Below are 144,179 nucleotides of genomic sequence, written 5' to 3'. Positions count from 1 at the left end.
GGAGAGAGGGAGATGGAGAGAAAGACACACATTCTCTGAGGTCACTCCCTTAAGAGAGAGAACAAGAGGAGAAGGGGTGATAGAGAGGAAGGAGGGAGGGAGAGATGAAGGTGAGAAAAGAGAAAGGACAGGAGAATGGAGGAGAGAGATAAAAGGGGGTAGGAAATGTAGGCAGAGTGAGTGAATGTAGACAGGGAGAGAAAGAAAGACAGGGTGAAGACATGAGGGGAGGATTAGAAAGACACAGGAGGGTTGAGAAAGAAATCAGACAGACACACACACACACACACATTCAAAAAAGAGAGAGCGAGGAAAGATGAGTTGGAAAATAAAAGAAAAAACAAAAATAGATGAGAGAGCAAAAAAGAGAAAGAGAGAATGTGCATGCACGCACACACACACACACTCACTGTCATTTATTGATTTGTCCACATACACACATACACACACACACACACACACACACTCTGTCATTTATTGATTTGTCCACATACACACACACATACAGCAATGCATGGAACGTCTCCAGGTTCCTCATGTAATCACACTCTTCTTCTCCAGGTTCCGGGACTTATTCAATACTCAATTTCCACTATCTTTTATCCCATCGTATCCAACAGCATGAGATCGTGAGTTACACCAGTGATGCATTGTGGCTTTGGTTATGAATAGGATTACAATCCGGAGAGGAAACAATTACCAGCAAAAAGTGTGCACTATTTGTACTGTCCCACGAGCCAGTCACTCAGTCACACACACATCCCTATGGATAATTTCATATACTGATCCAGTCACCAGAGGACTAAACCCAGGACCTGAGATCCTGGAGCTGTGTGGCTGTGATAAAATGTGATTAAATACAGATATACATATTAATCGCAAAGAACCCATGGACCCATTAGCTTAGCATTAAGGGGTCTGTGGGATCTGTGGGGTCTGTGTGAGCATGTGTAAATGGCTGGCAACCTGTCAGATCTAAGAGTTGGGGACAGCGGGTACACAAAGCAATAGGCTTGGAATGCACAGGAGTGTTAGCATCTAAATGATGTGACCGGGGCCAGTGTGCACTTAGCCAAGCAGCTAACTTAGCAGATAAGAAAGGTTGAAAAATACACTGGCCTAATAGACTGTAAACAGTGCTCCTGAATAGTATCCTTTCACAATGCATCACAGACTGCACACCTGCTGCTGTAATGGATTGCTTTCCTTTCCCGGAAATGGACACCCATGATGCATTGAGTGTTCGTGTGTGTGTGTGTGTGTGTGTGTATGTGTGAGAGAGTGAGTGTACGTGCACACGCTTTTGTTTCAGTCTATTCTTGGGGACTAAATGCCTTCACGATAAGAAAACTAAAATACTCTGACATTTTGGAGACATTTGCCAGGGTCCCCATGAGGCATCTCTTTTTTTTTCACAAAATAAAGTTTTTAGTTGAAATGCTAGAAAAAAAAAACCTAAAGTTTGTGTGTGTGTGTGTGTGCGTGTGCGTGTGTGTGTGAGAGAGAGACAAGGAGTAACTTTAACTGAGAGCATCAGCATTTTCTTTCCCTCAATAACATTTCCATATTGCTTGGGCTCTGCAATCACTCACAGCAGCTTTCGATGTCTGTAATCAAATATATCCGCAATGGAGCTTCCATAATACTGCAAGGAAGCACAGATACATAAATATGAGATGTTTCAGCTATGCTAATAAAGGAATGGACTGATGAGCAGGGGCAAGCTAGGGCACACTGAGATGGAACAGACGAGAGACCAATCTCCATTTTACCTGATTTCCAGGTGACCCCATGGAGCTAAGGCCATACTCTCTTATGGGTTGGTGTAAAAAAATCTGCAGCATTACCTTCAGTCCCACGCTGTTCAGTTTTGGCCGGAGGTGGATTTCGAGGGGCTAATTCAACAGCCGTGATTAGGCCTGGGCTTAGAGGCCAGTTGGCCGGCAGGCATTAGGAGGGCTTCTAAGGCCTCATCTGTGCCTCTGAGGCATGAGGTTTGTTAATTATGAGGTGATTATGACTGTAAAGTGAGCCTGTGGACTAGGCTGGCTCCAGGCATGTAGAGACCACAGTTCGGGACACAAAGGACAGTGTTATTTGTACTGTACTCTAATGTACTGCATTATGTCTGTATTCTCATGGGCCATGTTCAGATTTGTGCCCTGTCCTCTATGTACCGCACCAGTGGGATATAATCTGGATCTTCCAGGCTTTCAAAGACAGCCTAATGATTTCTGCGAACATAAAAACAGGTCAGTAATATGCTCTCAGGACACATGTAAAGCCAGCCACCACATGCCACTAACACTATTGCACCGGACATTTCAACACTCTTGGAGGTAAACACTAAATACACAGTTTGCTATCAATACTCTCAAATCCAACTTGGAATCATGGTGAAAACTTACATATTTTACCAAAAGACCATTCTCAGTACTTGTAAATTGAGAACAAATGAGATGTGAATATCTGGCAACCCGAATAAAAAAGAACTTTGCCTAACCTTCATCTAACCCTAACTCTAAACCATAGCCTGAAGTTTAAACTGCAGAGTCTAGAAAGTCTCTATTTTCATAGTTCTATTCTGGATACATAACAGTGAGTTTGAGTGTATGTAGAGAAACAGCGCCACCAGTGGATGGGTGCTCACTTAGTGAACATACAATAACTACAAATGTATGTCCACAATGTAAAAATGACAGCATTTTATTAGGTAATGTTTTTAGTGGTTTGTTACATTTTCTGTGTGAAATCATGTTGTTCAAACTTTAGGGAAAAAATGTCTGTGTTGGTTAATAGCACTGTTCATCAGGTTCAGTTCCACCCATGTCTGATTTACTCTCAGCTATTCCACCACAAACTAAAAGCCAACTTTTTGTAAAATTCAGGAACATTTAAATATACCTTTCTTAATTGTTTTTCGATTAAATGATTACATTTCTGTGTAACTGTCAGTATAAATTAGGTGTCGCTAAGTATAATTATGTTTAGTATGTTACCGATGGGTGCAGCAGGTAGTGTCGCAGTCACACAGCTCCACAGGCCTGAAGGTTGTGGGTTCGATTCCCGCTCCGGGTGACTGTCTGTGAGGAGTTGGTGTGTTCTCTCTGTGTCTGTGTGGGTTTCCTCCGGGTGCTCCGGTTTCCTCCCACAATCCAAAAACACAGGTTGGTAGGTGGATTGGTGACTCAAAAGTGTCCGTAGGTGTGAATGTGTGAGTGTGTGTTGCCCTGTGAAGGACTGGCGCCCCCTCCAGGGTGTATTCCTGCCTTGTGCCCAATGATTCCAGGTAGGCTCTGGACCCACCACGACCCTGAACTGGATAAGGGTTACAGATAATGGATGAATGAATGTTACCGATGAGTACAGAAAATAAACTGAAAGTATACTCACTATATTTAATAAAAACAAAAGTACACTACACTTTAAATGTACAGAACGAGTGGGCTAGATGGATATAAATCATCCCAGTGCTGGGTGGTACAGCAGTGTAACTGTGGTTTCTGGAGTGTTTGGAGCGCCCATCATTATATATAATAATCATGCATTAATAGTATCTGACCTCACTATTTTGCAAGGCTAACTTCCATCAGATCCTCAAGTTACTGCAGCAAAGTAGAGACAAACTCTCTACTGATAATGTTTTAATTATGACTTCGACAAACTTCTGGCTCTGTAGTTTAACACTGCGTCATCTTCTCATCTTGTTTTTGTTCCTTTCAAAATGTATTATCTCTCCTTTGGGTTCCTTCCCAGTAACCTCTTACCTCAATTCTCCCTCTCCAGTTCACTAAATCTCTTTTCCTGCTTATTGTTACCGCATGCGTTTGTTTAGCATTCCGCTAATGTGCCATTTGAAGTGTTTGCCATCAAGCGCCCTAGCGTTAATTTATGTTTTGTAGCTGCCTGATTAGCCGTATAGATTAAAAACTCAGACGGCCGCCTGGATCCAAACCTCCGCAAGAAAGAGAAAGAGCTAGTTAAACGCTTAATTAAATATTCAGAGATAATAATTGCCCCTTTCCTCTTTTTTAATTGACACATCCTTTCTGTTATTACCATGGCAGGGAATTTAGGCGCGCTTTGTTTTTCGGGGGAAGGGCACGATATTCAAAGATGTCACTGGAGCAATCACGATGACGCCAAGGTGTGTGTTCTCGCTCTAATTAGCACTTTCAGTTGTGGATTGGGGGAAAGAAAAGCTTTTATTTTGTGTGTTATTAGATAGAAATAAAGGTGTTTTTCTATCTCTGATCAAATGGAGCAATCAGGGGCTGAGGCTAAATCTTTCATTGTTGGTCTTGTTCTATTTGTTGCATTCAAAGGAATGATGTTTTTTCAGATGAAGGAATAAAGGCCGAGACACAGCACATAGAAACCATGAGTTTTTAAAATATTACAAAAATGCACTCTCTGGCCAGAAGTTTGTGTACAGTGGCTTGTCCAACATTTCTGCTAAAACTCGTATTTATTGACTGTATTATAAGGGGTGTCCATAAATCTTTGGACATGCATCATATCCATTGTGATGAACGCTATTCATCAAGTCAATTGTAGCAACTCCAGTGTCATACCATATGTTATTGGTGTTATAATGTCTTTAATGTGAGAGGAGGGGAGATTAAAGAAGGCATTAAATCAGATAGAGTGTCTCTCAGGCTTAATTCATTTCTGCATGTTTTCAATACTAATGAGCGTGTGTCACCATCGTAATCACACTCATGCCTTCCACACTCTCAATTATTTCACTGTGGAATGCGCTCACAATAGAATTCCATTATGCTTCAATATCTCAGATGTACACTCTTGACAATGAAATGTACTCAAATGGTTCATGGCCAGAACAAATTGTTATATTGTGTATTATAGGAACCTTGTCCTATAATATGTGGAGTTAACTTCTAAATACCAGTGCAAAATGTATGCCCATTTTCAAAACCTAAGACTTAACTTGTTATTATTCATTCATTCATTATCTGTAAGCGCTTATCCAGTTCAGGGTCACGTTGGGTCCAGAGCCTACCTGGAATCACCGGGCGCAAGGTGGAAATACACCCTGGAGGGGGCGCCAGTCCTTCACAGGGCGACACACACACACACTTACACATTCACACCTACGGACACTTTTGAGTCGCCAATCCACCTACCAAAGTGTGTTTTTGGACTGTGGGAGGAAACCAGAGCACCCGGAGGAAACCCACGCAGACACAAAGAGAACACACCACACTCCTCACAGTAAGTCACCCAGAGGAAACCCACGCAGACACAGGGAGAACACACCACACTCCTCACAGACAGTCACCTGGAGGAAACCCACGCAGACACAGGGAGAACACACCACACTCCGCACAGACAGTCACCCAGAGGAAACCCACGTGGACACAGGGAGAACACACCACACTCCGCATAGACAGTCACCCGGAGCGGGACTCGAACCCACAACCTGGATGTCCCTGGAGCTGTGTGACTGCGACACTATCTGCTGCGCCACCGTGCCGCCATAATAATAATAATAATAATAATAATAATAATAATAATAATAATAATAATAATAATATTATTATTATTATTATTATTATTATTATTATTATTATTATTTAAAAATAATCCAACAATAATAATAACAAAACAAATATTTTTATAAAATGAAAAATAAACCAAAATGACAACACCCCCCGACCACCACCACCCCAAACCACCCCCCCACCCCTTGCAGTCCTCACAGAATCTCTACTCTAAATCCTTCCTGTGTGTATAGGAGCTATCACCACATTCTCCAATGATGTTCAATGGTTCCCTAAGGAATCAAAAATGGTTCTTTCACTGTAACATCACAAAGAACCCTACTCCATTTGAACAAATAGATTTAAAAAGACAATTAGTCATTTTCAGATTCTTTTTCGTCACATTTTTTTTCTTTTTTCTTTTAGCCGTGCCATTATTTTGACATTTACTGGCCTGGGTGCTTCAGGGATTCCGTGTTTAACTTACTTAAAATCATGGTCACCCCCATTTTCACAAAAATTGCTTGTCTTTTTACCATGGTAAATGACTTCTTGCTCTTAAAAAGTGTAGAAAACCTTAGCTTAAAATGACCAAAACAACTGAAAAACGTCCATCAAACCAGACCGCATTCAGGGGTTGCGGAACAATAGGTGGTGTTTACTGCAGCGGTCCAATGAGACCTGGGTGTGTTCAGGTAAGCACGAGGCTGCTAGGTTGTTTTTTTCTGTGCAGGAGCTCATTCCCCTGTGAGGGCTCAGTGCGGGGTAATGGAGGGACTGAATTATGGCCATTGCTCTGAAAGCCAAGCACCAGATGTCAGAAAGCCCCTCAAGCATGGCCTATCCAGCCCCCCTAGACAAAGTGGCTTAAAAAGTTTCACAGACAGCCCTTAGCAGCCTTGGATATATTTGTATGTTTTATTAATATGTAAGGATGCCAGCATTATGGGGTCCATATTGAATTCCAAGTGCACCCTTCTGCACACACACACAGACACACACCCCAACACAGCAGGGTGTGGAGGTATACGTTCCAGCCCGTCTCCTGGCTGCTGATCTAGAACTTTCTCAGCCCTCGGAGGGTCAAGCTTGTGATTTTTCGTCAGGTTGGGGCGGGCGGGGGGGAGGATACCTGGCCCCAAGCCCCATATTTGTCCCAGGTCCATTTCTCAGTCGCCCCACTGTGGTGAGAGGGGGTAATGGGGTGTGGAAGAGGAAGGAAATGCATCATGTCTCAGTGCTTTTCTGAAGGGGAAAATGAGACTTCTTCATCAGTTTCCAGCCTCGTGTCAGAGTTCTGCGGTGCAATGAAGCCCGTGAGCGGCGGCTAGCTGGCCACAACACAGCGGCCAGCAAAGACGCCAATTTGGAAAGGGGATCTGTGTGAGACTGAGGCTCGCCCAGAAATTCAGCCAAATTACCTGAGAATGACTGTCCACATGGACAGACTTCGGAAAGTCAAATTGTTGACTGTATAAATCAACTCAACAGAACGCGGTATTAATAACAAACAAATTTTCAATTTTTTTGTTCTGAAACTTCAGTATCAGCACAGCACTGAGAATGATCCACCACCCAAATTTGGGAGTCCTGACTAGTGAACAGTAAGGTGTATGCAGAGCAAAACGTGTACTAGTCTGTAATTGAAAAACCAGAAAGAGCTCCTATGTTGTCAGTGAAGCTGAGAGAATGGACTATGAGGTGGACAAGGTGGTTATTGTAATGTTATGGCTGATGGGTGTATGTCCACACTAGGTGCATTACTCACTGATTATAAAGTTTAATAAAAGAAGGATGAGGAACTACATGTTCCCTCCATCATCACATCACATCAGGCTCGACTATAATCACACAACTTTCACTTCACTTTACTGAAAAAAAAACTCCTACATGGCTGCAGCTTTAGAGATATGAAATTTTGTTCCATCAGCAGCAATTTACTGTACTTCACAAAGTCTGAGACCACCGTTCAGATATATTTTTCTTTTCAGTTAAAACATCCTTTAACCACAAGTTATTTCTTTGTCAGGAGATATTTCAAAAGAGATTAGATTAATACCACAACCCACTTGCATAGGAACAAGACGAGTAAATATTACAACTGAACAAAAAACGAAAATTTCCCTAAGTTTCTCTGTCAAAAGATACAGAGAGATTGGGGCATAAAACAAGCACCCCGATGACAAGTGTTATCACTTAACTAGCACAGCTAAAACATTCCTCTTTTCAGAGCAACTTCTAAGACTGAAATTTGATGTGGAATATGTTTGTGCAGAGATCTTTAAACTATAAATGCAAGCAAAATATATAATAAAGCCAAAAGATGGACTCTCCATCACTCGATCTTGTTCAACTGAAGATCATGGGTTCATTTTCCCTTTATTGAGAGCAGCTGTGGCCTTAAGGTTGGAGAGATGAGACCAGAGGGGGGCCTGTTCTATTCTCAGGACCAGCAGGAAAACATGAATCCATGGCTGAAGTGCCCTTGGGAGGCATGGTGGTGCAGCAGGTAGTGTCGCAGTCACACAGCTCCAGGGACCTGGAGGTTGTGGGTTCTAAAACCCACTCTGGGTAAATGTCTGTGAGGAGTTTGGTGTGTTCTCCGTGTGTCTGCATGGGTTTCCTCCAGGTGCTCCAGTTTCCTCCCACGATCCAAAAAGAAAACCACACGTTGGTAGGTTCATTGGTGACTCAAAAAGTGTCCGTAGTTGTGAGTGAATGTGTGTGTGTGTGTCGGCCTGTGAAGGACTGGCGCTTCAGGGTGTATTCCTGCCTTGCGCCCAATGATTCCAGGTAGGCTCCGGACCCACCGAGACCCTGAACTGGATAAGTGCTTACAGATAATAAATGAATGAAGTGCCTCTGAGCAAGGCACCTAAGCTCTAAGTCGTTCCCTGGGTGCTCCAATTTGTGCCCCTAGATTGTGTAAAGAATTGCTCACTAGTGTGTGTTTGTGGGTTAAATGCAGAAAAGCAATCTTCCTAAGGGGATCTGTAAAGGTGTTTTTTTTCCTTCTCCAATACTACAGTTAAAGCTGGAGTACGTAATTTTTTTAGAAACCATTATATGTAAGCATTTTTCTTCCAACTGGAAAAAAATCTGACTACCTTCAGGCCTTCTTTAAGGCCACTCCCCCAACAGGAGCAGCACTGCCTGACTACAGCTGGAGGAGTCCATGAGAGAGTGTTAGAAAAACAATACTTGCAAACAACACTTGCTTAAACCTAAAATTAAGACATCAGTGAATACACAAAGATTATGTGCAAGTCACAATTTGTCTAGTTGCTAGCTTAGTTAACAATAGCGTTGAATTAAAAATAGGCTATAAATAAATACAACACTGTGTCGAAAAGCCACAATCAGAAAACCACACCATTGTTCACTCTGGTTTGACTTCTTGCGTTTTCCAGCCTCTATTTGGTCAGCATTTTTTCTATTTCTGTCTTTTTTTCTTCTTTGTTTTTCAGCACAAGCTGTTGTAGGTTTCTGTGTAAGTTTCTCTGCCATTCCTGTGCAAGGTTTCAGCAATGTGTCCATGAAGACATGTGAAGTACTCGTACATGGGCAAATAAGTACACTTACAGACTGCAGAGCAGGCGGGACAGGCAAGTTCGGCCATCAATCTGTCTGAATGAAATGACTGGCTGGGTTTTAACAGTCCAGCAGCTGCCATAGATTATGATTTTCATTCTGTTTATTATCAGAGCATTTGATTTATTGCTTACTATTTCGATGCTTCCAAAAATCTTCTAAAATAAATTGCTTCTAAAATATATTTTTGTCGTTTTGATGATTAGAAATCAGGTTTATATATAAATATATATTGAAATACTTGTTCATATAATCCGTATTTGTCTCACTTTGTACAGGTAACAGTAATGATTACACACCACATCTTCTCTGTCTCTGTTCTCCTACACAGTTTAGTGCAGATAGCACATGTTGTGGTTAATGCGAGCCCTTAGCTGCATTGCGCTCAGGAGTTTTACTGCACCTTCTGCAGATAAAAATGACAGGGCCAGAAAGCGGGATTGTGTGTTGTAAAATATGAAACATGCTGTATCTCTGCGTCTCTCCTCTCGCCTCGCCTCGCCTGCCACTGAGTGATTAATTTGATTTCTGCCGGCTAAACCTTCCGCAGTGCCTCTTTGTACCCATGCAAAATTCATCACTCCAGAATTGATAGGGAACGCTCCTTCATACCTTATCATGTCCACAAGGTTGTTGTTGGGGTTGTTTTTTTTTTTTTTTCCATCCCTTTCCTTCATATATACAAGTCCAGATGTATATGGACAGTGACAGAATTTTAATAGTTTAGACTCTATACAACACCAGAGACTCACAAAGAAAACAAGATATTACTGAAGTGTAGACGTTCAGCTCTAATTCAATGGATTTAATAAAAATCATTTTGTTACAATTAGAGCCATTTTTGCACAGTCTCTGCATTTTCACAGGCTTAGTGTTTATTGGACAACTGAGGGAAAGCTGTGTCTTAGCCAAGTTTGGTCTGTTCCCTCATTATTTCATGACAGAAAAAGAGATAAAATATCTGGATTTGATTCCAAGTGTTGAATTTGCATTTGGTAGCTATTCATTGGAACATCCATCATGCAGTTTGCAGTCAAGAACATTTGAGGAGGTGGGCATATAAATTGTCAAAGTCTATACAAATAAGAGTTGTATTCAGGAATGTAAATACAGAGGGTTCACCTCAAGGTACAAACCACAGCTCACGCTCAAGAACAGAAAGGCCAGAGTAAATTTTGATTTAAAAAGAATGAATACATAAATAAACTAATTTATATATATATAAACAAACAATTAAAACCCTGCCTTGCTCTGGGATAAGATTTATATAAAAATACAAGTTACCTTCTACTAGAGTGATGGAAAACTTATCTAATATAAGTTATGTAGAAGGAAAAGAAAGCACTAACGAGCCAAAGCATAAAACATAACATCTGTCAAACATGGCAGAATCAGTGTTATGGCATGGGCATGTACGGCTCCCAGTGGAACTGGCTGACTGGTGTTTATAGATGATGTTTATGCTGACAGCAGTAGCAGGATATATTCTGAAATAAGAGTTCATTCTGATTCGATTCAGTCAAATGCTGTGAAACAGACTAGGTGGCACTTCACAGTACAGATGGATAATGAGTCACAATCTACCATGAAGGGATACAAAGTACAAACTATAGATCGGTTAAAAACAATGTCACAATTTGCTGTGGTTAATCACCATTGCTTTTCTTAAAACTCAAGCTTTTTGTTTCAATGTAAAATAAGGAATCAGTGTAAGATCAATCTAGGGTGACCAGACGTCCTCTTTTTCCCGGACATGTCCTCTTTTTTAGACCGGATGGAATTTCACAAACGTCCGGGATATTGTTTCTCTAAAGCTTACATCGAACTTCGAGAAGCGTTTCGTTAACAAACTAGTCCCGCTCTCCTCTACTCTGATTGGTTCGCTTGAGTGAGAAGGGGGCGTGGTGAAATAGCCTAAAATCTTCTGATTGGACGTTCTGATTGTAGAGCTACCGTTATTGGTCGATAACCTTCTCTGTAAACGTTTAATTGGTCAGTCTGCACGTCAGTAGACGTGTCCTCTTTTTCCATCTCACATCTGGTCACCCTCTTTTTGTTTAAAAATGTAATCACAACAATAAAGTTAAAATGTTAGTAGATCCTTGCATTTTGGCAAGAGGGATAAATGTGTAGTGTGATATGTATGACAAACTGGCTTGTAGTTTTGATTATTTTATTTTTTTTGAATCACTGTTTTCTGAGTAGAAATTTAAAGAAGCATTGGACACAGAAGCTTAAATAGGGAAAATGAATGTAGTTGAATGTAGTAATCTTGTGTGTGTGGAAAGGCAAGAGTGGGAGTTTGTATACGATGCTTAATTCTTATTGAAGCATTTAATCTATCTTGTGAACTCAACAGTAGCGGGTGTGTTTACATTGCTAAATAAAACCTAGGCTCTGTAAAAAGAGTGAAACAATTAATTAGCATTAAAACCAATAAACAAACAAATAACATGTTCAATTTGACAGCACTAGTAATAATGTTTGTAAAGAAAGCCGTGATTAACAAACTACATGATAAAGCAGGGGAATGCATTAATTCCATTCTAGCTCATAAAAGACAAGCTCTTTTCTGGATGCGTCTCCAGTAAACAGTAAGTTAAAATGTTAACGTTCTTACGGTCTAACAGTCAAATCTGCTAATCATTTATACTTCGGGTCCATCTGACCCCACAGTTTAAACCTCTATGAAAGGATTATAATTAAAATGGCTATATAAGATTATTTGATAGATATATTATGTTTAATTTCCATCCATCCATCCATTTTCTACCGCTTATCTGGGTCTGGGTCACGGAGGAAGCAGTCCGAGTAAAGAAACCCAGACCTCCCTCTCCCCAGCCACTGCTTCCAGCTCCTCCGGGGGAATACTGAGGCTTTCCCAGGACAGTCGAGACATGTAATCTCTCCAGCGTGTTCTTGGCCTGCCCCGGGGCCTCCTCCCCGTTGGACATGCCCGGAACACCTCACCAGGAAGGCGTCCAGGAGGCATCCGGACCAGATGCCCGAACCACCTCAACTGGCTCCTCTCGATGTGGAGGAGCAGTGACTCCACTCCGAGTCTCTCCCGGATGTCAGAGCTCCTAACCCTGTCTCTAAGGGAGAGTCCAGACACCCTGCGGAGAAAACTCATTTCAGCCGCTTGTACCCGCGATCTCGTTCTTTCGGTCACTACCCAAAGCTCGTGACCATAGGTGAGGGTTGGGACGTAGATTGAACGGTAAATTGAGAGCTTTCTCTCTTCACCACAATGGACCAGTACAGAGCCCACATTACTGCTGACGCTGCACCGATCCGCCTGTCAATCTCACACTCCATCTTTCCCTCACTCATGAACAAGACCCCGAGGTATTTCAACTCCTCCACTTGAGGCAGGATCTCACTTCCAACCCGGAGAGAGCACTACACCCTTTTCTGACTGAGTACCATGGACTCGGATTTGGAGGGACTGATCCTCATCCCTACCGCTTCACACTCGGCTGCAAACTGGTCCAGCTGGAGGTCCCGGCTCGATGAAGCCAACAAGACCACATCATCCGCAAAAAGCAGACATGGAATCCTGAGACCACCAAACCAGACACCTTCCGCCACTTGGCTACGCCGAGAAATTCTGTCCACAAAAATTATGAACAGAACCGGTGACAACAGGCAGCCCTGACGGAGTCCAACTTACTGCCAGCCATATGAACCAGACTCCTGCTCTGTTTATATAGGGACTGGATAGCTCATAGCAAAGAGCCCAGTACCCCATACTCCCAGAGCACCCCCCACAGAATACACCGAGGGACACGGTCGAATGCCTTCTCCAGATCCACAAAACACATGTAGACTGGTTAAGCAAACTCCCACACACCCTCAAGGATCCTAGCGAGGGTAAAGAGCTGGTTCTGTGTTCCATGACCGGGGTGGAATCGGCATTGTTCCTCCTGGATCCGAGGTTCAACTATCAGTCGGTCTCTCTTCTCCAGTACCCCCGCATAGACCTTACCGGGGAGGCTAAGGAGTGTGATCCCCCTATAGTTGGAACACACCCTCCGATCCCCTTTCTTAACTTGGGGGTTATTTCAAAGAGCACCCGAATGTACACTTGCAAGCAGTTCTTTCCAGGTCTTCTCAGTCGTCCACATTCATGTGCCTCACCTCCAAGTTTGTCATCTCAAGTATTTCGCTTTATACTGATGGTGTTATGAAGAGCTCATGCAGTAATTTTATTTCTTAAGTGACTGACAGTGTATTTGTTCAGGTCTGGAACCATTCTGATGACATTAGCAGCTCTAAGTCTACACTGTCTTTCAAGTGAGGAGAGGAGCTTCAATAAACTTTCCATTTTTGGAAGTTAACATGTCAGTTGGTGGTTGATAGACAGGAGGGCCAACACCAATGGCCTCATTTTCATCAGAGGAGCATGACTCATAAGCAGGGTCCTGTTCAACAGTATCTTCTGTCTCAGACAAATTCTCCTCAGTGTCACTTTCACTGTCTAAAGAGCTGTGACAAAACCTCATTGAGAGAAAAGCTCTGCTTGGAGGTCATTTTAAATTGAGAGACAGCACTATCAATGTGTAAACTATAAATGTCCCCCCCAGGAACCATATTTCAACTAACCCCTTGGGGAGAAAAAAATCAAAGTTCTCCCCCATGTTGTGCGAGACATCAGTGGGTGTCACACTACTATTTATTTTAGGTTATGGTCCTAAAGCAGAGGAAAATACTTTATAGATTATAAAACTGCAGGTTATAGTGAACACAGGATTATCCAATAGAAATAAAAACATGTCAGATATTGTTATCTCTGGTATGTTTTCACAGCCAAAATGTGGGTTCAAACTCATCCCAATGAACACTGATGCATTTAAAATGAGTATAGGACACTCAGAACATATAATCACATTAATTTTATGATTAGTCTATTATTCCAATAAAATCAGGATGAGAAGACATTAAAATATGAGGGTTAAAAATGGTTTGTGGAGCATTTCACAATGTTCATTCATTCCTTCATTTTCTGTAACAGCTTCATCCTGTTCAAGGTCATGATGAGCCTGGAGTACTTGGAATTAGAGCTGGACGATATGGGAAAAATTTCTATCACAATATATTCCTTAATTTTGGTTAATACAATTCCAATGTTGAAATGAACAATACAAAAAACACAGAAAAATGGCCAAGAACTGAAGACAACATGACATCACCATCAAACAAAAACCTCTTGTCAATAAATATTAACTTTTAGGGTTAGGGTTAGGGTTAGGGTAACCCTAAATTTTAAATTGACTAAAATGAACTGATGGCAGCACCCTGTAATGAATGTCTGTCAGTGATAGATTCTGTAAATTAAACGTACTGAAATATTGAAAATGTGTTTAAAAATCATACCATTGTTATTGAAACATTTTATATTGCGATATACATTTTAAACAGCACTATTCTCCAGCCCTACTTGGAATCATGTGGCACATGGGCAGAACCCACTCAGGGCATGGCAACAATCCACCTTAGGGAATCCTACACAATTTTACAAAGCCAATCAACCTACCAACATGTCTTTATGGAGTGTAAGAGGAAAATGGCGTACCTGGAAGAAACACATGTAGACACAGGGAGAACACAGCAAACTACTCACAGACAGTGAGAGTGACTAGTCAGAGTCTGAACCCAGGCCCCTGGAGCTGATGATCTATTTTGCCCATGCTCCCCATTTCACAATGTATCAATTTTCAAATTGCTCCAATATGGAATGTAATGCAGGAATCAATTTCAGAATCAATGAATGTATATTTTACAATAATTCATTCATTCATTCATTCATTCATTCATTCATTCATTGCCTATAACTGCTTATCTAGTTCAGGGTGGTGGTGGGTCCAGAGCCTACCTGGAAAAATTGGGCGCAAGGCGGGAATGCACCCTGGAGGGGCGCCAGTCCTTCACAGGGCAACACACACAGACACACACACACACATTCACTCACACACTCACACCTACGGACACTTTTGAGTCGCCAATCCACCTACCAACATGTGTTTTTGGACTGTGGGAGGAAACCGGAGCACCCGGAGGAAACCCACGCAGACACAGGGAGAACACACCACACTCCTCACAGACAGTCACCTGGAGGAAACCCACGCAGACACAGGGAGAACACACCAACTCCTCACAGACAGTCACCCGGAGGAAACCCACGCAGACACAGGGAGAACACACCAACTCCTCACAGACAGTCACCCGGAGGAAACCCACGCGGACACAGGGAGAACACACCAACTCCTCACAGACAGTCACCCGGAGCAGGAATCAAACCCACAACCTCCAGGCCCCTGGAGCTGTGTGACTGCGACACTACCTGCTGCACCACCGTGCCGCCCTATTTTACAATAATTTAGTTTAATAAAATAAAATAAAATAAAACACAGCTACCCTGAACTGGATAAGCGGTTACAGATAACGAATGAATGAATAATTAAAATAAAATAAATTGATGCTGAACTTTAAACATGTTACATACTCATTGGGTACTTTAATTGGCCAATCACTGCCTACTGTTTTTATTTGCAATCTATGTTCGGTCCCATACAATCTATCATATACCAGGCTCATATATTCATATACAGCCCATATTCTGTTATTATTATTTACCTTTTGTTGTTGTGGTGTCACAGACTATTATGCAGCCATGTAGCTAGGCTCTTTTTCATCCGTTGCTGCTGTCCTCCTCCCTGCAGACGCCAGGCAGAATGCCATGGCACTTTCATTTTAATAGGCTACATATCAAAAAGGACCTGTGCAAGCTTGGGAAAGTGAGAGCAACTGGAGATAGCCAGACAAACGGCTGTCGGGGCAGTGGAGCTCGAGACCGGGCGCAGATGAAGGCCTCCCTCCCCCACAGGCCACTTCAGGTTGTGCTGTTGTTTCTCTCCTGTTTACGCAGCGCTGCGAGTGTGCGAAGCTTTAAGTGTTTCATGAGAGCATGATAAGTGCTCCGGGGGAGAGAGATTTCAGTGAGGTTTATGCCTGGAGAGGGAGTCTACCTGGCAGCTGAGCTTCAGGAACCCAGAAGGCACAGAGAAACAAAGATTAAATTCTGAAAAGTGTTAGTTCCGACCACACAATCTGATTAGCTAAAGAGCATAGTACTTGGGTGGATATTTGTGAAAACAGCATGATTTTAGCACTGTCGCTAGGCAACAACTCTCATTTATGCTGCAGCTAACACTACTATTACTTCTATCAAGTACTTTCACCACACAGAAACACAACATGGAAATATACTTATACAGTCAACGATCACTGGATTAGGAACACCTACACTGTGTCTACACTTATTGTCTATTTTATCAGCACCACTAACCATAGAGGAGCACTTTGTAGTTTTACAATTACAGATTGTAGTCCGCATGTTTCTCTGCAACCCCCTCCAGGGTGTATTCCCGCCTTGCGCCCGATGATTCCAGGTAGGCTCTGGACCCCCCGCAACCCTAAATTGGATAAGCGGTTACAGATAATGGATGGATGGATGTTTCTCTGCATACTTTCTTATCCCCATTTCACCCTGCTCTCCAATGGTAAGGACCCCCACAGGACCTCATTCTCAACTCAGCAGTGACACTGCAGTGATTTAAGAGCAGGGCTTTAAGAGCCTCCCCCCGACAACAAGCACCTGAGCTTCTTATTTTAGTCCATGTGTAGAAGTTTGTACACACATAGAGCAATGTGCAAAAGTCAGAGGCCACACAGCTTTTACATTCCTCTCAAAATATTAACAAGCTTTATACCAAAGCAACGTTCATTCATTCGTTATCTGTAACCGCTTATCCAATTCAGGGTCGCGGTGGAATCATTGGGCGCAAGGCGGGAATACACCCTGGAGGGGGCGCCAGTCCTTCACAGGGCAACACACACTCACACATTCACTCACACGGACACTTTTGAGTCGCCAATCCACCTACCAACGTGTGTTTTTGGGCTGTGGGAGGAAACCCATGCAGACACGGGGAGAACACACCAACTCCTCACAGACAATCACCCGGAGCGGGAATCGAACCCACAACCTCCAGGTCCCTGGAGCTGTGTGACTGCGACACCTACCTGCTGCGCCACCATGCCGCCCTGACACCCAAACAAATTTATATTAAATCAAGCTTTTTGAAATAGTGTGTTTTTCATCTAAACATCTGTAAAAGCGATTCCGAATAAAGCAAAAGTGCACTCAGATCTCTCCATCTCCATCCATCGTTTAGATGCCATCCCTGATCACAAGAGCCTACTTTTTACTGAAGTTTCTATGCAAAAGTATAGTGCATGGAAACATGACTCATTTCACATTTTTTTCTGCAGAAATATTTTCTTACACATAACATTTGCCAAGGTGTTGTAAAGAAACTCAGCAAATGTAATGACAATGGACAGGTCCACACGCTTGTTGGAGAACACTAACACTAACCGTCCAGATGCGTGATTCTAACTACTGAGGGCATTATCTAGAAGCTCGGCTAGCATTACATTACACAGTGTTTTGAATAGAGGGTGGGTCATCCTATCCACCCAGAGAGAACGAGGCCAATTATTCTCCCTTGGACTCTGGGCCTCAGATGGCGGAGGCATTACCAAGGATCAAACCGAGGATCTCCTACTAAAATGTCCAATACTATGATAATTGGGCCACTCAGGAGCCTCTTGTTGTTCACAAATTGCTGTAGAAAACCTTCTGATAGATTCTGTTAGAGATTTTCCAATTTCAGTGTATAATTTATTATGGAATGAAATGACAACTAGTACCACAGTCAGTGGGTGCAAAGTTGAAGAGTAGTTTATGTGCACACTCCTGCATGTATATGCAAGTGTCCCCATGTCTATGGCCACTTCAGTGCCAATCACTCTCAACATCACTTTCTTCACACTGTGCTTTGAACAGCGGGCAGGCTTTATCAGATGGGTTTCTCCTCTGGGCTCTCTCTGTGGTTTCATACGAAAATGAAATGACAGGTGCCAAAATCATCTGGGTCATTTTGTGATGATTGATTTATTATCGGCCCTGAGCCGCTTTTCTCCCCCCCTCCTCTCTGGGCAGATTTTGAGGAGAGAAGCAGTGAGATAGCATGGCGTAGAGAGGTCAGATATGAAGCACGGCTCATGCGGCGTAATGGAGATGAATTATTTTGGGTTATATGGAGAATTGCTTTTCATCCCCACTGATTGAATTCAAGGCAGGGGGATATTGATCAAAGCAACCATCTAGAAATGTCCCTCCCCTTCTTTTTCTCTCTCTTTCTCTTCGCTCCCCTCTTTTCTCACTATGAAACACAATTGACCTGTTTAATTGAAATCAGATCACTGACCTACAACAAAATCTAGGGAATACATACAGTTCTGGGTTGACTTACAGCGCTGTTAAAGGTCAGGAGCAATCACTTTCGTTGTAATAGGTGGTTATTTATAGATAGTTTACCATGAAGGTGTCCAGTGGCCGTTCATAAGGAGGTATGTTGTGATCTTCCAGCCTTTAAATGAGTTGTACCAATAGAAAAACCAGCTTTGGAACTCTCTGTGGAGTAATGGAGCGCCATAAGCCAGAAACAGCTGATGTTGCTTTTGTGAAACAAAACTAATCATTCAGCACCATAAACTGCCAGTGGCTAGATGGCATCAGATCTTCATAGATACTTTGCAACATCTTGCATAAAGCCTCTTAAAAACAGTAGGAGTAGGACAAAAAAAGGACTAACTGCCTATTAATACCCTTAATTTCAGAAGAAATCATGCAATTAAATGCCACAGAAATTCATTTAACAACATGCTATGTTCTTAATAATATATTTATACATGCAATTACTTTTCAACAGTACATCAGAATAAAATGAACTGGTGACTTCTAACGGTTAAAAACAGTGCATTGAGTTTTCACTGTCAGAGTCAAGCGTCATCACTTTGGTTTATGGAGAATTTGTATGAAAGCCTTTTAATGCAGATTGACTTTGCGATGGGGCCTGATGGTCTGATATGAGGAGTGTGTGTGTGTGTGTGTGTGTGTGTGTTTATGTGTCAGTCATACTGCATTGCACAAGAGTGTAATGGATCTGTCTTCTGTCTGCCCGACTCATCGTATTAATATATTCATACCCTGGCTTCTCAGGTAGAGGTTGATAGACAATGAGGCGAGGCAAAGCAAGAGAGAGACAGAGAGAGAGAGAGAGAGAGAGAGAGAGAGAGAGTGAGTGAGAGAGAGAGAGAGAGAGAGAGAGAGAGAGAGAGAGGAAAAGAAGAAAGAAGCTGCTATTTTGTCCAATCCTACCTGTCTCCATGGTGAAAAGCAGGGTCTCATATATAAGTGTCTTATTTATTTTTTAAATAAGTTAATGTACTTTTCAAATAAAGGATCTTAATCTGTGTTTAAAAATGTTTTTGTAAACAGAATATACCATAATCAGCAAGTCAAGTGTAAACAAAAAAGTCAAGTGCAAAACCTAAAAATGAAATGATGTACAGAAAGATAGAAAGGCATTAGGAATGTATAAAAATAAGTTGAAACACAGTTGCAGCAGTGATTACCAAATGTAAGAGGATTCACACTACCAGTATCTAAAGGCCAGTTAGCCATATTCATTCATTCATTATCTGTAAGCGCTTATCCAGTTCAGGGTCGCGGTGGGTCCAGAGCCTACCTGGAATCATTGGGCGCAAGGCAGGAATACACCCTGGAGGGGGTGCCAGTCCTTCACAGGGCAACACACACACTCACTGACACTTTGGAGTCACCAATCCACCTACCAACATGTGTTTTTGGACTGTGGGAGGAAACCGGAGCACCCGGAGGAAACCCACGCGGACACGGGGAGAACACACCAACTCCTCACAGACAGTCACCCGGAGCGGGAATCGAACCCACAACCTCCAGGTCCCTGGAGCTGTGTGACTGCGACACTACCTGCTGCGCCACCGTGCCGCCCTATCCATATTCAGTAGAGCTAAAAGCATAGTTAAAAGGGGGAGTTTGAATCAAGTAACAGTGCTAGTTTAAATGTTTAAGAGTGGATGTGTAAATCCATGAGAGTAAACTTCCTTTGTAATTTCGTAACTTCCTTTGTAATTTTGCTCTGGCTGAAACACTCTGTCTGACTAAAAGGTACACTGCAAAAAATTTCTTGTAAATTTTACAGTAAAATACTGGCAGCAGAGTTCCCAGGCATTTACCGTATTTTTACAGGAACACTACTGTATTTCAAATTTACAGCATATTACTGTAATTGAATAATACAATAATTCACAGTAAATACTGCGATTTACAATAGAATACTGTAGCAGACTTGCTGTAAATTTACAGCAATTTTTTACAGTGTATGTTTTCCTCAGATCTCTTTTGAGTCTTGTGTAAGCTGGTCTTCGTTGAAAAAAATATTAACAGAATTCAAAATCACCTCTCCTTCATCACTAGTGACTCACCTAGAGCTCTTTCCAGTTTGTAGACACAGATGTGTCAAAGAGTAAAATACACCAGCATGACCTAAAGACGTGAACCACTGTTAAGCTTCAAGAGCAGAAAGGCCGGGTCAAGTTTACCAGAAAGTACAGAAAATAGTCTTTTGGGTTCAGAGAATGTCTCAGATGAGAGGACGATGAACTTGTAAAAGTGAGAGACTCAAGAAGGTATGAAGAAAAACAGGAAACAAATCCAGACTCATACCACCTCAAGTGTGAAACATTGCACCATGGGCATGTACAGCTGCCAGTAAAACCTATGTCTTTATTGGGGATCTGACTGACAGCGGTAGGATGAACTCTGAAGTGAAAGAAGCATCTTAACTGCTCAGATACGACCCAGCGCCTCAAATCTTGGTAAGTGTTTCTTTAACCTTGACATAAGACAATGACCTGAAACCCATTGTTCAAGCAGTTATGGATTTATTCAAGGCCAAACAGTGGAATGTTCTTGAGAGCTCATGTCTGCAACCCCTCGTGAACTCAGTAAGTGCTTTTCACTTACTGAAGCAGGAAGGCAAAATATCCCAAAACAGGCAGGAACTGAAAAGCTATTTTGATGGGTCATACACTTCAGGCAGATTATCAGTTGCACTGAATCTGCAAAAGCATGACAGTTTCGCATAGGATTATATTAATTTGTTCTGCTAGTTTTTGTCCTGTTTCAGGTCATATAATGTATGCAAGGACTTTTACTGTTTGGGATTTTTCAGCAACTGAATACAATCTGAGGCAGGCATGTGATGATTTAGACATGCAGTTTGTACAATGCTAAATCACAGTCATTAGATCCCATTACTTTATTAGCATTGCAGCTCCAGTGCAAACTAAAGAACACCAAACCATGACAATATCCTTACCATATCCACGTCAGACTGTCCTCGCTAATTTTGGAGCCCAGTTCCGGTTTGTGTTTCCATCTGTGATCAGGACATGGCTATAGAATTACAGCCAAGTTGGGACACTAAACAAATTGTGAATAAAAACTGAATGCAATGATGTGGAGATGCCAACATCTAATATTTTATTCAGAATAGAACACAAATCACAGATTAAAAGTTTAAACTGAGAAAATGTATCATTTTAAGGGAAAAATATGTTGTTTCAAAATTTCATGGCGTCAACAAATCCCAAAAAAGTTGGGACAAGGCCATTTTTTACCACTGTGTGGCATCCCCCCTTCTTCTTACAACACTCAACAGACATCTAGGGACAGAGGAAACCAGTTTCTCAAGTTTAGAATTAGGAATGCTTTCCCATTCATGTCTAATACAGGCCTCTAACTGTTCAATCGTCTTGGGCCTTCTTTGTCGCACCTTCCTCTTTATGATGCACCACATGTTCTCTATAGGTGAAAGATCTGGACTGCAGGCTGGCCATTTCAGTACCCGGATCCTTCTCCTACGTAGCCATGATGTTGTGATTGCTGCAGAATGTAGTCTGACATTATCTTGTTGAAAAATGCAGGGTCTTCCCTGAAAGAGATGACGTCTAGATGGGAGCATATGTTGTTCTAGAACCTGAACATAGTTCTCTGCGTTAATGGTGCCTTTCCAGACATGCAAGCTGCCCATGCCACAAGCACTCATGCAACCCCATACCATCAGTGATGCAGGCTTCTGAACGGAGCGTTGATAACAACTTGGGTTATCCTTGTCCTCTCTGGTCCGGATGACATGGCGTCCCAGTGTTCCATAAAGAACTTCAAATCGTGACTCATCTGACCACAGAACAGTCATCCATTTTGCCACACTCCATTTTAAAAGACCCCTGGCCCAGTGCAAACATCTGAGCTTGTGGAGCTTGCTTAGAAATCGCTTCCTCTTTGCACTGTAGAGTTTCAGCTGGCAACGGCGGATGGCACGGTGGATTGTGTTCACTGATAATGCTTTCTGGAAGTATTCCTGAGACCATTCTGTTATTTCCTTGACAGTGGCATTCCTGTTTGAGGTGCAGTGACGTTTAAGGGCCCGGAGATCACGAGCATCCAGTAGAGCCTTGACCCTTACGCACAGCAATTGTTCCAGATTTTCTGAATCTTTTGATGATGTTATGCACGGTTTATGATGATAACTTAAAAAGTCTTTGCTATTTTACGCTGGGTAACACCATTCTGGTATTGCTGCACTATCTTTCTGCGCAACAATGGTGGAATTGGTGATCCGCTTACCATCTTGGCTTCAGAGAGACACTGACATTCTGTGAAGCTCTTTTTATACCCAATCATGTTGTCAATTGACCTAATTAGTGTTAACTGGTCTTCCAGCTATTCGTTATATGCTCAATTTCCTTTTTCCAGCCACTTATTGCTACTTGTCCCAACTTTTTTGGGATTTGTTGACACTGTGAAATTTTGAATCAACATATTTTTCCTTTAAAATGTTACATTTACTCAGATTAAACTTTTGATCTGTTATCTATGTTCTATTACGAATAAAATATTGACATTTGCCATCTCCACATCATTGCATTCAGTTTTTATTGACAATTTGTTTAGTGTCCCAACTTTTTTGGAATCCAGTTTGTACTATAGGCAGATTTAGGCAGGGGTGACATGGACAGTTTTGTATTAAAACCAGAAGAAAGGAAACAGGAAACAACTACTTATCTGATTTTTATTTTGAAATGGAAAGCTACCATTTTCTATGAGGTTAATTTTGTGCCAAAATGACAAAAGAATTAAATCTGCAAGTCCTACTGAAAAAAATATATGTTGTGAATGCAAAATAGAAAAAGATACACCTTAAACCTCCATTGATCAACTGAGATCAACAGGTGCTCTGAAAGCTTGTCTACAACTTAAAGCAAACCTTGCACACATGATCTACCTAAATTAATGCAGTGGCCTTAAATAGGGGCGATAAAAAAATATATTCAATATCTACAAATCATTCAACTTTTAATTATATTATATATATATATAACTTTTTAATGTAAAAAACGTTAATGTAATGTTTCAACTTTTTAATGTAAAAATTCTGAATACCTGCTGCTGTATATGTGAAGCAGTTTGTTCTGAAAGATGTGGGTAATTGTGGATTGGGCTCTGACACAGCCTTCTTCAAAACTTTCAGCCATTGTGATGCTGTTAGTCGCCTGCATTGCCCTATCTTTTATGGGTGTACTGCACCTTTTGTACGTGTAGCATTTATTGCCTGAGGACATGCACAACTGACATATCACACTGGATACACAAGGCGGCTATCATGCGTATGCAAACGCATAGCAAACAGCAAGTACAGGGTGGGCCATTTATATTGATACACCTTAATAAAATGGGAATGGTTGGTGATGTTAACTTCCTGTTTGTGGCACATTAGTATATGGGAGGGGGGAAACTTTTCAAGATGGGTGGTGACCATGGTGGCCATTTGGATCCAACTTTTGTTTTTTCAATGGGAAGAGGGTCATGTAACACATCAAACTTATTGGGAATTTCACAAGAAAAACAATGGTGTGCTTGGTTTTAACGTAACTTTATTCTTTCATGTATCTGACCACTTATAAAATAGAAACCCGGGAACACTCGAAGCCTGTGCTAGCATTTCTCCTGTGGTGTTGCTATCAGTGTGTGAAGAGTGGGAGAAGAGAGTTGCATTGACAACCCAGCACAATGGGCAGTACTTTGAACACATTTTATAAGTGGTCAGAAACTTGTAAATAACTCATGAGCCACACACACCAAGCACACCATGTTTGATGTGCCACATGACCCTCTTCCCATTGAAAAAACAAAAGTTGGATCCAAAATAGCCTACTTCCAAATGGCCACCATGGTCACCACCCATCTTGAAAAGTTTTCCCCCTCCCATATACTAATGTGCCACAAACAGGAAGTTGATATCACCAACCATTTCCATTTTATTAAGGTGTATCCATATAAATGGCCCACCCTGTATTTCTCCAGCCAAAGGGGATTCAAGGTGAACACCTACTTCTAACACCTGCCCATAGATGAAAGTATGTCCAAACTCAGAAGCAAACAAATGAAACATTTGAGAGAATCTAGAAGCAAGAAAAATTAAACAAGAAAACTTCAAGAAAAATCAAGAATGGCTCTGAAACTATAATCTGAAATCAATTTACACAACTCAGAAAGAGTACAATGTTATACAGCATTATCGTCCACTATGTTTTTGTTTGTTTGTTTGTTTGTTTTTCCAAATAAACCTAATCAAAATTACAGTGGGCAAAATGGGTCCCACAATGTTTTTACAAGCTAAAACCACCACTGGAGACATGCACAGTGCAATGTAATTGAGAAACCCATTAGTGAATCCCTATATTTGAAGGAGTTCCGAAACATGATTGAGTGTACATATGTGAGTGAGTGAGAAAGTGAGGTAAAAGCCTGTTCCTTGGGGTTCCTTTTTAAAGGGATGCTATTATAAGGAACTGGTCCCATTTGCTGGATTAATATCCATTGTTCTGGATGAGGGTTTAGGATATATACTCAAACATTGCTATGTAGATTGGATGGCATTCAGCCACAAGAACAGAACAACTACAGTTTCTTCTAGTGATGATGGATATTTTAGATTTGTATTCATGTTTTTGAGTGTCTTCAGACCAGGGTTCACTTGTATAATGAATGTTCTTGTGTGCACTCTTCTGACTGTGCGCTGGGCATTGAAGGCTTTATTTATATCTAATGTGCAACCTCACTCTCCACTGGTCAAAGCTATTATATTCTCCTTTTCTCCCTATTCACAAGACAACGAAGGAGCCCTTTAGATTTTATTAATCCCTCTCCTCTTGTCCGTATGAAAAGTATTTTGAATGTGGCTGTTGGTCTGTGTGTGTTTGTCCCTTTGCAGCAGAGGATTAGAGCTTATTAGGTGCAGCCTTGGTTTAATGAGGTTCATTTTTTAGAACATGAAGGACAGTATAATGGACAGTGAAGAGCCCAATCCATCTCCCTCTCTCCCTATTTACTTTCTTTGACTCTCCCTCTCTCTCTCTCCACATCATGTCATTTGTTTCTTCTTCCTACATTTAGCACACTAATTAATATAAAATATTGGTCCCCGAGCAGAGGAACATATTATACCAGTCATTGACTGGCCATTCATTCTGGTCCAGTGAACTGACCTGAGATCAGAGTTAATGCAGGCTCATGACCGTGGAGCTGACCATCCACATGCAGTCGGCATTCAGAGTGTGTCTCTGGTGCAGCCACCTTCATAATCATCATCGCTTTCCCCTATCCACCGTCTGCATGCAAATTTCTCCACCAGTCTCATTGCTGCCTCATCAGGCAGCCATACATACGCACAGGCACTTCTAATTGTGTTAGCCGTGTAGATTAGCAATTATTTAAATGTGCTATTTTTTGCACTTTTCTAGGTCCAGATCATGAATTCAGGCAATTATTTGTTGTTTATTTCCTCTTTACGCTATATCAGCTCAGTGAGGCACAGAGAGAGAGAGAGAGAGAGAGAGAGAGAGAGAGAGAGAGAGAGAGAGAGAGAGAGAGAGAGAGAGAGAGAGAGAGAGACTGAATGAGCAATAGAGCTAGAGTAAAATAGATACAAAAAGAAAGAAAGAGAAAATAGGAGTGATCCAGCATGAGCAATGGGAGTGGGAATGAAGAGACAGAGCAGGGGAGAGAAAGAGAGAGAGAGAGAGAGAGAGAGAGAGAGAGAGTCAAAGGAAGAGAGAGAAATAGAAAGAGCAACAAAGAGAAAGATTAAGAGACAGAGAGGATGATACTCACTGATAAAGTAAAAGCAAGGGAGACAGAGAAAATTGAGAGAAGAAAAAAGAGAACAAGGGACAGAAGGGTAATAGAGAGAAGGGGGTAATAGAGAGAGAGAGAGACAAGGATCAGAGAGACAGCAGCATCGAGAAAGATTAATAGAAACAGAGGGATCTGAGGAAGACAGAAAGTGATGGGAAAAAGAGAAACAGAAATTGAAAGAGAGAGAGAGAGAGAGAGTGCTACTGGAGGTGGAGGAGTGTATGAATGTGCCAGTGTAGTTGGAAGTGAGTCAGGGGCAAGTGCCAGCTCAGACTGAGACTGAGGCACATGGCACAACGAGGCGCTACGGGGGGAAGAGGAGCAGAGAAAAAGAGCGAGAGGGGGACAGACAGAAGAGGGAGCAGGTGCTTATCTTCCTTGGGGATGAATAAATGAGCAAATGAACAAGGGGGAGGAATAGAAGAGTAGAGATGCAAGGCAGAGTCAAACTGAGGAACACCACTGAAGTAGCGTTAACTTCCACTTCACTGTCTGCTTTCTCTGCACCATGTTCAAGATTTTAATAAAAAATACATTCATTCATTCATTCGTTCACTCATTGTCTGTAAGCACTTCAGGGTCCAGTTCAGGGTCACGATGGGAGCGGAAGGTGGCCGCTCAAACATTCACTCACATCTATGGACTGTTTTGAGTCACCAATTCACTTACCAACGTGTGTTTTTGGACCGTGGGAGGTAAGTGTTTTTTTATCAAAATTGTGAAAGCACTGGGAGCTTAAAAGTCAGACTGTCCTCCATAAAGTCCCATTTCTGGCCAACTTACACAGAACAATAATGGTTAAGTGTGTATTAAAGTTCCTGTGTATGTATTAAAGTGTGTTCTACTGGTTGTGTGCTTATTTTCACTTTGGCTTGGGTTGCCAGAACTTTTGCACAACTCATTGAAGATTAACTGAGCTGTGATCATACACCGGCACTACTCCTGATGTCACTCTTATTGACTCTCTCTGTCTCACTCCCTTTCTCTCTCTCTCTCCAGGAGTCGCAGATCCTCTCAGAGTCGTATGCGTGTGCCATCCCCCTCCGGGCGATCCCAGGAGAGTGAGAGCACACTGTTTCTGAGCACCGCAGATAAGGTGCCGTCAATAGCACGCGGGTTTCACCAGAGCCAGCCGCCAACCATGGTCAGGAGGAGGGGGGGCATGCACAAGACTGACAATGAGATGCCTTCTCACTTCTCATTTTCTCATGTCTCTCTCTTTTTCTCACTCTCTTCAACACTTTTTGAAGTCAAAATTGAGGTGCATTGCAGGTTCAAGGTGAGTTTTTATTACTTTATTTACTTATTTACTTATGTAATTGTACTTACGTACTTACTTATTTACATACATAATCGTACTTACATACTTATGTACTTACTTATTTACTTACGTAATCATGCTTACATACTGATTTACTTACGTAATCGTACTTACATACTTATTTACTTACGTAATCGTACTTACATACTTACGTAATCGTACTTACATACTTATTTACTTACGTAATCGTACATATGTACTTACTTATTTACTTACGTAATCGTACTTACATACTTATTTACTTACGTAATTGTACTTACGTACTTACTTATTTACTTACGTAATCGGACTTATGTACTTACTTATTTACTTACGTAATCGTACTTAGGTACTTACTTATTTACTTATGTAATCATACTTACGTACTTAATTATTTACTTATGTAATCGTACTTACGTACTTACTTATTTACTTACGTATGATCACATTTTTTCTTTATGTGGAGCGGTCAGAGATGATCCCTGGTGACGGAGAGTGGAGAGAAGCTTGCAGTTTCTGGCGTGCTTCTGGTTGCAGAAAGTCCTCTCCACGGCGAGAGGCTAACTCGATTTCACACAGAAGTGAAGCACGCATGAGCGAATGAGTAGCCTAAAGAGTTGCCCACACGCCACACGCAATCCTTTTATAGAGCTCTGTCACCCACGTGACACAATTACAGCTGTGGAACAACAGCAGTGATTTGCTTTGGAGGAGGTGCAAAGGTACAACTTCAGTTTAAGAGTTTGAAATGCCATAACTCATTCAGAATGAGGCTATATCAGACCACATTTGGTTTTCAGTTGGGGAGAGCAATGACCTGTATAACACAATGCCACTGGAAAGCTCAACACGTTAGCAGTAGAACACTGACTACCCAGTTCTATATTGAGGTTAAATGCTCACCACACTGACTTGTGGTGTTGGGGAAGGAGGAGGGGTACGAACTAGTACGTGTACACTTTTCCTAGCATTGATTGGCCAGAGAGACTTGTCAATCGTGACGAAATGCAGACATCTAGCACAAATCCGCTGCCTGTAAAATGTCCAAGCTACAGCAAAGATCACATTTGTTTTTAATCCACCCAGATTGGCAGCTCATGAAATTACACTGTGGTCTTTTGAAGAGGTTCAAATGCTCCTTGAATTGGTGTCTGATGAAAGAATCCAGCAAGAGCCAGATGGTGCAACAAGGAATGACAAACCTATACTGATCTGTCTGAACTGATGCATATCTAAGCTGTGCTCAGTCCCAAGGAACAACAACAACACATGAATATGCCATGAGTAAACAATTCGTAACATTACTGCTGCAATTGTTGTGGTTTCCAAAGCCCACTTTTGCTGTTAGAGTGAGTGTTTTGCAATGAAACTACATTTCAGGGGGAGCTGTGGTAGTAGAAAACAAACAAGGTGCCAGGCATCAAAATGCAAGCAGAGTTAAGTAGAGTCGAGTAGACTAGGTACCATGCACTGAAAAAGCACAATTGGACTATCTGGAAGACCTACCCAGATAGCAAGTTAGAAATAATTTTGATCCAGTTCTGGCCAATGATCCCCATTTACATGCCCTACCTTGCCACATGGATTAATGGCACTTGAGTGGATTGCTCCTGTTTACCACACAAATACCAAATTATTGCCACAAGTTGACAATTGTGGCTCACGTGTAGTTTGCCACAGCCAGGATAGACAAGTTTTGCCCGAATTGAGCCAGATTTGTTTTGTTATTTGTGGGCCGAATTGCTATCTTTAATATGTGAAACACTTTATGTTCAAGTGCAGTTTTCCAGTACCAGCATTGGGCCAGCAGCACAGCGCTTTTGCTGGATGTGGCCAACATCTGCACACTATCTGGGTGAAGTCTGAAGCATCACAGAGAATTGAGCCTGTGATCCCCTGATGATTTGGCCAAAGTCAAATGCTCAGTGGCTCCTTCCATAAAACCTCTTATATATACATCCTTAACAATTTATCTGTAATGTAAAATAATATGTATTATATAAAATATTTTGAGACATGGAACCTCCTATTTTTATGTTGCTACTGTGCAATGCTTACATGTTGGCTCAGCTGGATAGGGTGACATTTTGTGTGCCTATCTGAAGAGGGTGATTGACAAGAGAACAGCCTATCAAAAACAATTGCTGAGAGAAAATATGCATGTACCGACATAAACTGAGCTAATCAGCATCTTCGAAACTGACTCCTCTGGGCACTTCACCTATAGCCCCAGGTAGAGTCACTCAGTGGTGAAGTAAAGACCTGATGTGTATTGATGATCCCTCAGGGCTCAGAATTCCAGCAGCTGCCTGGCCTTTAATGTAATGTAGTTTATGTCTGAAATCTATGATTATTTTCCTAAGTATATGTTTTTAATATAAATTACAAGTGACTGATTTTCACAGAAATTTGGGGCCCTGCAGTATGTGTTAAATTGTATTGTATTGTATTGAAACTGATAATGTGGCACAAGCAGCCACACCTAGAATCATTTTCACTAGCCGCTACTCTCTGCTCTGTGATGTGTTTTTTTACACTCTGTTATGTACCTGAAAATGTGCTATAGAAACAATGCTGTTATCTCTTTATGAGGGCATTACACAAGAACAATCTTTTTGGAGTTACACTTTGGGTTTATGGTTAGTTTTAGGGCTAGTGTTGTGATTGGAGAAAGCTTTAGGGCTTAGGGTTAGGGATAAGGTTTAAAGCTATGTTTTACTGTTAGGATTAAACACACACAAAACATTTTAAGCCATTTTAAACCTTTTAGAATGTATTCTTGGTTTTACAGTGACATAAAGGATTATGATTAGGGTTAGTGTTAGATTTAGTGGTAGTTTTAAGGCTTTTCATAGTGTTTTGTTTGTTTGTTTGTTTTTTCACGGTGGGTTGCCAGAAATCTACGTGATCAACCACAACAACAATGCATACAAACTTTTATGAGTGTAAATTACATCCTGTACAGGTTGTATTAGCACATGTACAAAATCACCCGGAGACAAGGCTGGCATATGAGAGCCATGTCATGATGCTTAGAGGTTTATGTAGTGAAAAACGCAATATAGTCCCTATCCTGCACACATAGGGCACATACAATTTTCTTATTGAACTCTCTGCAGTATGTGTGTAGCTGTGAGACCTTGTTGATATCATTAAAGCTAATGAATGAAGTTTCAGAGAGTGAAAGTTGCTACTGCAGTGTTGGCACAGCAGTCCTGTCCTAATATCATCATCAGCCTTGGCCTGGTGGTCACAGAATATAAATTATGGCAATATGGAAAAATGTGCAAGCCCACCTCCTGCACCACACTTGGCTGAGAAATCTAATGATTCAGGATTTCACTCCTCTGGTGTCTTCTATGCTCTTATAATTGGTGATTTGATAGATACAAATGACATCCACTGGTGTTGGCTTATTTTTCTCCAGCATATTGTCAGCATTTTCCAGAGGCTTTTCTGCAGTGTTCTCTAATGGAACCGTGTTAGTGTCTATCAAAGGAGCCTGATGGCACAACACCAGGGAGAGGTTAAATAATTTTGGTTCTGAGAAAGCACTCCATTTACCAATACTGTATAATGGTAATTCAAGCTTTCAATGACAGTGTGGACTAGAAAGGACAAATTTCCTTTGGTTTCTAAGTAAGGAGGACCTCAGAGTAGATTTGCTCGATAAGGGGTGCTAATAGGAGGTGATAGTGGCCCTATGGGAAAGATGTGAAAATTGAATGAGTGAAATTTTGCGCTCAGATTTATTAAGGCACAGTTTTTATAAAATTCTGATGTTTCCTCACCATTTGCTAGCTCGAGTCTGTTTGCATGCTGGAAACCAGTCTGATGTGTTTACAAAAAAAAAATAAATCTGTTATGCTTTATCTCAGCTCATGGCAGAGGCATCTGGAGTATGTTTAAACAAAAAGAGAACACCAAACATTGAAAAGCATGGACTGAAATGAGGATATTGCTCATGACTGCTCCATAGGTGGGTAATATAGGCTTATGCTGTCACTTAAGGTTGAAACTGTGTTACAAAACTAAACAACTCGAGTTACAAAAGAGTTTCTGTGGTGATTTAAACAATGAATAAAAACCTACAATTTAAACTTTATCCATGTACAAATGGTAGGTTTTTTTTCCTCTAAAACATACCATTCCATCTTAAATAGACTAGCTTCTCAAGTTAAACAACCAGACAGAACTGTGATTGCCCACATTCGTAGATGTTCCCCTTAGAATGTGAGTTGTCCCTAGCTTAAGGGCAAGGCTGCCTAGATTCTCCAGATTATGCTGGAATCAGACTACGTGAATTTAGCCTGAATTTGATATATCCAACAAATTTCCATTGTTAGAACCGAATATGAGTGTTGGGTGGGGAGTAACGGTTGTGTAGTGTGACATAATCAAAGATCAGCAATGTGCCATCTCGGACACCCCACAACACCATGATGAAAAGTCTAGAATGTTCAAATTTTTGGGATCTTTTCGCCTTGTCTGACATGTCCTACAGCAAGTTTCTTGACGATGACCACTAGGAGGACAGAGTAAACATATATGCTGCAGCTAGGGTTAGGGTTAGGGTGTGCAGGACAGACCGTCTATTCTCTCCTCCTTAAAAAACACAGGAATGGGTCCACAATCATGTTTTCTTCTTCCCCTTTTTGGAGCACAAAACCGCCAGCAGCACACACAGTGCTTCTATAGCCATGATCAACCGTTTCTTGACCCTCCTACCAAAGAAACTCTGAAACTCATGCAATGACATGAACGAAGAACGGTGTAGTGATGCCAGTCTCCCAACCAAGACACGGCATAAATTTATAGCACTAATCTGACATATGAATGTTGTGAAAGACAAAAATATTGTGTAGTCTGTTCCAGGCTTTAGAAACCCACATTCTGAATGTCAGAGGTCCTCAGGATCAAGGGCACTGTAACTGTGGTAGCAAATGTACCACAGCGCTTACGAAGCTCTTTAAAACATGTTTAATCACAATGTCTGTGAAACGATAATTATTTTTTGGATTATAAATGCAAATGTAGCTTTAAAACACTTTTCTCTAACACTCTGTGAATGTGTCAGATGGTGTAACTGAGCTTTCAATTAACTGAGTAAACGGTTAAACACTATGGATCAGATGATTAGGGAACAGCAGGTTCTGTGCAGTGGAGGACACATCACCGTACACACCCATCAGCTACAACATTAAATCCACCTAATTTTTTCTATACTCTTCATTTTAGTCAGCTCCACTGACCATGTAGGTGCACTTTGTAGTTGCTCGGCGTACATTGTTAGCCCCCTTTTACCCTGTTCTTCAGTGGTCAGGACAACCACACTGCAGGTACACACTGCTTTGGGTGGTGGCTCACTCTCAACTCTGGATTGACACTGATGTGGTGGTGGTGTGTTCGTGTTCGTTGTGTTGGTATGAGTGGATCAGACATCGCAAGGTTGTTAGAGTTTTTAAAGCCTTAAGTATCACTGCTAGAACCCAAAAAATCCAGTCAACAGGGTCTTCTGTTCACTGAAGAAGGACTAATAGATGACCAACACAAACTGCACAGCAACAGATGAGCTCCTGGTCTCTGAAATTACATCTACAAGGTGGACCAATGAGGTAGGTGTGTCTAACAGAGTAGATACTGAGTGGACAAAAACTCAGGAGTCACTGCTGTGTCTGATCCACTCATATCAGTTCAACACAGTAACACACCACCACTACAAGCTTCAAAATGACTTTGCACCAGTCCCCTTGGCAATTTGATTCGCCAAATAGTTGGAACATTTCTGTGAGGATTTGATGGCATTCGGTAGCTGAAGGGGCTTTATTGTCAGCATCTCCTTTAGTGTCAGAATGGTGAATTTGGACTCATCTTCATAGGGATTCCTTTTAATTTCATGCTTTCTATGAAGATTATATAAACGGTGTGTACTCTTTGTGGTCTGTGTCCACAATGGGTGCATCTCATTACAGTAGACCTAGCATGTCTTATATAGAGGAGAAATCTTTTTCAAAAATAGCAGAAGGGTCTTTTAATAACGTTTGGCAGGAAATATTTGAAAGTAATGGTGAACAGCTGACAATTTTTTTGCCCTTAAGACACTGGGTTAATGCCCTGGGATGTAGCGGAAATGGGCCCAGTGATAGCAATTTCACTGAAGGTGCTCTCTTGCCCCAGGGTCTTGGGTGTTAGACAGTTAGAATTGTGTATCATCCTGCAGAGTGCAGTGTCTGTGGTAAACTTTGAACACACAGGTGGCAGAATTTTATCAAACGGTTTCTATAAGACACTTATTGAGCTTCTGCTTCAGACGCACCACGTGGTTCAGTGTACAGACTTTCTTACAGATGCCATTATGTGCATGTTCCAGACCTTGTGTCTCAAAAACCATTTCATCAGGTAATCTCTTTATAGCCAGGCCTTCCGTCTGCATGTCATTCTATACATCCGTACATGCGGTACTCCATTCCCTTGGATGTTTTGTTGGAACTGGTGTTGAATGGAAGAGAAATCCTTTTGAGTAGCTTATTCCCTCAGACAAAACAGCATGGTGATGTTGAATCACATTTAAAAAAATAATCTATATCTGTTTTAACAGCATGATGGCAGTATGTGTATTGTCAGTGCCACAGAGCTCCAGGATCTCAGAGGCTGGGGTTCAAACATCACCTCGGGTCACTGTCTGGGAATTGTTTGTGTGTTCTCCCAGTGTCTGTGTGTTTCCTCTAGGTGCTTCAGTTTCCTTTCACAATCCAAAATCACATGATGAATTGGCTATGTTGGCTATGAATTGTCCACAGGTGTGAGTGACTGGATGAGTGTGTGAATTTTTCCACAGGTACGAATGAGTGTGTATGTGATGACCTATGAAAAACACCATGATCAATAGCAAGCATTGACTAGAGAGGAACCTTAGCAATACCTTAACAAAGGCTCCCAGGGTTTGAATGAATGCAAATGGCAATAAATTCTCACAGAAATGTTCCAACATCCAGTCTAAAACAAGCAGATGCTCTCACTGCAGCCAAGAGGCACAAACTACCTATAAATATTCTTTATTACCAAAGAAATGTTGGATGAGCAGATGTCCATTCTCACACACTGTTATAATACAATTTTCATTAGCTAAAAGTCAGTTGTCACAAGGCGTTATGGGATTTAAAGCAAGTTAAAAAGCAACCTAGAAGATTTTGGAGGACTATTGTTCTCACAGCAAACAAACTCCCCTCTACCTTTTGTGTTAATTCAGAAGTTTTTATGGTGAAACGTTGTGATAGAGTAAGAAGCCAAGTGCATCTTATTTGTGGCTGAAGTTGAACTTGTCTGTAGGTTTTTATTTAGGTAACACTTTAAATTACAGTCCACTAATTACTGTGTAAGTACAGAGTAAGTACCTGTTAAGTAAGCTGTAAGATACAATGAGTACTGAGTAAGTAAAGGGCATGATACTAGAAATATGTGATTATTACTGGGTATCTTACAAACATTTTACAAATAAGGTATGCCGTAATACAGAGTATGTACCTGTTAAGTAAGGTGTAAGAAAATGTACACAGTAAGTAAAGGGTATGATACTAGAAATATGTGGTTATAACTTGATATATCTAACAAAACTTTACAAATAAGGCACGTAACTATGTTCAGAATCCATTGAACCCAGTAATTAGGTCTGACTTATTTGTAACTCAAGCTGTTTCGTTTTGTAGCACTTTTGGTTTGTGTATATTTTCATGCAGTTAGCAATCGTCAGTTAGTCACGTAATGTAACTGTAACAAAAATATTTCACAAATAAGTCCAAACACCTCCAGATGCCATGTCTGGTCAATGTCTGAGCAAGCAACGGAGGGAGGGAGCTCTTAAATGGGTTCGGACTGAGACACTTAAGGCTCATTTATACACATTTTACATATGTAAACCTCTAAAAATAGTAACTTTCAATGGATGTCAAAGTAAAAAAAAATGTATTCCAACAAATTCTGGAGCATTTCTATTGGTCCATTTATTATATTATTTTCACACAATGTGAAGACAGCTGCCGAGTTCTAATGATGTATATGGAGATAGATGTTTCACAAAAATGGAGATAGATCTTGTTCAATGGGCAGCAATGTTATGTCGTCAGAAAACAGTTGTCATAAAGGTTTTATGTAAATGTCATGTCATCTTATAAACACTAACCCGAAGTAATGTATTTTCTATGTAACCCCCTTGAGTGCACATGTTTGGCCAGAATTAGGCACAGACACATGATCTTCTGATGGAAAGCTCCTACTGGTTTTGGCAAGTCTTTCACACACACACAGACTCCAGATGCACAGGGGCTCAGCAGGGTGCCCCCTTCTGTGTCTGAGCAAGAGCTACCTAAATGTCTGGCTGCTGTTTTTTGCCATGCCACACTGACCATGAGCTAGCAACAGATAAAAGGAAAAATGGGCCTACCACTGAGAGCAACATGTCTAGATGAGCCCAGGGAATCAAGGCTTTGACTGATAGAGCAGTCAAACAGTGGTAGGTAAGAAAATATATATACTTGCGGCACCCATGGCAGTCAAACATTAATTTTAAACAATACAACAACAACAAAGAGATCTAAAACACTAACGGAATGGGGTTGGGTACTGAAATAGACAGCAATAAAGGCATCATATGTGTTTTAACTTTATTTTATGCAGCAGCTCAGACCACATTATCTGACCTGAGAACCATTCTACCCAACGTGTTTTTTATTATAACAGCCCATTTTCACAATAACCATATCAATCCTCTGGTTGCTAAGGAACAACTTTAGCCTATAGAAAAACAGGTGAACACTCCATTTGATGTTACATTACTTTTGTGTATAACAGGGATCTTCAGTGCAAATGACTAGACTGGTAAAGCAGTGAAAGGAATATTCTTTGTTTGTTAGTTGTCACATGTTACATAGACATTACAGAACCCTGATTAAATGATTATCCTTTCATTTATTCATCCTGATCAGTGTCATGCTGTGTCCAGGGCTTACCTGTATTCTTTGGGTGCCAGGTACACACTCACCCAGACACATACACACTCACACATGTGGATAATTTCAACCTCTCATTCAGTCACTCCCACTATTTTAAAGTCTACCTACCAACAAGTGTTATTTTACTACAGGAGGTTAAGTTTGGAATCTAGAGGAAACCCACACAGACACACGGAGAACACACCACAGTCTTCACATGGAATAACCCAAAGTGAGAATATACCAGGACCACCGAGACCATGGAGCTGCAACAACACTACCTTTTGTGACACCATCCCTCCCATGATGGTTAAAATAATCAATATATAATATAATTACAAATCCTGTTGTCCCTAAACCCTTTTATTTTTGCCAGCTTCAGTGATGGCGGAAAATGTAGACACAGTAGTAATATCCAGGTACAAACAGAATATAATTTGACTCTATATGGGTTCAGAATTGGCCTCAAACAAAACAACATTCAGGTTAATCAGAAAAACACCAAAAACCTTGCTACTGCAGGAGTTTCATGACTGTATTCTGTAACGCTAAAGCATATTGCTTTTGTGGTGGAAGGAAATGCCCATATAAATATAGATTTAATACAGTGTTCTTGGTTTCACTTTACTTTCTCTGTTAATATTTCTGCAGAACTTTAGCATAAAAACACTATTGCCGAAATGTGTTTGGAATTAATTACTTTTCATTTCTGGATACACTATACAAATTTTCCCAAGCCAAGGGCTCATAACACAATGTATAACTTGCATTATGATCAGTGCCTTATCCTCTACATTAAAATAGCCTTATAATTTTGGCATCATTTTATGTCGTTAACAACTAAATGTCAAATCAAATTACAAATTTTCAATTACATTTCAATATTATTCATATTCAATATTTCAACAACATTTATTAATCATTATAAATAACAAATACTCTATGTGTGAGTGAATGTGTGTGTGTGTGTTTTGCCCTGTAAAGGACTGGCGTCCCCTCCAGGGTGTATTTCTGCCTTGTGCCCAATGATTCCAGGTAGGCTCTGGACCCACCGTGACCCTGAATTGGATAAGCGCTTACAGATAATGAATGAATGAATGAACAAATACTTTAAATAAAATGTAATTTTCTCTTTTCATTCATTCATTGGCTGTAACCCTTATCCAGTTCAGGGTCAAGGTGGGTCCGGACCCTACCCGGAATCATTGGGTGCAAGGCAGGATTATAACCCTGGAGGGGGCGCCAGTCCTTCACAGGGCAACACTCACATACTCACACCTATGGACACTTTTGAGTCGCCAATCCACCTACCAACATGTGTTTTTGGACTTGGAGGAAACCCATGTGGACACAGGGAGAACACTCTAAACTCCTCACAGTCACCCAGAGTTTAACCCACATCCTCCAGGTCCCTGGAGCTGTGTAACTGCGACACTACCTGCTGCGCCACCATTCTGCCCCCAAATAAAACAATATATATATATATATATATATATATATATATATATATATATATATATATATATATATATATATATTTTTTTTTTTTTTTTATGTATATTGTAAATAATGTCCTTAATAACTTTTAGTTGCAGTTGACATTATTGCATTTCCATAAACAGCTATCAGATTGGTTCTTACTGCTAAAGGGCAGGACTTTATCCGTTAACAGCAAGCTAATTGGCTCTTTATGCTGAACAGAATCCATGTTCAGCGTTATGAGAATTTAAATCAGTAACCGTTCCTTTATTTTTAAAGTTTCTGGTTCTACCTCACACAACATTGTCTCAATGAAAGTGTCTGAAAAGCTTATATTACATCCCAGGGGCTATTTCTGCTGGCCCCAGGATAGTGTCTGGAGCCCTGCCCTGTGTGTGTCACTCATTGGAGTCACAGCGCAAATCATAATGCACAGATTTGATTGGCTGAGTAGCTTCAAGTGTGATATGCAGAAATGCATGTGATTGGTCTGGTAATTTCCTGGAGCACTAATCCTGAAACATAACGACTAGAAGAGTCACACCATTTAAAACAAACACTCAAAATGAAACGATTCTTAATAGTTTATCAGTTACAGGTCCAGGTCAGGCTAGGACAGCGTCTGGGTCCAGACCTGGACCGCGGGCCACCAATTTGTGACCGCTGCACACATCAAACATAAAACTTAAATGCTCTTCTTGTTTCTACACTCATTGTCTGTTAAGGGGCTAACAAAGTATGCAGAGTGACAGACAGACTACAGTTCAGGGAGCGATGTGGAAATATGCCAAATATAAACACAGCAGGATCTGTAAAATTAAGCTGACACGTGCAGCACACTTGTGCTTTTTATGGCCGTACGTATGCTGCCTTGCACTCTGTGATGTCTCATGAGTCCGTTTTTCAGAAAACTATTATGAAATGAAGGGGACACACTTCAAGGCAATGTGTCATGACGTTGCCAGGATACTAACCTGCTAACGTCAGCTAGCAAAAATAAGTATAGAAAAACACTGCCAGCATTTTATACAAACAGTCAATTCGGATATAATATATAGCTTGTCTTCCTTCTTCAGTATACTACCTCAGCATTTAGGATGTTTCAGACACTGTCCAATGAACAACATTAATTCATTCATAGTCTGTAACCACTTATCCCAAACAGTTATTCGGAGCAGAACCCTCTGAAATCCCTGGAGCTTTGTGACTGCAACACTACTTGCTGTGCCACCGTGTCACCCAATGAAAACCATGTATCTCCAAAACTAGCAAAATACTTTATTCCAAGTAATTTTGGAGCATTTCTATTGATCCATTCATCCTGAATTTTTCACATCATGTGATTGACAGCTGCTGTGTTTAAATGCTGGAGTAAACAAAAAAAATCACAAAAATGAAGATATATGTTGTTTTATTGGACAGAGTGCGACAACATGGTGGTGTTTGTTGGGTTGCCGCACTCTGGACTTACGTGTCTTAGTGTGTTGCTGTCTGTTATTTTACAAAGAGGGAAGGTAAGAAAATGCTGTATTTTAAGTCTAAGTTGGACCCTCTTATCGTCAGCCCGGGAAGAGGTTTTTCTTTTTCAGCTTTTCTTCCTCTGTAATTAAATAACAAGGTGGTGGCTGCTGTGGCGGGAGATAAGTGCTGGAGGGAAAGTTTTAGCATATTAATTAGCTGTGATTTAGTATCGGCTTCAGCACCAATAATGACCTGAAATCAATCGCTATTCACAAAGGACACGCTGCCTGTGCCTCTCTCTCTTTCTCGTACTTTGTATCTACTTCATTCCTACACCAACACACACCTCCTGAAATATTATGGATTAACGTCTGAGATATGAAGAGGAAGGATTTGTTCCGGGGTTTTCTCCAACATAAACATTTGTTTCTGCTCCAGCCTGATGCTGAACTCACTCACGGAAACAGTTTGTGGGCTGCGTCTTCATCTACGCCAGGCTTCTCCAGAAATAACAAACCAAAGCAGATTATGATGAAAGCCCCTTCTGCCACATGAGCTACGACACCCCAAGGCCCCTAACGTCTTGATGAACGATTGGCCCAGAGAGTTTTGCTTCTCATTAGGCTTGTGCCCCAGGGTGTTCCCATTATCTGAAGGCTGAGGGGTGCTGTGGTGGATTGGTGTGTGTACTTGACTGCGTCCTGATTATCAGCAAAGCACTGTACATGAAATAACAAGTGGAATAACCCCACTGCCGACTTTGACGCCAATTTGGCTCTTTGATGCACTCTTCGCAACAAGTACAATTACGCGCCGCCAGACTCGCTTGTTTTTTGTTTCCCCCCCATGAGAGTGTCATGTGTGTGGGGAGGACGTTTTTTTCTTTCAAGGTGAGCACTGTTAGAATCCCCTCATGCTCAGTTGGGAGGGTGTTTTTCTTTGTTAACCCTGAGTGCTCACGCAATTATCCCCAATCAGATGAATCGCAGCATGAAAACGGACCCACGCAGGCAAAGCAATCAAGACTCAACAGCACACATCGCACTCAACAACACTCGACTTATACACTCTCCTTCTTCCCCTGCCACTCTTTACTGAGCATCTCTGGTCATTCTTCTAATTTGCCCACCACCATGTTTTCCTTCTGCTCGCCCACCTGCTTCAGAAATCATCCGCTTATCATTTCCAGCGTTTTCTTTTTTTTTTTTTTTAAGTCTCCTCTACATCCCCCCTACTCCCCCATGTCCCTCTGTTACCGAGGATTACCATGTTTCCCTCACTCTATCCGACCTGTCATCTCGCTTTGTCTCCAAACACATTCTGATAGTGTTTCCCACTGTGGGCCGTCAGAAGGCTCTTTATTACCATGCCACGAGGGGTGCCATATGTGTCTTCATGTGTGTTTGTGTCTTTTTGTGTGTGTGTGTGTGTGTGGAGATGCTCACCAAAATATTGCATTCAGTTCCAGCAATGGAGGTCTTACTGCTGTGAAGCTACATGGCAGCCCTAAGATAACAAACAGTATTAGATCAGTCCAGTCCTTGTTGAGTATCTAGGAAAAAGCCTATGTTTAGTATATGGTGCCATATATTGGTTTAATTTTTTTTCTCTCTCGGTATTTTCACTATTCAGTAGTGATCATCAGTATCAGTAGCTATCAGTACCTCAGTCACACAATGCCACCCACCTGAAAAGGTTAGTGTCTCCTCTATAAGCATTTTGTAGTGGCAAATTGCTGCCGCTGCTTCAGAATTTTATCAAATGTCATGAAATTGCAATTACTAAACTGTGCAGAGGGCTTTTAATTTGAAATTATGAATACAAGGAGAGGACAGAAGAGAGAAGTGTAAATTAAAGCAGCAAACTTTAAGCTTGATAGGTTTTACAGTTGAAAAGAACCTTTGCAAAGTGAAGTAAAGCCATACAAAGGGCTCCAAAATTCAAAAGCCAACGGCAGCACCACGCCTCAAAACATGCAGTGGCTGAATGACTCCAAGCTCTGTTTGATTTTTTAGTGCGCCACAGTGTGCCACATAGCATCTTGACAGAACATTATATTAAAGCCATATTGGGACCACAGAAAGCCACAGTAGATCACATGTGACAGGGAATTTACCCAGAGAAAAGCAGCCAGTATTTTGGTAAACAAACAAATACTAAGGCCAAGTTACCTCAGCGCACGTTACTATCTTAGCCCTCTACAGCTTGTACACCACAGGTCATACTCTCGTGTGTGGGTGTGTGTGTGTGGCGGGGGGCGCGGGTGTGAAGGGGAATGAGGGGGCGAGTGTGGGGCTGCTGCCATTTCTACTGAAAAAAAAAAGAAAGAATCCAAGAGGAAACACCAGAACTGAAGTCAAAGCACATACGAGATATCTGAAGCCAGCCACTGCCCTTTTTCAAAGTGTCTGTAATACAGTGCTACTGGACAGCTCAATGCACTTAAAGGAGAACATTAGATGTTTAGATCTGTCCCATCAGCTAACAGAAGCCTGTGCTAGCTAGCACTGTTCTTCCATGATGGGGTAGGGTCTATTGGACTGTTTGGATTCCTGGCCTCAGTTGGCTGAGACATCAGCAGGGATCAAACCAGCCTTCTCCCAAAGACAGGGCCATGGCTTAGTCTGCAGCAGCTCTCAAAGAGACCCATGTTTCACATGTGCTGCTTCACATGATCCAAAGAATCCCATAACACTGAGGCGTGGACTTGTTCATACTTTTGAGGATCCCAGTATGTTCTGATTTTGATGGGTTCTTCTTGATAGTCTCAGCAGTGTATGTAGGTTTGTTATTCTGCTATAAAAGGAATTTCTTCACAAGCAAATGTTTTCTAGAGCAGTTGTTCCCAAACTGCGGTACACAGTAATACTCCAGGAGTCTCACAGTACCAGACTCTCTAGGGAGATGCTTGTGCATCTTTTTCTACCACACATTTTCCTTCCACTCAACTTTCCATTAATATGCTTAGATACAGGAGGTGGGTGTCAATGACTGCCTTATGGACATCTGTCAAGTCAGCAGTCTTCCCCATGATTGTGGAGCCTACTGAACCAGACTAAGGGACCATTTTAAAGACTTAGGAAACCTTTGCCCTTTTTCATGTTAATTACTCTAATTTTCTGAGATAATGACTTCGGGGTTTTCATTGGCTGTAGGCCGTAATCATCAACATTATAAGAAATAAACACTTGAAATAGATCACTCTGTTTGTAATGAAGTGTTGCAGTCACACAGCTTCAGGGACCTGGAAGTTGTGGGTTCGATTCCCGTTCCAGGTGACTGTCTGTGAGGAGTGTGGTGTGTTCTCTCTGTGTCTGTGTGGGTTTCTTCCGGGTGACTGTCTGTGAGGAGTTTGGTGTGTTCTCCCTGTGTCTGCGTGGGTTTCCTCTGGGTGACTGTCTGTGAGGAGTGTGGTGTGTTCTCCCTGTGTCTGTGTGGGTTTCCTCTGGGTGACTGTCTGTGAGGAGTGTGGTGTGTTCTCCCTGTGTCTGCGTGGGTTTCCTCTGGGTGACTGTCTGTGAGGAGTGTGGTGTGTTCTCCCTGTGTCTGCGTGGGTTTCCTCTGGGTGACTGTCTGTGAGGAGTGTGGTGTGTTCTCCCTGTGTCTGCGTGGGTTTCCTCTGGGTGACTGTCTGTGAGGAGTGTGGTGTGTTCCCCCTGTGTCTGCGTGGGTTTCAAACTCAAAGGCAGAACCAACCAGAATCTTCTTTTCAGGAAGGGGTGAGACTTCTCCAAACAGTGGTTCGTCTCCAAGTATGAATTCTGATTCAGTGAGAACCGATGCAGTTCATTAATCTGTGTAAATCTCTTACTGAGAGGTACAAACTAATATGAATTCACTTGTTCACAGATGTTCCACACAGTGTGGACTTTACCAAATGTCAGTCAGTGTTCTATTTTTTTTACTGCTACTACACTAAGATCTGATTTTTTTTTTAAACACACCACAATCAGGGCATTCCAGATACTTTACACTCCATGTGCACTTGCTGGATCACCCCAGTCTCTGTGTTTCTTTACCTCATGGTTTACAAATTAAGCACTAAAACATAGGCTAAAACATAATGCAGTATTTGCATATTTGCAAAGAAACAGACAGGAACTGCAATTTGATTTGAGGCTATAGTTCTTCCGGTTAATTCATTAATATTTGCTCAGTGTACTCAACATATTGCATAACTATTGCAATGTTTTCTGTTTTTCCAGTTAGGCATTAGAGAACCCGGCCAAGACTGGATAAATGAAGATATAAAAGACAGGATAAATTGTATTGTTTGAGGGTTGACCCTAGTATCATTAACATGCAATGTGGGCTAGAGAACTGGCATGAACCCAAGCCCCTGTTATGATCATCTCTAAATTACTACTGCCCCTTTTAAAGAGGGCTAAATGCTTAAAAATACTGCTGTGAAAAACCTGTAAAACCTACAATTACCACTGGAGGGCAAGGAACTTTGGCTGCATCCATAAATTTACAATAAGCCTATTAAACATCCTCCTCTATTGCCCTTCACTGCAGGCGCTTCTCTATGATGCCTGAACTTTTACTTTGGTCTGATGCCTCCAATGTGCCACATAACAGCAGCTGGGCTCTGCAAGGCAATAAAGAGTTTATAAAGTATCATAAGAAGTTATTAAGATTCTAAAATGCCGTTAGTACACCACAAAACAACAGTTTATGACTAGAGTTGCCTTATAATTAAAAGGATGTTCAGTCTGACCCCATATCTGCAGGTACTGTGTGTGAGAAGCTAGCACCCCAGGGATTAGAGCGGACAGTGAGTATGTAGTGTTATTAAAAAATACTCCAGCAGCTCTGCTGTGTCTGATCCACTCGTCCCAGTGAAAATCACACACTAGTGAAGACAATTACGGTTGAAAAGCAGGGTGAAAGGGGGCTAACAAAGTATGCAGAGCATCTATAATGTCAGAGGACGTGTCAGATGAGCGACACATGAGCATGTGTAGACAGGAAACTCTTTCAGAAGAACTAGAAGGGAAGGAAGTACTTACTACAGACTCCATTAACACAAGCGCTTTTTTTCCTTTTCTTTTTTCCTTGCATGGATCAATAAGTAGATTCATTGCTCCCCTGAGTCTCAGCTAAAACATATCAGTGTTAGACAGGGGGAAGAATAAACATGCAGTATGCAAAGTTGTCCCAAATGCGTAATGAAAATGCACAGCTTTGTAGCTTATCTTGTGGACAATAATAGTAAGGGACCTGGGATGAGAGCGTCTAGGACACATCACAGGCCACTGCGAGCTGGAGGAGTGTATATATTTTTTTTGTACAGTCCAGATTGCCAGGGTCTTTTAAGCTGCCAAAGCACTTTTTCTGTCCAGGAGCACAAATCTGCAGAAAGGCTGAATATCAATTTCAGCTCGACGCTGTCCAGTGAGCTAAAAGAGATTTAAACATGCCCTCTGCTCCAACAGCCTTACGCATTTAACACACTCACACTCACCCTAACACACACACACACACAGTCACCCTAACACACACACACACACACACACACACACACACACACAAATAGAGTTTAAGGGTACCGTAAGGCTTCCACTTTTCCACTTACTGGACTTTTTCTCATCAAACGCTTATTTGGCTGTGTGGGATTACCTCGGCAGAGTCCTTCAGGTACAGAGAGAGATCAAGAGAGAGACAGAGGGGAAGAGGGAGGGAGAGAGAGAGAGAGAGAGAGAGAGAGAGAGAGAGAGAGAGAGGTAGAGGAGAGAGAGAGAGAGAGGGGTAGGGGGGAGAGAGCGAGAGAGATCAAGAGAGACACAGAGGGGTAGAGGGAGAGAGAGAGAGGGGTAGGGGGGGAGAGAGAGAGAGAGAGAGCGAGAGAGATCAAGAGAGAGACAGAGGGGTAGAGGGAGAGAGAGAGAGGGGTAGGGGGGGGAGAGAGAGAGAGAGAGAGAGAGCGAGAGAGATCAAGAGAGAGACAGAGGGGTAGAGGGAGAGAGAGAGAGACTGCAGAATATTTGAATGTGCAGGTTTGTAGAAAAGGGGACAAGTAATAAATAAGAGAGAGAAGAACGAAGGAGAGAGTGAGACAGAGCAACCAACAGACTAAAGCCTCTAACTGTAGAACAACAAAGACCTATAGGGTCCAAAGGAGCTGATAATATGAACAATAAATGTAGAGATGTGGAAATCATTTTAATGTTATGGCTGATGTGTGTATATTAAACCCAACAAATTTTTAATGCAAATTCAGCCCAAACCTTTAGCCAAAACACTGAAAGCCATATGGATTACTCTGAATAAACTGAGGCCCATTCTTACTTCTATTTAGTGAAATCATCTCATCTCACTGCGTTGGCAAATAGCTGAGCTTGTTTAAAATAAAAATGTTTTAGGGAAGGGAAATTATTTGATGGTGCTGTAAGGACTGATATGGAATCATTTCGCTTGCTAAGATCAGGTCTGATGAATTAAACCAGAAATAACATTCCTCCAGCAGCCTGTAAGTGAGAGATGTTTAACATATTGGCCCTCACTCGTAAAACATGCGTGGGATGAATTTCTGCATTTTCACTGGGTATGAAATTCCATGAAAATATGAGTGTGAATACATTTTCCTCCTGTTCCTGACCATGCATAAAGTGAGTGTATTCTGAAGGACATCCAAATGTCTTCTATCTTCTATTCTTCAAGGAAAACTGACATTATTGAATTTTTCATGTTGAAGAGGTTATTAAACATTTGTTTTCTGTTCTGTGGCTTTCTGCTCAGCTTTTTTTTTTTTTGAGTCAGATCCTTTCCTTTTATGTCAGGCCATTATAGCATTGTCGACGGATTATGGTAATGGTATTCTACCTGTAAATACACGTACAGAGAATAAACCTAGTGTTTACACAGCTTATGTGTTAAGAAAGTTACATGGTTTGTTTTTGTTTTCATAAACATCTCATGAATAAGGTGATTTGCCTATATTTAAAGACTTTGTTCACTGAATAAAGTCTTTAAATATAGGCAAAATGCCTTATTCATGAGATGTTTATGAATATAAAAAACATAAACAAAACCTACACATACACATATACATATGTAACTTTCCATTAGATACACATATTATATATATAATGATATAACGTGTCATCACAATAGCTGAGAAGTGTAAGAGAGAGAGAGAGAGAGAGAGAGAGAGATAGAGAGAAAGAGAGAGAGATAGAGAGAGAGAGAGATAGAGAGAGAGAGATAGAGAGAAAGAGAGAGAGAGAGAGAGAGAGAGAGAGAGAGAGAAAGAGAGAGAGAGAGAGAGGAGAAAGAAAGAGAGAGAGAGAAAGAGAGAGAGAGAGACAGAGAGAGAAAGAGAGAGAGAGAGAAAGAGATAGAGAAAGAGAGATAGAGAAAGAGATAGAGAGAGAGAGAGAGAGAGAGAGAGAGAGAAAGAGAGAGAGAGAGAGAGAGGAGAAAGAAAGAGAGAGAGAAAGAGAGAGAGAGACAGAGAGAAAGAGAGAGAGAGAGAAAGAGATAGAGAAAGAGAGATAGAGAAAGAGAGAGAGAGAGAGAGAGAGAGAGAGAGAGAGACTTTTGGCAGGGTCATGTAGAAAGGGGAATGGTGCTCATGAGAGTCATTTGAGCAGACAGCTATAAATCACACCACTAGCAGTGGAGTGGACAGGCCATGACGAGGACCGTGATCATTAAAGTCAGCAAAACACACACACAGACACACACAAACTACAGCACACAGACATATATATACTAGAGCACACACACACACACAGATTTCAGTATGATTATATACAGCAGCACCACCGTTAAGCTCTCTAGTAGACTAGTGTCTTTATTCCTAAAAGAAATCTATTCCTCTTTTAGAACCATTGGACTCTTCCACACCTCCTTATTCCCATTTTTTAAATATATTATGCATAAAATTTAATATATTTAATTAACATAAATTTTTCTAGGTATGTTAATCTCAGCACATATTGATTTTGCCTTGAACTGTGCAAATATGTGCTTCATATATGGGTTGTGTACATATTTTTACTCAACTAAACTTCATTAGATAAAGACACCCAAACATTTGCATACAACTGTGTAAAGTGTTTCTAAGCTTTTCTGAGAGCTGATTCTTGCTGTGGAGTATGTGGGACAATCATCATTAGCTGTCACTCATATCTAAGGGCTAAGCGTTATGAAGTGGTCTAGAGTTCAGTAAGTGTTCCCTAGACTTCAGATTTTCATATTTTACTTGTGTCAGTCATAAGCTGGTGAAGACTGGAGAGTTGGTCAGGTGTGTAAAGAGCAGATAAAAAGAATGAGGACTACATTAAATCTCTATTGAATGGGCACCTATTATGAAAAAAAATCCCTTGTTCGGTGTATGTGCAGATTCACCTCTGGTTCTGGAGCTCCTACTAGTCCACAAACAAGAGTGCAGACTCTTTAGAATTGTCCTGCTCCCTCCTACATGTCTCTGCAATCACAGCGCTGGGCCTACATTTATGTGAGAACGCAAAAACTATACACAGAACGCAAAAACTATGAACAGAGCAAAGCTAACAAAATTAGCACTGAGTACTGATTAAATAAGATTTAAGCCCTGTGGTATTTTGACACCGTGACCCTGAAATGGAGAAGCGGAAAAGAAAATGATGATGATGATGGTATTTTGACAAAAACATGGTACAGATATGTTCTTAGTCAATATTTATTTGGAGGCAGTTGATGTTAGCAACCACTAGCAGCAGTGTTAGCAGGCTGAGTCCCTCTGTCCATATTTGCAGCCATTGGTAGCAATGTTAGCAGGCAGCTAGCCTCCAGTCAGTGGCAAAGAGAGCTCACTCCCTCAGTTGACATTAGCAGTGTTTAGCAGCAGTATTAGCAGGCCACTAGACAACAGTCTCCACTAGTAAACAGTCCCAGCCAGCAGAAGTGGTGGAGTCATACTTTCTTCAACGAATTCACAACTATAAATTGTTGTTATAAGAATAATAATAATTATAATTATAAGGAAATGGACACAGTAGGAATGACCTATCATGAGGACAGAGCATTTTGTTATAATACCTTTGGTGGAATTCAATTCGGAAGTTGTTCCGACAAAAAAATTACAAGCTGCTTGTCAGGGATGCAACTGAAGGTGCTATTAGAAATCCCTTGACAAATTTATTTTTAACACAATACATTTCTTTGTCACAACTACTGTAGAGACATTTCTTTTAGTCGCTGAATCCAATCTCCCAGCCCAGGGACTAGGTGGTGGGATTAAAGTAAGTCTTACCTCATCCAGCACTACTTTGTGCTACTCCCCTGAGCAGCAACGGTGCGAATGGAGACTGAAAAAATTGTACCTGTCATTCCCACATATGTAAAACACTTCTTTTTTGGCATTTCAATTAAGCTGGAGATAGGGACTCTCACCTCTGCTGTCTGTGTGATCAGTGCCTTCTCTCCACGAGGATTTCTGTGCTATCACCCAGGAGCCTAAGATTCTTCCACCAGCTTCTGTTATTGCACAGTTCCTCTGCAGCTCCTAGACAGACACATACACGTTTGACACTTTCTAGGAACGATGTGGTAACACAGTGATGTTTGTGCCCCTGTATTCAAATCTCACTTAATTTGATGTTTGGGTATGTGTTTCAAAATATATGACCAGTGGCCTTAATTATTTTTCTCCCTCACACTTCTCTTTGACTGATGATTGACGTCTCGGCTGATGTGCCCCATTAGTTGTAAAAAAATATAGATGGACAGCAGTGGAACTGATGAATGAATGAATGAATGAATAAAGGATCAGATCATACACACACACATTCACACCTATGGACACTTTTGAGTCGCCAATCCACCTACCAACGTGTGTTTTTGGACTGTGGGAGGAAACCGGAGCACCCGGAGGAAACACAGGGAGAACACACCAACTCCTCACAGACAGTCACCAGGAGCGGGAATCGAACCCACAACCTCCAGGAGCTGTGTGACTGCGACACCTACCTGCTGCGCCACCATGCAGTATTTTTTTTTCTTAAAAATAATCTGTAGTAATAACCGATAAACTTATGAAGGGCATCCTCACAAATTCTGTAATCCAATCCCACTTCTGACACCAGTGTAGCAAATTTTGTGTAGTCATGACAACATGAACTCAGCTCACCTCCAGCTCTCACTCATCTGAACCCAAAACTTTCCTTACCTGTCAGTTCTCCTATTGGCTGTTCTCACCGCCCCAACCTCAACTCTTGTCTAATGAATCGGAACCACATACACAGTACATGACAAAGAAATCAAGTAACATTCCTGCAGATACATAGTCAAAGACTAGGAAAGACAGTAACTGATAGTACTGTCACAAGTGAAGGGTATCTGAGGACTCCCAATTAACTCTTGCACAGTTAACCTCTGAAACATCATTTAATCACTTGTAGATTGCTTGATGTTTTATATGCAGACAACCTTAGTCAAAACACACTCAGTGTCTGAACCCTACCTACCATTGTGTGTGATATATTTCACAGAATGGAGCTTTTAGAAAATACTATGTGAAGCTACTCAAATTAGTGCAGCTCAGAAAATGAATGAGATCTTACATATCAAAAACCTTCAGTGCCATTTTCAACCATCGATCTAGCTCATTCTCACTGCTTAATGGAGCCATGTGCTCTTATCGTATAATTCATGGAAATTGGAAATGTCTCAGGATATTTTGAAAAAGACTGTGCCTTTGGATGGTACAAAAACAATAGCTGATGCTTCTGAGAAGAAACTGTGTTTCAACTTGATGATGAGCCATCTCTGGGATTTCTTCACAAAGTTTCAGCAGAGAGCAGCTAAGGACAAAACTTCACAGATCAGTTTCAGGGGAGTTATTGCCAAAGCACTTTTGGCTATCAAACACCAGCTAACTTTATCAAAGAGTTCTGTGGAGGTAGAGTTTTCATGTGATCTACCTAAACCCATGTTGAATTACACTGTCATAGTATAATCCACCACATCAGCCTCAAAAGCCATGTATCAGGACTAAGAGAATGTCTCACTTTCTGGGACCCCTTTGCCTTTGGAATCAGTGGTCAACCATCTGTGAGAACTGTAGGTAAAGTGTGATCCAAGAGCAGAAACATGGAATAGGAGTGACCACTTTAGTGGACAAAAGCGCTGGAACTCCAGGACAACTCTTGAGCAATAACAGAAATGTTGGCTGAGCTTTTTCAGAGGCAGCTACTAAAATTTTTATCCAGAAGTTTGCAGAAATGTTGCAACTCATAACTAAAAGAATGATCATCTTGAAGATCTCAGAGTCTGTACCTATAGCAAGAAGAGGACAGATGCAGGATCTACAGTGGTCCGTTGCTTAAGAATTTCTGATAAAGAACGATTTGCTCAAGTCCAGCATGGTCCTGGAACATTTTTTCTTGTCTATAGACATCTCAAGCCTGGTAATGCTGAGAGCCACAGTCACTGCTGAGAGTTGTGAAGGATCAAGACCACTATTTGTGATGAATAATGATGCAATGATTCTGTTCTGAAGAGTGGCGCTATGGACAGTGTGTCAGCACTATCAGATCATGTGCTGGAAGACTTCAAAACAACTTAATCTTTTTCTACTGCAGCTCTGCATCGTTATGCCTGTGCAATAGGGAAAAAATAGCATCTGATGCCCACTGGAGACCATAGATTTCCTTATTTACAGATTACTAATGATGAAATTTAGTATGCTACCAAAAGTGTTAAAGAAATGATAGCACTTTTCACTGCTGTGACAGTGAAAGACAGCCAGCATGCTCTCAGAGTTTCACAGCTCCATTACTGATGATGTGCATGAGAGCTTCTGCTGAGAGCTGGTTCCCAAGGTGAGCTGATTGAGGATGTAAACGACTTTGAACACGATCATGGCTGTCGCAATTGTCAAGGAGATTCAGAGGGCACAGCCTAAATATTTATACCCTCAGATACCCCTTAAACCTGAGACCTCCCCTTTTATAATTAACACCAATCAGAACATCATACAATGTGAGCAAGCCAGGCTTTAAAATCACTTTTTAAGGGCATTAGAACATTATTTAGAGGGATCTGGAGCTCCTGCTAACCACAAACTGTGAAATAAAACAAAGTAGTCCATTTTTAATTCACTCATTCTTTCATTATTTTTTTTTTTAACTGCATCATCCTGTTTGGGGTCACAGAGGATCCAGAGCCTACCTGGAATCTCTGGGCGCAAGGCAGGAAAGGTCAGGCTGGACAGGTTGCTGGTCCATCAAAGGGCACCACACACTCACACATTAACACCTATGGACATTCTGGCATAGACAATAAACCTACCAATGTATGTTCTTGGACTGTGGAAGGAAACCAGAGCACCTGGAGGAAATCCACGCAATCATGAGAAAGACACAACCTATTCACAGACCGTGTCCTAAGGCAAGGACTGAACCCACAAACCCAGGAGTCATGTGACAACCATGCTGTCCTGTGATTTTTATGATCTATTTAGGTCTGAGCAATTGGAATAAGGTTCGTCATTCAGATTTCTTGCTGGATCTTTTCTAAAAATCAAGCACTTCAGAGTTGTCCTGCCTCCTCTACTGAGTTTCACCAATCACAATCCAAGGCCAGGTGTACTACAAAGTGTTATTAGCCTTTCTGTCTTGGTGAGTAGACAGCCACCTCTCCCTCATCATTGCCCACAGTGCTAGCTGGCATGTACAGCTGTCAGCTGATGTGACAGGTCTAGGCAGTTTGCATTCTCCTCTGACATGCAAAAAAGCTCAGTGGCAGTTCAAAAAAAGTTGTGGGCTGACCTCACGTGTCTTGGAGTTAATGCATGTTCACCTTCAACTTACAGGTGACGATTTACTGAAGGGGTGGAATTAGAGAGGTGTAAATATCAACAGGACCAGGATAATTTACTCTATGGACCAGGAGCACTTACAAATCAGCTGCAATGCTGAGAGAATTCCATTTACAGCTTAACCTGATTATCATGTGGTTTACAGGAATGCTAATGTAACACTGACTGTGAGATTTTCACTTTGCATGTGATTCCAAAAGTGCCACTTTACAAAAGGTAGTTGAGGAAATGTTCTATTTTTGCCAGAATGTTCTTCGCCTTCATGAAATAACTACTTTTACCTTATTCCTCACCCCCTTTACTTCATCACTTTGTTTATCATTCAAAACAAACAAAACAAAGCTGCTGATTCTAGATTTACTGAGCTCTCACTTTGTCACTCTGGTCCCATAAAAACTTTGCTGCAGCATTTTAAAACCCTTTATGCCTGCCTTATGTTTTGTCTGTTTTTGTCACTCCAGACAACAGTCCCAATGCTGCAGTCTATGTTTACCATTGGGTCACATCACCTTTAAATTGATTTGTATTTTTTTTAATCATTTGGGAACTGAAGATACAAATTGTTTCAGTTTTGCAAATGGAAGTTTTGCCCATCATTATATACACAAATTGAGCTGTTCAACACCCTGTGGTCACCATTGTCTGACTCTCCTCTTCAGCATATGTGTCACGTGGTGGTATGTAAGGGAGGTCAAGGAGCAATGAACAGGGAGGAGGTAATCGCAGGAGACTTTTAATTAATACAAAAAGGGAACTAAACAGAGAAACAAGGTAACTAGACAAAAACTACTAAACTAAACACTGACATGGACTATAAAAAGACTACACAAGCAAGAAACAACTGAGACAGATAACGAGGGGGCAGGAACACAAAGGAGGCACAAGAGGGAGGAGCAAAGGCGGAGACAAATGAGACAGACAGCAGGAACACACTAGACCGGGCTATACATGACAATATGTAGCATATGTCCCTCCAGTATAAACATAAGCCTTCACATCAATGATACATTCACATATATGCAGAACAGCAATGCCGTGGGCAGTGACGCACCCCATGGCTTTTTGCTGGTATTTGGTCCAGCAAAATGACAGATGACAGGCCTCATATAACTCACCAGTGTTTCTGCAAAAAATTAATACATTGCTTCCTCTTTGTAAACTACAGTTTCAGGCTGCATGTCTTGAAACAGCAGCCGACTGTGTTAACTGACAGTGAGTTTCAGATGCACTTCTGAGTCCATGTGGCTATGTCCATCACAGTATCAAGAAGCCTCGATGGTCACACACATTCAGCCGCACACACATTCAGTTCCGCCAAATAGTTTTTACATACCAAGATTTCCCCTGACTCCCTGAAGCTTTTCATGCTATGACAAACTGTATATGGTAAAATGTAAACTGTTAATGGTTAAAAAAACATCTTGCACTAAGAAATAAAATTAAATAAATTTGAAGAGATATAACAAATTACTGATTTTAGTTTTTATTCATTCATTCATTCAGTCATTATCTGTAACCACTTATCCAGTTCAGGGTCGTGGTGGGTCCAGAGTCTACCTGGAATCATTGGGCGCAAGGCAGGAATACACCCTGTGTGAATACACACACACATACACTCACACACTCACACCTATGGACACTTTTGAGTAGTCAATCCACCTACCAACGTGTGTTTTTGGACCGTGGGAGGAAACCGGAGCACCCGGAGGAAACCCACGCAGACACAGGGAGAACACACCACACAGACAGTCACCCGGAGCGAGAATCGAACCCACAACCTCCAGGTCCCTGGAGCTGTGTGACTGCAACACTACCTGCTGCGACACCATGCCGCCATTTTAGTTTTTATAGCAATTTTATGTGTCATGACATTTCTGGAAATGTGGTTTGTAAAGTAACTGTAGAATATATTTTAAATCCCATGGTGTTGTTTCCCAGCCTAGTCCTGGACTACAAAGCATTCTGAATTGTGATTTTACTTTGAAATGAGGATATAGTCCAGGAGTGGGCTTATTCCCTGTCTGGGAAAACTACCTCAATGTCTTTTGACATTATTGATGTCACAAGACTGTTGAAAGTACCCTAAGCCTTAAGTAATTAAATGAACATTCTCAACACCAATCACTTCTACTGGGAAAAAAGACCCAGTGTCCTACAATTCTCAACTTAGTTCTACAAATGTTGCTATGTTTATTTTACAAAAATAATTCTTTTAAACAAGCCACTGAAATTACCCTTAGAAATAGTTTTGTTCTAGTCCTTTGTCCTTTGATTCTGTTCGGCACCTTTATTTTCAAGCATGCCAATTAATCCCCTTGTTTTCAGAAGAATTAGACAAGCAGGTGCTCACAAACTCAGTGTACACCACGTAAGGCATTTTCTATGGCGGTAAGAAGACAAAGCATTGCCTATTACCCACAACAGAGAAACTAAAAGCAACTATCATTCACGGAACAGATGTTGTGTCAATATGAAACACCAGAAACTGTGAAACTGTCTGTCAGAATCGCTGCGTTTTTATCACTATTACATATACACTATCCAGCTTGGGAAATCTGTGCCAATGCAGGAGGCACAACAATAAAACCTACTCCATAGCCCATCCTTTCTCTCTCTCTCTCTTTTATTACACTTCACTTTATATCCTTCCAGGAAATCGACAAGGAAAGTACAGGCAAAAAGAATTCACCTGGAGGGTTCCCAAGCTCCAAAATTGTCTACAAACGATGCTACAAAGCTAGCAATGCACTCTGATATGTGATGTATCAGTACTGGTGTTCTCCTCCAAGTGTGTTGAGCTGTTTTATTAGCAGCAGTGTGAAAAGACTTGGAGGCACTTCAATTATCTCAGAGGATGGCTGGCCTGGTAGCATTGTGTGTTAGATGGCGGAGACCTAACATTTTTGTTTTCCTACAGACAATCTCAAATATACCTGACTAGCAAGTAGGGAGCTAGCATTTTCTGGCTAAATGCTAATCTCACATTTCATCTCTAATCAAGGGTGTAAACAGGAGGTTTTGACCTTCATCCTTGAGGAACAGCTTCTATTGTATGGAGAGAGATTAGTCTCAAAATACTTTACAAATGCGTAAATGTTAATCCAGAAATAAAACACAAGTCACAAATATGTTTCACTGTTCACAAATGAACACATCACACTCTTTGTCTCACAGTCTGCAATTTGTACAAATACCGTTAAATTCATAAATACATGTTTTTGTTTTTCATAGAACAATTTTGTTCGAGAATAAAAACATTTGTTTAAGGTTGCATTGCATATATTTGTAAAGTCGAAGTCTCAAATTAAAAATTTATTTGTAAATTGTTGAATCTGCGTTTGTGGATCAAGTCACTTACGTGTTTTCCGTGACGTGCATTTGAGAATCAATAATATACAAGTAAATTTTAAATTTGGGGCGGCACAGTGGTGCAGCAGGTGGTGTCGCAGTCACACAGCTCCAGGGGTCTGGAGGTTGTGGGTTCCATTCCTGCTCCAGGTGACTGTCTGTGAGGAGTTGATGTGTTCTCCCTGTGTCTGCGTGGGTTTCCTCCGGGTGCTCTGGTTTCCTCCCACAGTCCAAAAACACACATTGGTAGTTGGATTGGTGACTCTAAAGTGTGAATGTGTGTGTGTGTGTGTGTGTGTCTGTGTTGCCCTGTGAAGGACTGGCGCCCCCTCCAGGGTGTATTCCCGCCTTGCGCCCAATGATTCCAGGTAGGCTCTGGACCCACCACGACCCTGAACTGGATAAGCGCTTACAGATAATGAATGAATTTTAAATTCGAGACTTCGACTTTACAAATATTTGCAATGTAAATTTAAAATTTTAAATTTCACATAAAATTATGATATATCTATGAAAAACAAAAACGTATTTATGAATGTAACTGTATTTATACAAATTTACAAGTGTACATTTGTAGTTCTGCCACCGTGTTTCTGTCATCACATTAGTATTTGCGTTGCATTCTTTTGTGTTATGGTGATATAACTCAGCTGGCCACCGTAGACATGTACATATCATGTGCCCAAGTAACTCTAATTGTAAGAGGTACACAAGCTGAGAATGAATTCTAACTTAGTTCTTGAGAACAGGGAGGCCGTTGTAAACAGCCTGTTTACAAGATTACCAAGCGTTCAACACTGTTCATTCAGTTTCACTGCATTTCACTCATCATCGTCACATCTCTCTTGGGTCCCGTTGGCAGTCTGAGCTGCCCCTAGTGGCCCTGCATCCTTCCTCCTCCTCAGTGTCTCTTTAATGTCTCCTCTGTAATTGTATCTGGAATGGCTCATCTCAGAGTCCTTTGCTCCTGTGTGCGTAATCACCCAAACAAAACATACGAGTGTGTACATACACCCTGTCAGGCCTCAGCCCAATTAGGCAAATCACATCAATCAAACACTCGGCTGGTGAAAGGACACGCACCACAATCTCGTTTTCGCCTCTAATCCCTCTGCTCTCCATTTCATCCACCTTCTAGGCTTCCCCTCATTTCTCTCTCTCGCTCTCTCTCATTCCTATCCTCCAAATTTGGAAGAGGCTAATTCTTTTTGACAGGACAGAGACAGCAGTATAAAAGGGGTGAAGGCTTTCACACACTGCTTCTGATTTGTTTGTAGCATAGCAATATACTGGAGCAAAATTAAAAATTCCTATTTAAACACTGGTGCTGCAGTGAAATTCAGCATCAATACGAGTACAAGTCGAGTCAATTACACTACGTGGTCAAATGTTTGTGGACTCCTGAACATGGGCCGTTTGTTCATTAGAGTGTTGGCACGACGCGCCAACAAAAGGGAAAGGGAGGGCATTTTTTTCTCGCTCATTCTACCACAGTATTAGCCAAGCTCTGCCCGATGTTTTCACCCACTTCTGTGTAGAACAGTCCACTCAGCATTAGCTTTTGTTCTGTCCAGTCCCGCCTCAGACTGAATCTAAATGACTCTCATGTGCAGGCTCTTTTATTTTGGGCTGCAGAGCTTTCAGTCCCTTCTCAATGGATTCTGGGAGGGCTTGTCCCAATGTGCTTTCGTGATATGTAACCTGAGGCATGTTCCAAACAGCCCTCTACCCTATTCCCTTAATTCCTATGTAGTCCAATAGAAAAGAGTTATGGTGCAGTGGGTCCATTATCCGCTTTTTGATTTAAAAACACATAGAAATTGCATGGAAATAAAAACAGGGAAATACTACGTCTGTGTGGTTTCTTTGGCTGTGTTCACAGCGAGTCGAGGTGCATGTTTTTTTTTCTCTACTTCTCTCATTCACAGTCTCAGCAGGATGGCTTTGGAGCCGTACTTCACATACATCAATATAATTTAAACCCGCTGTAAACAATTGACAAACCATTACATTTATCGACTCTATCCATTTATTTCTGGCTCTCTGTCCTGATTTAGACGAGAGCAGCTCTGAGTAACCGAGCCTTAACCGTTCCCTTCAAAACAGGTGCATACGTGGACAGGCTCAATGGACAGAACCAGGATCAGAACAAGTTAAATATCCAGAGGTCGCCAGAAAGGGTAAAAAGGAACGTGTGATGGAATGGAACAACTTTACCTCATGGAAGGTTCATTTACATCTTAAAACCCAATAATAAGTGGCGATAACAAACTGCAGTATAATCTCCGTAATACACTCGAGGTTCATGCTATAACATGGGATATTGGCAGTACTAAGACCGCAGCACAACAGTGCCAATATCTCATGTTACAGCAGTCCCTCTCATGAATTATTGCTTAAATGATTCCAAGCTGCTCCACTTCTGAAACTCACATGCCCAATGTATGTGCTCTGACCAGTCTGTAACTAAGCAGCCCAAATCATGCTGCCGTGCATTGTGTGATCTGACAGCAACAGAGCCACCATTCATTTAACTGTAAAAAATTTGACAGTGAAAAACTGTAAATCCATGACAGTAAATACTCTAAACTCTAAAATGGTTGAAAACTTTATCTGTAACAGCGAAGTACCGTAAATACTGTTATCAGCCAAAACATGTTTACTGTAGAAAATATAATATTTCAATGTTAAATGCACAAAACGTTATGGGCAACACAAGTGTCCAAGTACTAGGTTGAACTGAGACTCATGGGAGAGCTCCCAGCATGCCTTGCTGCTCAATTTTCAGAGTTTCTTTGTTTTTCTCTGTCTTTGAGACTTTTTCATTTTGTGTTGCATTGGGGAGATTTTGTGTATTTGTGTGTGTGTGTGTGTGTGTGTTTGTTTGTGCTTCTGTGCATGTTGTGACGAGATGTGTGTTGGTCAGGAAAGTTCAGAGCGCTGAAGTGTGGCACTCACTGCACATTTCTTTGCTCCTTTCGACAAAACTGCTTTTTAGGGGCTGAATATAGAATGTGGTAAGGCAATATCTAAGTCTGGCTATATCTCAGTCTCCATTCTCTCATTTGTCACACTATTTACATGTTAATTTTATAGCAAAAAATGTTTGTTTGATTTTAAGTAAATACTATGTGGTGTATATCTGTTTTTTTTAACAGAAACGTTTTTGAATGTAAAATTTACGATTGCCAAAAGTATTACTGTACTCTCATATACATTTTGACTGTATATTCTACGGTGAGGGGCGGCACAGTGGTGCAGTCACACAGCTCCAGGGTCCTGGAGGTTGTGGGTTCGATTCCCGCTCCGGGTGACTGTCTGTGAGGAGTTTGGTGTGTTCTCCCTGTGTCTGTGTGGGTTTCCTCTGGGTGACTGTCTCTGTGGTGTGTTCCCCCTGTGTCTGCGTGGGTTTCCTCCAGGTGCTCCGGTTTCCTCCCACAGTCTAAAAACACAAGTTGGTAGGTGGATTGGCGACTCAAAAGTGTCCGTGTGTGTGTGTTGCCCTGTGAAGGACTGGCGCCCCCTCCAGGGTGTATTCCCACCTTGCACCCAATGATTCCAGGTAGGCTCTGAACCCACCGTGACCCTGAACTGGATAAGTGCTTACAGATAATGAATAAATGAATTCTACAGTGAAATTTTGGCAACCACAGCTGCCATATTTTTTACCATAAATTTTACGGATTGTTTTTTGAGTGTTCAGCAATTTGTGCTATATTAACCCTACTGTGGGATCTCACCAAACAGGAAAGCCAACAGTGAGCATTAGGAGCCCATGACCCTGTCACATGTTGTCACTTTTGTTAGGTACAAACCACTTCATACCAGGAATACACTAAAATATCTGCTTTGGAGATGCTGTGTCCCAGTCATTTAGCCGTCACAATTTAGCCCTTGTCAAAGTCACTCAGATCCATATGCGTGCTCATTTTTCCTGCTTCCAGCATCAAATTCAGGAACTGACTGTTCAGTTGTGGTGCAGAATATATGCCACCCACTAAAGAGGCCATGGTAATGAGATCATGAGTATTATTCACCTTACCTGTCAGTGGTTAAAATGCTGTGGCTAATCAGTGTTTTGTTTATTCACTTTATTTAATATTAGGATATGAGTCAGTCACATTGGTTGGTTTATTTATTTATTAAGGATATGTTAAAGGCTAAGCACCACTTAATGGACCTTCATGAATATTTCACATTATTTTAGTTACTGACATATATAAGTATGAATTAAAATGAAAATAGCAGCTTAATTTGCTTTAAAACTGACAATTTTATTAAATTGACGGAAAAACCCGAGCTCGCTACGGAAATTCTTGAACGCAACCGTGACGTCACTGGTGGACAACAGCTGAACAACGCCGCGGTAAAACACTGTTATGACAGTATCTAGCTAAATAACCAACATTATTCATGACAATAGCCTAGCAATAAGCTAAACTTAAATTTAGAGGTACCGTTATTCTTGTAAATGTGATCGAAGTCGAACTCGAATTCATCCGACACTATAAACCTCCGTAATGCAGCTACGTAGCCGAGTATAATCTGAGCCACAGAGTTTAGCGAGTCAAGCTAACGTTAACTAACACCAACTAAAACAGGCGAAGTGAGTGTCCTTACCCTGTTTACCTCCATGTTACAGAGGCTCTTGAACACCTTTCGTTGGTGTCCTTACATGCCCATATTGTTGGAAAAGCGCCAGTGAAATGAGCTACAGATAACGGAGTGAGCGGATGGTCCTTTCCAAAGTGCCCGTTTAAAGTGGACAAATTTAGTCCATTTTCTGGATATTTTGGGATCTTTGGGCCATTTGTGCACAGATGTCCCACTGTACATTGAATGATTGCAGCCAAAAACAACACACCATTTCCTCATTTTGCATTAAATTAAGTGCAGCTTCTAGAGTTGTTGTCCACCATCTACGTCACAGACAAGACGCCTATTAGAGTTTCCCAACACCGTTGGGGGGGGGACAACGGTCTTTTAAACCTTATTCCTTGAATTAGTAAGAAATAACATTTTTTCTGACTATCAATAAACACAAGTTAGGAACTCAAATTCCACTGTATTTATTTGTTTGACACTTTCATATCGCTGGTGTTTAGCCTTTAAGGCAATTTGTCACTGTGTGTTAATTTATATTTTGGTTGGTTGTTTTCTTTCCCTAGTTTTGCTGGTTGTTGTTTGTTTTTGCCTATCAATAGGAGAAGCACGATGGCGCAGCAGGTAGTGTCGCAGTCACACAGCTCCAGGGACCTGAAGGTTGTGGGTTCAAGTCCTGCTCTGGGTGACTGTCTGTGAGGAGTTTGGAGTATTCTCCTCCCAAGGTCCCAAAAAACACACATTAATATGTGAATTGGTGACTCAAAAGTGTCCATAGGTGTGTGTTGCTCTGTGAAGGACTAGCGCCCCCTCTAGGGTGTGTTCCTGCCTTGCGCCCAATGTTTCCAGGTAGGCTCTGGACCCACCGCGACCCTGAACTGGATAAGGGTTACAGATAATGAATGAATGAATGTCTATCAATATTTGGATATTCCTTTTTAAAATGAATAATCCGTGCAGCAAAACAATACGAATATCAGTTATCAAAATGCATATTGCCCAATAATCACTGTGTGCAACAAGATCAATTTTATTTTATTAGTTTTTTCTATTGAGGTTCTACGCCCACTAGAGGTCATCGAGAGAGAGAGAGAGAGAGAGAGAGAGAGAGAGAGAGAGAAGACAGAGACGTTCCAGATATCAAGACCAAACACCACACACACAAGAAAAAGCTCCCAAAATAAATAAATAAATAAATACGTCAAAAAATCATCACAGTTGCCTGAAGGAAGGAGAAATGTCCTTACAAAGTGTTGGGATAAAATAATTATTGGGCAGACGGGAGCAGGAGGGACCCTGCTGGGAGGGGAGATGACATGTTCCCCTGTTTCACTCTCCGTCTGTCAAATCCGATAAGCCACATCCCTCGCTCTCATCTCTGTCTGCTTTCCCTGCGTTTAAAACACCTCCAGAAGCATTCTGACACAAGCTAGGAACAAATGTTGCAGAAGAGATAGTGATGCGGAGCCCATCCAGATGAGAGAGAGAGAGAGATCACCCAGGAGCTGAAAAGAAGCAGACAGGGATGGTTTTAATGTCCTTAAGTGACATGCTTATGCCACATTCACATTGCCCTAAGCCTTTTTTGTCAGAGCAAGATAAGCTGCTAAAAGTATGGCCTGTGTCTGCTCTGGATAAGAAACAGCACTTCTGTCAGTCTCCTGTCAGCTCCCCATCGTCCAGATTAATTCATCAAACCGAGAGACAAACTTGTACCACTTCCTAAATTTAGATGCCTACATTCCTTTTTTTTAGGGGTGGGGAGGGATGTAATTGCTTTTAGCTGATGGGCTGACTATTAGTTATAAAACAGCACCCACATATCTGCAAACTAGCTTTTAAAAATAGCTATATTTATCTGCCAGAAATGAGTTGTGTAGGTGTCGTGCCAGTTATAATTAAAGTATAGCTTTTGTATTTGAGAGCTGGCAGAAATAGTGTGTGGGTGTGTGTCCACTGTGAGCAAAAGAGCAATACACTGACCGGCCTGAAGCCCAGACTTCAACATCAAACAGCACTGAATGTGTTTGAGAACACCTCTATTGTGAAAATTAGAAAACGCCACCAATGTCTCAATTAAACCGAGTTTAATTAGTGCCTTTGTAGAAATGCAAACATCAACAAATTAATGTAATAATAATAATAATAAATCCCTCTAGATTTAGATCCCTCTAGAAATGAGGGGGCTATAATAAATACAAATGGTGGACTCTGTGACTAAAAGAGTACATTTATTTGTTGAACCTGTGTTATTTCCTAAAAATAATTTGCAAGTTAAGGGTGGTCCCTGACTTTTGCACGGTCCTGTATAAGGCAGGTGAAGCTCATAAAGTTGTCCGGAAGAGGAAATGCAAAGTAAGCCCTTTTAACAAAGTGGTGGGTGGCTGTATATTGTACCTGCTGTGAACTATAGTCTTGCAGAGCGGTGTGTGTTTATTCGATGCAGTCACATGGCTCAGAGGCAAGGGCCATTCTTCACACTGCTCAATCTGCTGTGGAGGAAATGAGGTCACCTTCTGACCACTGCCATGTCTTGACCAGATCTTACCACTGGCCTCAGCGCTGGGAACAGGCTAAATAAGAGCGCTGGGTGCGTGCACGTGCTGTATCCTGTTTATAGTCTATAGCCCTGTCCCATTTTGCTCACGCATAGAGCCCTGCACACTTAGTTTGTGTGGGTAGAGTAGCCAAAAATTGTACTTTAATATGACACAAAGTAAAAAGTAATCACCAGATTAATTACTTGAGTAAGAGTAAAAAGTACTAAGTGAAAAAACTACTCAAGTACTGAGTAACTGCTGAGTAACCTCTTTGTTTAATAATCAGGACGTAAAATAATACACTTCAATGCACAAAAATATAAAACACCAATGAACACATTCAGAGCCATAGAATGTCTCTTAAACAACTAAAACAATAATAAATGAAAACTTTACAAATTAACACAAATAACGCATTACATAACGTTGTTGCGAAATGCAACAGGAATACACCCTGGAGGGGGCGCCAGTCCTTTACAGGGCAACACACACACTCACACATTCACTCACACACTCACACCTCACAAACACTTTTGAGTCACCAATCCACCTACCAATGTGTGTTTATGGACTGTGGGAGGAAACCGGAGCACCCAGAGGAAACCCACGCAGACACAGGGAGAACACACCACACTCCTCACAGACAGTCACCCGGAGGAAACCCACGCAGACACAGGGAGAACACACCACACTCCTCACAGACAGTCACCCGGAGGAAACCCACGCAGACACAGGGAGAACACACCACACTCCTCACAGACAGTCACAAACCCGCAACCTCCAGGTCCCTGGAGCTGTGTGACTGCAACACTACCTGCTGCGCCACAGTGCCGCCACAAAACAAATCAAACAAATCAAAACAAAGAGACTATGCACTGGACAGTTCGATAAAAAATAAGTAGCAAGCAGAATGTAGCTCAATGTAACGGAGTAAAATTACAACTTATTCTTCACAAATATACTCAAGTAAAAGTAAAAATATGCTGCTTTAAAACTAGTCTTATAAGTACAATTTATCCAAAAAGTTACTCAAGTATATGTAACAGTAAATGTAGTGCATTACTACCCACCTCTGCATTTAGGTATGTGATATTGTGTGGTGTCCTGTTTCTTAAATACAGACATACTCGTGTATGAGTGAACTATGATACATAGCGTACATAGGGTGACCAGACGTCCTCTTTTACCCGGACATGTCCTCTTTTTAAGACTTAAAAATATGTCCGGGCGGAATTTCACAAACGTCCGGGATGTTTTTTTTATTCTAGAACTTTCATAGAACTTCGAAAAGCGTTTCATTCACAAACTAGTCCCGCCCTCCCCTACTCCGATTGGTTCACTTGAGTGAGAAGGGGGTGTGGTGAAGTAGCCTAAAATCTTCTGATTGGACGGTCTGACTGTAGAGCTACCGTTATTGGTTGATAACCTTCTCTGTAAACATTTAATTGGTCAGTCTGCACGTCAGTAGTCCTTGTTTACGTCAGGCAAAGCTCATGTACCCACCCTCATCTCGAGCAGCTATGCCGAAACGTAAATGTAAGAATTAAAAAAAGAAATTCCCATGTTTTGTGTAGCAAATAAAGGTGTAAAGGACCTAAAAGCACACATAGGTTCAGGAGGTGTATGAAATTAATGCAACTTAAAAATGTAAAGTACTGTATATGTACCCTTGAGGGTGTTTACAGTGACAGCAAAATGACCACCACAACAGTTTTTCTGAGAGCGTGGGTACAATAAAAGATCCTGGCATTTATTTTTTTTACTACAGTATGGTAGCAAACCATATTTATGAAAGGGATTATCAATTTCACATTTTTACTGTAAAGGACAACTCACCTGAGGATAAAGAATCAAATAATCAAATTGCTTTGTAGTTTGCGCTCCACAGAGTAGAGTAGATCTGGTCCATCTAGGCCAATAGGTGTCAGTACAATGGCTGTTTCCTGGAATGAAGAAAAATCATTGGAGAAAATGACTGATTGCAACTTTAATAATGTTAACTCAATCAGTTCAAAGGGTTGTGCGCTGAGTGTGTCCCGACTCTGTTATCCTCCTTCAGATGCCTTGAACGCGTGCTCCCCTGTGGTTACCCTTCCACAGCATCATGAAAGTGTGCACTACAAAGACAGCCTCAGGGCTCAGGACTGGGAACTGGGACGCAGCCATTAGAGCAGGGGCCTTTTATTCCTGGTACCTGGAAACGCATCCTGAGTCAGCAGAGAACAGCTTTGGCTTTATCATGCAAAATAAAAGTCTAGATTATATAGAGTGAATCTATTCCCATAGCGCACGAGGAGAAGGCGAGCATTGTTAGAGTTAATCCCCCAGAAGGGAAGGAAGCTGGAAGTGCTTTTGTTGCATGTGTATGTGTTTGTCTGTTTGTTCTATTGACTCTTTTTTTTTCCCCCGCAACATCATCCTAAGTTTATGGATTCTGTCCACACCTGGAGGACATGTTTTTCTCTTTTCTCCCTATCCATTAAAGAACTGTCTGTTCCATCCTCCCCCAGAATCCCTCACTTCTGTGTTTGGGCCCTCCCCCCCAACTCTCCACGCTCCCTTTTGAGTTTTAGCTGAAGGCAGTCCTTCATGTGTGTGTTGTTATTTTTTTTCTTTGTTATGTTTTTTTCTTGTTATTGCTGTTACTGGATAGTGGGGGTGGGGGTGTGGTGGGGGCGGATGTTGGTGACATTTTGTGTTGTTTATTGCTCCTCTGTGTCGTGTTCTCTTTGCTAAGCTGTTCCAGAGAGCCTTCCGAGCATTCGTCCTCAATCTCTCCAGTGATGAGTTTAAGTCTTGCCTTGAGCCGCCGGTCTGGCCTTGAGCAGCTTTTAAAGCACCCTCCTTGTGCACAGCAAATTCAGGCACAGGTGTTTTTTAATGTGGTTCTGAAAGAGGTCCATCACAACATCAATTTTCATCACTGTGCACAGTCTCGGACAAGGCTGAAACCCCAGCAGGACGTCTAATGTTTTCAGAGGCCTTTACTTATTAAAGAACACAACACCTTTACTCAGGGTTAGTTTCCACAAAGATACTCGGAGCGGGAGAGTCAGATGGAGGCGAAGCACTAGCAAAAACCTTTAACATCCAGAAAACTACTGTACACAGTATGGTGCCAATATCAGAGACCATTACACTTCTTTAATTTACAGAAAACAGAGCAGAACCAGAAAGCAACAGTATATGCAAATGACAGGATGGGAGGTCTCCTTAGGAATGCTTGGATGGCATCTAAAAGGTAGTGTGGTCCTTGTGGTCTGTGTGGATTCCAATGCAGGGGACACTGTACTGAATAAATGGTGCTATGCTTCAGACGAGATGTAAAATCGAGGCCATAAATATCTTTGGGCATTTCCTCAAACACTGTAGGGGAGTTACCCTACTGTGCTGCTAAATACTCCACTGTGGTCACTTCTAGCCTAATCATCATCCGCATCCACAAAATATTGTCTCAATCATTCCCTGCCGTTTCCTCTCTCTTCCTGATAACAGATATGTGGTGAGGGTACAGTCTTGAGTGGTTGCTTTGTTTTTCATGGAGAGATCTATAGATCTTCAGACCCATGGCGTGGAGATGTTTTCTCACAGTGGAAGGAGCACTTGTTGATGTAATTTTCAGATCTGACCTGGAGGTTGTGGGTTCGAGTCCCGCTCCGGGACTGTGAGGAGTGTGGTGTGTTCTCCCTGTGTCTGCGTGGGTTTCCTCCGGGTGACTGTCTGTGAGGAGTGTGGTGTGTTCTCCCTGTGTCTGTGTGGGTTTCCTTCGGGTGACTGTCTGTGAGGAGTGTGGTGTGTTCTCCCTGTGTCCGCGTAGGTTTCCTCCGGGTGACTGTCTGTGAGGAGTGTGGTGTGTTCTCTCTGTCTGCGTGGGTTTCCTCCGGGTGACTGTCTGTGAGGAGTGTGGTGTGTTCTCCCTGTGTCTGCGTGGGTTTCCTCCGGGTGACTGTCTGTGAGGGGTGTGGTGTGTTCTCCCTGTGTCTGCGTGGGTTTCCTTCGGGAGACTGTCTGTGAGGAGTGTGGTGTGTTCTCCCTGTGTCTGCGTGGGTTTCCTCCGGGTGACTATCTGTGAGGAGTGTGGTGTGTTCTCCCTGTGTCTGTGTGGGTTTCCTTCGGGTGACTGTCTGTGAGGAGTTTGGTGTGTTCTCCCTGTGTCTGCGTGGGTTTCCTCCGGGTGACTGTCTGTGAGGGGTGTGGTGTGTTCTCCACTGTGTCTGCGTGGGTTTCCTTCGGGAGACTGTCTGTGAGGAGTGTGGTGTGTTCTCCCTGTGTCTGCGTGGGTTTCCTCCGGGTGACTATCTGTGAGGAGTGTGGTGTGTTCTCCCTGTGTCTGCGTGGGTTTCCTCCGGGTGACTATCTGTGAGGAGTGTGGTGTGTTCTCCCTGTGTCTGTGTGGGTTTCCTTCGGGTGACTGTCTGTGAGGAGTGTGGTGTGTTCTCCCTGTGTCTGTGTGGGTTTCCTTCGGGTGACTGTCTGTGAGGAGTGTGGTGTGTTCTCCCTGTGTCTGTGTGGGTTTCCTTCGGGTGACTGTCTGTGAGGAGTTTGGTGTGTTCTCCCTGTGTCTGCGTGGGTTTCCTCCGGGTGACTGTCTGTGAGGGGTGTGGTGTGTTCTCCACTGTGTCTGCGTGGGTTTCCTTCGGGAGACTGTCTGTGAGGAGTGTGGTGTGTTCTCCCTGTGTCTGCGTGGGTTTCCTCCGGGTGACTATCTGTGAGGAGTGTGGTGTGTTCTCCCTGTGTCTGCGTGGGTTTCCTCCGGGTGACTATCTGTGAGGAGTGTGGTGTGTTCTCCCTGTGTCTGTGTGGGTTTCCTTCGGGTGACTGTCTGTGAGGAGTTTGGTGTGTTCTCCCTGTGTCCGCGTAGGTTTCCTCCGGGTGACTGTCTGTGAGGAGTGTGGTGTGTTCTCCCTGTGTCTGCGTGGGTTTCCTCCGGGTGACTGTCTGTGAGGAGTGTGGTGTGTTCTCCCTGTGTCTGTGTGGGTTTCCTCCGGGTGACTGTCTGTGAGGAGTGTGGTGTGTTCTCCCTGTGTCTGCGTGGGTTTCCTCCGGGTGACTGTCTGTGAGGAGTGTGGTGTGTTCTCCCTGTGTCTGCGTGGGTTTCCTCCGGGTGACTGTCTGTGAGGAGTGTGGTGTGTTCTCCCTGTGTCTGTGTGGGTTTCCTCCGGGTGACTGTCTGTGAGGAGTGTGGTGTGTTCTCCCTGTGTCTGCGTGGGTTTCCTCCGGGTGACTGTCTGTGAGGAGTGTGGTGTGTTCTCCTTGTGTCTGTGTGGGTTTCCTCCGGGTGACTGTCTGTGAGGAGTGTGGTGTGTTCTCCCTGTGTCTGCGTGGGTTTCCTCCGGGTGACTGTCTGTGAGGAGTGTGGTGTGTTCTCCCTGTGTCTGTGTGGGTTTCCTCCGGGTGACTGTCTATGAGGAGTGTGGTGTGTTCTCCCCGTGTCCGCGTGGGTTTCCTCCGGGTGCTCCGGTTTCCTCCCACAGTCCAAAAACACACATTGGTAGGTGGATTGGCGACTCAAAAGTGTCCGTAGGTGCGAGTGTGTGAGTGAATGTGTGTGTTGCCCTGTGAAGGACGGCACCACCTCCAGGGTGTATATGCCCAATGATTCCAGGTAGGCTCTGGACCTACCGCGACCCTGAACTGGATAAACATTACAGATAATGAATGAATGAAGGTGGTCTCTGACTATTGCTCACTAATGTATGTATTTATCATACTGAGTATAACAAATTAATCTATATTCTGTACAATTAATAACAATTGTTTAACAGACAGAACAGAGTGTATGAGATGAAACAGATGTCACAGGCTTTAACAGGAGGAGTAGCTCAAGGGGTAGTTTTAGGCCCCCTGTCATAATGATAAATGGCCTTAGAGGTGTTTATCTTCAAACTGATACTACAGTATTATATTAAGTATATACCGTATTTATACAGCGCTGTATACTGACTCTGCTGCGCAGTACTACTCAAATTAATGCACGGTGCATTGAAATGGGTAAAAAAAAAATACTTTGAAATAGCTCAAATGCCTTTGAGATTTGCTAAGCGCAATGAGCCTGATATCTGTTTTACTGTATTACATTAAGTGGACTAGCCCCAAGAGTGCACCCATTTACAGCAGTGCTCTATATTGCAGAGGTGTGCCCTCCAGATGGATCTAGGTTTGTGTAAGAGCTCTACAGCTACCATATATAGGGGGGGATCCCCAGGGATCATCCCCATTGTTAGACAACGCACTCACTGTGGCAGACTGCAGTTGAGAGCACGGAGGAGCTAAAAATGCCAGCAGTTCAAAACAGAGGCAGAGGTACGTTTCTTATAGGAGGCGTTCCAGATGAATGCAGACCTTATAGAAACAAGTTCCAGCTGACCTTGCAATGACTTCTATTCTTGTGAAGATTAACATTGTCTGGAACAACACAAATCTATTATTTATTACGTGATTCTTTACCAGGGAACAGCTGGTGTAACTGGGCAAGTACAGCTAAGCCTTCTCTAAAACATCAAAATATGGTTCAAATTCTGCCATCTACACCCTTAAATGTGTTGTTAATATATGACTAGAAAGTGATTATTTTAGTGTTCTGTGGAACCAAGAACAACAGCGCCCCCAAAAGGAAACAAAAATGAGTGAGTTTAAATGTGGAGCTGTAGATTTACACCATCTGTGACGTTTTACACAGAGTAAAGCGCCCCCTAGGTTCACTTTTAATACAATAATATTTATAATACAATATACATTTATAATCCGACAGCGTAGAGCTCTGCCGTTCTGCAGCCCGCACTGAGATGGATTGGTCTGATGCTGAAACCTGATTGGCTGAGGCATGTCTGATGTCATTATAGTCTGTGGGTACGTTGTCACGCGAACATTTTGTAGTTGGAAAAATATTTTAAATGAAAAATAAGCTATTTTGTTCACATTATGAAGCCATTCTTCTGTTCAGTTTTGAAGTTTACGTTTGTGATTGTACTTCATGCAAAATTAATATTAATAATAATAACAATAATAAAATAAAAAATGAATGTTTGCTACAGCTTTCGACTGTTTTAGTGGTTGAAAATGACTGGTCCTTATATATTTTTTCTGAAGCAGCATGTAGTATTTGTGTGATTTACACAACTGCAATGGTGTTGTTAAAGTACTTAATATATATTAAAATATTTTCCTCAAACTTAACAAATTAATATTGAAAACTAACTTTCTTCCAAATATATAATGTCTACTTCCATGGCATAAGTTAATATTTCATTAAAAACCTGGCAAGTTGTAACTTTCAGTTTGTACCTGAGAGTTTGCTGCGTGTTCTTTGTCCAAGAATGTGTATGAGATTAGAGCACCACCTACAGGTAAACAGCAATAACTACACCATCTAATATAAATTAGAATGAATGCATATGGTACAATCCTTCAAAACAACAACAATAATAATGATACAAGTCGGGATTTTGTGTAAAATGCTTTTAAAAACAATGAGCTGTGACTTCTTCACTTTCTCCAACCTTTATTAAACTGGTAAAAACACAAAGAGAGTATGTCCAGTGTATTGGTTGAAAAACCTTACTGTGTTTTGTAAACGTAAACAAATATATAATTCATGACAAATTCAGGTGATAATTTTATAGAATATTCGAATTACACTATTTCACACATTCTACAAGATGCAATTGAATATAAACAGAGAGCCCTGTGAAGGACTGGCGCCCCCTCCAGGGTGTATTCCCGCCTTGCGCCCAATGATTCCAGGTAGACTCTGGACCCACCGTGACCCTGAACTGGATAAGCGCTTACAGATAATGATGATGATGATGATATAAACAGAGAATCCACCAAAGACTCGTGGGTCATGGCTCACAACCTTTTGCCCAAAGCAGTCAAACAGTTCAAACTGAAATGCAAAAATGCAAGGTATTTAATAATGTACCATTCATTCATTCATTCATTATCTGTAACCCTTATCCAGTTCAGGGTCGCGGTGGGTCCAGAACCTACCTGCAATCACTGGGCGCAAGGAATACACCCTGGAGGCGGCGCCAGTCCTTCACAGGGCAACACACACACACACACACACACACACACACACATACACACACACAGACACTTTTGAGTCACCAATTCACCTACCAATGTGTGTTTTTGGACTGTGGGGGAACAGACACAGGGAGAACACACCAACTCCTCACAGACAGTCACAGACAGGCCCAAGCTCATCTCGGATGATCTGAAAGACAGTGGAAACGTGTGCTGTGGCCAAAAGCCAACATCCGTCGTGGTTAGATGGGTGGCTTGCATATGTGAGAAGGTATAATTTATGTGGAGGTGTATGAAATATGCAGTGATTCAAAGATAATTGAAAGAACAAACATGCACCTGTCCCAGCTTTTTCAAGAATGTTCCAGGCATCAAATTCTTAATTTGTTTATATTTACAAAATCCAATTCAACCGCAATGAACTTGGTCGGGGTACACACTGAAAATCTTTTCTTTGTACATTTGTCAGTTAAACAAGAAACAAAAATTCACACACCAATTTTTTTATTGTATTTTATTTTGGTCGCCATTGAATTAAAAATCCTCTACTCTGAGCATTTAAGGCTAGTGATTGTATTAACATTTTCTGACACCTGTACAATGATAAAACCTTCGACCAACAAATCAAACATCAAAAAGCCAGTGACATACAGTCCTCTATTCCAGTAGATGGCGCCAAAATATAAGATGTTTTTAGCTTACCGCCCAATTCAGTATTCATTCGCAGAACTTCCATCAATACCAGAGCTTCTCAGACCTCTTAACAACCTCGTAAACAACATGAGACTTGGTCTTGTGTTGCCGGGCTTCTATTTTGGAAAAGTACTGTTTCTGACCTCATGACCTCTCCCGAAAGGTGAGTAGGTCATTCTCAGGACACAGGCAAGGCAAGTGAATGGGTGGAGTCCAAGTCAATTTTTCTTAATTAAACATAAAACAAAAGCTTTTTACCTGTAATTAAAAGAGTGGAGTTAAATGTGGGCACACACACATATCTACTGTGTGTGTGTGTGTATATATATATAATTTTATTTTCTTCTTTTTGCCCGATCATTTATTTCCTGTAACTGCTTCATTCTGTTCAGGGTCGTGGTAGATCCAGAGCCTAACCAGAATCTCTGGGTGCATGGCATTATCACACATTTGACGGGGTGCCAATCTATCACAGGGCATCACATCACTCATCCAGTCACACTTTTGGACCCTTTTTCACAGGCAATCCACTTACACCAGCATGTGTTTTAGGACTGTGGGTGAAAACCCACATAGACACAGGGAAAACACTAAACTTATGACCTGATGTAGGGTTTAAATCCAGGACTCCAGGATCCTGAAGCTGTGTGGCAGCGACGCTGCGTAGTTCACCACTGTGCCACCAATTTTTAAACAATGTTTTAAATATAAAAATAAAAAAAGGAATACAATCGTTGTGTCATATAGCAAGGTCACATAGTATCGCTGGACCACTGATATTTACTTTATAGCTGGACTGTTTACATTGTGTCATAACCCAGTTATGAAGAAGATGCGATGTGATTTTAGGCCACTGGGTTTGTAAAAAGAAAAAACCTTTATGAATGTATTATCTGAATAATGCGGAGTAGGACACAGTACAATTTCACAGAAAGCATTTGTCAGCTTTGAGTGCTCATTAATGCTTTATTCAGATGCTTTTGTAATGTTGTGTACACTGTATATCTCACAAACAGACAGACCGACCATCTGTCTGTGTTCACAATATTTCACAACACTGAAGCCACACCATTGAAATCAACGAACTGAAAAAAAGAAATCCCCTGTAAAATAAAATCACTAAAATTAGTAATTATTAAATACAGTCATATTTTAGCACCAACATGAATGGTCCATGTTGCAGTCCCCCAAGTCCTGTACTCACACACAAGCCCCTTCATAAAATTACTAATGTATTAATAATATACGAATGGTTGTCTTTCGAGAAGAACAGCATTTTGGTGAGACTGGCATCAAGAGCAGCATTCATAAACATACACTTGCATTATGCATTATATCAAAAATGACACCAGTGACATGGCACCAAGGCCAAAGTACAAAAACTGACACAAACAGGAGAGAAACATTCTCCAGAGCTGCAGTGACCAAGCAGGACTTTCTTAAAGAAACAGTTTAGTGGGGAACAAAAAACCTAATTTGTGCAGTGTTCTCCTTGGCCCAAATGCAGTCGATCAGCCGACACGTTTGGAGTCGGAACTTGGCTTCTTTGGTTTTATATTGTAATGATTTGTCCCTCTATGCCGTCTATAAAAATGATTGAACGTCACACAGAGCAATTCAACAGCCTTAACCTTGTTCTTTTTATAAAACACATACAGTCGCTCTGTGACAATTATTTTATTATTATTTTAACATTGTTTAAATGTTACGTTTTTTATTTTTCAGCAGAGGGGGCCACAATTACTTAATAAAATAAAAGCACATACATATTCAAAATAAATAAACAGTATTTTCCTCATAAATGAAAGCTTTGGTCTCTGAAATTTCATCCCCACACACACACACATTTAACTTCTATAGCCTACATTATGAGTTTTACTCCACAGCATTACCATTACCACTTCAATGCTTTTTATTCGTCCTGTGTATTCTCTTTCTCATTTAAAAATAAATGACTTGATGTGAAGGTTTTATTGCATGTCAGTGTAAAAAGACCTCAGAATGACTACACATTAAACTAGAAATATCCACCACATTTACTCCTTCTGGGGCTAATATTTTATGCCGTTTTCCACATCAAGGCACGCTCATGAAATAAAATCACGAAATACTAAAATGAAGAAGAGAATGTTATTAAATACAAAATGGAAGTTAAAAAAGAAATAAATACATAAGTTTTTAAAAAATATCAATAAATATTAACAAAATAGGATAAATACTGTCAATAAATCAGTAATGGTAGTGTGTCATTTCTCAGCTGATGGACTGCATTTGGGGAAAACTGCATAGATTCCATTTTTTGTTGTTGTTGTTGTTCCTTTAAAGCACTCTGTTAATACACATCTGATGCAGTAGATACATCTGTGCTGACCAGATTTAAATAACCTTATTTGTTTAGAACAATACATCACGCAGTCTGCAATGTCAAACATTTAACAGCAGAATTGCAGAACTGTTTATGAAGCTGTTACAACAGCCTTATAATGCTGAAGCCTGACAAGAAACATACACTGTCAGACTCAGATAAGGCAGAAAGAGTTGCAGTGCTACTAAACTTAGACCAAGGGCGTGGAAAGTAAAAAATGAATAAGTCGAAAACAGCACCTCTATGCTTTTCAAGCTAATTTGAGATGTACATTTAGGCATTCAATACATACTTTTTTTTTATTTTATTTTATTTTTTTTTGCCTCTTGTCAATATTTCAAGTACCAGGCACATCATTCTCATCTACTGACCTCTACAGAAGGTATTATATGAAAAAATGCTGAGGGTCGCACTTTTAAAATGAACACAAGTTCAAATTTGGAGCATCCTGGGCAGTTTTGACAGCTGGCAGAGAAGAGGCTTAAATCACCAGCATTTTTAGTTAAGAGTATGACCAGTTACAGTATTAGTAATTTCTTTTGCCTGTGTTGGGAGAACCCAGCAGAGAGAAACAGAAAAGAAAGAGCCTCTACAGAGCAGGTTGCAGATGAATCTGTACAAGTAAGAATAGCGCAGCTTTAGTTTCTGACACAGAGAGAGACGTACTACGATGAAGCTTAGCCGAGAGCTGATTATGTGTTTAAAGAAAGAACTGCTTACTCTACAGGATTTCTCATTTTTCTTTTTGCACCTTTTGTTCAGTGACAAACTGTCTATGTGATTCTGTAAATATACAACTGTGGCTAGTCTTTTAAGTTATTATATTTACACAAAATAAAAAATAATAATAAATCAGAGATGCTTTACATTAGTTTCGAGTCACCATTACTAATTTGCTCCACATAGAAATGCAGGACAAAAAATTGAAACTCAAGCAGCCTGAAGTTGCATTCATTTCATACACAAATGCACTGTCGGACGGTACAGGAGGTGTCCAAAATAATGGATGTTACGAAAGCTACTGCCCATTCCGTCAGAGACCATATCCATTATATGACACCTACGAATTTGATGACATTCAGCCACATGAACGTTTTTGAGGTCAGGTACTGATGGATGATTGGTTCTAAAACTAAGGCAAACACTGCAATGTTGCACTGCTACACAGCCCAATGCTTGGGGTTTGTATACCACTGTAGCCAGTGTTTAACACTGGGCACACTGACCTTAAGATTATGTGCTACTGCACATTTCATGCTTTGCCCGCAGTCCACAGTGCATAAACCTTAAAGTAGATAAATTCACTAATAATAAGTGGTGTGAACACGCGTTTGGACATATGGGATATATGGTACGTGTTTCTGATAAAATGGTCAACGAGTATTTGTATTTCGGGTGACATTTTATATTGTTTTGCACACCTCCTGTACACCAGTATTATTTAACCATAATGACATAGCAGTCAACCTTCAATGAGGTTAGAAACCCTCATGTTTGTATGTATACCGTACTGCAAATTTTAAGAATCATACACCTCACCTTACTCCATAGCCTCTAATATAATGCACTACTAACAAACTTCGGTATAGTATTGAATAGAAGCATTCTTATATTAGTAAAACATCTTATAGTTTTGCAAATAATGCTTTCTGAAACATCATTTCTGAAACATTTCATAAAATCATGTTCTATGTAGTTCAAATACCCCATGGATTAATATTAAAAGTGCACATGTGGACAGGTAGAGATGGTGTCTGCGTTAGGTGCAACCGACCTAAGAGATGCCTGTGAAAGAGGCAGGAGGAAAGAATGGGGGGGAAAAAAGAAAAGAAGAAGATAAAATTGTGCCAGTGTTTTGCATTGCCGTCTGCATTAGTTTCCATGTTTTGTTCCATTTTCCATGTACAGCGTGCTGGTTTGGATTAAAGATGAGTATTGTAGAAACTGATGTTGTAGTGTGTGTTTTGGCGGTGCTAACCAAACGACTGATGTTTACAACTGGTCCAAGGTTGTGTCCTATTGTTCCGCGGAATCTACTTTGCTGGCTGAGAAGATAACAGTGTAGCCCTGTGTGAGTCATTTCTGAATTCTGAACACGTCTTGAAGTCTTGCGTAGCTGCACTCAGGAAAAAAAAAATGCTGCAGAAAAAAATGGGGTCCAGTGCCTCAGGTCTGAAGAGAATCCCTCTGCTTCACCACTAGGTGGCCAAAGACCACCTTTAGACAATCCACAACTTTGTGTGCACCTTGGAAATGTACACAACACATGCTTGGGCGCAATCCATGTCAACTCATCAAAGAGTCCCAATCCGTCTGAGGTGACTCTTTTTTCCTTATTTGTGCGCTCTTCTTTTAAACATATGATTCCAGTAGCTTTCTGAGTAGATCATAGTTGTTAACCCATTTAAAACAAGTTTGGTGTCATGACTGGGTCAGTGACAGCCAAAAGGAAGAAAAATGGCCACATAAGTCTGTTGAAAGCCCATGGCAGTAACACATCAAGAGGGTGTGGGCTTTAAAAAACATTGTTATACAATATGAAAAACAAAAGCACTGTAAATGAAAAAGACGACATGAACTAGTCCGTCTCAGTGCATGTGAGAGTGTGTTTATGTGTGTATATGTAGGGAGGACAGGGAGGGGATATACGCATGCGTACTCAAGTGTTTGTGTGTGCGGTTTCACTGCAAGCTGGAGGGCGGATCAGAACTTGCTCTGTTTTAACTTGTCGATGTGATAGCAGAGCTTGAGAGCCGGGCCCAGTTTGAGTCCCAGGTACTTCATGATCATGTCACTCTTCAGTAGGAGGAGAGCATCTCCATCAATCTCCTGAAGAACCAATCACAAGCCAGTAAAAACACAGCTTAGGGAAATGCATCACAGAAAGAAAATTGACCTTCAATACAAAGGGGAAGCTAGTGCTACTAAAAATTATAGGTGACAATACACTGCTTGATCATAAAGGCCTGTGATGAAATGTATGTAGCATATTCATCCATCCATACATTATCTGTAATTGCTTATCAAGTTCAGGGTCACGGTGGGTCCGGAGCCTACCCGGAATCACTAGGCGCAAGGCACAACCTAGAAGGGGTGCCAGTCCTTCACAGGGCGACACACAGTCACACATTTGCTCACTCACACCTACGGACACTTTTGAGTCGCCAATCCACCTACCAACGTCTGTTTTTGGACTGTGGGAGGAACCCGGAGCACCTGGAGGAAACCCACGTGGACACAGGGATAATACACCAAACTCCTCACAGACAGTCACCCGGAGCGGGACTAGAATCCACGACCCCCAGGATCTTGGAGCTGTGTGACTGCTACACTAAATGCTGCGCCATGTAGCATATTGCAAATTTAAACGATACTGTTAATACACTGAATTAGGAACACCCTAATGTCCATACACTCACTGTCCATTTTACCAGGTCCACTGACCAGCCAACAGTGTCCACTGATGAATGAATAGAGGACGACCATCACAAACTGTCCAGCAACTCTGTCTGACTTTAAATCTACAAGGTGGACCAACAAGGTAGGAGTGTCTAACAGAGTGGACACAGTGTTTAAAAACTCCAGCAGCACTGCTGTGTCTGTTCCACTTGTACCAGCACAACACACTAACACGTCACCACCAAGTCAGTATCACTGCAGCACTGAGAATGGTTTACCACCCAAACTATATCTGCTCTATAGGGGTCCTGACCATTGAAGAGTAGGGTGAAATAAACTACAAAGTGCTCCTGTACGGTCAGTGGAGCCGATAAAATGGACAATATGCGTAGACAGCATACAGAGACATTTTGTTCAACTTTACTTCTAATAGAAACTTCCTACATCCACATAAATACGGGCAGTATTTTTACTTTCCCAAAAGAAAACGGGTGCGCCAAGTACTCCACATATTTCAGACAATCAATCGGAGCATCTCTACTGAGAATATTGTGTTGTGATGCCTTAACTATGGCAGATTTATAACCTGTGTTCTTGCATCCAGAAGGTTTTCATAGCTTTCATAAAATACATTCGGATTTTGTTCTTTTGGATCTTGACTGATTTAACTGATTGATGCTATCCTGCTCTGAAACTGTAATGCATAAAATTACAATCCAACACAATGTGTGTCCTGTCTGGATATACCAACACTGTATGCAGGTGAACTCACATGTTTTCGGAACAGCTCTACATGGGGTCCCAGGGCCTGAGGGTCTGCATCTTTAATGAACCATACCACTTCCTCCACACTCCACCGGGATGGGTCTTTACTGGAGGGAGGCTTTGACTCACCTGCCTCTGGCAACGGACTGTAGGCTGATAAAGAAAGAGAGAAAGAGAGTGAGAGAGAGAATATAATCTTCATAAAAGTTCAAAAAAATATACATGTTCTATGGAATATGAAAACAACCTAATTAGTGGAGCCAGCAATATGAGCCACACCCATTGCTAATTTATGTTAGGTGCAGAAAACACAGCCTTGAATGATATATGTAGAGAGTCAGTCTTCACTCAGCATCATTGTATGATCTCATTAATGCTTTTTTGGTGAATGAAAATCCCCTCTGCCATATTCCAAATTAGAAATTCTTGTCCTCAAGGCTGAGCTGGTTACAGTAGCAAGGGGGGCAAATTTAATATAAATGACCAGTTTTTGAGTCGATAAGCAAATACTTATTCATGTATTGTTTTGGTGTCCACATACTTTTGGACATGCATTACTAAAAAAATGATTGTATATAATAAAATGAAATAGACAAAGGATAATAGGTGTTGTAAATATTTCCCTGTATTATCTCTAGATATGTACAGTTGACCAACAATCTGTTTTTATTACCACTTCTGTTTCCTTCCTGGAATGTGCTGGGGCTAGCTGCCTGTCTGCACACTCCCCCAGAATACGTGGGGCCGGAGCGAAAGCCATAGCTGGATTTAGACACTGTGTACGGTGATGACATAGCACCAAAAGTGGTGTCACTAGGGTCACTAGAGTAGCGCTTGGACTCCATTTGTTCAGTGTGGTAGTCATCCATCATAGAATCTGCTGCACAAAAAGAGGACATTAGTGAAAATTGTTTTCATCACCAGATTAACATCTCTAGAGCTACACTGAAAAATTAACAAGAATTTATAATCGATAATGCTCCTAAATTTCCAGAGCCTTAATATGGTCCACATCTCAGTTTCAGCACCATAACTACATTACTTAATTAGTTCACAATCAGCTCAAAGGACATTTATTCCTCAGACTTAAGTCATTTTCTCATACAATGACTATCAAATTACTTTAAATGAATGCTATTAATTTTAAAGGAAAATATTTGCTGGCATTTAAAAGGTTAAATATGTGTCACACCTACACGGGCATGTGTGCAAGCTTGCTCAGAAAACACCTGTACCACTCGAGACACCAATCCCACTTTTAGTTCCATTAACTGCCAGCATGGGGCTTTATCATCATGGGAAATCTCCATGGAAACCTCTAAAGCAGTTGCATCATCCTAAACTTCGTGACCTGATCTTCTGAATTCCTCCTGCTGCTTCCACAGCCAAGGAGACAGAAAAACACCACAGACGCCCAGCACTTAAACCACAGAACACTGGAAGAGCGATTAGCCCTCTGACTGCCACTTAAGAGAGCTCAGCTAGGACTAAAGGCCTCCTCCAGGCTCTCAGCGGGGGGGATCAGATAAGAGACTCAAAAAATAAAAGCAAAGCTAAGCAGTCCAAAAAAATAAATATATAAATAAACGCCTCACGAGAGAAAATAGCTCTGAGAGACAGTCTGGTTCAAAAAGCAGTAAACAACATAGAAATGAAATAAGTATGTCTCAGCTAAAAAAAAAAAAAAAAAAATGAGAAGAGGGAAGACAGCGTACTTGACTTGGCCTGTCCATCCAAGTGCTTGTCAGTGTGGAAAGAGGAAGAGGAGGAGGGAGAGGAAGAAGGTGCGATGGGCTGGTCACTAAAGAGATTTTCACACAGCAGGCTCCGGCACAGCTTCTTGAGGAAGCGCAGGACATAGCCCACGCTGTTCACCACCGGCAGACTCAGCAGGTGCTGCTTACCATCAAATGTGGCTGTGTGGAAAAGACAGAGTATGGCAGGGTATGACGGAGGACTCTCCACTACTTTTTTTGCCTAGTTTGGAGTCAGAAATTTGCTTCCCTAGTCCTGACGCTATGAGCCTAATGCTGCTAACAAGTGGACTTGCAAAGATCATGATTCCTTATATCCCATGTTACAAATGCACAATTCTCAAAATGTGTTGACTAAATGGACCTATGACAATCAATAGCATATTTTCTATACAATTATTTTATCCAAATTCACATTTAAATGACTTTAATATGAACTTTAGTATGTATATAACTCTTCATTGTGTATAACTACAATTGCCACCACTGCCAAACTGAAGAAGCAAATTTCACACGTCACATTTCTTTCTCAGTGGAATTCTACCTTTAGTAACCATTTGGTTGATAGTGGATTAACAGTTTAATGAAGTATTACTACAATACTGTTTTTTGTGTGTGTTACCTGATATTTTCTCGCCTCCATAGCCTTGTGTGAGCAGAGTGAAAACTGCTTTTTGTTGGTAAGCACTGTCAATACAGCCTTGCACAGCCTGCTGTAGCACCACAGAGGGCCTGGCTGGACCTAAGTGATCGGGCAGCTGCAGAACCTTCTGCCTGTCCAAGTTAGGACCTGTGTTTACCTGCTTATTCACATAGATACACACTAGAGAGAGAGAGAGAGAGAGAAATATTAGCACATTCAGAAACTGAAAATTAAGTAAAAATTAGAGAATACAAATATAATATTTATTCATTCATTCATTCATTATCTGTAAGCGCTTATCCAGTTCAGGGTCGTGGTGGGTCCAGAGTCTACCTGGAATCATTGGGCGCAAGGCGGGAATACACCCTGGAGGGGGCGCCAGTCCTTCACAGGGCAACACACATTCACACATACGGACACTTTTAAGTCGCCAACCCACCTACCAACATGTGTTTTTGGACTGTGGGAGGAAACCAGAGCACCCAGAGGAAACCCACACAGACACAGGGAGAACACACCACACTCCTCACAGACAGTCACCCGGAAGAAACCCACACAGACACAGGGAGAACACACCACACTCCTCACAGACAGTCACCCGGAGGAAACCCACACAGACACAGGGAGAACACACCACACTCCTCACAGACAGTCACCCGGAGGAAACCCACACAGACACAAGGAGAACAAACCACACTCCTCACAGACAGTCACCCGGAGGAAACCCACACAGACACAGGGAGAACACACCACACTCCTCACAGGCAGTCACCCAGAGGAAACCCACACAGACACAGAGAGAACACACCACAGTCCTCACAGAGAGTCACTCGGAGCCCCTGGAGCTATGTGACTGCGACACTACCTGCTGCGCTACCGTGCCACCTCTTTAATATTTAATACAATTAAATTTCTAAAATAGAAAAACATTCCAGCATTATGTTTTTAGCAAAAATACGTAAGAGTAAATGATACACATTACAAAGACCAGAAGTTTTCTCTCTTTTCTTATTATTTGTATAAAACCTTTAATCAATTTAACAATTAGCACCTGTTGACAGATTTAAATTTTTTTTACTTGCACTTAAGTATATTTTAACTCCATATTTAAGTTCAACTGAGCAGGACTTTAAAAAATACAGTAATTTTAATACATTTTCTTTGCCTCCCCCAAACTCAATGGCATATCAGATGTAAAGTATACTATATTTACAGTCTTCATCTTTCTGATAAAATACAGAAAACCTTCCCACTCAAATCAGGCTCTTTTTCAAGCATGCTGGAAATCACACCCAGGACAATACACATGAAATGCACTGCAGATACAGTGAGGGGAAGAGTTTTTAGACTTTTGTTTTTGTTATTTCAACTCATTATCCTGAACAACTTGCCAACCTTTTAATGCACAAATGTTCTGAAAAGTAGACATCAGATAAAACAATGCAATGTGTAAAAATAATAACAGTAACAATTTTCTAGCGGACTTTAGTATTCCACAATACAAAGACAAACGGCAGATTTACTCTGACAGACGACGCCCATCAGCCCAGTTCACAACACACACACAACCCATCCTCCATTCGGCTAAACACAACACGCACCAGTGGTTCACATTCAAATCCTCGCTTCAAATATTTGTTGGAGAATCTTCAGATATTTGAGCTTGCACCTTTGAACAGCGCTGCAGAGTCGAAGACAGGCGCAAATACATTTTTCATATGTGAGAGACAGAGAGAGAGAGACAGAGATTAACCCTGTGCTGAAAGTGAAAAAAGCTGGAACTGAGAGGGGGGAAAATGAAAAATTTAAGTGCTTTTGGTTCCCTTTAAGAGGTCCCCATTTTGAACTGCAGCAACAACGCGACTGTTACCTGTAATGGAGCAATCCGCAAAATGATTTTTGTAGCCTACTATCTGATGAACATGTAGATGATCATAATGGCAAGCTCCATTTCACAAATTACAGATCTCAGCTTAATGGGCTTGGGACCTGAATAACTCCCAAATATACATAAAGATTTTAAAGATATGTTCTTCTTTTGCAGACACAGAAGCACTTAACAAAACTTTAGGAAGCTTTAGTAAACACCAGAGCTATTTTCAAAAGAGGGAACATAGCAACCTACGTCCTAATTAAGGACCTAAACCAGAGAAAACCTTATTTTCCTTTCTTTGTGGAAAGAAAAGTTTCAGAACACACACACACACACAAAATGTGTGTGTATGTATATATATATATATATATATATATAACAGTTGTAGTATTCCTGAAGGTTCCTATACAATTTAACATGTTATATGTAGGTGTATATATGAAAAAAGCCTTTGTTAAAATCTTATGTGTTTAATTGTGGCCTTTTTTTTAAACAATGAAATTTTACTTCCATTAAATTTCTAACCACACAACATTTGGAAAAATTAGAATAGAATCAAAACAGAAAGAGTTAAAATACTGCAGCTAATAAAGCCAAACCATGCTTTTATCTTTTAAAAGTGTTTCATGTTTCACCAGGGTCTTATGCACTGATACATATTGTTATATAATGTTAAAGTCCCAACTATGTATGAGAATAGGAGCTAGAATTAAATAAGTAACAACCCATGCTTTACATTATTATTTTTTGTTATATTTTTCCATGTATATTTTCCCTGATTTTCAATTAAAGTCAAAAAACACGTTTCTTTCCATTACTACTTACTGTATTATAACTTTTGATTAAAAATATATTTAAAAAAATATGACAAAAAATAAAAATGTAAAGCATGGGCCTTCTATTATTTTTTTTGCAAAACAGCATCAGCATTATACTGCAAACCTAATTTACTGGAAAAGAGGATTACTTTGATACAGTCTTATTGCTATCCTGCATCAATCAGCTACAGTCTCATGTTTAAAATAAAACTAAAAGAGCGGAATGTCAGATGAAACAATAACAGTTCCAAACTGCTGTCCTCCAGCAAACACAGGAATAAATAAGTGAGAGAAGAGCAGAAATATTTGGCTACAGTGTAGGCAGATACTAGAGGGGTGAGGGGGGTGGGGAAGTATAAGGGGGGATAAGTGGGGGATAAAGGGAATGAGCCTGAGGGAACAGTGTTTGTGTGTGTGTGTGCGTCTGTGTGTAGGAATTCTCCAATCACTCAGCGGCCCGCACCAGCCAAAAAACACACACACACACACACACACACACACACACACACACACACACACACACACACCGCCCCTCTCATCTGTGCCGCGCTGCTGCTTTTATGTGACAGATCGACATGCTCAGGGATTTCCTTCGGCGTCTGTCACATAGATGGCCTGATGGCCATCCGTCTCTCTCTCTTTGTCCAACACACACACAAACACACACACATCAATGCATGCTGAATTCATATTTCTCTAACCAAAAGAGGAAGACACATTTCTGTGTGTGTTTGTCAGTGTGTGTTGGTTTTTACATATTTTCAGGACAAGATTAGTACTGATTTTGTCAGAAAAAACAAGGCTAACAGGACTACAGTACAAAGCAATAAAGGCAAGATTTGTTTTGTTGTTAAGAGGAGATTACATATAAAATTATCTATCTACATATACGTAATTACAATACAAAGGAAAACAACAAAAAATATTTTATTAAAATATATAAAAAAAAAAAAAAAAAGATCACTGCATGACCTTGGTTCTACAGTATTTTATACAGCATTAGAACTTCTTTTGGATATTCATCTCAAGTGAAATGCTTCTGTAAAAGAGCCCTAGCATTTCTATATTAGCACAATTGAAACAATTGTACACATGTCCTGGCCTTGTATAAAAAATGAATGTTGTATGTGTGTGCGTGATTGCAAAATGCTCAAGTCGGCAATGAAAACTGAGCTGGATGGGACATGACTCATTCCTTCCCTAATATTAACCATTATTAATGCTGTGCTTGTACATGATTACAAACAGGGTTCAATATCAGTTCAACCACAGAAGAGCACATACAACTGGAAACATCAGAGCCAGTGGTAATGACCTGAGGTCGGCAAGGTCATGACCCCCAGCAGCAGCAGCCGCTGCAGCAACTCCCTCTGCAACCCCCACCACAAACACAGCCCTCCATGGATTACACACACAATGAAACACCAGGGGAGGGTTGTGTGGGTGGGAGGGGGAGCCTGTGTATAAGGCAGAAGTAATTCTAGAAGTCATTCTAGGTGGAAAACTAGAAGCTGGTTCACTGCTGCTAAGATGGAAATAAGAGGGCAAGTGTTCAACAGCCTGCAGGCTCCAATATATACCTCATACACACACAAAAGAAGCCCATTTTTCTGGGACTGGTCTTTAACGCTGCAGAGCTCCACATAATCCTTTTTATCTTCTTAAATAGGTATTGGCTTCATGACTATAATATTTTAATCATGATCATATAAAATTACATAGCAATGCACATTCATTAATATAATATTAATCTATTTTGGGTGAAAAAAAAACAATGCATACGTGTCTAAAATTCTACCACCAGTTAATATTAGTCAAAATGTTTAAAATATTATAATAACTCGTAATTTTGTTCTTGTTTTCCAGTTTCTTACTCAAATTTTGAATTATAACTTTCCTCTTCCAACACATCTGTGTAAAAGCCAGAATTTCACTGTTATTCCATTGGTGGCAGATTTTAACCAATGCTATGAGGAGCATTGGACAAGCATTATATAGTCACTATTCTTAATATCAGCAAGTTTATTTAATATAAACTACACAGGTTTTCAGTTCTTGCTTTCAGCATTTGAGATTTGAGCCAGTGGGGATGGACAGAGTTCTACACTAAAGAAGATTCAATGACGTAGTAAATACAATTACATTCTAGCTTTTTTCTGGAATGTCACTTGTAAATCCCAGAAAATATACAATCTAGTGACACGTTAAGTATTGTGAAAATGCTTATAGAATTGTGATATTGTTTTTTGCCATATCAACCAACATGAGCCTTATTTTCATGTGCATAAATAACCCTGTATATTCTGCTGGTTTTTATTATGTATAACATCCATCCATTATCTGTTACCGCTTATCCAATTTAGGGTCGCGGGGGGTCCAGAGCCTACCTGGAATCATCGGGCGCAAGGCGGGAATACACCCTGGAGGGGACGCCAGTCCTTCACAGGGCAACACAGACACACACACACATTCACACCTACGAGTCGCCAAATTATGTATAACAGTTACAATTTAAATAAAATATTCATGTCATTTTCACTAAACAGGCTATATTAATTAGCAAGGATATGACTTTGTATATAATTTACTGAATGTGTAATTGGAAGATTATGTCTGAAAGGCCATATTGGTCGGTGCTCTTCAGTAATGCGCCCAGAGACCTCAAAACTATTAACCTTTAGAAAACATCAGAGATAATTACTCTCCTTTTCTCATTCGTTGTATTTCCACTTGGGCAATCTGACCCTCTTGGATCACAAGGCCATGAATACTACAATAATGAGTATGTATGTGTATGTGTAAACATGGTTTACAAACATTACACTAATTTAACATGCAATATAACAGAAAATGTGTAATCAAATTCATCTACTATTATACAGTTAGTAAGAATTAAACTATTAAGTGACTGTAAGGATACACCATGCTCCTATCTAATTAATTACATAAGTATAAACCTAACAAACTTATATCTCAAGTATGACTTTTTAACAGGAGAAGAAAAAGATAACATAAAATTTGAAATTGGAAATCAATACACTGAATGATCACTGAAAAAGAAACCTACCTTGTATCTACAGTCATTGTCCATTTTATCAGCTACACTGACCATACAGGAGCATTTTGTAGTTCTACAATTACAGACTGTAGTCCACCTGTTTCTCTGCATACTTTCTTATCCCCATTTCACCCTCCTCTTCAATGGTCAGGACAGTGGATCAGACACAGCAGCGCTGCTAGAGTTTTTAAAGCCCTCAGTGTTACTGTTTAACTGAGACCAAAAATAACCGGCCAAAAATGTCCTGTGTCCACTGATGAGAGACTAGAGGACCACTGCACAACACAAACTGCACAACAGACAAGGTGGACCAATGAGATAGGGTTTCTACCAGTGTGGACAGTGAGTGGACACAGTCTTTAAAAACTCCAGCAGCACTGCTGTGTCTGATCCACTCAGACCAATTCCTAATCCAGGGATCATTCAAATTATATAAAAGCAATGTATGTATGATGAGATTCAGACCCAATGTATAGCAGGAAAGCTGGACATTTCAAAGTATGTCAAAAAAGTACAAAATGGAAATTTAGGTTGTTGTTTATCATTGTCATACAACAAACCAAAAAAACAATAAACTTGTTAAAACATATAAAAGCTAATAAACTCCATGGTATTAAATGCTCTGACATGAAATATACTTAACAAAGGAGAGATTGTTGGTGTTCCATAGTATACCACATAGTTATAATTTCATTATTTCACATCTTCATATTGCTTAAGAAGAGCTGTTTAAATAATTTAAATGATAAAATCAATACAACATTACACCAACCTGACTGCTGTTCTAAATGACCCGAAACTACACACCAGTCAAAAGCTTACACCAACGCGCACCATCAGCACTTTAGGTTATAAATATGAACAAAATCATGGCTATAATCACTGTTCTGCTTCATGAATTGGGTTAGGGTCCCTGCTGGACAGTAAACAGTGAGGTTATTGTTGAGGAATAGACAGAACCAAGTCCTTTAATGCACTTAGAGTCCCTTTGAGAATAGTGAAGATTCATATCCTGTTCTATTGCAGCTTTATTTTTTTTTCAACAGGCTGAGATCATGGCAGCACAGAGTATTTATACACTGGAGGGCAGACTGTGTGTAGGTGAGTGTGTGTTCTTTACCTGTGAGGACCTCTGGTGTGGCAGAGTGGGGAACAGTAGCAGCATCCTGGGGGATGGAGCTCATGTCAGGTTCTGGAGTGCTGCTTGGAGGGGAGATAGCAAGAGGGGTCATCGCCATTCGAGACTTCAGCTGCACACACACAGACACACAAAAAACACACAATGAGTACAAATACACCATTATTATACTAATAAGTGTATTCTGCTACTTTAAGATGCACCTTTTATAGTCAAAAATGTTTAATGGAGGAAAAGAAGTTGGAATAAACCATAAATAAACCATCTACCAAACTCATAGAAATCCAGGCATTTAATGGGAAACCCTAGAGCTGCCTCACGCAAGCATAAGATCACCACAATCAATGTCAAGAGTCAGTAAAACTCCCCTGCATCAAGCAGTGGACGAGGGTTTGTGACTGAATGCCATCAAATCCTCACAGCAATTTTCCGATGTTTCAGGAGCAGTCAAGGAGACAAGAACCTTCAAGGCAGAAGGAACAACGCAGGAGGGTTTGAAAAAGATGGGAAAATGCCAAGAGTAAAGTGACTTGGGCTGAGCTTTGGAAAGCCGAGAAACACCATTTCCAACTTTTTATCCAGGCAGCGTACAATGTGTTTCCAAACCCACATGGGATAAAGCAGCCATCATTTCAAGCACAGTTCTCTGGAGCACATCCTTAGCTGCTGGCCAAAGTCACCTAGAGAGGGACAACACAGCTGGAGATATGATCAAGCCCTGAAGCTTTCACTGCAGGAATAATTTGGGTGAAGTGGTCCCTAGCATCCAGGAAGGTGTTTGTCAGCCAATAGAACATCTGCAAGTAAGTCCTCTGTTGGTTGACCTCGAATGGCAGCTGCAGTTCTCCTGCCATACTCTAGCCACCACTCTGCGACCGGACACCATCCTTTTGTCTGAGTTCACACTGATCCATTTATATTGAAGATCTGAGATTTTCCTCTCTCTCTTTTTGAAAATATCCTGTCCAGACTAAAATGAAAATGCTGCATTCACGCATTCAGTCCAGCAGGAGGTCATAGTATCACTTAAAGCGAGGCATCAATACATGAGAGAAACCCAGAAATTTAAATACCCAAATTTAAGTACCCAGAAACAGGCACACTGTGTTTCTTTCATTTACATAAGAACAGTTTTCGTGTGGACAGGAGGCCAAAAAGCAGACAAAAATAAAAAAAACAGTTTTTAAAAATAAATGGATCCGTGTGGATGGGGCCTGAGTCTACCAAGCAAGTGGTGCTGCTGGAGCTGACAGGCCCATGGGTAGATCTCCTGGAAGACCCCTGTAATAGGAAGTCCTCCAAGTAGACAGCACTGCTCGGCTACAGCCAGGAGGCTGAACAAAGAGAAAGGTTTCTCCCACTGGATGTTGGATGTAGGAGATTTGCAGCTTATTTTTTAGCAAGAGCACTCAGCAATTTGGGAATAGAAAAGAGGAGGAAGAGAAGAGACATCCACAGTACCAACAGAGAGGGCCTGAAGATGGCAAAAAGTTTCACTACGGGGTCATATGGCGCTTTTCCATTGTATGGTACCTACTCTACTCGACTTTACTTGGATCTACTCGCTTAGTACCTGTTTGGTTTTCTGCTATAAATTACACCACCACTCCAAAATATAACCACCCCAAAATTCACAATGTGGCATTGTAAAACACTGTCTCTATTGGGAACTGCAGGCTTTAAAAACTACGGCAGCGGCCATATTAACGGTCCTTTACTTAACATGCATTTGTATGTTGTTATTGTATACTGGGACTGTACACAGTGCTGTGATCAGTAGATTTGTCAAAGACTTGATTCTTTTGTTGGTCAACAATCCAATGAGCATCTGAAACTCTTCAATAGACCACAAAGTAATTTTATGAGCTGCTGTTGTGAGTCGGATAAAAACAAATAATTGCTAATTTAGCTTGGCAATTTTACAAACGGCTACTTTGTGCTGGATGTATGCATTTCATCATGTAGACAAGTCTCTCTGTCCAATTAGTTCTCTACAATAATTAAACGTTACTTGGGACCAGGAGCCTGCCGGGACTGAAAAAGTACCCCGTTCCAGGTTCCAGGGACCAGATTTGGAAAAGGACCAATTTGCACACCAGGGAGGAAATGCATGATGTTTAAAGACACAATGATTAAAACGCCCAATGATTCCAGGAACATCACTAAAGATGTGTTTAAAGGCATCAGTTGATGCATGACATACTTTTCATTCCACAAAATACATGCATGTATCATACCTCACTTAAAAAATAGTCCCATTTGAAGCTATCCTTCAACTTTAAGCTGAATGGGCAGATTCTACTTCATATTTTAGTGAACTGGTATTTGTCACACAAATCACAAAATACAATGAATTCAAAATGGACTATTGTTCCAAACAGGGATTTAATAGTGGACTTATTTTAATGCTTGACATAGTTTAAATTTTTGTTTTACAAACAGAGAGAAAATTTAGTTTGTTTCTTCTATATCAGCCCTTTTTTAATTAAAACCAGCTGGAGTGTTTTAATAGGCAGCAGACCCCCACTGACCATGTAAGGAATACAGGTAACAAAATCAGAACTTTCCTTTATTTTACTAATGCACCCTCATGATTACACACACACTCCCCCACCCCCACCAATTTCTCTAAATCAGCAGCAGTAGTAGGAGGCTTGCAGTCAGACACATGCAGCTAAAAATAACCCTCACTACAGCAGCAGACTGCAGATACATCAGTCATTGTGAAACCACACACACACACACACACACACACTCTTTCACCAGCTCTCTCTCTCTCACACAGACACCCCTTCAGTAGGAAACATGAATGTGTTCCATTGAAAGTGTCTGGATTCTACGAGAAAACAGCAGGAGAAGAATGGAAGCAGGAAGAAGTGTGATCTCCATGCACAGTCATAAAGCACATGTGAAAGCTGATTCCTGAGATTATGCCAAAAAAAAACCATTCTTGGACACACTTACAGCACATGCTTGTTTTCATACAGTAATAGGAAGTGGAGTTATATGGTGTTTCATATGCACAATAAATATCTAATTACTAAGGCTGTAAACTCCATTTGTAGTATGTACACACAATAAATTATGATCACACATCCTGTTAATGTTGTTAATGAATTTTCCTAGTTTTACCCTTCAAAACATCTGTGCAGTGCAGGGCTATATCTCAGACACTTGTGTCATGTGTTGTTAATATAGAATATAACATTATGCTCTTAACCATACTGACTTACCATTCTTACACCTTATAGACAGTGAATGTAGTTTTAGGAGTCTTGCACTCACATGTAGAATAAAGACTCGCATGTAGAACAAAGCATTTTTACCAGCTCAGAAAAACCAACTCTAGTCTTCTGTGTAGGATTCATTTAGTAATTTCCACTACACTACACTACTACAACCCACCAATAATACTCATCTGATCTGCATATAGCTTAAAGGCTTTTAAAGCAGACTTTGCTGGACAGTGGTCACAAAAGTACTACAAAACTCAATGAGCAGCTGGCTAACAAAAGCAGTAGCATTTTAATGCATTCCAATATCAGTTCTAGACAGACCAATCCCTGGATTAGGTACACCTACCTTGTATAATAGTACCTTGTATAAACACCTACTATTGTATAATATTTTATGTTTGCTGTTTATATTCATGCAAGATTTTGGGTATGGTTTTTTTTTTTTTTTTTTTTTTACATTATTTTAAACCAATTCATAATCTTGTTTATTTACTGTTGTTTACAAAATAACTAAATGTTTACTTTTTTTGTAAGAATGTTTGATAATGTTACATTTATACTAAAAAAAGGTTTTAAAATTTGTATTTTAAAAACTTTTTAAAATTTGTATGTTCTTGAAATTAATAAAATATATACTTTCAGAGATTGTCATATTGGCAAGAATACCGTTATCACAAAAAACCTGAAATATCATATTATTTTAGGGCCATATTGCTCACCCCTATTACACACTAGACGTTAATAATGAAAATTACAAACAGCATTCAGCTTATAAATCCTATTGGTTTGCACTGACAATGAAGTTGAGCCTGGAGTTTCTACAAAACCAGAACATATTTTTCATGAAAATATATTGTCACTCTCCAATGAAAAACATCTCTCAATATAGTAACTTTACAGCAAAAGGAAATAACCTTCTTAACTTTCAATGGAAGTATATGAAAATACCAAGTAATTTTGAAGATTTTTATTGGTCCAGTCGTCACAACATTTCCAAAGATGAAGGACAGCTGCTGTGTTCTAAAGATGTAGTAAACAAAAATTGACCAAAATGGAGATGTGTTTTTAATTGGATGTCAAAAATATGAAAGCATACATACACACAAATATAAAATGCTTTCTGACCTTGAATCCAGGTTTCCTCCCTCTCTTCTTGGGCACTTTGATTGGTGGGAGGGATTCTGGGTAGTGGTTCTGGTACTCAGGGTGCCTTTTGAGTGGTGGACGTCCCCTCTTGCGACCTGGAACTTTTCCGGTTGGGGGTGGGAGGAAGGAAGGGCTAACTGCCACAGGTGACTGCATCTCTCCAGCCCCTGTCTGTCCAGACACAACAGGAATACTCATCAGACCTGGAACACACAGAGAAAAAGAGATATTTGGAAAAGTTATCTATAGTTATCCTCCTAATTCTCGAGTTTCCTTTTGGGTGGTTGGTGGATTAGTTATTCAAAGGTGTCCATAGGTGTGAATGTATAAGTGTGTTGTGCCTTGTGATGGACTAGCGCCACATCCAGGGGGTGCTCCTGCATTGTGGCCGAAACAGAAAAGCAGTTACAGAAAATGACTGAATGAATGAATGAATGAATATCAAAATAAAAACTGTACACCACTCTGAATAAATGCCAGAAATTAAAATGTTATTAAAGCTACAAGTAAAAGGAAGCGCAAAACCACAATGTCATCAGCACATTTTAACATCCTGACCACGTGAAGAAAAGCATGTCTGCATGACCGCCAACAACTTACACTGCAACCTGTAACTTAGCTCCACTGGTAAACATCAGCAAAGCAGGCAGCTAAACAGGAAGAAAAGTAAATAATACAGAAAACTGCTCACTCCCTCATTAGTTCAGAATTTTTACTGAATTACAGACATGACTCAGTACTTTTACCAGTGTTTTGTAAAATTGACTGTAAAAAAAAAAACGTAATACAGTGTTATATGTATATAATATAACATATTTGTGAAAAAAATAACCACCTTAAAAATACAGCACTAATTTTACAGCAATTTGCATGCACAACCAACAAGGAGCTGGAACTATAGCTTCCATATTTCTTGGGCATTTTAACAACATTGTATTCAGTAATTATGGAAGAATGCTTAATTCAAAACCTCATCCAAACGTACCAGCCTAAACAAACAGCAGCATTATTAGACGAGGAAAAAAAAAAAGCTTGAAGCTAAGATAGAGGTAGTGTAGAATGTTGTGTGTGGCACAAACACTGGGAAACCACGAAAAAAAGCATCTCATCTTCCCTCAACTAGCACACACACATACACACGCTATTAGTCTCTCTCCGTCTCTGCCGCTCTCGTCCCCTCCCCCATCCCTCGTTCTGTTTCACCCCTCCCCCTCCAGCTGTGGAGCCTGGTCTCTGGATCAGATCCTGATGGACGGCTTCCCTGCTCCTCTCTCTCATTCATCTCCTCTCCGTCTCTCTCTTACTCCAAACAGGGATTCCTCACAGAGGGAAATGACAGTGCTGGGTTTCCCTTCACATATTTTTATGCATATTTTTACATACTGAAATATAAACATGCTTTGACATAAATGACAATTATTTAAGTAACTCCCAATTTCTGAAAGGAATTCTATCACTTTCTTCAGGTACATTTTTACAGTGGAAACAAATTTGACGCATAAATTACATACAGTCGAGGGCTGAGAGGTAAACTGGTGTTATTTCACCACTGCAATTTACAAGATTTATTACAGTGTACATAATCATTAATGTAATCAAAGTTGGGAAATTTAACCCTTTCAGAAACAATCAATCACCTATGTGCCCCAAAAAATGGACTGGAACTTAATTAATAGAATTTAACTGCAACTTTAGTTTAGTCAGAAGATAAAATGTGGAAAATATAAAGCATAATTGTAAATTTACAGGAGAAGTAAATTAAAGTAACTGTAAGAATATGTTATTCCATGTTATTTTGGAGCATTTCTATTGGTTCATTCATCATTACATTTCCACACAAAAAACAAGCTGCTTTGTTCAAATGATGAGGATTTGGTATATGATGAAGATGAAGGTATGATGAAGGTAAATGTTTTAATTGGACAGCAACAATATGTAAAATATGTCAGGTCACGGTTCAGTACAGAAATACAAGCTCTGGACCAAACTTTCATATATAATCATAAAAATGTAAATGCGAATAAATCGAATTAATTGAGCATCAATTCAAATATTTTGAACCACCACTTTTTACACCACTTTTTCCATTATAACATAAAAAGGTTATAATTAATACCTAATTACATCCATGCCCTCTGCAAATTTGCCTACCCAAGCAGAGCAGTATAGAGACAAAGAGGTTAAATCTCAACAAATCCAAGAGCTGAATATTTGGAGAAATGCTAGGCACGCACAGTGAAGCACTGAGAGTGGGCAGACTTCTGTGCCTTATAAAAAACACAAATATACATGTACTTATTAACAATTAAAAGAAACAGCTTGTGTGACAGATTTGAAACCTCAAATTTACACTCAGATAACACCTGCAAAAAAATCAGTCACCTGTCACATCTGCTTTTTCACACTGCATCCTTCCAAACCCCTCCCCCACTAACCCACTGTCTTTCTCTTTACCTCACTTTCCCCATCTTTTCTAATCTTTCCAATTTCAATCACTTTTATGCTCACTTTCCCGTAATATATTTCTCTATAGTAATGCCCTTCTATCACTCTTTTCTACTCTGTCACACACTACAATTTTTCCTTCCACATATATCCCATTCTATAAGTTTTTCCTTCCTTCTCTCTTTCCCATTGTTTCCATTTCCAGATCTCTTATTGTATAACCCATTCCATCAATCTACTGTCCATTTCTGTCTTCAAATTTCCTCCTTTAAATCTTTTTCCATCTGGCTTTTCATACTCTGCCTCTCTTTGTTTCAATATCTTTCCATTTCTACTTTCTCTGCATATATATCCCGTATTACTACTGTCATCACATCTCTTTTCTACCTTGTATAACTTATTCTTTTCTCTCCTTCCTTTTTTGAATCCATCTTTAAGTTTCTCCTGTTTTTACCCATTTTAGCAATTGCCGTATTTATCGTTCTATCTCTTCTTATTTTCCCCATTCTACAATTCTGCCATATCTATTTTGATTTTTACATTTATTTCTTTAAATATGCATTTGTGTTCATTCTCTCCATCTATCCTTTATCCTACTGTACCACTATTGTATATTACATTCCTTCTTTCTCACACTGCAACTTTCTGAAGCTCTTTCCTGTTTTACCAATTATTTATCTTATTTTACAACTTATCTTTCGTCATATCTTTGTTGTATTTTATCACTCTCATTACTTCTATTACTATTTCTCATCCTATCACTTATTACATCAAATTCTCTCTATCTGTTTTTACACATTTTCCCCATTTTGCCAGACTTGCCATCTTTCCTTCACTCTTTTTTCCACACTCTACTTTTTCATATTCTGCCAGTTTTAAATCCTTTTACTCCTATCTCGTTCTACCATTCTATGCATCTTTACATATATTTCCTTGTTCCTCTTCAGCCTCCTTTATCGCCACACACTTCATAAATATTCATCTGTCTACATTTCTTTGGCGTTTAATATCTCTCGTTAGTGAAGAGTACTGCGCATGCGCACTGTTAAATCCTCCTCAGCCCCTGAGGGAGGAGACTTTTCATTCTAATGCCACAAATTTCGAGCCCAACAAAATTTCCTTCAGCACAACTCCGCACAAACCTCGTAAAGACCTCACACAGCTCAACACAACACAACACAAACGCGGCAATTTCTCCTCGACTTCCCGCCTAATTCGTTAGCTTCTTTTTCGAATGCTCCGTTCCACCTTAAATGGTGCGGCAGACACAGCATAGCTGCACCGTTTAAGGTGGAACGGATATTCGAATAAGACGCTGTTGAATGAGAGCTAACTTTGGCCTCATGTCACAGTGTGTGTGTGTGTGTGTGTGTGCGTGTGTGTTGTTGCTCTGCGTGACGCGGCTTCCTTCCTCCCCTGTTAAAAAAAAATCATACATAAAATCTCGCACAGAGTAAAAGACACTGAGGCTGCTTCCAAACCCTCACAGCGGCGCACTACGCAGTCTAAAGAAATAGGACACCACCGGTATAAGTGCACTGATTACTAGAGTGTACTTTGTTGCCGTTTAAAACACACATACCGTTCTGCTCGCGTGCCTCCTCTCCGAGGGTCCCCTCGCTCTGCGCTCGCGATAATAAAAAAAAAAGCCCCGGCAGCACCGCGCGCGCGCTCCCGACGACTGCCGCGCGCCACGCAGCCGACACGCGCACTAAACGAACCCCCCTCCCCCTCCCTCAATGAGGTCGTCATGGCAACTGGGCCCCTAACATCCTCCCCCCATCGACAGCGGCTCGCGTGCTAGCTTTTACACGCATTTCAGCCTAGAGTAGTCTGTCCATATAAATATTAATGTCTTCAAAATTTTGGGCACCCCATGACATGATCTGATATTTTATGTTTCCCAAGAGTGGTCTTTGCAGTCCAGTCATCAAGAAAAACCTAAATAAAAATTGAACATCAAAATAAAACAGAAGAGAGTAGTTTAGCTGTAACTACACATTCACTTCCATTTATTACTTCTGGATCTACGAATATGCTCATACTCACTTTCACCAATCGTCAGCAGCTGAAAAGCCCTGCCTCACACGTTTGCATGACAGATTCGTTAGGTTGATGATGTAAGAAACCCCGGCTGTCTGAATTTGCCAATTTGACACGGTCTTTGGAACACTGCAGTTTCAAATCAATGCTCAGCCATGGCGTTGACTGCTTATTTTGCTCATGATTTGCCTTCTAGCGTATTAACAACATTGCACTGATATGTTAACAATGTTAAAAACGTGATTTTTTCTGGATGAGGTCTTTAAAAATGCTATTTTATGCATTTTGTTTATTTGTTTGTATTTAACACTGGGAACAACACACAATGGCCTATAAGAAAAAATGTTAATGTAATTTTATGTGTGAACAAAATGTTATTTTCAGCAAATAAACATAAACATGCTCAATAATTGATATATATAGACTAGTATGCTGTTTTTATATTCAAAATTTGCCAATACATGATTTTCAATTTATAATCTGTCATTTGAATAGCACTGCTGCAGTTGTTTTATAAAGATGACAATACAAAGCTGCAGTAACAAATGTTGCTAATTTCTTATAGCGTATTCTGTTCATATACCAAAACGAAGGTCTATAAAATGTAATTAACGCATCTACTGGAACTCAATCTCGAAGCTTGCATTTGGTTCCTGCTAATCCTGTGCCACTAATGAAGACTGCGGTTTATTTTCTAATCTCCCCATTGCACACTGGAGAGATTGGGCTTTGTTATGCATTTCTGATCAAAATAACCAGAGTACAGCAGCACCACGATGGCAATAAAGCAAACATATTCCACACTGGTGTAAGAGGCGATTTTAAACCAAACCAAGTATTAGGTCAGAAAAAACTTAATTTTTTTATGTTTCTTATTCTTAACTACATGTCTATTACTACAAATAGCACCAATCTCTAGGAAATACTTACAAAAGCCTGAAATTCCATTGATTTTATACAATTGTGATATATTCAAAGATTTCATCTGAAGAGTTGAAACACTCAGGTTAACTTCTTATTCAAGTTCTTAATATTTCCAATTTGAACCAACAGTACTTTAATTACTGTAATCCTATAGCCACCCCCTCACCCATGCACACTCACAAATCCTTGGTGTAGTATGTTATGGCGTATGGTATGGCACAGCATATTAGGATATGGAATGGCAAGGTTTGTTTCAGATTTCAGAATAAATATTAACTAATATTTACACATAAGCCTCAAATATCTACATAATTTTTTGCATTTTTAAGTACCAAGTGTGTCCAACCCTTGCAAGTGTCTATACTTTTTTATCACCATCTGCAAACATATTTTTAGCTACGTTTAATCTTAGAAGTTGCTAGACTCATTACCACACCAAAATTCACATCACATCTCGGATTTGTTTCAGGAACATTTAGTTGTCTCTGTAACAGCTTCTTCACACTCCACAGCCATTCAGGATATCTCTCCACACTGTCTTTTGAAAACATGGACAAAAACATCTGTGTTTTTTCTCAGAACTGAAGCAAGATTAGAGCTCGAGTTTCACCTCTATCTCCAAGATACAGGAGAAAAGCTTTAAGTACTTTTTATCTGATGCTGACAGGTTTGGTTGTCTGCCAGGCCTTGCATGGTTGTTAAGAATCCTATTTTCTCTGTATCTCCAAGAGGATCACACGAAATGGATAGTGCCACAACTTTGATCTGGAAATTAATGGTTACTTTCCCTCATACACAGTTTTTTTTTTTTTTAATACTGATGCGATACAGGATAACAAGTTTGTAACATGTATACATCATAATCCAAGCTTTCTATTTAATTAATGTATGACAAAGATACACATTTGCATCTTCCCTCTGTGAAAAACAAATATAAAGGTAGTTGTTTGGATTGAAAGATCATATTGTTACTTCTGAATGTAAATTTATGTAGTTTGAGAGCTATATGAATAGTATATTAACAATAAATAAGCTTAAAAAACATGCCACTAGAAATACACGTTAACCCAGTTTTCCTGTCATTTTCAGGAACTTTTTATCCTTTTAAATTCAGACTTAAAACTTTAATCTTGGTGCCAAATATCCAAGCTAATGACAAACCACTTAAAACATATGAACACTTCCTACTGTGTGAGCCTAAAAGCACTGCTTGATTCTGTTGTATTCTGCTGTTTTCCTGTGAAAGGGTTAAAGCTGCAGACAGGGGTGTGGGTGGTGTGAGGAGGGGGCAATAAATTACTTTCCCTTTTTTCCACATTACCATTCTAGAGCTACAGAAAGACCACAAGCGCTGCGGCACACATTCAGCTATTTTTCCAAAGAGAACCATGCATACACACGCACAGGCGCACACACACACACACACACACAAACACGCACACAGAGAGAGAGAGAAACTCTCACACAAAATCTTTACTGCTTCTTCCATGTAAACACTCTCCCTCTCACAAAGACCTGCCTCTGACCTCCCAGAGGGACCCCTGGGTTTGACAAACTACTTCCAGGTCAACAGAAGTCCAGGCCAGTGATCTGGAACACACATAAACACAAACACACACACACACACCTTAGCGGCAAAAACAAATGAGGTGAGTTCAAGTTCAGTGTCCCCTCAGTGTCTTAATATTTAGAAGATAAAGGAATTTTAAAAGCCCTCAAAATGACTCAATTAATCTCTGAACTCCAGCTAGGTTTAATCACCCCATGGTAGTTCACAGAGTGGGCAGAGCAAGGTTTAATAATTTGGGTTTTACATGGCTACACAGTCTGCTAAATGTGTAAATTGTAAGTCTAAGTCAACTTTAGTGTACAAAATACAGACTAGATTCATGTGTATTAGCGTTACAGTAAAAATCTACATCCAATTATATAAGGCTGCATTTAAGCCTAACACTGCCAACATGTTCTGCTATTAGCTAGTAATATAAATGCATAAATTAATGGTGAAATCTAAAATTATATCTGCTGCTGATCATTTTTTAAAGCATTAAACTGATATCAATTACAGTTTCATGATTATGAATCTCTAACATTAATCATTTGGCTAAACTATTAAGTAGGATTAAAATTAATTGGTGTTTCCTTCCTAAAAAAACCTGTATAGAGAGCCTTTGACACAACACAGAAAATTTAATTTTTAAAAGTCACAGCACACAATGCATTCTCAGAGTGCTTTCTCCACAAAACACCAAAGAAAAAAATTAATGTTTTGGCATAGGAAATGTTACATAGAGGAGGACTTATATACAAAACACACACACACACACACACACACACGCACACACACATACACACACCTCAACGGCAAAGGGAAGAAAAAAAATCAAATAGGTCATCAGCAAGATCGATCACCCACAAAGGGTTGCCATGACAACAGCCCTCGCCAATAAAAAACAAAAGGGAAAGAGAGAGGGAGCGATACAGTCAGTCGGAGAAAAGAACATATAATTTTTTCTGTCCAACAAAAACCAGAACCCTCATTCACTCGTTCTGTGGTAGATCTGGTGTTCACTCAGGCTTATCACTACTACGGCTTTTCTTCTGCAAGAATCCGCTTCGCTATCATTCTCCTAAGAGTAGACAGGAAAAAAAAAACTTTCAAGAGGGTGCAGCTTCACCAACCACTTCAAAACACAATGGAGTCCCAAAAGCATGCTCCAGGAATGGACTACTACAGAAAACCACAAAGAAAAAAAAAACCCTAGGGACACTTAGTGTCTTCACCATAGTATGTTTCAAATGCATGAAAATTATTGTTATTTCACACCCAATAATGTAGCAATACATTGCAAAAAGTCATTGGCATCAACAGGCCTTTCATAATAAATACATTATAGACTTATAGACAATATGGACATTACTTTAAAATGTTTTGCTGACCTAGATATTCCCCCATTGTGTTTACTTGTGTGTTTGTTTTCATAAAAAAATAAATATACTGTTCTCATTTTCATACAAGCCATTATGTCATTCTAGTTTCAGGATATTTAGTATTTAGGATATTTAAACACATATTCCAATTGCTTTTTAAAGGGGTGTAATGTATTATTTTTGTTATATCAGTGGCATAATATGGTATTAACATGGCAATAATATAGTTTATTGTAATGATTTGTGGAACAATATATGACAAAAAAATGGCTGTTGACAGGCCTAGGTATCAATGTGAGGACCAGTTATGAATTATACATGCATTCAGTTATAGCCAAAATACAGTTATCTATATCCCAAAAATTCATATGTGCAGTAATTTCCCCTACATTCTAATTAAGAATTATTTATTATTTATTCTTATAAATTTTTTCAGATAAACAACATAACGTAACATAACTGTGTCTCTCACTGATGTGTTACACTTTTAAAGTGGCTGACTAGGATTGTTAGATTAGTTGTAATATCTACACTCACACCTTATTTAACTGAATTGTTCATAAATGGTAGTTGTTGTAATGTAATTTATTAAAATCTATTAGTATTTTTCTTTTTAGACAATACCCCCTGAAACATACAAAACATAAAGAACAGTCAAAATCAATAGATATACACCACCAACACTAGTCTCAGGGAGAACAGTAAATGAAGAATTACCAAACATTTTCCACAGACCTATCTGACACATACACAGCAGTGTGTTAAGTGCGTATGCCTGGGCTATTTCGAAGTCTGTGCGGGAGCTGCTGTGCCAGTGTCCTGTCCAGCTGACCACTCCCTACTGCAGTTAAATTTTTAATTTTCAAACGCCATATGGCTGAGGATGGGAGCCAATAAATCAAAAGTTAATTAGACGCATAGATTCATCTTGAGCAGCAACTCAATCATCCCAAGCCCATTAACAGTGCTGGAGGAGACAGACAGCTTTAGCCAGATAACTACTGTGGTTGTGTGGGCATTTGCAAAGTAGAGATAAAAAGAATGTAACAGGAAATCATACTTTTTTAAAGAAAACTGTATATAATCATTGGTCAAAAACCTTGTTCAGTCTCCAGCTCTGTAGGTTTTGAGTTTTGATTTTATTGGATGATATTTTGGAGAATTTCAACTGGTCTTTTCATTATGCCATCATACACAGTTTAAGGGCCAACTGCTTTTTTTCCAAATTAGGTAAAAAAAAATTAACAAAGTTTACTTTGACATCCAATATGCAGGTATTTCCATTTTTGTAATTTGTTGAGATCCGTGACCCTGAAATGGAGAAGCGGAGAAGAAAATGTTGATGAAGTTGTTGAGATTATCACAAAGTCACACCCTTGTTTTTTTTTTTTTTTTTTTTTTTTTCTTTGATTTCTTCACACTGGTGGCTGGGTTGCAATTTCTACAGAAAAAGCATAGATTTGTTTTGTCTATCCAATATGTTTAATTACAATACACATCATGTTTATGTGGGTGGCATGGACCTGGAGGTTGTGGGTTCAACTCTTGCTTCGGGTGACTGTCTGTGAGGAGTCTGTGTGGTGTGTTCTCCCTGTGTCTGCATGGGTTTCCTCCAGGTCCTCCGGTTCCCTTCCAAAAACACTAATTGGTAGGTGGATTGTGAGTGTGTGAGTGAATGGGTGTGTTGCTCTGTGAAGGACTGGCTCCCCCTCCAGGGTGTGTTCCTGCCTTGCGCCCAATGATTCCAGGTAGGCTCTGGACCCACCGCGACCCTGAACTGGATAAGCACTTACAGATAATGAATGAATGAATCATATTTATGTATAATGTTGATAATGACAAATCTGTTTCTATTTATGGGTACTTACTGTCTTAAAACACCATTCATGTGTCCATTTTAATTCAAAATTTTATCAAATCAAAGCTATTGTAAAACGTCTCAGTCATCAGGCAGTGTATTTGTAGCCATGTAATAGCTTTCTGTGAGGTAGCTTATAGAGGCACTGAAAACTTCAGATGTCTGGTTCCTATTTTAGGGGCAGAACGTTGTCTGTTCGATCCCCAGAGCATGCATGTCATGACTGAAGTGCCCTCGAGCAAGGCACCTAACCCCCAACTGCTCCCCGGGCACCTTGGCATGTGTGCCCACTGACCCTAGTGTGTAAATGTGTGTTTTACTGCACGGACTGGCTTAAATGCAGAGAACAAATTCCTCTGTGTGCAAGCACATTGACCAATAAAGTGATTCCAATTCTAATTCTAATTTCTATCACCACTACTCTGAACAATTCTGTACAGTCTGTAGATTTGTTGGAAAAGGAGCATTTCACAGCACTGAATGATTCTGTTTATATTTTAGTGAATAAATTATACAGACCTTTTGAAAAATGTGGGGAATTCTCCTTTAACTTCTGCCCAAAATCTACAGCATGCCCTCTCCAGAGGAAGAGGGGAAAAAAAGAAAAACAGCACAATCCATGCTCTCCATGATAAGACTGGGATGGCACCCAATAATCAAAGCATATGGAGAAATTTGTGCAGATAGAGGGGTGTGCTGATTGCTATTTTCAAAACTAATATAACATGATTCATTGCAGGCAGCTGTTGCACTGAAGGCTTTCTTCAAGCTACTGTATACATGAACATACACACACACACACACACACACACACACACACACACACACACACGGAGAGGAGACAGAGTTGTGGTATGTTCTTGATAGTGACCAAGAAAACAGAAACAGACCTACACTCCAAGACAGAGATCTTATCCATCTTAATTTAGCTGCGTATAAATACAAACAGACAAAGAGACAACTTCCATTGACTGGAATTTCACACTGAAACCCTGCCATTGACTCTGGCTCTCAACTGTTTGTGCTAATCCATGCCAAAACAATAAAAAGGAAACTGCAGGCTTTTAATAAGCATCTTTCGTCAACCCCTCCAGCCAACGCCTAGAGTCAGAGGAAGAAAGGAGGGGTGGTGGTGGTGGTGGTGGTTGGGGAGGGGGAGGTAAATATTCTAATAAATGCATTATCCACCACAAACAAGGAGAAGTTATTTACTACGCTGCACGTTGCCATGGCAACAGACAGGGGAAATCTGATACCGCAATAAGGCCATGTGACAAGGTGAGGCAAAAATAACTGCAAGTGTGTATGTGAGAGTGTTTCAAGGTGAGATACATTTAGGGTATGCACAGAATTCAGACGCCAAACCTCAGAGGGGAAAAAAAAGGATTTGAAGCTGTCTCTTTCCCTCTCTCCCTCTCCTTCTCTCTGAAAGATTGCAGTAATTAAGAATGGCTCACGTTAATTGTCACCTTTTCAGAGCTCACTAACCCTCTAAATCCCAGAGCTATGTTAAATGATGTGAAGATTTTTCCCCATCAACCCCCACCCCACCCCGCACTGCTCTCTCCTCCAAGGCATGTATTTTCCTGCCCTCTCTCCATCCCTACTTATCTCCTATATCTCTGGGCTTGTCTCTAAGCTCCACTGGAGTCTGATCATTTTTCTCCCTCCTAATTACCTCACCATCACTGAATCCAGTGTAAGAACAAAACCAAAATGATATATTTTCAGTGCAACAGTTAACGACCACATGATGTCAGCTGTATCCATTTGCAAGTCAGCAAATTTTAACATGCTATTAGCATTAAGAACAGCACAGATCTGTTGGACAGAGCCGCATGAGCAACAGGTCTCCCTGTACAGTAGACCCAGAAACAGGTGGATGTTTTAATATCTGAAATTACAAGCACAGTAAACGTGATATGTCTTATTTAAAATAAATTATATCATAGTATGTTTCATTAAGTGCCGTAAAGCAGAGAGGAAGCAACATACAACTGACATACCAAACCACTGTGGCAATGCTTGTTGGCTTTCCTAATGCAAATTAACTGAGGAGTATCATGAATATCATGATAATCCTCATTTCACTGAGGAGTAGTGAAATGATGTGATTGAGAAATGAATGTGGAGAGGCCAGCTTTTATTCATTTATTTAGGGAAATACCACTTTCTCACCTATGCATTTTACAGCCCTGCAGTCTGCTGAATTAAACTCTGAAACAGCACAGCATTGGACACAAAGGTAAGAGAATCCTCCATGTTCCAACTGCTCTGCCCAGTGTTTTCCTGCTGTAAAACACCCACTCCAGATTATCCTTTAGAACAGAGATATACACTAAAACATGGATGGTAGGTCTTCTCCATTTTACAGGCTTATAACCACTGGACAACAGCAAAGTGATGACAGCGTCTTACTCTTTGAACAAGTGGGTGGCGTTCTGTCTTGTAACCGCTGCCCATTGGGCACCACCTCTTGGTCCAGATCCACAAGCTGCCAGAGGCCCCTCCCCTTATCGTCACGTCGATCAAGGCGAAGACGGAGCCGGACGCTCTGCACGCCAAGGACGCTCGGTATCCAGGAGATGGTGGAATCCTCCAGATCCCTGCCACGCAGTCTCATTCCCTCAGCAGCACACACTCCAGCCCAAACATTACACTGAAAAGAAAAGAGAAAAATCAGAATTAAACATCATAGCAGTGACAGAAAGCCTCTGTATTTACATATTTAACATCAGTGTCAATGTACTGGAGGAGCAATCTGTCATTTTCACCAGCAAAAACTAATAAAAATGTAAGAAAGTGTATGTTTACTATTTTTGCACATTTTATAATGTAAAAAGAATGAAGAATCAAAGATTTGAATGAACCAGATATGGTTGGCCATGTTCAAGACAGGGTTGGTACAGAATCTCATGCACATCCAGGCCACTAGGTTTCAGTATAATGGCCTGTACACTTTTTTTTTAATGTTAAAAAAAAAAATCACTGGATAAAATGTCTTGATGCTCTTTTAATTATTTCTCTGCAAGATAACAGTTACCATGGCAAACTCCTCTGCAGTAAGACAAAAGTAGGCCATTCAAAACCCAAAAACCCAAACAATGTTACAACAAAGCAGCAATGCTTATCAATAGCTTTTTGTATTCATAAAGAGCCCCAAATCCCACAATACTACTTAATCTCCTTCATATCATGCATATTTCAGTAGCACTGTAAAACAATTATTCACCTTCAAACTGAGGGCCAATTAAAACCCGTGATAAATTTTCGAGTTCCTTAAAACAGTTCATCTCTCTCCTATCATAACCTGCTAATGAAATGAATCCAAAAGCTAATCTCTCCTCCCCACCTCGGAACAACAGCAAAGATGAACAATGCATTCACCCCAATGACCAAAAGATTAAAAACATTGCATGCGAACAAGACAAAGAAGCCATTGTATAGCCAAAGTCAAAAAATTTGCCCCTCAGGGCAAAGCTCATTTTTTCCATGAATTAAAGAAGAAAAAGTGGACAGTGTTCTTTCTCTTCTGTCTTTCCTTCTATCAACATTTCCTCCTTCATTCAGAGGCTATGCGCCAAAGGACAAAGCCAAACCACGGCGCCAAGACCTAAGCCATTATATTACCATTTTTGAAGTAAAACACAATATTAAAGACCATTTCCAATGGAAATCAAGGTCTGAACTTTGTTAACATGTTTTGTTATTTGCTAGAAAAATCAAATTGCTCTCTCATATATCTGTTGTAATGATTCACACATACAGTAACATTAAAAAAGAAGGTTAACGGTGCATTTCCACACAACTCTCCATAAACATATATAATAAAATAGTCCAGAAAAGTCATAAAAGTTATTGCCACCTGCTCTGCTGAAATCTAAAGTCATGAAAACCAATAAAGAAGGGCAGTGCAGAGACCTGACTTAATGAAATGGTCTGGGCCCCTTTCTTAAGCTTCCACACAAGGTTTTGATTATGTCCTTATGAGTGAAAAACAGCCGCAAGAGGGGATACATTCGATATTAGAGAGCTCTGGATGGTGGCATGTGCATTACACTGAGAAACAAAGAGCAAAAAACGAGGAAACTTTGAAACAATAGACAAGAATGGGCTGCTGTTTACACCTTTTTTAACTAATGTCTAATTTGAGTAGAATACTTTAAAAAGTTAAATGTTGTCTTAAATATTCTTGAAAAAATAAATATTACATATATCAACTAGATTCACTTTTGTTGTTTGTGGTTTAAGTCATGGTTTCCCCTAATTCAGGGGACCCCTATTAACCCAGTTTCCATTGAAAGACATTATAAGCTGTGTCTTATCTCGGAGCTGTGTACAAAGAAAGAGAGGAAGCTAAAAGCCTCTTCTGTTGCCAGTAGAGGCAGCTGGAGTAAAGAAGGTCATTTCTACAATGGGATTGTGTGTTTTCACTGAAAAAAGCTCTATAGGAAAGTAGGGGACCTAAGTGACGACTGGTCATCTCGCAGCATGTCAGACTGCATTTGTTGTGGGTCCCTGGCTTTGAGAGATGAGGTGAGTGATTTAAAGGCATGGTGGTGTATAAAAATAACCTCAGCCAAATGTTCAGCAACGTTACAACCCCGAACAATAGGGATCAAGCCCCCAATTCTAATTCATAGTGACAAATCACTTAAACATTCGGTAAAATTAAAATCATAATTATAAAAGACTTCACAAATTTTTTGGGTTAAATAACATCCTCGGGCAATTTTGTCAAACAGGACAAAAGCTTTAGGCCAAGAAACAGATGTGGCTTAAAAATCTGCCTCGATACATTTGCACTCACAAAATAACACTTCATTAAATTGCCACAAAAAAAGCTAAAAACTAAGAGAAAATTGAATGATTGAAAATTACATTTTATACTACGTATAATAATTAAAAATTATGTATAAATTAAACTCCTGCAATGTGTCTATTTTTAAGATGTTTAAGACGTTTGCTCTTTCCATCCAATGACTTTAAATGAGGATGGTGAATGATATCAGTTGTTTGTATCTGCAGATTTCTGCTTAAAATAACTGCATCATGTTCAGATGTTAATATATAATCTGTTATGTTTAAAGGTTTAAACCAACAATACTATACTATAGTACTATACTCACAGTCCTCTACAAATAAATACTTCTATGTAACTCTAACCCAGCTTGAGGTCTTTCCATTGTTTATATACATGTTTAAGTACTGTCACTGGCTGAACAGAAATGTACAGGAACTATTGTTTATTGGCACTGACCTAGAATTCACGTATCTGTGTATCGCTAGAGTAAATACATAGTCAAAAGTTTGCCCCTTTGACTGTCATTTTAACCTTTAACCTGAAATTTCCTTTGTAATTTCCTCACAAAAATGTTCCAATATTTAGTATTTAGCTCATGATTGAATCATGACTCCACAAATTTGTACCATGCAGTGTAGCTCTATTGTCTGTTTGAGTATAGTTTCAGCTTTGTTTTGAGATGTTAATCTGTGATGATGTAAGGCCACACTAATCCCCTTAAAAGTTCTAGTTGCTGGGACACATTTATCCAGCAATCTGTCATTTTGGTTGTTGCCATACCAACACTAAAAAAACAGTGACTGGCTGAGTGAGTTCACATCACAGAAGAGCAAAGGATGTTGCATTTTTTTGCTGTTATACAGCAATTTAATTAGTTTAATTAATTCACAGATGAATAGCAGCTGTTGTGCAGAGACCTTAAAGGGGACCTATTATGAAAAAAAAATCGTTGATCAGTGAATGTGGATAATTAGGTTTTCTGGAGCAAAAAAAAATTTAACTAAACCAACCCTGTAAGGATTTTTTATGAAGTAAGTAAACAAAGGATAAAACAATCAATTCTAGTGTTGTGCTGCATCTTGTGTAGAGTGCAAACACTTTAGATTTATCCCGCCTCCTCCTTTAAGTCTCTCCACTCTGAATCTACATATATGTGAGCACAAAGACAGGGTTAAATGGAGCAAAAACAAACACAAGTCCAGCTGACTTCGTGCTCACAGATATGAGGCTTTATCCTCTAAACATATCTGTAAGCGCTTATCCAATTCAGGGTCACGCTGGAGTCATTGGGCACAAGGCGGGAATACACCCTGGAGGGGGCGCCAGTCCGTCACAGGGCAAAACACACTCACACCTACTGACACTTTTAAGTCGCCAATCCACCTACCAACGTGTGTTTTGGGACTGTGGGAGGAAATCACAGCACCCGGAGGAAACCCACGCGGACACAGGGAGAACACACCAACTCCTCACAGACAGTCACCTGGAGCGGGACTCAAACCCACAACCTCCAGGTCCCTGGAGCTGTGTGACTGCGACACTACCTGCTGCACCACCGTGCCGCCCTTGCTGTGATGTTTAGCCTGTTAAAACACTTATATAAAACTAGATGAATAGTGGCTGTGCAGTGCAGAGCTGTTTAAAATTTGCTATCACATGTCCCCTACTACAGAGGGGGAAAAAAAAGAGAACAAAGCAAAAATGGCTAAACACCCAATATTCTGCACCTTGGTCCTCACAGGGATTTTGCACATGGAAACAATCCCATGTCAAATTTGGCCAACAATGCCATAAAAAAGGTAATCAGGTCTGATATTTTTCTGATGACTAGCCTACAGTGAATGAATACATGAAACTCTCTGACATTTGTGAAAATGTTGCCAGGACCGGTTGTTGCCAAACCAGTACTAGAGACAACAGTGAAGCAAGGTAATGTTTCAACTGAGTAAAGGTAAATAAAAGACCACTTTTTGCCATCTGGTGTTCAATATTGTATCAGTTATTTAAAAATATTGTAAGTTGTCACACACGTGTGCAGTGATACGAAGAAAAACGTTTTTTCACAATAGAGGAAAGCTCTCTGAGGTGATGCTGCAGGTGTATAAAGTTTTCATACCCTGTCAGCCATTCACTTAAATCCTTTTAGCAAGGGCCACCGTCTGTCAGCTGTTATTGATGTTTATGTATATTTGAACATGTTTATTTCTATTTGCCCTTGCTCTCTATACACAGCAGGGGGCAGAAGGCTGGGCTTCTTCCGAGACGGCACTTCAGCAGAGACTGAGGGAAACTGAGGCATCGACATGCTCCAAATTTAAACGTTAAAATTCACCACAGCCCACAGACTTGACACACACTCGCATACAAGACACACATACACACCCCAAGGGGGGCTGGCTTATATTCCATAAAGGAAAAATAGACGGATGACGAATTGGCAGAGAGTGGTGGGACAGGCAGAACACATCTACAGAATATTAACAGCCAGAGGGAGCTGGTGCAGAGTCAATGACATGCAGAAATACAACAAAAACATAATAAAACAGACTGAAAAAGAAGACGCCTACATGAAAGGACAAGCTGAATATAACTTTAAAAAGCCAATTTGTGTAAAAGAACATTTGAAAAACTTGCCCATCCAAACTGTACACTTGAATCCAGTGTTTTTATAAGTATTTCCCCTTTCCTTTATTGTAGTAACCTCTACCCATCAAGGAATGCTTTTTTCCACTGGACATGAAACATTGCTGTGAAGATTTTATAATATTCAGCCACAAGAGCATGTGACATTTTGCAATTTTCAAATAAAAAATCAGCCATTTTGACAATGTTGTCTTAGCAAGTTTAAAGGAACAGTAGGAAGTTTTTTTTTTGCTCCTAGAGCTCCCCCTAGTGTAATTCATTTTTACAGCACTATACTAAAAACAATGGGAGGGGTATGGAAAGGGTGGTTTCCTGCCCTCCTCCAAAAATTACCAAGTGCACTTTCTGCAGTTCTGATCCCAGAGTAGCAATGACTGAGGGTCTACTCTCCCTATTACAGCTCAGTGGAGCATCACAATGATTTTGAAGCTGTAAAGGTAAGGTGAAAATTATTACATACTGTTCCTTTAAGCAGAGAAATGTATTGTAAAAACCCCATAGCTACTAAACTGCATACAAGTAAGAACGAAGAAAGGTATATAAATTAAAAGGAAACACAATACCCATGTGTTGTGACATCACAACCACAACTAACTGGCTGTCAAGAAAATGTATTCAGAAGAAGGTAGATACCTATTGCTGTGGGACCAAGTTATAGAAAATCTACATATTTTAAAAGATGTACTGGTCGGAAAAATGTAATGTTAAATTTATATATATAATTATATATGTCCCTGGTCACACAGCTCCTGGGACCTGGAGGTTGTGGGTTTGATTCCCGCTCCGGGTGACTGTTTGAGGAGTTGGTGTGTTCTCCTTGTTTCTGCGTGGGTTTCCTCCGGGTGCTCCGGTTTCCTCCCAGTCCAAAAACACACGTTGGTAGGTGGATTGGCAACTCAAAAGTGTCCGAAGGTGTGAGTGTTGCCCTGTGAAGGACTGGCATCCCCTCCTGGGTGTGTTCCTGCCTTGCACCCAATGATTCCAGGTAGGCTCTGAACCCACCGTGACCCTGAACTGGATAAGCGGTTACAGATAATGAATGGATGGATGGATGTCCCTGGTCAGCAGTTTGTAGGCCACTCCTGTATTTTTCATCCCTCCAATTTCACAAAAATAAAACAACAGCTAGTGCTTACCTGAAGCAGATTGCTATATGTCCTCCCCTGCTCTGATAACATATGCATATGTATTTTGTCTTCTTTCAGGCCAAAGCTGCTGAAAGAGAACTGTCTATTCCACCCAATATGGCCCATGTTGATTGGATGGAACTGCTTTTATCAAAGCCTACTTTGTCTATTCCAACAGCCACTTTGCAATAAGAGCTTGATAAAAGACTTGATAACTGTTTACAATTTAACAGACAGGGTGCCAAATGGGCCCCTTAAAACACCCGACTTCCCATGGACCAGTCATATTGAAATATGCATATCTATTTATCTGCTGGCTACTTACGCAACATACTAAATTATTTTGTTTGTATTATCTGAAAACTGGAGTTAGTGGTGAATTTTGAGTTAAACTTCAGTTCTCCTAGCCGCAAGGTGGCACTGTTAGCTCTTTGTTTGAGGGCTGACAGCAATCAGCTGTAGAAACAGGGATTAAAAAGACAGACAGACATGGCTGAGTGTTCAGAATTGTTTGAAACCTATTGGAATACAGTCTGGCTGCCAAAGCACAGTTCAGCAATGGTGAACATGGTGGCCAAGTCTCTAATATCAAAGCCAGACATTTTCCCAAGAACTGAGGCACTGACAAACCAAAGCTGACACTTCGCACTTCATATGTAACTATGACCCACTGGACCCAGAGATCTACTCTCATAATGTAAGTGTAAAATAGTCATATCACAATTTAAGACACTATAATAACTGCTTATTTAAAGAAATGCTGGGCAAGATTATGTATTATTGCTGCAGACTGCAATACATTTTTAAAAATCTGTCCTGAAATCAAGGGAGGGCTGGTTCCTACCCTACTCCAGAAGATGCACAAGTGCAGTTTCTACAATGCTCAACCCAGATTAGAATTTACAGAGGCTTTCATCAATCTATTACAAGTCAGTGAATCTTCACAAACATTTTGAAGCTGTAATGTTAAGGTAAAAATACTACCTTTAATCCTTGTACCCTGTTCATGGTCCTTGAGCGTCCAAAACCTACCTGAAATCACTGGGCGCGAGGCACGAACACACACACACACACACACACACACACACGGACACTTGAATTTCCAATCTACCTACCAGCATATATTCTTGGACTGTGGGAGACTGAAAAGACCCACAGACAGTGGGAGAACACACAAAACAAATTTTTGTGTTGAGAGTGACCCAAGGCGGGGTTTAAATCCACAACCACGGGACCATGGACCTGTGCCACAGCGACACTACCTGTAGCGCCACCACAGGGACTTTTCTTAATTAAACTGTCATTCTCACTAAACATTTTATCAGGTTTGCGTAACTACATTAAATACTCGAATGCACAAACCATTTAATTGGGTAAATCTACCACATAGGAGTGTTATTTAGGTTTACAACTACTGAGTGTAGCTCATTTGCTGAACACTTTCTCATTTGTTCTGCACACTTCCCCATCCATTAGTGGAAAATCCACTGTGGACCAGTGTTAACAAGTTACTATTTGAGTTCTGGAACATTCTCAACATAGCAGTGCTGCTGAGGTGTTTACACGCTTCAGTGTCACAGCTGGTATGAGAATAGTCCACCAACAGAAAACATCCAGCCATCGGGAGGTTTTATGATGTTGCTTTTCCACCGAAGGACAGGATGGAGCAGGGCTTAAAAGTGCTTAAAAACTGCATAAGTGTTTCTGATAAAACGGCCAATTAAAACTTCATACTATGCTTAGTTTACTCTGTACACAAATATTTTAGACTGTAACCCCTCTCTACCACATCCATCAGTGGAAAGAGAACACCATGACCAATGAGATATTATTAGTTTGATGAACCATTCTTAACAAAGCAGTGGCATCAACATGATAGTGGTATAGAAGTGTGTCTTATTTTGGTAACTCCTCATTCTTCAATATTGTAGCTGGGTTTAACCAAATATATCCTATTTGTCTGCTATAAATCAGTGAATAACACCACAGCCTTCCTTACAGAAGACTGGAGTTTGATTCCTTGCCCAGACCAGCACATCACATTATAACAATAAGCAGTGATTCGCAATGACCAATAAGATATAACACATATCAAAGTCAAATCAACATGTTTTAATTTGACATATATTTCAAAACATAATATGGTGACCCAAATTTGACATATGTCTCAGTATCAGCAAATATGTCCATGTACATTCCTAACAATAACTCCTTCACCTACCTCTGTGACGTGATGAAACTGTTAATTAAATAAACACAATCAGATTGGGCCCCAATAAAGCTGACTATTTAGGAACTAAAAGCTAACCAATACAAATTGTGCTAATAAAATATGAGTAACCATCTAATACGGCACCTAGAAGGTGTACCAACAACCTAGATGAATGTTCATTTACCTCCTGATATTTCCTTTACCTCAAACACTTTCCACCCCAAAAAGAGCTTCCAATATTAACATCTGACCATTTCCATGTAGATAGGAAGCAGTACACTGACCTCACTGACAATTACCCAGAAAAAATAGCCCTAGAAATGACATATCCTGACCATTTCCAGGCCAGATGACACAACAGTGGTAGACCACATCAACAATAATGATGAATCAGCCTACAGGGAAGAAATACAGCACCTGGAAACATATTATTACAATAACCTGTTCTTCAACATCAAGACGATGAAGGATCTCATCATGAACTACCAAAAAAAAATTCCAGTCTACATCAATGTCAGCAGATTCAAGTTCCCAGGCATCCACATCTCCAAAGATCTGTCTTTGAACTTCAATATCTTCTATATGTTAAAACAGCTTTTAATTCCTGAGGAGACTGACCATCTGTCGCCTCACATCCTCACAAACTACAACCGGTGCACTATTGAGACATTGTGGTATGGCACTCTTCCATCCAAGCCATATGCTGTATAACCTACTGCCATCCAGGAGAATATACGCGAGCATTTGAGCTAGAACCAGTCAGCTTAGGTCCAGGTTGTTCCCAGCCAGAATACCATTGCTGAACTCTATTGTACTTGTAATGCACAAGAGAATGCAACTTTATTCTGTACTTAAAATATTTTATCACTTGTGTGCAAAATCATTGCCGGAACACACCAACTCCTCACAGACAGTCACCCGGGAATCAAACTCAAAACCTCCAGGTCCCTGGAGCTGTGTGACTGCGACACTACCTGCCACCCTTCAAACCAATATAAATTTCTTTTTTGCTACTGTAGACTTACTGTTTCACAATTTGTTGGAAGTGTTGCATTATATCATTATATTGAGCATTTATTCTTCCAACAATATTTGTGGCAGACAAAGCAGGTGAACATGGGGGTATGGGTGGAGTTTTACCAGTTTATGATGCATTATTGGAGCAGAAAATCTCCGCCCAATTCGTTTTAACCAATCACATTCATCCCCGCTTGTTGGCTGGCAATCAATTATTTTCCTTCTGCCTCAAAGGCAGCTCTGCCTCCAGAGCCATTTTGTGTAGTGCTTCTACACACATGCTATTTGATCTGTATCAACATTTTCCTATATATTTATATTTATAATAAATTATTAGCAGCTAGAACAATATTAAAATATACACTGTCCTTTAAACGTTTTTTAACTACCCCATATATTACGTAAAATTATTACTAGCGTATATAGGTAATATTATCAAAATTTTATCAATTTATTTTTGCACAATGTTATTAATTGCACTTCTTTATGTTGTTAACTGCACTTTGTTTACTTGTACTAAGCAACGACAATAAAGTTGAAGCTATCTATATATCTAGAAAAGTGTGGGATTCACCATTCTCCACCCCTTATCAGAGAGCACACCTGAAGGTCAACAGGAGTAAATTATTTACCCCTCCTGTATGAAAGTGAGGTAGTGGTCCTTAACAATGTGGTGTGTAACATAACTATACACATTTAATCTTGTGTCTACAAAGCTCAAGAGCACCTCATGACTAGGGCTTGTTTTCCACACTTTGTAAACACAGGCGCTCACATACACAGCTCATCTCTAGTGGTTTGCCTGGTCCAATAATAAAGACTTTGTTTATCCCCCTATTCACTCTGGTAAGTGGCCTGAGGGTCTCTTCTCACACCCCACTGCACAGTGTGTGCGTGTGTGCAAGCGAGACAAAATGAACATGGAATGCTGATCTCTATCTAATGGCCTATATTTTGGCCACGTTCACCCTCACTCTTCTCTAAAGACATTTCCCTGGTTAATCATCAGCCAGAAATGTTACTGAGCATGTGAAACTAAGTCCCTGTTCACACCTGGCTGTTTTAGGTGGCGTGATTATCAGGATTATATGTGGATAGATATTACAGATAAATATAGATAATACCGATAAATTAACGATAAATACAAAAAAAAGTCTGTGACACATTTTAACCAGATATAATTCAAATAAAAACATCAGTACGACCTCAATCCTTCCCAATAGAAGCAAATCCCCACTCCATAAAGCCAAACTCTGCTTCATATAGCCGAAACCCAACCTGGCTGCCCCCATGTAAGGGACCTGCTCTATGGGGCATAAACTATTCATTCAGGAATTACAAATCAACTTGTTTTTATCTCATGCTAATGTCTCTTTTAAGTGCTACAGTCTGAAGCATCTTGACTTCTCTCTTCCACACCCCCACCAAAATTCCTATTGGGCATGTGCACCGGCCTATGGGGCACACTAGGAATGGTGTCCCAAGAGCAGCAGCACAGGTGTGGCAAGTGCTGTCCCCAGAGAGCTCACAGCTTCACACAAAAACAAGCTCAACCTAGACTCCTTTTTTAAACAACCAGTTATCGCACTCATTATATAAATAGTAGGCTTTATTTACTGTAAATGTTCTGATTTATATTCCGATTTTATCAGTGTAAACAGAGAATTTAGCTGTGTTCACAGACTGATACACAGTACTGTACAAAACTCAGAGACCACATATTTTATTTTAATTTTAATTTACTTAACAAGCAGACATACCTTTATTAATTTAAAATATATGATATTCCGCCTCCAAAACTAATTTAACATCAATTTCTATATATTTATGCTTACGATTAGGCACATATTTGTGTGTCCACCCTTTGTTTTTGTTTTTTTACTTACAACTTACTAAAAAAACATAATAAATAAATAAACACCAGAATATTTTTCCACACTGACTCTCTCACCTCTTCTCTCTTTTCCAAGGAATCCTAAACACACTCAGTGAGGCTGAGGTCTTGGCACTGACGTGGGCACTCAGTTTTTCTGACGACATCTCATTCTTCCAGATGCATAGTGTTGAGCTGTCTCCAAGGTTGGAAAGAAACACCTGTGGATTTTTCAGATCTTAAGCAAGAGTCCAAGTCAATTTTCAACTACTTCTCTAGGGTGAAATTAAGCCTTTTGTGGATAATAAGTATGATTGCTATTAAATATATATTTACATTTTTAACTCTCATTAAACCTTTATATACAGTACACTGTGCTTTAACCGATCTCCTCAGTAGCGTCTCCAAAAAAAGTCAACATTAACTAAAGGGCAACTGGCCCAAAAAATAAAATAATAAAAAAGCCATCTCGGACATCTGCAGGGTACTTTATGTGAACGATTCCTGTTCTGCTCTTAAATGCTTCTTATAAAATCAGTGGGAATTGATGTCCAAAAGAAAAAGGGTTAGAAGCTTGCACCTCACAAAGGGCGTCCATAATGTTTTCAGTCCAAATGAGGAATCAATTAGGCGTGTACTGATGGGACTCATGATAACGACTTCATATTTGTTGAAAGTCACATTACATTAAGAAAATACATATATTGCATGTGTATACATGTAGTGATCTAAATGTCATTTATTAATAGCAAACCTGATTTGGTGATTGTACCTTTTAAGCTGTGAATGTGTTCAGAGGGAGAAAATAAAACAGGGCTACAGTTGTAAACTGATCAAAGCATGGGATCAGACCGTGACAGCGTGGGACCTTAAGAAACCAGACTCTGCAACTTATTTGACTAAAATGCAGTGACCGTTGTGATACTGTGCTGAATATATACATTCTGAACACGATTGGCTTCTAAATGATTTCATTCAGTTATAAACGCAGCCTTCGTGCCAAGTATTAGTGTTAACACAGAAAGTATGGCTGACGTTTGTGAGATGTCAGATATCATCTAGGCTTCACACCTCTTGGTCCAACCCCTTGCTTTACAGATACTTCACAGCATAAAATGGGAAGAATACCTAAGTGGTCTCTGTAAAAACACTTGATATTTACGAGACTATTTAACCTTATCCCTCTACCGGTGTTTCAATATCAGTTGCGAGCTCTCCGTCCTGCTCCGCTCCCTCAACTTGGCGCGCTCGAGCCTTGAACCGTTCCGTCGTTACCACACGCGCACACACACACGCGCGCACAAACAACGAAGCTTAAACTTAATGAAGCTCTGTATTTTACCTCAGTCTCTCATCTCTGTGTGGTCAAATCCAAACACTCCGCGCTCCCTTTCCCGGTTTTCTGCTGTGTACCGTCACCGAATCCGCCTTCAACTCCCTTGCACGCGCGCGCACACACATACACACACCTTAGTTTGTATTTCCGTCTTTGTGGGGTATCTAGACTCGCTTTTTTAGCTCCTCCTCACCTATCTTCGGTGTCATTTTTAAATAACTTAAGACTTTCAGTAATTATATTTGGTCTTACATCCACCTTCTGATAAAACACTGTCCCGATTACGGCGAGTTAACGACAAATCGCCTACATCCAAATCATCCATACTCTATACACACACACACGCCCATACACTCACATTTGTATTCATAAATTTGTGGGGTATTTCCACAGACAGCCCATGTTCTAAAGGCATTTTTTTAGGTTATAGTTCAGAAAAACTTGCATTATATAAAACAAGTGTTAAAAATTACACACAAACACACACACACGTTGTGTGCCACAGCTGGCGTCAACCTCGCAATATCAGAAAATGGTCAATTACCGTTGACCACCCTGGTGAATATGGGTCCCCGGAAAGTAGCAAATACACTAATGCGCGCGCGAACACACATACACACTCACACACACCTCGAGGGGTCTAATTAAACCGAGAGACGCCTGGGATTTCGATTTGGTCAGTCAGGCAGGTAACACGTCCCACAGTAAACTCAATCCGTTTTAAAAGACGCGAATTTATGGTATTTTCCCCCCTCTTCGGTGTACAGTGTCTGAGGACAAAAAGGCTGGAAACATCCCCTTCAGCATTTCTAGTTTGGAAATGCCCCCTCCCCTACAGAAACGGGGGCTGAATTTGACTGCTTATTAATATTTTTCCGTTCCACCTTAAACGGTGCTGTTCAGGCGCCAGAATGTAATGAATGTAACGGCTGCACTGTTTATTCATATATTACATTCTGGCGCCTGAGCAGCACCGTTTAAGGTGGAACGGGAAATTGGGATAAGGATTAACTTCAGCCGAGTCAATACCGTGTTTAGTTCCTGAGTTCTGCGTCCCTTTTCCCTGAATGAATTTCTCTTCCAGTACATCCCACTGTAGTCGGTCATTTTTCTATTTTTCGGGCGGATGAGAAAAAAAGCCTCGTTAAAAACGGTACTTTTCTGAGGCATCTCCTCACTAAATTAACGGTTCACTTTTTCACCTTCCTTTAAACATGAACCTCATACGGAACGAAAACACCAACAATTAACGGGTTTTTTTTATCCCCCCCCCCAACTTATTCAGTCACAGGTGCTGTTCTTGTGTCAAAAATGTCATTATATATGGCACCAAACGATGAGACCCACCAGTCCTTCAGTAAAGTCACCATTTTGAAGGGTTTGACACCGCAGCGATGTGTAACCGTTAAAATGAGACTCTTGTAAATAAATATGTTGCTGTTCTTAAACACGCTAATATTAACAAGTAAGCTATGAGTATTTATTCAAAAATAAAACCATACAGCTGATCTCTTTCAGGCTCTTTCCTTCAGACTCTAAGATAAAACACGGTGTATTTTGTTTGAATGGTCAAAAATAAATGAATAATACGACGGACTGAGTTTGAAATACCAGAAATTGTAGATTTAGGTCCGGACTGAGGAATAAACATTAGCATAGGCTTCACGTCCGTTTAAATAATTAATTTAAATGTATCGTCCTTCGATGTGAATGCCACTAATATTTAATTATTTATATATTCACGTTTGCTGTCTATTTTTGACTTATTTTGTATATAAAGCAGTGCCCTGCCTGAATGCTGAATATGCATTGCCACCTGTTCAGTGGGATATGGCTCCAAGGATTAATTCCAGACTTAATAAAATGGACGACTAAAAAAATTACACCTTCAATTCGCCATATTTTTGCAGTGTAAAAAAAACGGGAAGCACAATCCAGAACAGGTTTATACAATTATAAAGCAGAAATGATTATTATAAAAGGGCATAAGAGCAGCAATACCGTTTAAATCAATAAATAAATACTCCAGCAAGAACAGGGGAATTGTTTTTTGTTAGGATTGATCATGGATAAGTTTTGGATAATTGCGTGGCTGATATGTAAACAGTCATTCTGAGGCTATAAATCTACTCAGAACTCCCTCACAGTAACGTGTTACCTGTTTACATTAGGCCTCGGTGTTTATGATCATTCCCAATGCCTGACATTGTTTTAGATAGTTTTACGGTCTTGGCCTAAAATGAAATGTTTTTTTGTTTTTTTTAAATCATTTAAATGGTGGAGAGAAACATGCTGTACTCATAAAATAAACCAATCACACGTTATTTCAAATTACATTAGCCTGAATGCCTATTTCTCAGCCATTTTTGAATCATTGCTTCCACTCTGCAGAAATTTTGGAGTATTCTAGGTCAAAATCTGAGTTGTAAATCCCCATCCAAAAAGAGGAGTGGGAGAAGACTGATTTAAAAGTTCTTTTATTTGAAATGATTTAAATACAAATAATATATTTATATATATTCCATTTACAATGAGTTTCTTGTAAACAAAAGTGGCAGATACTGATTTACTGGGCTATACTCCTCTCTTCTGGCCTGTTACTCTGGGTTATACATGTTTGATCTTATGATCAGCTTTTAAATGTGTTTCTATGTGTGGTGGTGGTGTGTGTGTGTACAAAGGTATGTTTTTATTGTATCTGTTTGAGTCACAGCTTTTTACACAGCATTCTACCTGATGTTACATTCTTTCGTGGATCTACAATACTAAAATATCTATCCAAATGGTAAACGTTAATAGTTTGGTAGAGCATCCTTTGGATGGGAGGGTAGGTGTGCGTGTGTAGGTTTGTTACATGCAGCCAGAATATTACCCTTCTCTCCAAAGATGCAGACAGCCTTATGTTAAGGCCAGTGCTAACTCAAAAGTACATTAAGTAGATACCCAAAAAAAAAAAAAAATTCAAATAGAATTTTACAATACATAGATATGCCACTGGAATTCAATCAGAATCCAGTATCATTAGGTTGAAATTCAAAAAAAGGAGCAGGGATTAGGGGGCAAATAAACTTTGAGATAATAGATTGGAACAGAAGGGTTACATTTGAAATATATGTCTCTAAAATTCATAACTTTCAATCGCCTGCAGAATATGTACCTAAGCTCCACAAGTTAACAGATCTGACTCAACTGTTCTGGTCATAAATTAAATACACTTTCAAAAGCAGCCTGTAACACCTTACTAACTCAAACAAAAATCTCCACTCAATACTTGTAGTACAGGAATAAAAATAACCCAGTCCACAGACCAGAAGGCTAAATTCTGCCTTATCAAAAAAAATGCAGGGGGTCTGAGGCCAGATTGGGGACATCTAGCCCATTAGTAATCTACACAGCACCACTACAGACATGTCACAGCCTAAACAAACAGCTTCTTCGGCAGAGTAAAGCTACACGGCCATCCTGTTGACACAGAGCAGACCATGCAAATGACTGTTTCCAAATCACAAGACAGTATGCCACCTCGGCCCATCCAATAATAGCCCCCTCCCACCCTCTAAAATAACATCCTCCAAACACAACTAAATATTTAAATAATCAAAAAACATGAATAGTTGAAATAAGTCAAAGTGCTCTTAGCCAAACACTACAAGATAAAAAAAGGGCTTAATTTTGGCTGGCCACTGCCTTGAAGATGAAAAGCTTTGATGTGAAATGAAAGCAAAGTCTTTCAAATGGCAGCCTTCTGCAGATAGAAATACCCCACTGCTTATAAAACCCTTTCTAACATCAAAATGTCTAACTCGGCATCTTGGAATTAATTTGTTATTCATAACAGATTTGAGCTCAAGAAATAAATGGCAAGTCCTGATTAAAACAATTTCAGGATTCTTGCTTGTTTATATTACCGTTGCCAGATGGGAATGCAATGTAAAATCTTCCAAAAATATGTTCTTAAAACAAAAAACCTACATTTTTCAATGAGATTAAGGCCTTTTATGTAAGTGGAATGTGAACTAAAATACTGAGAAAATGCTTTTAATCTAACCTGACATTAACATACCCAAATTGTGGTTAACGCCTACACACAGTCATGAATTGAAGGATGAAAATAAGAACAAAAAGGCATATTACAATGCTAACGCAGCACAAAATCCCAAGGTTTTGTTGAATTGTCAGAGAACCACAAATCTACTTGAACTTACTGACTACCGTTTAAATCAATTGTCATTTTCTGCAGCACAACCAATTACACAGGCTCTAAACCCCACCATTTCAACACCCTTGTGCTGAATCCCAGCCATGCTGCCATTAAGTTAAGTATGTTTGAGTGTCGTCAGCAAGAGGGGCATTATCCTTTATGCATAATTAAATAACACCTGCTGATTTTTGGACATTCGTTATTTATTTTGTTATCCTAACAGAACAGAATCTCTCAAAGGCGAAGGAAGGAAATTCTCACCCAAAAAAAAAAAAAAAGAAAGGAAGAGCAATATGTAGGCAGCACCCTGGTCTACCTTGGATTAGGACAAAGAATCACTACAATGAATTTCAAGACTTAGATCAAGGGTAGACTGCACTGTAGGCTGGCTGTGGAATGTCTGGAATCATCATTCATCTGTGAGGTGAAGGATATTGAGCATCATCAAAAGCTGAAGGTGAGCTTTCACATCCTTTAACTAGAGCTAAAATGAGATGCGTTATTAATATTTACCCCTCCAAGTGCCCATTCACATCGTCACTCAATTCCCTGTACACAGCCACAGCACAGTACACCTCATTAGCCAGTCCGGCTCACACCAGCCACAGCCCGCATTGGATACTGGTAAGTCAGTGTTTTCAGCAACTACACTGGACTATAAATGTGAAGGGAAGGGAAAACGCACAATGTATAAAAGTGTGAAATTAATTAATGATCATCATGAAGTGTCTGTTTTTGAGGGAAGAGGTCTGTTTATTTGTCTTTAACGGCAGTTGATCAAACACCTCTGCTGAGGCGGAGTGGTGTCGGAGGTGCTGCAGGCATGAGTTCTTTACCTTTCTGATAATGAAGACATTAAATAAAAAAAACAAAACAAAAAAACAATTACCGTACATGTGAAGAACATAACTATATGCGTGTCTGGAACCAAGGCAAGGGGCATCACAATCCATACCTGTCTATACCACACTGTTTGTGGTTACACTGGTATGTCAGTGGTTTTGGGCTGTCTGTGAGAGCTTGTGTGTGTGTCAGAGAGAGAGGGCACATGTTGTGAGAACATAGTTCGAGTTCGCATGGGTTGGCTGGATTAGTCATTATCTTCATCATCTTCCTCTGACTCCTCAATTACATCACTGTCCTCCTGATCCTCCTCCTCTTCTTCAGTCTCTGGGATGTCCCACTGCGGGTGGTTATCCAACATGGCCTTTGCCTCATGCACCTCCAACTGGAGAAACAAAATAGACATGAGTTTAAAGCTCCATTTAATAACAAAAAAATAAATAACAAAAAATTGAAACTATACTTTTTTTATTTATATATTACTATACTTAATTTATATCAACACAAATGTGTCTGTCCCACAAAATGTGTGGTTATAGCAAGACACCAAATACTTTCAGATGAAGTTAAAATGCTGACCTTCAGTGGCTTGATCTGATCTAACCCCATGTATGAGTCTGATCTGAGGATCACGGAATACTGATAGTTTCCCATTTTTGATGGAGCAGGGAATTTCAGCTCAACCTGAGAAAAGGAAGAAAAACTCTGTAAGTTCACAATGCACTCAAAAACAAAGGAGGGTCACATGATCGCTTAGACTTTCATCTTTTGTTAATCATTGAATTCTGGTACAAAATCTGACTGCCCTGTAACTGGCCCTTTAAATAGACAGACACTGCAGCATGGAGGTTGCCTGGCAACAGGCTATGGGGAAAGCTGTTGTGGAGGAGATGCAGAGCGCATCATTCAGCCCGTCTCTCTCGCTCTCCCCCTGTCACACGCATACACTTATAATAATGCTCACACATACAAACACGTTCCATTTTCATGACAGGCATATTTTTCCTCAGACTGTATTCACACTCAATCCTTTGCATTCAAATTTAATCTATCACACTCAAACAATCTACAATTATGCTGTAATACCCACCCTGACTAAAATTAGGGAAAGAACATTTCAGTAAAAACTAAATCCATACACAATACAGACAGCTAGACAATCCACTCTATAATTAAACCACAATCACCACCCTAAGCAAACTTATTCACATCTGCTAATGAAGAGATTGCTAGATGCAACAATGCAAGCTAATTGCTTCTTGCCATAGTCTCTTCTATTTATGAATAAAGCAGATGGGGAAATTTGGGAAACAGACTGCATTAGGGTAAAGCTTAACATCCCACACATTCAGTTTCCTTTCAAACAAACCAGTGATTCAATTTGACAACAAGTGATATATTGCCAGATATTAGACACCAGCTACAAAATATTTGAAACATATTTTCAAACTTTTAGATTTTTTTTTTTTTTTTTTTTTTTTTTTTTTTTTTTTTTTTTTAAACACAACAAGTGGCCTGCATTCAAGTCCTGAAATTGTAGGAAACCTCATTTGGGAGTAACATGAGGTAATGTTAGAACCCTTGTTCATACAGCAATGTTAATTCCGCTATAAACGCCATTATATTATGGCGTATTATATGTATTCTGCAGGTTGTATTCAAAAGTTGCAATCATCGGGTGCCAGTTTTCACTGTTCACTGCCATCTGAGGCCAAGATTTCAAGAGAACCCCATTTGCCCTGCATTCTTCGGTTGGTAGGAAAGCCTATCACTCTTCATGTTACTAGCCAATGCAAAGTTAGCATCCCCCTCCAATCTCCTCCAGTTGCATTCCACTTAAAAATAAAGTGGTGAGCAGTTTCACAGGTCTTGGAAGAATGAGACCTGAGCACCTGAGACCTTGTCCTTCCCCTTCAAAAGCAAGCATCAAGTTCTAATTTGTTTGACTATGCATACAGCGAAAGCTGTGACATGGTGCTGAAACTCCTGCCCATAACGTTTGTGATCCACCCCACTGCTCCAATTCATAAAACTTCTGACAGGCAGATTCCTTGCAGTATTGACACAGAATTTTGCAGAAGAGTTACCATTAGTGTAATGTTTATTATTTCCTAGAAAGCAGTGTAATGTATTACACATTAAATTTCATTGCATTACATTTATTATAGCTGTGCAGTGGTGGTGCAGACAGGTGGTGTCACTGCCACGCAGCCCTAGGGCCACACCGGCCAGTGTTTGAGTCTTGCTTTGGATCATTTATTTCTGGAGTTAGATTCATGTCACTGCATCTCTAACTAACTGGGGTTCTGCTTGTGCGCTCCTGGTGCTGGTCACAAGCCCAGTTGAAATAGAATTTTGGATAAGGACAGGAAACAGGCCTAAAGCCTGTGCCAAATCTGTAGTGGCAGATCATTTGTAAGGTTTGTGGGTGATGAACAGGAGTGACACCTTGCACCCAAAAGTGGATTAAAAATACTTGCTACATGCATACAATTTATTTGTGCATATTAACACAGTGTGAGCAAGAGCAAAAAAAATCTCCACCATTGTAAACTTCCCAAGTTATTTGTCAAAAATGTATTTTTTCATACAAATATAAAACTGACGATTCACAGATAACGATTCACAGGCTGAAGAGAACTCCAACTACCTCAAAACACAACAAGTGGCCTGCATTCAAGGCCTGAAATTGAAGGAAACCTCATTTGGGAGTAACATGGGGTAAAGTAATGTTAGAACCCTTGTTCATAATGTGTATTCTGCGGGTTGTATTCAAAAGTTGAGTTTTGCTTTGGATCATTTATTCCATATAAAACTCATTAAGAAACAGCACAAAACTCTCTAAGCTCTATAGGTTTAAATATTATTCAAGCAAAATTAATGATTGAATGCAGCTGCTTTTGAACTTTATTGGAAACTGCCTAATAAAATTTCAAATTTAATTAGCTATTATTAAAGTTTAATACACTATTGAAATGTATACTGGGTTTTCAGTAATATTTTCAAGTATACACCTTTGTATAGGTTTTATAGAGCAACCAGGAAATAAGTAGTAATATTATATTTATTAAAAAAAGTAACAAGTTACGTAATTACAGTTAAAAAAATAAAAAAGTACTGAGTAACTCGTCATGGATTATGGAGGTAACTAAAGCTGTAAAGATGAATGTTATATCTCAAAGATAGCTCTAATAAAAGTGATGCCTATGCCTGAATGACACCCTACCATTCCTTTTTACTCACCTCCTCCGTGTCTTTGAGTGTACAGACATGGTAGGGCATGGACACCAGTGTCTGGTCTTTGCGGTCTGCAATGTAGAGCCACCACCACTCCTGCTTCTCCTCAGGAAAGTACAGACTATAGACTGGATGTGTGATCTTGGACTTGGTCTCCAGCAGTGCTCGCTCACGCCGCTGGATACTCTGCTGCAGAGCTTCCCACTCCTATGAGTCACACCATAGATTTTTTATGTTTTCAACAGTTTTTTACTCTACAGCGTTCCTCGCCATTTTTTGGGGGTGGGGGGGCAGTCAATATCTATATTTTTATAGATATTGCACACAACAGCATGTGTAAGGAATACACACAAACCTCCTCATCGTCTCCTGCAATCTCATCCCCCTCATTGTCACTCTGTTTGTCACTCTCCTCATCCCTCTCACTGGGAGAGTCCTTATTTCCCTCCGCCTCGTCCGATTCGCTGCCTTTGTCAGAAAGATCCTCCTCTTCCTCTTTCGTTACTACAGCCAACTCCTGTGAAAAACACGTCAACTGCCATTTTAATAACTCAAAACCCAAACAAATGGAAGATTGGCCACTTGTACTTGACGACTGACTACTTACATTTCCTGCCACATTGCCATTGGCCTGTTTGGCTTTGTCTCCTTTAGCCTGCTGCTGAGAGACTGGTTTTTTCTTAGTTAGTTTCTTCTTTTTGGACTTGGCTGCTTTCTTGGCTCCTTTACTCTTATTTTGCCAGACCTTCATTTTGTTTTTGGCAGCATCACCTTGCTGCATAAGCCAATAAAAAAAAAAACTTTTAAAAAAGTGGTAAACTAAAATCATATTAAACATAATACCTACCAATTTATATTAACATTGACAATTACCATTATTTGGTATTACCATATTGATCACAGAAACATTTGAAAATGTATAAAACAGATCATAGCACCTCCTCTGTGTTGGCTTCTTCTGCTGGGGCTTGAGGATCCTGCTCCTTCTCAAAGACCTCCTAGAAATAAATACAAGCATATGTATGAATAGAGAGAGAAGAGTAGGAAAACTTAGAGCAAATCCCATTCCTTCTCTTGTTGCTATCACTTATCAATACCTCTCCATTTTGCCTAGGAGTATGGTGTCTCAATTTTTGTTGGGATAAAGGGGTATGACTAAGGATTTGGGCTATATAGACCGTGAAACAGAACTTTTCCCAAGGCACGTGTATTTTCTCCTTTAAAACCCGTGATAACCATTATAATATATTAGTTTAAATCAGTTTTAATGGTATCATGTAGCAGAACTGCCTACAGACTGGCCAGGAAATTAATCACTGTTCTATTTTGTGTTTTGATTATGTACCGGGCTCTTTTCATAGGGGATGATGACACTCAAAAAGTGGTAGGGGGTAAAAATAGGAAATGGGATTCACCCATACTAAGCAAGTTGGAAAATTCTGGTTATATTATGCATTCAAAGCAAGACACTTTCCAAAAAGGGCAATGTAATGCACTTAAAACATTACACTGACCTCTTGTGGATACCTCCTCTAACTGCATGCATGGCTGAAAAATTAAGAGAGGTTGTACTTGCTGCAGTGAGGAAACATTGCCCAAGGCTCTTCACACCTCACCTGAGGCTGAATACTCTGGGTGTGATTAAAATGAGCTCTCACGGGCAGAAAGTAAACCCCAAGCGGCAAACTGCAACTATATTTGTCAAGTGAGGAAGAATCCAGATATTTTGTCCTGCTGGCTAATCATTTGACTGGACTGCAATTCTGCTTGGCATGCAAATGCATTACTTACAGCCATTCTCTTCCGCGTCAAGGTGACAGTAACTGTGACAATAGACCCTGCTGTGATGTTATTGCTGTCTTCATCATCCAGCACTGAAAAGATAACCAAATACAGTACATGCAATTTGTTAATAATCCCCTGTAATATCCTTCCGTTTTGTACAAGTAAACCAAGCCAATGAGCACAACCTTGAAGTTTGGTGTCCATGGTAATGTGGGGGAAGCTTCCAAGGACTGCCATGACTTCATCATACTTCTCCTCTCCCAGAAACCTCAACATGTTCCTCCTGTCAGAGTCTTTCAGACTGACCAAGTCCTGAATACTCCGCACTTTATACTGAGAGAATGGGAATGGGAAACAGACAAGCAAATATAAATAAAACACACTACCCCAAATCAAAAACATATCACGAGATGAAGTAGTGTTGTGTATTATAGCTATACAAAGACATGTAGTGTTTAGATACTTTTTTGGAGATGCAGTATCTGAGATACTCCTCCTCAAAATGGGGCAGCTGAAGAAGAGGAGACTTGGCTTCCTGTAGCCCCTGAACCACCATCTGAGTCAGCTTCATACAGTTCTCTATAGAAGTCAATCTAGGAGCACGGAAACCTGCACATAATCACAATCTTTAAATTAAAAAACAAAAATAAAAAACCCACACAACCTACCATAAAATTATCTAAGCCAGAGAACTATGTAACAATTGTCTGCATAAGCACCTAATATTCTCATATATGTGGGTCATCCTGAGGACACTGCAGTGCCCATAAATCTCTAAAAGCATCTGCCTTTATATGGCAACATATTAATAGCAGTAAGGTTCATGTTTACTCTTCTATTTTCAGAACAGACTGATGGACAAATGAAAGGAACAATTTGTAGACCATTATGCTAATGCTACTTTAGCTTTTGCTCTGTAGTTAAGCTTTGGCAAGATTCACCCACTCAAACAAGGACCATCTAAAATGGAGCTCATTCTGTTAAAGCGATGTGTACAGGAGGAGCAACATCAGGTGTTTGACTGGTGAGGTTGATAACATATGTATGGCACAAAACTAGGAGTGCACAGTTTACACTGAAAGAGGAAATATCTGGCAATATATAGCCACAACTATGTGCAAAGTGAAAACTTATTCACAGGATATGCTTTGTAGACCTAGAATGTGCACTTTTAAAGGAACAATAGGTAAGATTAGGTTATGTAGCTCCTGGACACCCCCTACAGCTGCAGAGTGTAATTAATTTTCACATCACTGTCCTAAAATCAACAGAGGGAGGGGGTGGTTCCTACCCTCCTACAGAAGTTGCATAGAATATTTTCTGCAATGCTAAGCCCAGAGTAGTATACCTCCTCGGCTAGTGGCCATCATTGTGAGCTGGCAGCCAACATTGATCATCTCTTGGAGCAAGGCAGGACACTTTTTTACTACGAACCTCTGATCTGAAAGGAAGACACACAATCACTCAAATGCAATTAAATAAAATGTGTAAAACTATGAAGCAACAGTTCGAGTATCCAGGCTAGTGAATGTATTTGCCTAAGTGTGAGAGAGATTTGTTTACCTTCTTCAATATTCTCAGAGACCTCCATGCGCGCAAGGTGTGTGAGCACAAGAACACGAGCTTTCAGACTATAGGGGTAACAGAATGGAGGTTCCTTCTTCTTCACATTGATGTTCCCCAGCTCCCGAATCAGCTACAAACAACATGCTCAGTGTTACGAGTAGCATTTTAATTAAACAGAATACATATTTAGCAGACACATTAGTTTAACATTCCAACATTATGCTCCCTGTGCTTTGACAAATTCATTTACCTGTGGAACTTCAATGTTGTCTGTAGGTCTTATAATAGCCTCTTTGTTACTACGTGGGTCGAATTCAAATGCTGCCGTCAGCACCATCACTAACCCTGTGAAACAATGAAGAAAGACCCAAAGAAAAGTCATAAAGGAGACCATCTGTTTGGTCAAGGTGACTGCCAAGCACTTTTGTTTTATTAAAGACGATAACAAAGACCTTGCAGTTGAAGTCTGGTTAGATACTGGGGCGGTAAGGCTCCAGAGATGGTGCGAAGAATTAGAGAAGTAGTTTTATTTGCTCATAAATTGCATTATGTCAATAATAAAAAAAAGACATCTTAACTCTGAATTTTTAAGTCATTTTAGAAGTCTAAAAGTCATTCATAGTTGTTTGATGTGAAATGTTCCCTTCAACATAAACTTGAGTCAGAACTGGTCGCAGTAATAGTAAGAAATAGACATCAGAACAGTATGTTTCTAAAAGGTTATCTAACAGAAAAGCTATTACATAAAATGGTTTCCAATGTGCTACATGGTGCCCGAAACATTTTTGTGATATATTTTAAATAAGTTTTACATTTAAAAGGCATCTAAAAATACATTCGTGATGGAGGGATAGATGCAAGCCATAGTTCTCACTTCTGCATTCATATATCTAGTGTAAATCCTCCCCAGAAAAGCAGAGGTGGTTACTGCAGTAAATGTAAGACAAATTTCCTATTAATACCCTTGCTTTCTAAAATACATCAAAAGTGTGTACTTTAGCAGTGTATTTTTCTTTCTTAGCATTTATTCATATATCAAAGGCAATTTAATGTGTCATTTCAGTATGTGGCTCCAGTACAATTGACTCATGAGTCATTTTACATGGACCCAAGTTATTTGAATAGCCGAAATATATCCCCTTGGGCGAAGCTATTAATTTAAAACTGAAGTAAATTTGATCAGGCTCAAAAGATTTTCCTAAGAGGAGAATATACTTGTGTTGCATGAAAAGGTCTAGCAGTTCAGAGCTCTACTCTACACACTTCAAAACTGAATGTGTACTTACGTTTCATGTTCATGGTGGGTGTTTTGTACATAAAGTGCATGAAAAGCTGAGTTGTGTTGATGAGGATCTGATCACCACTGTAGCGAATAGAACGATACCACCATGTGCCCTAGAACACACAGAGGAACACACACATACTTGTTAACAGTCATAACTGATTTAAATATTTAAAATAGAAATCTTCAGAATTAATAGGCAAAGCATGTTTATTTATAGAGCACCTTTCATACCCAATAACAACTCCAAGTGTTTCACAGAAAGAGTAAAGGGGGAATTACACAAAGAAACCGTAGAAATAACTAAATAATTAAAATGGTAAACGATAAATATTGACAGAAAGTTCTACTTTTTTAGTTATGGACTGGTTCAGGGTGTGTTCTTGCCTTGGGCCCAGTGATTCTGGGAAGGCTCCGGACTCACCGCGACCCTGAACTGGACAAGCGCCTCCATACAATGAATGGGTGGATGAATGGATGAATTAATTAATTCTACTATTTTACACCTTTCTACCTGCTTCAATTCTAATAAGGAAACGAAGGCACACAGCAGATGCTTGCACCCTTAGAGCACAGAGTATATAGGGATCATCTTCAGTAAAGAGGTTATGAATAAAGATCGCCTCTAGCATATAGGCTACGAATACTGATCTTTAGAAGCGTTTTTTTTAATCAGCAGTTTAATTTTCTTTTTGTGGATCCAGTTAGGATATCATTATAACAATCTGTCCTGCTTGAAATTAATTCATGGATGAGTTTCTCCAGGTGTAGTTTAGTCCGAATATCTCTAATATTATTGACGTTCTTAAGGAGATTAAAGGCTGATTTTGAAACAGTTAAACATGAATACATATATTGCCATCTTAATCTTTTGGTTCACCAAAGTTATGTGCTACTTCCTTTGATTTGAGGACTTAACAGCCATACAGGGAGTAAGTAGGTGCCTCTTTTTTCTGTTCCCAAACAAAATTATTTTTGTTCCCAAATGTCTCATCAAGATAGTGATGTAAACAAGGCACTCACAAAGTGAGTTAAAGGGACCACAGTCATTTGAGGACAGGGCCAAATTAATCTTAGCATCATCTGCCTGTGGTAGGTCAGACTGTCTTGTAGAAGCTGGCCAAGAGTAAGCACGTATACATAAATAGGAGTGGACCAAAGATCGAAATATGTGGGACACCACGGGTCACCAGCACACTGTGAAATAATATTTTTTATTTCAAAAAAGCTGTTCCTGCCTTGCAGGTATAAACTGAACCATTTTAGAACTGTTTCTGAGAGTCCAACACACTTCCCAATCTGTCTATAAGAATTCTATAGTCAATGGTATCAAAGGCAGCACTGAGATCAAGGAGAAATAGAAGAGGTATTTTTCCAGACATTGTATTTAAGCAAATGTCATTAATAACATTAATAAGAGCTGTCTTAGTACTATGATTATGCCAGAACCTAGACCTCAATTTCTCTAGACAGCTATTTAAGAAGAGATAGCTAGTAAGTTGTTTGCAGACAATTTTCTTCATGATCATACCAATGAACTGTACATAAGTATTTGGTCTGTAATTAGAGTTGCTTATCATTTAATAAAAGACTTTATAAGAAAAGACTTTACAGCTGCAGGTTTTAATGAGTTCGGAAATATACTCATCAGTAAAATATCAACAAATAAAGTATCTTACCACGACCACAGGAAGAATGACCATAAAGGCCAAACCATACACCAGCAGAACCTGCAAACCACACGTACAGCTCAATATCAGAGGGGATAGACAAAACCCTTATGTATTTCAGGTATATGAGAATGCGGTGTTTAAAAAAATATATATGATATCAATGACATCCTACCAGCATAGAGTTTTTCTGGTCAACAATCCATGCAGGGAGAGCAATCCCAAAACTTGTGACTGGACAGCAGGGCAATTGGAAGATGAGCAGAGATGAGAGACAGAGAAAGAAAATTTACCTAGATGTAAACCACCAATTAAGGTACAGAGTTAAAAATCAGCAGTGTTTAGGGCGTTCACCTCTAGGGCCATCAGGGTTACCATGGTTCTCCCAGTTTTTCCGTGATTCCTCATTTGTTAAACTGTAAAAATAATGGAAAAACGAATACAAAAGTGACATATTCAACAACCTTAATAAAGATTAAGGTAAAACTAAAGGGGCAATAATGAAAAATATCATACAAATATAAGGAATCAAATCAAAATTTATATATGCTTTTTACAACTGATGTTCTCACAACGCAGCTTTACAGAACCCAGGGAGTACATATACTTTAGTGCAATTCTTCCTTTCTCATTGGCCATATGTTTATCTTCACAAACAACTAGGTTAATTCAGAAGTGTGTGTGCCAGTAAACATTTAGTATTTTGTTACTAATAAAAATAAATAAAATGAATAAATAAATAAGTCTATCCATACATAGGTTCGTTAAAGTTGGTAGACAATATAACAAAATGAAACTGAACGAAAACCATAGGATTTAGAAGCCTTTCAACATCAACAGCATCCAAGTTTCCACACAGTACAGTTGACATGACCAAACTGTTTTGAAAAGAGATTCCCCATATTGTTAACAAGACTTTTATTGCTCGCATCTGTGGAAGCTGGCGTTTGTGTGGGCAGGGGCTCATTTCCAACAAAGTGTCACACATTGTGTACAGAGTAATTGTTTCCAGTTTGGGGCACAACAGCAAAATGAGCAGAAGCACTATAAATAAACCTGAACAATGAAGCTCTAATATAGTGTGAAAATCCTTACGCTGAGTAAGCTTTAGCTATCTTCATGAACATGTCCTCATCTCCTCCTTTGTCAGGATGGTATTTTAGTGACAGCACTCTGTACTGTTTCTTAATCTCAGACACAGATGCCCCCTGGACACATACAAAACAAAACAGATCGTTACGACTACAAATGAACTATAGCAAAATTCAAATATCACTTTATTTAATTTCTTATTAATTAATTATAACTTTTGAGTGTCAAAAGAAAAAAGGTGAAAACCTGTTAAAAATAAGACACAATTAACTATATATTTTGGACTATTTCAGGATAAAATTAACATTTAAAATATGTATATAGAAATACACAATTTATTTTTAAATAACAAACATTTACTGTAAATTACTGTAATTAAAAAAATTGGTCTTACCGCATCCAGATTTAGGACCTCATAGGGGTTATACTCCTGGTACTCACGATCTAATTTAGACACCTTATAGGCCAGGAAGATAAATATTGCCCAACCGACCAACAGAGCTGCTTTTCTGTTGCAAAATAAAAAACAAATAAAAGGGCACATTTAACATATGTAGAATCTACTGTTAAATAAACTGATTTGCAACAAACATAAAAACTGTTGATATACAGTATGTCATCCTCCTTAATCTACAGAGCACAGTACAGAGCTTCGAAATCTAATCTGCTCTCCCCCAACACATGCAACTAAACAAATAAAGAGTAGTATATATGCATCCTCCCTTTCTCTACCACAGAACGAAATTATCAAGATGTTCAAGGTTGAATAAAACTGGAAAAAATGATGCTGTTTCATTTCAGGTATATGTAATATAGAAATGGTTTCCAAGGCAACATCTTATGATGGCACTATGAACCTATACAGTTAATATTGAAAACATTATTGCAGCATTTCTGAATTAGGAACTCTTCCTACTGAATTCTGCCTGTAATTTGACAAAGACTCAGACTTCAAGAGTTAAAAAGGCTTTACTCTCAATCTTTCAGCTGTGAGAAATCTGAACTGTACTGAAGAGAAGATGCAGATTATTTAATGTTAAATGGCAAATGCAGTTATTTAACTATTACTTATTTTAAAAAACTAACTGGATTAATCATGCCTATGATTAATTTTATCTTTTTTTTTTAAGAGTAAACAGCAGCAGAGGTTTATTGTTTAGGTTAAGGTTAATATTTTTTAACCTGGGCTAATATTATACATTTACAACTTCAGATTATTAAAACTGGATCCTAATTTTAATCAAAACGGTTTCTTAATAAGGGTTCTAATGCAGGTTCATTCATAACGAAGTCCTTATGTAATGAGAATTCAGACAAAATTATTTTTTCAAGTACATTACAACAGCTTCCAATGTAGTTTAGTACTGGAATAATTTGTTAAAACTGATATTCTGATGGTTGCATGTTTGGTTCAAAAGTTAACTAATAACACTGAGCCAAAGGATTTTAAACAGTTTTATACAAATGCATAAAAATACATATTAAATAAATTATTTAATCTTTGTTAAAATATTAATCTCATTTGAAGATTTAAATGAAAATATCGTCTAGGGTTCATGCATGAAAAATCATGTCAAACCGTCCTAGATTAAAATATCCGCTCAAACTTGTCAGTGCCCAAGGGACACATTCACCAGCCTGTCCTTTAAAACTTTGACAGCTGTGTTGTTCATCAAAGTTACTGACTCTCACAGGAATCAAGTATGTTTCTTAAATACATTGCTATAAAAAAAGCAAAGGTATTATGAGATATTTTTAAAATACATAAAATCCCTCTACACAGTAAATTATGCACCATACAACTTTTGTAAAATTAATTTTATGCTCAAGAACTCAAAAATAACTCCCATCCCTGAGCCATTCATGTATACTACAATGTGACACTGGTTATGAGATAAATTGGTTTTGAAAATCTTTAAAGCACTTTGAGAGATGATTCTTTCAGTGTGTGTGTGTGTGTGTGTGTGTTCAGATCACCCTGCCTCCACCATTCTACTGCACCACAGTAAATGACAGCAGATCTTCTATTATTAGCTGCTGCTGCACCAAGCTACATAACTAACAATACATCTCTTTAAAAGGTCCAAACAGAATGTATAATTAAACCATATGTTCCCATCTTTGCTGCAAGGACACACAGATAATTTGCATACAGAAGCAGAAGGTCCTTTGTGCAGCGTGAACCTAAAAAGTAGCATCATACCACAGTAGTGCTGTTGCACATTTCAGTCTCTCCCATACACAAGATCAAACTTACTTTAGTGTTGGGACAATGCTTTGCTGTGATTTCAAAAGCCGAAGGCGATACCACAGACATCTTCCATGAACTCTTCTCAAGCTCTTCAACCGTAGTTGCTCTGAAAGTACACAACAATTAGTAAGAAAGCTGCTTTTATAAGTAAACCTAGTAATGTCAGGCACTGATGCTGGTTGATTCTGGATATCAAAGCCCTCTGGATATTCTAACTCATTCCAAAAGATACTGAATGGTGGTCCAGCACAGGAGAGAGCCCCTTAGCACAGCTGCCACTGGATAATGTGACCTTAGCTTCATATTTTGGTCCTGTAATTTGGGCAAACTTTTTCTACAGAGATTATACAAGATGTGTGCGCACTGTTAAACATCTGTGTCAGCAACCAGTGTACCTCAAGAAAAACAGATTAATAGAAGTAGCTACAATCATTTGGACATATGCTAATAACAGTATGTTTATATAACAATCTAATGGATGTAATCACTATTTGTATCACTTCTCAATCTCGATATCTGTTTTATCCTTTGTTTTATTTTATTTATTTATTTATTATAAGTCATTAAAGTTATTTTAAAAAGGTCCAAACACAAATTACATTCATAGGAAGCGTTTTTAAATCTGCACACATCTTCAGTAAATATTAAGCACAACTCTCCATTTAACTACTGAGCCAAAGTCTTATACCATTTCTGAACTGTTATTAAAACAAGTAGCTGTGCTATGTGTGTTATACTGACATCAGATATGATGCTTTGAGTTCAGATAAAGCAAACTTAAATTGAACAAATAGCTGCCCATTTTATTTTGTAAGATTTGTAATATTCTCTACAGAGGTCACTGTGGCTGCTTTGGCAATTCTTGCCTGAGGGCTTGAAGTTACAACAGTTTTTCTAAATCCTGTCCCTTGAGTACCCCTGCACTGCACATTTTAGTGCTCTCTCCGCTCTTTGCTCAACCAGACAGTTCACCAGCAAGCCTTAAATGAAGATAAAATAGGTGTTTATGTAGCAGGGAAAGCTCTTAAATGTGTATTTTATTGAAACTACAGTGAATGAGATACAGTGAATTATACATCCATCTTATGGAGAATTATACAGAGCTAAACACACAGACGTACACACACACACATACATACATATATATATGCCTTTAAAATGAGATATATCCCAGTGCTGAGAAATGCTAATCAAAAAATGTTTTGTGCATATCTTGTGCAATTCTTCTTAATAGCAGTTGTTAAATATGGCACTACTACCACACTGTATCTGTTTCAAAGACATACCTTGACATGACAATTATTTCACTATACAGACTTAACGTTATGACATTTTTGTCACACTGCTCCTGAACCTGACAGATGTTTCCTCTACCTGGAATAAGTCAGTTGAGGATCTCAATCTGTTTAACGGATATAAATATATAAAATACAGCCTACAGCTGAAAATTTGCAAACATCTGCTTATCCAAAATATCCTCGGCTGCAGTAACAGCTTCTGCTCTTCTGGGAAATCTCTGGACTAGATAGCGTAGATTCTGTTCAGACATTGCTATAAAGAATTGATTGTATTCAGCCCACAAGAGCTTAGTTTTGGATCTCAAACTCTACTCCAAATAAGCTCAATGCTGCTGGATAGAGAACTGCTGGACGCCTATTCTGTGGGTGGCTATATAAACCTATAGCCTTAGCCATTAGGTTATTCCATTCTACTGCAAATGCGTAACTGTTTTGTTAGTAGCTTTAAAACAAATGTATTCCACAAGCTTAAAGTATTAACTTTAGGCACTAACTAGGAATTGTATCAGATAATATAGAGCAATACTGCCTCAAATATGGCATCTAGTCATATATTACTACACACAGCCAAGAGATAGACCTCCGTATCAACACGTCAGACCGTGGAGCTGATTGCTCAGACACATTACACCACAAACAGCCAGAAACTATTTATAAGCAGGATAGTATTTTTTTTTTTGGTCCCGTAGCATAATTATTCCATAAATTAGTTAAAGGATTAGAAGGTTAATTAAGGCTAATTACATGAAATAAATTTTAAAATGTGGCTTCTCACTCAAGATTCTTCAGTCCATATTAAAAGCTGCGGCAGTTACACATTTTGAAATCCCCCATGAACATTTATTAAACTCCTAAGACTCATCTATTCTCATCAGCATGATATATTTATACATAATTTCCAACAATACAGCATATCCTAACGCCTCAAGAGTGGCTCAGATACAACCCTAAACCTTTAGCTACCTTAATTCAGTGCACACAGATCTATGAATATGAAATTAGTCCCAGCTTTTTTCCCCCACCACTTGCCTCAAGCTCAAACGCCCAGCGCCGCAAAGGGCCGAGATTGGCTGCATAGGCAGATGATGTAAGAAACCCTGACTGTCTGAATTCGCCTGTTTGAAGCAATAAGTTATAAAGCAGAAATGCCCCAGCCCACTATCAACTACTTATCCCGTGCAAGATACGACACATGCGTGTTTTCAAGGTTTAAAACTTGATTGTTCCTGGAGCGTGTCTATGATAGGGGACGGATTATTAGACTGTTCAAAGCTGTTAGGTTTCCTAGCCAGTGAGCTAGCCTAACTCTGTAGGGACATTATTCAAAGAGCATATTCATTCTTTACTGTGAGACTACGGTTCACCAAAAGAACATTTAAACGGTAGCCACGACCAAAGCCTAAGAAAGCAGCGCATAAATAAACCACCCCGCAATACACGTTTGCAAAAGGTTCAAGCTAGCTCTAAGACGCTAAGTTAGCCATGTCAACAACTCTCGTGTCAACAGTTAAAGCTAACTTCACTAACAAACTACACACTGAAGGATTGTATATAAACCGCTCTTACAAACATAACCGTCAGCTAAATCCATTAACTCGTACTACTGTTTTTAACGGTCGGTCATCCTGCGGTAAGGTTAACGCATCGTATTAATGTTAGCTAGGGACCGCTAACGTGGCTGAACTGACGTGGTTTAATGATTCTTTCGACTTTAACATCGTCCATAACGTTGTACCTGCGTTCTGGTCCCGGGGCCAGAGATAATAGGTGGCGGGGATGACTATTAGACCAACGAAGGACGTGAGAAAATAGAAGAACGTATTCCCACTGTCGTCGTATTGAAACTGCTGTCCGGCCATTTCTCCGCTTCTCTCCCCCTCTCTCTCTCTCTCTCTCTCTCTCGGTCTCTCTCCTCCTCACCGCCGCTTCTCCGCCCCTCAGCAGCTCTCACACTTTCACTGAACACACACACAGGGGTCTACAAGAGTGTGTCAGGGCCAGATCTCAAAATAAAAGACTTATGTTTGTGATTCAGGTATAGAGACGGACAGTATGCGAATTCTGATGGACACAGACCCAAATGCACATTTACAGTTCTCATAGCGTAATAGGAGACATATAAAAATGACATGTGTAATTAAAGAACCCCCCCCCCCAGGGAAAATCATGTGTTTTTATATGTGTTAACATTTTCATGTTTTGTTTTTTTAAGTAAATGTATAATGTGCTAAAACCTGTTCCACTTTGAAACTGCAGTGTGTCAAAAATGTCAAAAGGGCAGTTTGAGACAGAGGTGAGAACTAATTGCATTTTTAGACGAGAAATTTTACCTCAAGAAAATTAGAAGCAGGTGCTTAAAATATAAGATATTGAAAATAGTCTTGTAAGTATGTCGAATTTTTGCTAGGGATTTTCTATATGAAACCGAGGGAACACGAGTGTTTAGAATCTATGGCTAAATTAAATACTTTACTGCAGACATAACAGCAGTAATAATATTTAATCTTATTAAATATTTAATTAATGATTAAATTTATTAATTATCAGTCCAGCAGCAGGAAGCCTATGAACCCGTCAAGTTTATGTTCAGTTATTTTTTATTATTCATTATTGCGTCTGGGTTTTTAAGACTTTTATTTTGCCGTGTTAAGATATAGTTGTTCCTGACATCGCGACTGAAAGAGGCAGGTCCGCTGCGTTTGAATACGTGTTCTTCGCATGCGCATTCCATCCAGATTTCTAAGATGGGTTTGGTGAATACAGATGAGAATGCCGTTAATGCCGTTAACAATGTGTAACTAAACTCTACTCTGTTATGAACCTCCTGTCTCAAAATAACAGTATTTGTAAACAATATTTCATTTTCTGGAAAAAGACTTAAATTACAGCATAAAACTTAATCATAAGTCTGACACTAATCCACTCATTTAAAAGATGAATTATGTCAATAATTGTGTCAATATGACCATTAAAATATACCCTACTAACGTAATATATTTGGTTCAATGATTCATACACACATTTCCATTTATAAAGGCACCCACAATAGATGGCTTTTAAATAGTTGAAAATAAATACCAAATGAAAGGTTTTCCCTTTAGTCCATTGTATTTAATTAATATACCTATTCCTCCCATTAATATATATATATATATATAGTGGACTATACATTGTACTTTATGTCAGTTGTACGACTTATTGAGTTTTTCCTACAAACAAACCACAACAATATTTACAATATTTCTCATCTAACCACAGACAATACATTTATAATTAATTACTCTACTGCAGTGACATTGTTCTTCACATGTTTGTTTTTACATTTTCTCAGAAAACAAAGTAGAATACTTTTCATGATCATCATCATCCTGACTGGGACAAAAACTAAGATTACAAAGCAAAATAGCCTCCCCAAAGATGCATATTAATCTGTGTCTGTAGAGTAACATCACTTTCAGAGATGGAAAATGTAAGTGTGAAACATCTAGAAATACAGTACATTCAAATATTAACTTGTTCCAGGGGAAATCTGAATGAAAATTTAAAGATGTAACCATTTAACATTAAACATGCCTACTGACCCAGAGCAGTATAACAGAGTGTCTTTGGTTTAAACACAAATAAAACACTTGTTTTATTCAATATCTGAATAACTACATGCACTTTTGAGGTAGAGGGCAGACTGTTTTAAAAGCTTTCTTCTAACTGGCTAATGTAGAGCAGCCTCAGGTAGCAGCTTCATCTACCATTAGTGATTCAAAGCCAAGTTATTCATTCATTCATTCATTCATTCATTGTGTGCTACAGAATATTACTCAATATGAAAAATAGCATGTTAAAGGCATGTCTAAGAAGTTTATAGTGTTATGTTGGAATACAGATGTCAGATTTCAACCAGAGCACCAATACACAAGAAACATAGGAACGTATTACAGAGGAACATGTAAAAGCACGTATTACACACAAGAAAAATGTGTATTCTGCTGTTTAACCAAAACAGTGCAATGAAAAAAAGTGTCTTATCCTATTGTTCATGCTTCATACCACAACCTGTAGTATCCTTTTGTTGAGTCTTTTTTAGGCTTTCGCCCAAGTGAAGCTGCAATATCCTGTCTTTTGGATATTCCACCCAGACTGCCAGAGTGGCCATTAGGTAGTTCATAGAAAGGCTCCTGGACATCTGAGTGTTCCTCTATATTTTCTACATAAGCACCATTGTTAGACTTCAAATACATGTTATATATTATACAGCAGGTCTTCACTGCCAGACTGGTTTGGGTTATGGAGTTCATCTGTAAACATCTGAGTCTTTGGAACTTGCTTCTCAGATTATGGAGAGAGGCTTGGATCACTTGAAGAGCTGCTTGCACTTTCAGATTGTAACGCAACTTCTTCTCTCCTAGCGTTCCATAGTCTGGGAATGGCGTGAGAATATGTTCTGAGAGTGGAAACGTGGCATCACCAATAATATGCTTCCCACGAAGCAGGTTCACTGGATCCTCCTGTAACGCCCGTCCAACCTCTGTCTCTAGAAGGACTCTGGAGTTATGCCATTTTCCAGGATGCTCAGCTGTTACGTGAGTAAAGCCACCTTGGTGGTTACAGAAGGCCATGAGCTTCACAGAGTATGCCTTTTCAGAGTCTTGATATGCCTCTGGATCTGGCACATCACTGGGCCTCTCAATGGGGATCACACAGGTACCCACCACACAAACTGTTCCAGGCAACCCGATACTAGTAGAGAACCCAGAAACAGAAGCATCAGCTTCTTTCCACTTAGGCCAACAGATCTTCTGAGCAAAATTTGCATTAACATGTGTACAGAACTCATTAAGCTGTTGGTGAATTAGTGATTCATTTGTGTGAAAGCGAGCTGCTACACTGCTGAGAGACTCCAGAGTCGAGAGCGTCCATAAACTAGCCAGCACTGCATGCATCACAGTCCATCCCTCAAGTTTACTGGTGGCCCATTCAAATGGAGACAACAAACTTGCCAACTCCTGAAGGATAAAGAGAGAAACTACATCAGACAAGTAGGAATTTCACAATACATAACATATATATTTTACAATTTATTTATGGTTGGTGATCTACTAACAGATATCAAACAGTACACACCATCATTGTTATGGAACACTTAACATATCAATTTCTAAACAAAACCACATTTCATTTTCTTGGCAGAGATCAAACATTTGAGCTGCAAATTAAGCAATGTCACAAATGTAAAAAGGATTTATACAAAACATCCACATTTTAATGGAATAAATATTTTCTACATCAAGATTAATTCATGGTTTTGGATATGAGGTTTATTAATCAACTATTGAACATCCATCTGTTATCTGTAAGCGCTTATCCATTTCAGGGTCACGGTGGGTCCAAAGCCTACCTGGAATCATTGGGCGCAAGGCAGGAATACACCCTGGAGGGGGCGCCAGTCCTTCACAGGGCAACACACACTCACACCTACGGACACTTTGAGTCGTCAATCCACCTACCAATGTGTGTTTTTGGACTGTGGGAGGAAACCGGAGGAAACCCACACGGACACAGGGAGAACACACCGCACTCCTCACAGACAGACACCTGGAGGAAACCCACACAGACACAGGGAGAACACACCGCACTCCTCACAGACAGTCACCCGGAGGAAACCCACACAGACACAGGGAGAAAACACCACACTCCTCACAGACAGTCACCCGGAGGAAACCCACACAGACACAGGGAGAACACACCGCACTCCTCACAGACAGTCACCCGGAGGAAACCCACACAGACACAGGGAGAACACACCGCACTCCTCACAGACAGTCACCCGGAGGAAACCCACACAGACACAGGGAGAATACACCGCACTCCTCACAGACAGTCACCCGGAGCGGGAATCGAACCCACAACCTCCAGGTCACTGGAGCTGTGTGACTGCGACACCACCTGCTGCACCACCGTGCCACCCAACTATTGAACATAATCTTGATAAATATGTCTTTATATGGTTTTATATTTGATGTTCATAATGTTAAAATTGTTAAACTGAAGAAAAGTATACACTTTTCAGCATACACCTGGGTACAATTTCTGAATACATTTTAAGACAATAAACAATGTCTAAGTATCAGGAAATGTATTTATTTCAAGTTTATTTTTTACTATTAATATTATTCAGTATCTTTTAGAGACATTAGTGCTTAATTTGGCTGGTTCCAACCAACTCCAAGCATTTTTAGAAATCAGTGGACTTGTGGCCCAGATTGTAGAGCTGAAACACTAAATGTTTGTATTTCACAATCACAATTTGAAAAGGTTTTTAAACCTCAACAGCTGTAAGTCAATCCTGCATAATCACTTTTAAACGGAACGTTTTACTTATGTGTAAAGGTTTTACAATTGCAATATTGACTAATTCAGTCCTACCGGAGGGTTAAAAATACTTCAGCATTTGGCAAGCAACCAAAAGACAACAAAGCAACGACATTAATGAATAATAAATATACATTAAAGCATTGAGAATAATGTTGCCGCATTTATGAGAAGTTCCCCCTGGATTTTCTTCCTTAATATGTTTGTTTCTCACTTTAAAATTTTTGCTCTCTCCACAAATGTTCATGCGTTTCCTCTCCTAATACTGTTGCATTCTCTCTTAACAAACCCCCTCCTCTGAAAATACAATTTCTGTAATGTTAACATGAATATGTGGTGTTTGTTTTCATTTGCTAGAAAGAAGTAGTCAATCCATGGAGGAGTGTTTTCACTTTAATACCACAGATTTCTAAAAACAGTATCAAATGGGCCTATTTAGACAACCAGGGTTTCTTACTTCATAAACCTACACAGCAAAATTCTCCAGTGTTAAATCAACAAAATTAGTGTTAATTTAAAACTGGTGAATTTACTGTGTATGGAACAAATCCTGTCAGCTGAGGCAGGGCTTTCAAGGGCCTTCTCCCTTGATGTTGTTTTGAAGTCCCAATGTTGTTGTGTTTTGTTTCTCTGGTCCACCTTAAACTTTCAAGACAAACTGTCTGCAGACCTACTTCAACTTGGGTCTGTGTAAGCTGAAAGTACTTCTGAAAATCCAGAACTGAGAGACTGGGAACAGTGGCACTGAAGTAGTTCCTTCTGCCTTCATCCTCACCTTCTTCATCTTCATCATCAACAAAAAGTACTTCAAAATCTCTGCAGCAAACATAGGGACACAAGGCTCTAACACTCCTGAATATTGTACAGTTAAACCAGACTCTATATATTCTTAATATACAGCCTGTGGTTTAATCACATTGATGAATCATTTTATGAATATGCACTGAATAAAAACGTTAAGAAACAATGACTAGGAAACTCAGACTTAATGTAGACAAAGCCTATAAATACTAGGACAGTATCTTTTCAACACGAAGAAAGCTTGCACCAGTAGACTTATACTTTCTTAAAATACATACATGTTTAAGTGCTTCCCAAAAATCATTTTTCATGTCTTAGCCCTAGCTAACATAAACTAGCTATAAAGCTAGCCTTCTACCGTTATTTCCCTCCCGCTAAAATCCCAAACAGACTCAAAACATTTTAGACATTAATAGTAACATAGTTCACCTGTTTTTTCGAGCTTTGTGAGGTGTTCTGGGCTTAAAATATATGCATTCATCAGCGTCTAATTCATCTGCTAATAAAAAAGCAATGCAAGTCTCCAACGCCATAATATTAGCTGTGGTGGCTGTGGGTTGCCAAGTCTCTCCAACCAAATCCCTCAGTAAGAACATTTTACTTTATATATATTTAAAAAATAATAATTCTAAGTTCTCGCTCACATTAATCAGTATGCTTAAATACCAATACATTAATAATAATTAGATTGCCTACATGTCTTCAGTTAAGTTCCAAGTACAACATTGCTGTTGACATATAACCATTTCTTGAAGTGCTGATCTCAGATCAGTTTTCCAGAATTTTTAAAATAGAAGCAGTACTGATAAATCCGTTTCAGCATCTG

General features: G+C 40.0%; 3 protein-coding genes across 7 annotated transcripts; all 3 read right to left on the bottom strand.

The window, feature by feature from the left end:
* Positions 1 to 72,503: 72,503 nt before the first annotated feature.
* Positions 72,504 to 118,347, bottom strand: scml4 (Scm polycomb group protein like 4). Of its 5 annotated transcripts, none has more exons than XM_066677765.1 (10): positions 118,309 to 118,347; positions 115,704 to 115,846; positions 104,368 to 104,608; positions 91,728 to 91,951; positions 87,349 to 87,478; positions 80,459 to 80,659; positions 79,798 to 79,998; positions 78,756 to 78,962; positions 78,090 to 78,235; positions 72,504 to 76,747 (listed from the first exon to the last, which is right to left on the bottom strand). In XM_066677765.1, exons 3-10 carry the CDS (start codon positions 104,570 to 104,572, stop codon positions 76,622 to 76,624), a joined length of 1,440 nt encoding a protein of 479 aa, XP_066533862.1. In that variant the 5' UTR covers positions 104,573 to 104,608; positions 115,704 to 115,846; positions 118,309 to 118,347; the 3' UTR covers positions 72,504 to 76,621. The 5 variants fall into 5 exon arrangements, with proteins under 5 accessions (XP_066533862.1, XP_066533863.1, XP_066533861.1 ...); XM_066677766.1 differs by lacking the exon at positions 118,309 to 118,347 and adding an exon at positions 117,991 to 118,084; XM_066677764.1 differs by lacking the exon at positions 118,309 to 118,347 and adding an exon at positions 116,968 to 117,064.
* A 1,091-nt stretch (positions 118,348 to 119,438) lies between these two features.
* Positions 119,439 to 138,254, bottom strand: sec63 (SEC63 homolog, protein translocation regulator). The gene is made up of 20 exons (XM_066677242.1): positions 137,922 to 138,254; positions 134,895 to 134,994; positions 133,032 to 133,146; positions 132,641 to 132,753; positions 131,900 to 131,961; positions 131,721 to 131,779; positions 131,555 to 131,605; positions 129,880 to 129,988; positions 128,844 to 128,938; positions 128,591 to 128,723; positions 128,376 to 128,468; positions 127,491 to 127,636; positions 127,213 to 127,360; positions 127,034 to 127,116; positions 126,181 to 126,240; positions 125,850 to 126,017; positions 125,598 to 125,759; positions 125,249 to 125,449; positions 122,585 to 122,689; positions 119,439 to 122,390 (listed from the first exon to the last, which is right to left on the bottom strand). Exons 1-20 carry the CDS (start codon positions 138,043 to 138,045, stop codon positions 122,253 to 122,255), a joined length of 2,265 nt encoding a protein of 754 aa, XP_066533339.1. The 5' UTR covers positions 138,046 to 138,254; the 3' UTR covers positions 119,439 to 122,252.
* A 1,066-nt stretch (positions 138,255 to 139,320) lies between these two features.
* si:ch73-257c13.2 (uncharacterized) lies at positions 139,321 to 143,915 on the bottom strand. The gene is made up of 3 exons (XM_066677038.1): positions 143,783 to 143,915; positions 143,227 to 143,368; positions 139,321 to 141,186 (listed from the first exon to the last, which is right to left on the bottom strand). The coding sequence occupies exons 1-3, from the start codon at positions 143,884 to 143,886 to the stop codon at positions 140,218 to 140,220; spliced, it is 1,215 nt and encodes a 404-aa protein (XP_066533135.1). The 5' UTR covers positions 143,887 to 143,915; the 3' UTR covers positions 139,321 to 140,217.
* Between the last annotated feature and the right edge of the window lie 264 nt (positions 143,916 to 144,179).

Source organism: Hoplias malabaricus, chromosome 7 (assembly GCF_029633855.1).
Source record: "Hoplias malabaricus isolate fHopMal1 chromosome 7, fHopMal1.hap1, whole genome shotgun sequence".
Lineage (NCBI taxonomy): Eukaryota > Metazoa > Chordata > Actinopteri > Characiformes > Erythrinidae > Hoplias > Hoplias malabaricus.
This window is presented reverse-complemented; position numbering and strand designations above follow the sequence as displayed.

Coding starts and splice junctions, on each gene's coding strand:
- scml4 (XM_066677765.1), bottom strand. CDS start 104,572: ATGAGACTGCGTGGCAGGGATCTGGAGGATTCCACCATCTCCTGGATA. Junction 91,952..104,367: donor GCCACCCACTTGTTCAAAGA/GTAAGACGCTGT, acceptor TGTGTGTTCCAG/GTCTGATGAGTATTCCTGTT. Junction 80,660..87,348: donor CACACCAGAGGTCCTCACAG/GTAAAGAACACA, acceptor CTCTCTCTCTAG/TGTGTATCTATGTGAATAAG.
- sec63 (XM_066677242.1), bottom strand. CDS start 138,045: ATGGCCGGACAGCAGTTTCAATACGACGACAGTGGGAATACGTTCTTC. Junction 128,724..128,843: donor ACAACATTGAAGTTCCACAG/GTAAATGAATTT, acceptor TGTTGTTTGTAG/CTGATTCGGGAGCTGGGGAA. Junction 127,361..127,490: donor GATACTGCATCTCCAAAAAA/GTATCTAAACAC, acceptor CCATTCTCTCAG/TATAAAGTGCGGAGTATTCA.
- si:ch73-257c13.2 (XM_066677038.1), bottom strand. CDS start 143,886: ATGGCGTTGGAGACTTGCATTGCTTTTTTATTAGCAGATGAATTAGAC. Junction 143,369..143,782: donor CACAAAGCTCGAAAAAACAG/GTGAACTATGTT, acceptor TGTTTGCTGCAG/AGATTTTGAAGTACTTTTTG. Junction 141,187..143,226: donor TTACACAGACCCAAGTTGAA/GTAGGTCTGCAG, acceptor TTTATCCTTCAG/GAGTTGGCAAGTTTGTTGTC.